This window comes from Medicago truncatula, chromosome 3, assembly GCF_003473485.1.
Source record: "Medicago truncatula cultivar Jemalong A17 chromosome 3, MtrunA17r5.0-ANR, whole genome shotgun sequence".
Taxonomy (NCBI): domain Eukaryota; kingdom Viridiplantae; phylum Streptophyta; class Magnoliopsida; order Fabales; family Fabaceae; genus Medicago; species Medicago truncatula.
The window spans coordinates 35517781-35661491 of NC_053044.1; the positions used below are offsets into that span (position 1 = coordinate 35517781).

The 143711-nt window shown below is 32.7% G+C and overlaps 14 protein-coding genes, 2 long non-coding RNA genes and 1 other non-coding gene across 20 annotated transcripts; 2 read left to right on the forward strand and 15 right to left on the reverse strand.

The window, feature by feature from the left end:
- Window positions 1-2741: 2741 nt before the first annotated feature.
- LOC112420355 (uncharacterized) lies at window positions 2742-6577 on the reverse strand. The gene is made up of 2 exons (XR_003010364.2): window positions 6191-6577; window positions 2742-2909 (listed from the first exon to the last, which is right to left on the reverse strand). It is a non-coding gene; the product is annotated as an uncharacterized lncRNA (long non-coding RNA).
- A 4997-nt stretch (window positions 6578-11574) lies between these two features.
- Window positions 11575-12313, reverse strand: LOC11406765 (LOB domain-containing protein 21). The gene has a single exon (XM_003600907.4). It carries the CDS (start codon window positions 12260-12262, stop codon window positions 11705-11707), a length of 558 nt encoding a protein of 185 aa, XP_003600955.1. The 5' UTR covers window positions 12263-12313; the 3' UTR covers window positions 11575-11704.
- Window positions 12314-15028: 2715 nt separating this feature from the next.
- Window positions 15029-23252, reverse strand: LOC11409754 (UTP--glucose-1-phosphate uridylyltransferase 3, chloroplastic). 2 transcript variants are annotated; one of them, XM_003600909.4, is made up of 17 exons: window positions 22339-23252; window positions 21639-21819; window positions 21399-21548; window positions 21113-21274; window positions 20856-21028; window positions 20692-20758; window positions 19467-19630; window positions 18634-18792; window positions 18090-18181; window positions 17904-17998; window positions 17424-17501; window positions 17097-17192; window positions 16559-16633; window positions 16378-16469; window positions 16127-16289; window positions 15610-15670; window positions 15029-15489 (listed from the first exon to the last, which is right to left on the reverse strand). In XM_003600909.4, the coding sequence occupies exons 1-17, from the start codon at window positions 23022-23024 to the stop codon at window positions 15377-15379; spliced, it is 2607 nt and encodes an 868-aa protein (XP_003600957.1). In that variant the 5' UTR covers window positions 23025-23252; the 3' UTR covers window positions 15029-15376. The 2 variants fall into 2 exon arrangements, with proteins under 2 accessions (XP_003600957.1, XP_024635220.1); XM_024779452.2 differs by lacking the exon at window positions 22339-23252 and having other exon boundaries at window positions 15052-15489; window positions 21399-21538; window positions 21639-21797.
- A 1456-nt stretch (window positions 23253-24708) lies between these two features.
- On the reverse strand, window positions 24709-30134 carry LOC11406688 (sorting and assembly machinery component 50 homolog B). The gene is made up of 5 exons (XM_003600910.4): window positions 30130-30134; window positions 28602-29238; window positions 27027-27512; window positions 25696-26208; window positions 24709-25208 (listed from the first exon to the last, which is right to left on the reverse strand). Exons 1-5 carry the CDS (start codon window positions 30132-30134, stop codon window positions 25125-25127), a joined length of 1725 nt encoding a protein of 574 aa, XP_003600958.3. The 3' UTR covers window positions 24709-25124.
- Window positions 29211-29283, reverse strand: TRNAF-GAA (transfer RNA phenylalanine (anticodon GAA)). Its single transcript has one exon. It is a non-coding gene; the product is annotated as a tRNA-Phe (tRNA).
- Window positions 30135-36052: 5918 nt separating the features above from the next.
- Window positions 36053-38896, forward strand: LOC11414327 (probable inactive serine/threonine-protein kinase bub1). Its single transcript, XM_003600911.4, has 5 exons — window positions 36053-36248; window positions 36322-36466; window positions 36635-36792; window positions 37314-37392; window positions 37512-38896. The coding sequence occupies exons 1-5, from the start codon at window positions 36163-36165 to the stop codon at window positions 38562-38564; spliced, it is 1521 nt and encodes a 506-aa protein (XP_003600959.1). The 5' UTR covers window positions 36053-36162; the 3' UTR covers window positions 38565-38896.
- Window positions 38897-38952: 56 nt separating this feature from the next.
- LOC11411376 (non-classical arabinogalactan protein 30) lies at window positions 38953-39701 on the reverse strand. Its single transcript, XM_003600912.4, has one exon. It carries the CDS (start codon window positions 39641-39643, stop codon window positions 39137-39139), a length of 507 nt encoding a protein of 168 aa, XP_003600960.1. The 5' UTR covers window positions 39644-39701; the 3' UTR covers window positions 38953-39136.
- A 2006-nt stretch (window positions 39702-41707) lies between these two features.
- Window positions 41708-45660, reverse strand: LOC11405211 (probable inactive receptor-like protein kinase At3g56050). 2 transcript variants are annotated; one of them, XM_024779347.2, is made up of 10 exons: window positions 45300-45660; window positions 45056-45194; window positions 44319-44390; window positions 44068-44211; window positions 43776-43916; window positions 43183-43613; window positions 42916-43106; window positions 42692-42824; window positions 41984-42593; window positions 41708-41880 (listed from the first exon to the last, which is right to left on the reverse strand). In XM_024779347.2, exons 1-9 carry the CDS (start codon window positions 45391-45393, stop codon window positions 42001-42003), a joined length of 1938 nt encoding a protein of 645 aa, XP_024635115.1. In that variant the 5' UTR covers window positions 45394-45660; the 3' UTR covers window positions 41708-41880; window positions 41984-42000. The 2 variants fall into 2 exon arrangements, with proteins under 2 accessions (XP_024635115.1, XP_003600961.1); XM_003600913.4 differs by having other exon boundaries at window positions 41708-42593; window positions 45300-45659.
- A 5383-nt stretch (window positions 45661-51043) lies between these two features.
- On the reverse strand, window positions 51044-53182 carry LOC112419860 (uncharacterized). 2 transcript variants are annotated; one of them, XR_005645181.1, is made up of 4 exons: window positions 53045-53182; window positions 52676-52906; window positions 52455-52510; window positions 51044-51628 (listed from the first exon to the last, which is right to left on the reverse strand). It is a non-coding gene; the product is annotated as an uncharacterized lncRNA (long non-coding RNA). The 2 variants fall into 2 exon arrangements; XR_003009927.2 differs by lacking the exon at window positions 53045-53182 and having other exon boundaries at window positions 52676-53038.
- Window positions 53183-71375: 18193 nt separating this feature from the next.
- LOC11406774 (probable methyltransferase PMT23) lies at window positions 71376-75176 on the reverse strand. Its single transcript, XM_003600918.4, has 8 exons — window positions 74369-75176; window positions 73743-73892; window positions 73386-73656; window positions 73054-73164; window positions 72748-72919; window positions 72198-72440; window positions 71914-72108; window positions 71376-71719 (listed from the first exon to the last, which is right to left on the reverse strand). Exons 1-8 carry the CDS (start codon window positions 75053-75055, stop codon window positions 71530-71532), a joined length of 2019 nt encoding a protein of 672 aa, XP_003600966.3. The 5' UTR covers window positions 75056-75176; the 3' UTR covers window positions 71376-71529.
- A 1090-nt stretch (window positions 75177-76266) lies between these two features.
- LOC11417999 (eukaryotic translation initiation factor 2 subunit alpha homolog) lies at window positions 76267-80723 on the reverse strand. The gene is made up of 6 exons (XM_003600919.4): window positions 80274-80723; window positions 80129-80185; window positions 78838-79071; window positions 78605-78709; window positions 76774-76872; window positions 76267-76612 (listed from the first exon to the last, which is right to left on the reverse strand). Exons 1-6 carry the CDS (start codon window positions 80646-80648, stop codon window positions 76466-76468), a joined length of 1017 nt encoding a protein of 338 aa, XP_003600967.1. The 5' UTR covers window positions 80649-80723; the 3' UTR covers window positions 76267-76465.
- Window positions 80724-81637: 914 nt separating this feature from the next.
- Window positions 81638-86517, reverse strand: LOC11410362 (eukaryotic translation initiation factor 2 subunit alpha homolog). The gene is made up of 6 exons (XM_003600920.4): window positions 86042-86517; window positions 85892-85948; window positions 84682-84915; window positions 84460-84564; window positions 82275-82373; window positions 81638-82097 (listed from the first exon to the last, which is right to left on the reverse strand). Exons 1-6 carry the CDS (start codon window positions 86414-86416, stop codon window positions 81945-81947), a joined length of 1023 nt encoding a protein of 340 aa, XP_003600968.1. The 5' UTR covers window positions 86417-86517; the 3' UTR covers window positions 81638-81944.
- A 3580-nt stretch (window positions 86518-90097) lies between these two features.
- Window positions 90098-94632, reverse strand: LOC11418000 (eukaryotic translation initiation factor 2 subunit alpha homolog). The gene is made up of 6 exons (XM_003600921.4): window positions 94043-94632; window positions 93907-93963; window positions 92960-93193; window positions 92750-92854; window positions 90922-91020; window positions 90098-90460 (listed from the first exon to the last, which is right to left on the reverse strand). Exons 1-6 carry the CDS (start codon window positions 94415-94417, stop codon window positions 90308-90310), a joined length of 1023 nt encoding a protein of 340 aa, XP_003600969.1. The 5' UTR covers window positions 94418-94632; the 3' UTR covers window positions 90098-90307.
- An 8698-nt stretch (window positions 94633-103330) lies between these two features.
- LOC11415895 (multiple inositol polyphosphate phosphatase 1) lies at window positions 103331-110446 on the reverse strand. The gene is made up of 11 exons (XM_013605318.3): window positions 110257-110446; window positions 110036-110123; window positions 107764-108057; window positions 107326-107484; window positions 106650-106790; window positions 106452-106508; window positions 105586-105724; window positions 104509-104613; window positions 104207-104403; window positions 104006-104047; window positions 103331-103898 (listed from the first exon to the last, which is right to left on the reverse strand). The coding sequence occupies exons 1-11, from the start codon at window positions 110367-110369 to the stop codon at window positions 103749-103751; spliced, it is 1485 nt and encodes a 494-aa protein (XP_013460772.1). The 5' UTR covers window positions 110370-110446; the 3' UTR covers window positions 103331-103748.
- A 5367-nt stretch (window positions 110447-115813) lies between these two features.
- On the forward strand, window positions 115814-116898 carry LOC11411277 (LOB domain-containing protein 12). Its single transcript, XM_003600924.4, has 2 exons — window positions 115814-116043; window positions 116536-116898. The coding sequence occupies exons 1-2, from the start codon at window positions 115882-115884 to the stop codon at window positions 116851-116853; spliced, it is 480 nt and encodes a 159-aa protein (XP_003600972.1). The 5' UTR covers window positions 115814-115881; the 3' UTR covers window positions 116854-116898.
- Window positions 116899-129383: 12485 nt separating this feature from the next.
- Window positions 129384-135596, reverse strand: LOC11406157 (cytosolic endo-beta-N-acetylglucosaminidase 1). Its single transcript, XM_003600927.4, has 11 exons — window positions 134995-135596; window positions 133758-133895; window positions 133562-133671; window positions 133370-133481; window positions 133175-133282; window positions 132477-132589; window positions 131357-131438; window positions 131171-131251; window positions 130929-130978; window positions 130443-130578; window positions 129384-130271 (listed from the first exon to the last, which is right to left on the reverse strand). Exons 1-11 carry the CDS (start codon window positions 135484-135486, stop codon window positions 129561-129563), a joined length of 2133 nt encoding a protein of 710 aa, XP_003600975.2. The 5' UTR covers window positions 135487-135596; the 3' UTR covers window positions 129384-129560.
- Window positions 135597-137234: 1638 nt separating this feature from the next.
- LOC11406689 (DEAD-box ATP-dependent RNA helicase 18) lies at window positions 137235-142819 on the reverse strand. The gene is made up of 11 exons (XM_003600928.4): window positions 142467-142819; window positions 142140-142376; window positions 141345-141605; window positions 141023-141102; window positions 140825-140930; window positions 140557-140670; window positions 140293-140391; window positions 140101-140190; window positions 139629-139735; window positions 139406-139549; window positions 137235-138057 (listed from the first exon to the last, which is right to left on the reverse strand). The coding sequence occupies exons 1-11, from the start codon at window positions 142728-142730 to the stop codon at window positions 137790-137792; spliced, it is 1770 nt and encodes a 589-aa protein (XP_003600976.2). The 5' UTR covers window positions 142731-142819; the 3' UTR covers window positions 137235-137789.
- Window positions 142820-143711: the final 892 nt, after the last annotated feature.

Sequence of the window (143711 nt, forward strand, 5' to 3'; positions counted from 1 at the left end):
TTCTGTTTTTTAATCCTTAACTTGTGTTTTTAGGACACAAGTTAGCATGACCTCGCTAATGTATTAATTCATTTATCATATTCTTTGTAACTTTTCTCTCTCAATAAAATCTTCACTTTCTTTTTGAAAAATAGATAGGATTCCCACCTTTTTTTTTTTTTGCTACAATGATGATTCCAACCCTTATTAACAATATACTTTGATGAAAATCTTTAAAATTCTGCTGTAAACTAATTTTTAATGCTTCATAATATCAAAAGTATGATTTTTCAAATTAACAAGAAAATATAACCAATATAAATACCTTTTTAGTATTACATATTTTTAAGTAGATTTTATTCCTTCATCATTAAAATGCGTAATAATAACTAATAATAATCTTGTCAAAAAAATAAATTAATAATAATTTACCAATGCTAAACTCCTATACATTTGTTCGTATATATACTCTATGGGAATTAGAAACCACAAGTCATATCATGTCTTTTTTAATAATTAATGACCATTACTTTTTCTATCTATTTATTTCTCGTACGCTCTACTTTTTTCGAAAATGTCTTTGAGATTTTCGGATTTTAAAATTCGAACTGATGTTTTCCTTTATTATAGGGTGAACAAAAAGAGTTTTTCACCAATTCGGATTTTGTAATCCGAAAAAATCCGAAAATCTCAAAAAATAGGGCGCACTATATGATTTTTTCGGATTATAGAATCTGAACACCCCCTAAACACCATTTTTTTCATGGTCCTGATGCAGTTCGGATTACGTAATTCGGACAACACCAGCACCAATTCTGAACATGTTTGTAATATAAATAGTCGTTTTAAGGACAATATTAATCTTCATAGCTTGTTTTTATGATCAAGACTCCCTTAGAAGGGATTCTTATGGGACTCCACCCTCAAAATCCCAAATTCCATCGTTTAAATTTTTTATGGTGCTAATGCAGTTTTCATAGCCCGGATTATGAAATCCGAACTCATCCGGATTATGAAATCTGAACTGCAAAGGGGAATTTTTGAAAATTTTTACAGGATACGTGAGGTGGGAAAAGTAATAGTCATATAATTAATATCATGTGGATGCGTAACTTATTTTGTTGGGGTCAAACAAAATGTGTTGAAACGATAGCCCATTTAAATTTGAAGATTTCTTTTTAGACCCTAAATATCTCTTTAGGCCTTCAAAATTTACATTTTTAACCTTAATAACATGTCCGATATATAACTACCGGAGCATCGTGTACATAGGTTCTGTTTGGTAAAAATAGCGGATAGCTTATAAGCTAGCTGATAGCTTATAGCTTATAGCTGATGACTTATAGCTGATAAGCTAGTTGAAGTGTTTGGTAAAATTAGTGGTTCAACTAACTTATAAATGTAAAATGACATAAAAGGACATTATTATTTCATAGTAATATTTATATTAATTAATATTTAAGTGTTTATAATTTATTAATTTAATATATTTTTTATGCATTATCATTGGAAAAATATAAAAAGTATCTACTCAGAAAAAAAATATAAAGAGTAAAAGATTTGGACAAAACAAAAAAAAGTATATTTCTTTAAAAAATAAAATAAGCATGTCAATAAAGTATAAAGAGTTTAGTGAATTTAAGCCTAGAAAAAGTATTAAAATATGATTATTTTAACTAGGGTTTTAAATGATTTAGACGTAAAAAAATGTAGACGTGAAATGATATATGAGAAATAGCTTAAGCCTAACACCCTTCATAAAAACAATTTAAGCCTAGCAAAAAGAATTTACACGTAACCAAAAAAAATTAAATGTGTCCTTTTTATGAAAAAAAAAAACTTAATTCATAAAAAAATATTTATTTAAACTGAAGGCAATGGTCATTTTATGTATGAAAAAAAAAATAAAAATTGCACTGGAGCTATATTGCAGTTGCACCGAGAATACAAGAGAATGCAATAGATCAAAACGAGTAATTATAAGGTAAGGCTATGGATGTTTATAAGGTAATTATATCTATTAGTTATATTATAATAAATTATAAAGGGTAAAAGGGGATTTTAGATAAAATAGTAAGGGCAAAAGTGGAAGAAAAAACAATAAGCTATAAGTTATAAGCTCAAACGCTACTTGGAATAGCATCTGAAAAATAGCTTATAAGCTTGTGAAATAAACTATAAGCTCGTGGTGAAAAACCATTATCAAACAGAGCTTTTTTTGTCGAACGAACTTATAAGCTATAAGCTAACTGTGTGGCCTTACCAAACAGAGCCGTAATTATCGGATGTTTATTTTAAATTTTCATTTTTGCACCTCCGGTACATAACTATAGGAAACGTATGAGAAAGAAAAAGGTTGAAACTTTTCAATTTAATTTTGATCATGAGGGACAAGGTTCCACACGTAGTGTAGAAAAATTAGAATTATCATGATGAAGGCGTATATGTACTAATTTTCAAAACGAAGTTAATTGTCTAAACTAAACATTTGATATTAGCAGCCTCAAAGTCACGACAATGTTATAAAATAAATCAAGTCATCAACCGTTTATTATTTTAACAATCCTTCTTGACACACTTCTTGTTTTTGTTTGCTTCTTATCAATAAATTTTATCATTCAATAAATTTTCTAATTACAAGAGCACAAATAAGAACATTAAAATATATCAATTAAGTTTCTATTTATTTGTACTTTTACATAAAAAAAAAAGACTTTTAAAATAAGGATAAAGACAAGAACCCTTTAGAATGAAAGTATAAATAAGGATAAAGACAAGTTAGAAATTTGATTTACCACATGAGGGTAAAATTGAGTTTTAAACACAAAACAATTTATATCAACTCATATCTCTAACCCTCACGAGATTCACAAGCTTACATACCCACAACCTTGTGCCTTTCACCCCACCAAAGTCACATGCTTTCAAACCTAGACAAAGAAGAGAAAACTAATCTAACAACTAATTACTAATATTTGTCATATAATAAAAAAAAAAACATACTTACACACCCATATATTTATTTTGGAACAAAAGTCAATTCACCCCTACCCAATCATTCTTACACAATAAATAGAAGAAAGAATAAAAGGAGGTTCTTGTGGAGAAAAAAATATAAAATGACCGTTGAAAATAGAGTAGAAAGCAGAAAAAGATAAGGTTTTGTTATGGATTTCTCCATAAAATTGAGTTTTGCACACAAAACACTTTATGTAATCTCGTATTTCTCACCCCATTAAATTCACACACTTAAACACCTATAACCTTTATACAGTATCTCTCATCCCCCACAAAGGTTACACACTTACTTACCCAATATACTAATTTTAAGAAGAAGAAAAATCATTTCACCCTACCCACACATTTCTCACACAATAAATAGAAGAAAAATAAAAGGGGATCTTGTGGAAAAAAATAGAATAAGTTTTAAACATGAGAAGAAATAAGAAAGAACCACAATTTTATTATTGGGTTTCTCTATATTTATTATTTTTGGTGAATTAACTATTTTTTGATTTTTTGGGATCTAAAGAGTTCTGAAAAATTGAGGTTTTCCTAACATTGTCCATAATCCATGATTGGATGCTTCTTATGTATATTTGTTTATGGATGTATTATCATTAAAATCAATTTGCTTGTTGATTTCAAAGGTTTATTAATTATGGGTTTGATAGAGAGATTTAGTATGGCTTGTCAGAGAAATTTATAAAATTACGATTTCGCTTGTATTATTGACTTTAAATTACCAAACTTAATTCATAATTTGTATTGATCTGACATGAAACTAAATTGTGCTTATTGATTCAATTTGTAATGATATTCTTTAGAATTTCAAATAATTGAAGGGCGATACGTTAAATGTGACTTTTTGGGTTCTTAAAGTGTCTTACAATTGATTTTAAATAGATTTAATCTATTAGGAAAATAGTCTATGTTGTTTTCTTCTATATGACGAGGGTGTTGTATAAGCCGAGCAAGACAAGACATCTCATGATGTTTAGTATTATTAGGCGAGGTTGTATATTATTAGGCGTATCATATATATATGAATATTAATTTTCTCTATGGGCATTTATATATTTTTAGATTTTAAGAGAATTTGTTGAGACTTTATATCTCTCATATGATGGACAGATTGTAACATAAACTTATATGTGCAATTGGGCTACTTTTGTGTTAAATTTGATTATTATGCTTTGAAACATGTTTAATATGAGCTCAAGTTTATTCTATAATGCGTATATCATTTTACCAAGTGTATAAGTGAATTTATGTCATTACTCGTGAGATATAAAGCCAAATGTAAAGTTTTAACTACACATATATGTTTACATGTATTATATAAGATGGCCCTTGAACATGTGAATTAAAGTTTTAAATTTATTTTAAAATTATTTTTCCTTAATTGTTTAATTACCTATTCACGTTTGAATGACATGTATAAGTGTTTCTTGTGTCATACATGTAAACTCAATACGTGATAAACGCCATGAATACTTCAAGTATGGAAAATTTCTCAGAAGCAACCAAAAAAACAATTTCAAAAATAAAACGCAAACCAAATTGCCCCATAATATAGAATTGGTCATGTTTCATGTTAATACTTCACCAAATTATGACAACAAATATGGAGAAACCCAAAATAAAACCATGTCCCTTTATGCTTTCTTCTCCCGTTTCAACGGTTATTCTGTTATTTTCTCCACAAGATTCTCTTTTATTATTTCTTTTATTTATTTATTGCGTAAGAAAAGTATGGGTAAGGTACAATAATTTTTGTCCCAAATTCAATATATGTGTTAAGTCCTCTTTTATTATAATCTGGTGAAGTATTAACATGAAATGTGACCAATTCTACATTATTGAAAAAAATTCATTTGCGTTTTAGTTTTGAAATTGTTCTTTTGGTTGCTTCTGCGAAATTTTCCCTACTTAAAGTATTCATGGTGTTTATCTCGTATCAAATTTACTTGTATCACACAGACAAACACTTATACATATCTTTCAAATGTGAATAGGTAATGGAACAATTAAGGACAAATCATTTTAAAATAAATTTAAAACTTTAATATCATAGGTTCAAGGGCCAACATAGGTAAGACATGTAAACATGTATATCTTTCAAGATAAAACTTTACATATGGCTTCAAATCTCACATGTAACAAGATAAATGCACTTATACACATGGTAAGATGATACATGCATTATAGAATGAATATAAGCTCATAATAAAACATGTTTCAAAGTACGCTGAGTAGATTTAACATGGACAAAGCCTAATTAATTACATAAGTTTATGTTTCAACATGTCCATCATATGAGATATATAAAGTGTTGGTGAATCCTCTTCAAATCCCAAACAATATAAATGCACATAAGAAAATGTAATATTCATATATATGATACACCTAATATATACAACCTCACCTAATAATATTCAACTTCACGAGGTATATCTTCTTGCGCAGCCTATACAACCCCTCGTCATATAGAAGGAAACAATATAGAAATATTTTTCTTGTAGATTAAATATTTTTAAAATTAATTGTAAGACACTTTAAGAACTCAAAAAGTCACATTTAAAGTATTGCCCTTCAATTAATTGAAATTCTAAAGAATCTCATTAAAAATTGAATGAACAATCACATTTCAGCTTCATATCAAATCAATACAAATTATGAATTAAGATAAAGTTAATAATTCAAGAAAAATCATATTTTTGTAAGTTTTTCTGGAATCATAGAATTTACATAGAACCATAATAAAATTTATCATGTTACAACTTAAAATCATAATTCATGCAAAATCATACACTGACTTTAATAGTATTTAAAAAAAAAATATGAGAGCATGAAGATGTAAATTTACTAACTTATTTAATTGTATAATTCTCAACATTGAAATATCTTAAAATTCCAATCAATATTTTGTTTTAGCCAATCACTAATCAAGCAATTTAAGAATAGGTTAATACCATATAGATTCACCCTAAAGAGAAACATGCAGATAGAAACTAATAAGCCATACTAAATCGTTCTATCAAACTCATAACTAATAAGCATTAGAAATCAACAAGAAAATTGAGTTTTAATGATAATAAATCAATAAAAAAAACGAAGCACCCAATCATGGATTATTGACGATGTTAGAAAAACCTCAATTATTCATAAATCCTAAGAACCTTAAAAATCAGTCAAGTAGTTAACTCACCAAAAAATGGTAGCAAATATGGAGTAACCTAGAACAAAATTGTAGCTCTTACTGCTTTCTTCTTCTGTTTCAATAGTTACTCTATTATTTTCTTCACAAGATCAACTTTTATTCTTGCTTCTTTTTATTGCATGATAAAGGTGTGGGTATGGTGAAATGATTTTTGTTTCAAAATCAATATGAGTTATGTAAGCATGTATCTTTGGTGGGGGTGAGAGAAACAAGGTAACGGGTGTGTGAATTTCGCAAGGGTGTGTCAGTGTGTGAATTTCGCGAGGGTGTGTCAGTGTGTGAATTTCGTAATGGATTGTGTTGAAATTGACATGTTAAATGGAGTGGGAAAGAAGATGAAGACGACAAGAGTTAGAAAATATGAAGATGTACTAAGCCAACAACAAGTGAATGGTTATAATATGTAAGTGTGCGGCGCATACTTGAAAAAATAGGGTTACGATCTACACAGGAAAGTTTTGGGCCTAACTTGTACATGACCCGCTAGCCCATTATACTTTACTTGTATTTTTTTCATAAAAAAAGTCTAGTCAAACAAGAGCTTTTTCAAAAGACTTTGGTGTGATTTTCCAAATTAAATATATGTTTTGTTTTAATTGTTTATTTTTTATCTGTTGTGTTAGCCTCTCTCTCTCTCTCTCTCTCTCTCTCTATATATATATATATATATATATATATATATATATATATATATATATATATATATGGTTTTGCTAATACACACCCACTCATTTTTATGAAGGTGTGCATTAGCAAGGTGCACCTTTTTGAGTTGGACAAAAACACCGCTCTTTTTAAATTAAAAATAAATAAAAATTGGGGGTAAAAATGTAATTTCAAATTTTTGTTTCCTCTCACTTTCTCCAATGTCCGGTTTCGTCTTTCCCAGAGAAACGCCAAGCCTACACAAATGAAGTAACAGAACTTGTTTTGTTCGTTTTCCCATGAGCAATCCTCGTTGTCCAAATCTTCTTGCAACCGGGTCATGATGCACAGACTCCTCTACGGCGACCTTGGACCCGGCGTCATCTGCGCTGGCGCCGTTTTAGAAACAGCTAACGTCGATTCCGTAGAAGTCATAAATCACACTAACTCGAATTTACGTTGTTAAAAAAAGATTTAGATTCTTCAACAAAATAAAAAAGGATTCAGATTTTTTAATTAATTCTTTAAAAAACAAAACAGATGTTTAAATTTAGTTGTTCGTTTTAAATTCATAATACAAATTGGGGGATCTTATTTTGTTTTGCTCGTGAGGTAATCCACTTGAGATGTTTCATGACCAAAACATTGTTTTTGTCTTCGTTACCTAACATTGTTGTGTTAAGGAAGATGGAGAGGTAAGAGGTAACTAAAAAAAAGCAAAATTACATGTCTATCCCCGATCTTGTTTATTTTTAATTTAAAAAGTGTTTTTGTCCAACTCAAAAAGGTTATATATATATATATATATATATATATATATATATATATATAAAGTATTTACCTCTCAAAATAAATAAATAAAACTATTTTTGAATGATTATATATAAGTATGAATCATATTAATACTTTGTATAAAATAAAATAAAAGTGAAAGGTGCACTTTTAGAGCGATAAGAAAAATGAAATGTTAGAGGAGGTTGATTGTTCATTTCGTTCATATTAGCAATTGTTTGGATTAGAAATGGACTTGGGCTGATATAATTGGCCGAAATAAATCTACTAAAATTGTTATTTTTGGTGAAATAATACATAGTCTGTAATTTAATTGGACATATTTTTTATACCGTTAATTTAGCTGCACCAAAAAACTAATCTTGGATTTGTCCCTAGGGCGAATTATGAGGTTACGTAAAGTGTTTGCGTGCAAAACTCAATTTTATGGAAACACCTAGAACAAAACCGTAGCCCTTTCTATTTTCTTCTCCCTTTTGAACGATTTTATTCTATTCTTTTCTCCATAAGAACTCCGTTTTATTTTCCTCAATTTATTGTGTGAGAATGATGTGAGTAGAGGTGAACTGGTTTTTGTCCCAAGATAAATAGAAGATTTCTTTTTCGGCCCCCCAATATCTCTTTAATCCCTCTAAATTTACAGTTTTAACCTTAATAACACGTCTGTTATATAACTACCAGTCATCCTGTATGTAACTACCAAATGTTTAGTTTAAATTTTCATTTTTGCATGTCCAATACATAACTACCAGATGCTCATTTTAAATTTACATTTTGTACCTTTGTAGTTATCTACCATATGTTCATTTTAAATTTACATTTTGTTATGTTTTCTTTGTTGGGCTTATATGTTTGGTGTGATAGGAAACATATGAGAAAGAAAATCTTTGAAACTTTCAAATTTGATTTTGATCATGAGGAACAAGGTTCTAGACGTAGTGTAAAAAAATAAGAATTATGGTGATAAAGGCGTATATGTACTAATTTTCAAACGAAACTCATTGTCTAAATTAAACATTTGATATTAACAACCTTATAAGCCACGATAATGTTATAAAAAGATATTATCTTTAAACTTGTATAAAGTCCGGGTCAAATTCAAAACGTAGGCCCAGTTAAAATGCTATCAGATATCCATTCCAAAAGAAAATTGTTCTTCGAGCCAGGGATGGATCCAGAAAATTTCCTCAGTGGAGGCAAATATCACATTCTATAAAATGAATCTTCTTACTTGTTTTAGTATTTTGAAATTGTTGTATGATTATTTTAATTTCTGACACTAAAATATATCTATCCTTAGGTATGTGATCAAACAATCATTCACATTTTATCTCTTATACAATTGGGAATTCGATTCTTCATAAAATTTATTGAAGAGAAAATACTTTCAACTATTGTAGTTGTTACAAATCGATACTAACTTCATAAATAAACTCATTATTAGGCACACTTTATTTTTCCATTCCGACCAATATTTTTATCATTAATTTAATGGGGGCAACACTTAATTTTTAATGTGAGCAAACACAAGATATTCAATCTTCACCAATCAAAAATATTAGGTCAGTGGAGGCAGCGCCCCCAATACCATATATATGCATCCGTCATCGCTTCAAACTTTTGAAATTGTTATCACGTGTTCGAAATTACCTTCATTACATCCAATTAGGGGTGTTCGCGGTCCGATTTAGATCGGTAGAGGCAAAAACTCATTCGATCCAAAGATAAAATTATATGCAGTTCGGTTTTGGATGATTAATTTTAAAAATCCGATCCAATTTAATGCGGTTTAATTTGGATCGGTTTTTGGATATCCAAATTACAAATTGTAACTTTTTTTATTAATAATAATCTTATAAAAATATGATAAAATAATAGGTTTGATACGGAATATAACATATGATTTATAAAACAATTAATATTACAAAATAAAAATGATTGATTATCTTTGAAACATATGAAATAGAAATAAAATTGATTAAATTAAACTCATATGTAATATTTTTGAAAGAATTAAAAAGAAAATAAATAATAGTTTAATATAATATATTATACTTAAACAAATGGAAATATATATTAAAATATATGTATGCGGTTCAATTTGGTTTGGTTTTATTGGGAAAAACTCATGTCCCACATCGAATAGATAAGACTCTTGATAAGAGTTTATACAAAGGAGACAATCCTCACCTTATGAACCGGTTTTTAAGGATGAGTTAGACCTCCAATTTCATTATGGTATCAGAGCTTGTCGATTTCAAGGGCCACCTACCGATTCACGCACCGAAGCCCAAAGAGTGCTGGGCGTGACGGGGGTGTATTAGGAAAAACCTATGTCCCACATCGGATAGATAAGACTCTTTTAAGGATGAGTTAGGCCTCCAATTTCATTAGGTTTGGTTTTGAAAATTCAATCCAAAATCTGATCCAATCCGAGCGGTTTTCATAAAATGTCATCTAAACACATCCAATATTATTCAGTTTTGTGCGGTATTTGATTTTTTTTGGATCGGTTTGTGGTTTTAATTTGGATAGGTTTGGATTTGAACACCCCTATCTCCAATGGAAGCAAATGGTAGTTAACCGTCGCTGGAGGTATTAAATTAATTTTTGTGTGCGTGAGAGAAATTTTAAAAGCTTAACGAGCAATTTCCATTCCAAAATTGTTAAATTAATCGGTGAAAGAAAAACATTAGCAACATTAGAGGATTTGGATTTAAGGCAATTGTGCTTTCTTTTTCTTGTTGTGGTCTTTGTTGTTGCATGTTGCAGATTTTAAATCAAAATGGAACAAACTCATATTTCACTAAGTGGTTAACTTATGGTTCACAAATGAAAACCGAGAAATGGACTCTTTACAAACAAAATTTAGTAGTGAGTTAAATAAAGTCGAGCATTCACTGTTCCATCCAGAATTCAGTATCCAAGAGGGATTTCTTATTATCTACTTAAATTTGATCGCATGATTTAAGCTGATTTGAATCAAAATATACAATCACAATGTAAATCATCCAATTTAGATCGAACGACTTGCAATCCACCGCTGCGAAAAATACAGGAATACATTACCGCCGCATGCGATCTTGATCCATGTGGCAAGATGAAAGATAATGCATGTAGTTTGAACGGTTGGCATATTCTTTTGGGTCACATTGTATATCATGTTACCATATGAAATGTACATGCCCCAAACAACCTAAATAACTTTCGGTGTCTTGGCGTTACTCTTTGGATTCCTATAGTAATAAATCTCAAGGGCCATTGGTGGGGTTTGTTATTTGAGGGGGAAATCATAATGGGTACTCCATGTTGCATTGAAACAGTACAATTAATGGACCCACTATTTTGTGCAGCAAGCAATCGTGCAAGAATCAACTATAGTCGTGTTGCTTTCTTTGTGCTAAATGGTGTTTCACACTTATGGGTAGTGGCAATCAATACTCAACTCTCCATCACAAATCCCTCAAGAAGACTAGAAGATGATCTAAATTCAATTCACACTTGGGAGTGGCAATCAATACTCCCCTCTCCATCAAGTGGTTAAAGACTAATTGTTAGGTAGAATACAAGTTCAAATTCTGATTAAAATAATATTTGGTCAGACTTAACTTATCTGTTATCTGAACTCCGGATCACCAGGACCTTAAATTTCTCGACAACGTAGAAAGTTTAGACCAAATAAAAAAACTGTGTCTTTCTATAACCAAACCAAACAAAAGTGGTCTAAGATAATCAGAATTTGAAGAAAATAAATTGGTCACAACATTCACTTTGTAGCATAATTTCATGGTCAGGATTCAAGAAGCACCAACAATGAAAAATCATATTGCTGTTACAAAATTGAAACATAATGACCAAAAAAACAATATTTTCCAGCAGTTCTTATCTCTTATAACAATTATAGGAACCATCTCTCAAAAAAAAAAAAAAAACAATTATAGGAACCATGGAAATTATGTATTAACACACAATAATACATGTTTTTTTTTTTTCCATTGCTATCATGAAGTTCTTATTTATTAGCACATACATGACAAATTTAATTAAAAAGGGGGGACCATATGATCAAAATATATATGGAATTTGATTGAAATCATCCACTGTTTCATTTCGACCCAAAAATTGTGAAGAAGAGCCATGACAAAAGATATCATTGAGATCATCAGAAGTGGAAAACTCAGGAAATGGAGGCAAAGTAACATCCGAATGCAAACTATCAATCACAGAAGGAGCTGTTGTGGTGGTGATTGTAGCAGCTGCAGCAACTGCGCGACAACGAGCAAGACGTTCCTTAGCAATGGCCAAATCATGCTGAAGTTCCATCATCTTCCTTTGCAACATAGCTATGGAACCAATGCATCCGTAAACTGGGTCTCTAAGCCTTGCTTCAGCTTCATAAGCAAGAGAATTCACTGTGTCTTCTCTTTGTTTTTCTGGCACTTCAATGAGTATCTTGCTAACATTGCTTGCTCCAAATACTTTGTGAACTTTGGCGAATTTCTTGCACTCATTAGAATGGAAGTAAGGTGCAAATAAGCAATCTGGTGTGCATCTTCTTTTCAATAATTTGCAAGCTGCACAAGATGAGCTTGAACGTGGCTCATAACCCTTTATGCCTTTCATTTCACTTGTGTGCACTTTTCTAGATAGGTTGCTCTATCCTTTGTGCCCATAAATATAGGGCTCTCATGTAGGCATTCTAGATAGCACCTTTTAGTAAACGTTTTCTTTTTCTTTCATAATTCATAAAAAAAAAAATAATAATAATTGAATTATGATCTAGAAGTCTCGTTATTTCGGTATTCAGTTCGGTTTTTAAAAGAGTAAACAATTATTTTAGACCTAAATTTGTGAGGTATTGTCGTTATAGTTGATGAATGTATCGAAATTATAAAACTACAAGTATGTCTCAAGTGTCTCTTTTGTTAGCATTGTTATGAATTAGATTGACTAATAGAGAATGCGTTTGAAGATTAAACTAACTACCAAAGGATACAATGATCAAACTAACTAACAAAAGAGACATTTATATACATTTTAATTTTTTTTTTGTAGTGGTCGGATTTGAACCCCGTACCCTGCATATTTTATGCATTGTCCATATGAGCTAAGTCACGAAGACTAACCATATGTTAATGATTAAAGCATCTGGTATTTATGTCAAATCATATTATAATATTTCATAAATTTCAAATAAAACTAATATAATTGAATTTTACTCTATTTTAGATAAATGGCATTATTACATCAAAGTGATATCTTTAACCGTGGGCCCATTAGTAAGCAATTACGTGTCGTAGCCTATTATTATTCAGCTCTGCTAATCTGATCTTCGTGTGAATAACACAGAGGTAGCAGAAGATATGGGACCTGCATGGGCTAAATGCTGTCTTCTAAGTTCTAACCCTACTTGCATTCTTTATTTTGCTTTTACAAAATTTTAATTTTGATTGCAATTTCGGTTTTTATATATGGTCTTGATTTTATTTTTTTGAAATTACATATTTACATGTATCTTTCATTGAAATAAGAGTGTACAGTTAGGTCCAAATAATTGATTCATATGCGGATAATGCGTGGGTCGTGCGTGGATAGTTTTCAAGTCGGACATGATAGTTTAAGAATAAAAATGAGATTTTGGTTGGAAAAGTGATAAGGTATAGTCACAACTCACAAGATGTAATTGATGAGATTTTATTAAAAACAAAAGAGTAATTGATGGAGATATATAATGAGTGATTTAACATGTAGTCGGCCATCTAAACAATAATTTTAAAATCTGAAAAGTGGTACTAGTATCAAATTAGTTTTTTTAGCAGTTAAATATCAAATTAGTCTTTATTAAGTAATTAAACTAAAAAGAAACTATTTGAATAGTTTAGGATAAATTTTCCAATCCCTATAGATTACTATTTAAAAATTATTTGAAATATCAACATGATTGAGTTGTTCTTTACGAGTAAAAGTTTACGTCTTTTTCATTCTCACGACTTCGATAATAACCTAATTGATGTTGATTTGACAAAAAAGATACATTTTGAAACACATTTAATTGTTTTCTCTTATAGTGACACTACCAAACAAGATGATCATAAACTTCTACTAATATTAAGATGGTGCATGATAGAACTTGTCGTAGTTTAGTCTTTAACGTTAACTCACTCAGTTAAATGACACTTAGGACACCATGTGCATGCCTTGTTGCATGAACAAAATCAAACTACACAGCGCTAAAAAAATCAATTAAAATTACTTTAAATGAAGAATAAATTTGAAGGATCTATTGTAATTTGTATCTCTCTTGCTCCTCCCTTTCTTCTTTGCCCATTTTCATCTTTATTTCTTCGTCTCTCTCTCTCTCTCTATGTACTTCGTCTTCCCCTTTCTTATTCATTTATCTCTACTTCCTCTCTTCAAGAGGGAAACAACACTAAGAAGATGGATGAAAATGTTGTTATCATATTTTGGCAAACAAAGGATCTCTATGTGCTTGTTATAAATGACAGCAGAATTTCTGGTTGGGAAATTGGCAACTGACTCATCTTACACTCAGAGAAAAGCAGCTTATGAACTTAGGTTACTTGCAAAATCTGCCCTGGATAATAGAAGAATTATAGTTTAGGCTGAGGAAATTTCCTTTCTAGTGACACTATCAGGCTCCCGTGATCAAAGAATAAAGGAACATGCCTTGCAGTAACAACCTTGTTTACCCTATCTATCTTTGACAACAAGATTTTGTAATGGCAGCAAGAGCAATAGAAAATATAATAGAAGATCAAAAATCAGAAAGACAGCAGGGAAGGAAAATTCAATAATCCTCTTACAAGGTGCAAAGAAGGTGAAGTTGCAGCAAGGCGTCTATTGGCGAATACTAGGAGCATTCATTCTCTTCAAAGTTTGGCTTCTGATGGTTTTTTGAGAGCTCAAAGAAAGGCTGATTCATTGCTCCCCTTGCTCAATAGGGGCCACTGCTCATAACCTCGTCATTCTGTTTGATAACAGTGGCAGAGTGTGTGTAGTGTAATCACGTCATTACAGGTGCAAAGTTGCATATTTTGTGACTGAATGGTATACAATAAAACCATACTTACAATTTTACGTCCAATAATTGCTTCTAGGATTTATGATTACTTGAGGAAATGTCATTGGAATTTTCAAGATACCAATTACCAAAGTAGATCAATATCAAAAGCAGTGTCTAGATTATATTTATACCTCTATCTTTACGTATCTTTAACCGATTCTATGGTGTAAGATAATCGGTTAATAAATTTGCTGAGCATAATCCCCGGACCTACTAAGAATTTATATCTTCATTTAAAGACATTTCACAACTGGAATAGTTAAATGACATTCAAACACATGAACTTGGCGACTTACAGCAGAAAATGGGTGGCACAAGCTTGTGAATATTTGATGGATCTCGAAGCAGAGCATCTCTTAATAATGAAAGACACATGCAATTAATGAATGTATCCATTGCTTGCATTCCTCTCAATTTTACAATATTAGTTACACTGAATCAACCCAATAATATAATTACAGGAAAAAACACGAAGAGAACAGATGGAAGAGATTTTACAAACATATTACAACAGAAGTCTAAAACAACCTAACATCACAAAGGTTGAACTTCTGTTCAACCTGTCATCTTGGTAGTAGAAATTATTATAGGCGAGCTACGACATCAACTGTGAACCATGATTCACGCAGCAGACATCTGATATAGTTAGTGGTCTATGATTCTACGAATTCTAGCTTAATGTGAGAACCTTCTATCTTGTAATCCCAATGCCAGCTTCCACTGTCCATCATACCCTCTTCAATTGGATCTAACTGGATTGCTAAACCTGAATTAATGCAAACAGTGATTCATGTTAAATCAGAAACTTTCTATGACAGCAAAAACAAGACCAAGTATTACAAAAATAACTCTCCTAATGATCGTGATAAAGCAACGGTTAAGGGACCTGGGCTTCCTGGCATGATCTTCAATTTGTATCCATCTGGAACTTCAAATACATGATTTCCCTGTATCGGTAAAACGACAATAAAAATATTTTTTAGTTTATACGAAATATTCGCAATAATTTACTAACAAAAATTATTTTATTTATTTTTAGGTAAAATAATTAAAAGAGAGATAAACGTCTTTGTTATGAGACTGCAGCTTTACAATATTCTTACAGAGGTGACTACTAGGTCGGTTTGATTGTTTAAAAACTGTAACATAGTGAGTTTTTACGAGCTAGGAGGGAAAGCTTCGTGTCAAAATTTAGAAAATTAAGTGTTCCGTAACTAAAAGGTCATGTTTTTTTGGAGAAGATAATATGTTTTGGCCATCTTACTATGCATATCAATTACTAGCAAATCTGTATGGATCAAATGACAACTCTTTTTGATAACTTGGGATGAAACAGTCAGACCCAATGTGTCGGTGGTATTGTATTTGCGACATGCATCTAAAATTTTAAAAAGAAAATTAACCTGTAAGACAACATCAGTAGCTTCAAATTCAGCATTTCCATGCAGTATGATCTGCAGCACCTCAGACCTTTTCACATCATGTTTCCAATACACATTTCCACCATAACTCCAATCAATTCCCTCGTTCAACACCTTGACATTCTGCAATTTACATCTTCCACACCTAGCAAAGTAACAAGAAACTCACAATTTAAAATATTTTCTACCGAAGGCTAGGATGAGGAGGCAAGATATAAGAGGCAGCACAGTACCTTTGCCCGTGATGCAGTATGGATTCACCACTCTCATCAATCTTCATTGAACCCATAATATTTTCGGCTTTTATGACCAGGCTTCCATTGACCTGGAATAAAGGGTCAAGTCACAAACATCAGCCTGTTACCTTATCAACTCCATGCCATAAGTTCACAAAATCTATTTGAGAAGTAAAACCTGAACATTCCGCCAAAAGAGCTCTGCAACCTCTATCTGTAACTCCGAGCCCTTCGATATGGAACCACCATTAAACTGTCACAGCAAAGAATAACAAAACAATTGTGATCTTTGTTTCTATAAATGATTATGGACATAATTCACACTCACAAAACTTTCATGTTTTAACCAAATTGAAATATAGCATTAACGAAAGGACTACATCCAAATAATTATGGGAATCGGATTCTGTAAAAAAAAGTTAACATTAAGATCATAATATACATGTTACAACACTTAACGGATGGAGACCAGAAACACAACCTATTTAATTAATCATGCTAAATACAACATCATTAACGGGACAAATGTGTCATAATGCTTGTTTAATGTACACGTCAGGGGTACTTGTTTTGACCCGTTTACAAGTAAAACTTGAAACCAAATGTTTTAAAAATACAGAACACGTTTACAAATTAAACTCAATTAAATTTTCGTAATTGCAAACATGGTTGAAAACGATGAAATTATTGATAAATAAAATAATATGTAATATTACTTTTTGTCTGGTGACTTCCCAAAGAGGACCAAGAGCAGGATGAAGAAGGATAAGAAATGGTGGTCCTGAATAAACGTAGTTCTCATCAGCTTCAATCTGCGACAGAGAGAAAACATGACATAAATAACTCAATGTAGCAATAAAGATAATTATCCATCTTTGTTTTTTGCAAAGGATGGTTATCCACCTTTTAGAAACTTGTATGCATTACTAAATGAACTTAAAATATAAAACGCTCAGCAATATCTGAATATCATACTGTAATATGGAATTATACCCAACCAAATTAATTTATACAAACAAATACAATGGTGTGCTTATCTATACCTCGGGAAGTTTTATATCACATGGTGAAAGAAGATCATGAGCGTTTCTTAATATATCCAATAGAGCACCATCAGGTGTCTGCATATAAATGGCAAATAGATATTTAGAATAAGAACAACCGTCACTGACACGTTCAAGATAAAAATTGCAAGTTTTATCTAGGCAAATATTTGAGGAAATTAAAAATAATCCTAATAATTCAAACAACATCTAGTGCGGTTCTCCAACTTTAAACATGGTTCTAAAACACAGCAGTAGGATACTCTTCAATAACTGTTAAGCTAAGTGAGCTCTAATCCAGGTATCCTGGAAAATAACTAGTGCAAACCTCAGGAAAAAGAGGCTAAAAAGATGAGATATAAGAATACAAGGGCAGTACAGAGATTAAAATGGAATCAACACAATGGAAGACCATATGTATCGGTGCTTAGCTATCCAAGACATAAAAAAGATACTTCCTATATGATAAGTAAGTCAAACCTGGCGTAAAGACTTGTCTCCATGTCTTCTTTTTTTCTTAGCAGATGAGGTAACCCTTCTCCGCTCATTATATACAATAAATGTATCTAGCTCATCTGCTCATAAATATATAATAAGCGTTTTGTCAAGCTCACTCAAATGTGAAGGGGGAAGATATATGTTTTGTCAGATGAAAAAAGCACATACCTTCCACACCATTATAGCACCTAGATGAATATGAATTGAAATAATTGTCTGCTATATTTTGCATTGTGCACTCCAGTCTGCCACCAGAGACGCTAGCAAATTAAAAAGCAGAAAAGGGATGAGTAATATTCACAGTGTGTTAACATTTCATTCACGGGAAAAGGTAACTTAGAGAATCTTTGAAGTATACAAAATAATTGAAGAAACTGTAAATCTACCCTTACCAAACACCACTAAGAAATGAACAGAATAGTAGATAACCGTTAAAGAGAATGCAAGGATGGTTTATATTTGTAAGCCAGGAAAAGAAACCCATTAATTTCAGCTTGTGGTTGTCATTTATTAAAAATCAGAGACTCCTAATCAGACTGTTATTGGTGTTGTATAAAGTAGCTACTGCTGTGATTAAACATGTATCTCTACTTTGAAATTCAGAAACAAGTTTTTTCAGATAAAATATAATTTTCAGTTGATGCCAATTTAATCAATAAAACCGAGAAAGTAGATATAATTACAATGAGAAATTTATAGGGAAAATGCATACCTACAGCGTCTTCCAAACTGATCTACATAATTAATTGTCTTTCTTGTATTTAACACCATTCCTGGTATACTATTCACATTCTTACTTGATCCAACAAGCTCCGCAGATGGTAAATCAACATATAAGATGTTTGTATTAGCTGGAAACTCTGCCTGCAAACTTGATTGTAGAAAATAAAGTTGATATTTGGATTATGCAGTCAAATTAGAAAGGCTAAAATACGGAAAGAAGAAAAAAAATTCTGATATAATAAATTAAAACCTTCACCATGAAACAAACTAACACTAACCTTGAGAAAACAAAAATAAGTCCCCATTTTCAACATATAAGATTAGAAGAAATGCAAACAAAGGCTCAAGATAGGCAATTCAGTCATCTTTGGAGGTTGGATTGGGTTTTTTAATCCAATTTTAATCCTGATCTAGGACCTATCTCTGGTTCATGACTACAAATGAATGTGTTACTGTTCTGTTATTATAATCTTTTCAAGAGAATGCTGTGATATCAAAATGAAACATATAGTAATGAATCTCTTGAGACGGTAACTATTACTTAGGATGCAGGTTTATAAGATGTATGACATTCTTGATAATAAGTTTATTAACACATGTTTTGGATACTGTATTCTTAATATCGAAGGTATTCATTTATACGTGTCTCGCTATAAGGATAATATAGCTCATACATTCCAAATAATTTGAAGCAGTGCAATATATCAATATTTTGAAACCAAATTTGAATGTCTTAATTTAGTTTAGATGATGAAAGGTCAAATCACATTCCACGAGATGGATGAAATATTGAAATAAAACATGTACAGGAAAACCATGTACCTTTTTGGAAGAGATCCATTAGTAATCCCAAACTTGTCAAATTCAGTGTATTCAATGCAAGAAACGCCATATTCCCAGTTGCCATCTGGACATTTCTTCTCCATCAGTACATTAATTCCTTCTGTTGCACCTGAGACACGATCACAGGATGCGAACCCCAGTTTCTGTTATACAGGCACAGTTAATAAGTGCAGTAAATCATATTCCACTTGCGATTTCAGACTGTTTTATTGAATAAATTTTACAGATTGCATCATTCATTTTTATTAGGATATAGTGGGATATTTTGTAGAGTGTAATGCAACACGGGACAGAACAAAAATGTAATGAAGTAATCAAGCCATTGGATGGAATGAAAAAACGTTAGTACCATGCAATATCCTCCAAATTGGGAGAAAGAAAAGGTTGGAAGTTGGATAGAAAGGATTGAAATGACTTCCGTTATGTTATGTTATTAAACTCAATGTAATCATCAACTTGGTCAAAGTAATGACTCCATGTTAGTTCTAATTCTTTTTAAAATTATAACAAGAGTGCTCACTATCTTGCCAAAGCAATTTTTTTCTAATTAAGTGTGTATATTAAAATTAGTGCAAATATACTAAATGAGAAGTGTTGCGTAGGGGTTTAATATGCTGCTCTCATAATTAGATATGCAGGTTTAGTTCCTGCTAGACTAATGGAATTTTTTAACAAAGATAGCAAATTGATCCAGGGCCGTTTTGAACCGACCAACCTGGTTCAAGCTGTTCTAGCTGACTTGATTAGTACTTAACCCAATTTGACAACTTCAACTTTTGCACCACTGACCGGTCCAGCCATAAGTCCAAGTACCATTCTATTCTATTTTAATAATCCAAACAGTGAAACCTAATATCATAACATTATTTTCCATTTTACCCCACTTCATTCCATTTCTTTCCTTTAATCCAAAGATAATATCAGAGTTCTTGAAGCATGAGAAAGTAATAATTAGGTATAATGTCACATGGAAATCATGCATTTAAAGGATGTATGTAAGCAATATATTTTATTTGTTGCTTCACCCAAATTTCATACAAAAGGAATTTTATTTTATCATAAAGAATTATAATTAAAGACGATAACACATTATTTATTCATTTATTATAATATGTTCTCATCCCTGTCAACTTTAAGGAATGGAAAAGAACGAATTATCAATTAAAAATTCTACCTTTTCTTCAAAAAAAATTAAAAATTCTACCTTTCCTTGACGCAAACCGATCCCTGCTAAGGCCAGGAGGGTTACATCTGTAGCTGCCACAACATTACTGCAAGGCCAACAGTATCACTGATTTGTAAAAACAAGTTTCTCTGCTAACTAGAAAACTAAAAAAGCAAACACTTGAGATATCAATAATGACAGACCTGACTTGGCGCACAGTTGCACCTTTTCTTCCTTGACAAAAAAACCATTTGAAGATGCCTTTGTCATGAGCAAGTTTCCATATGACGCCATGACCACCAGGCTTGCTCAAGGGACTGAACGGTTTAGTGACCAACCACTGCCCATCTTCTGCACCAACAACCGGAACAAGAGGCTGCCAATTCACAAATTAGATATTTAGATATTGTCAAATAAGATTATCCCTTCTGAAAAGCAATTGTATAGATTTATATGAAACCTGCTCAAAAAGTTGGAAAGTTGATTGACCTCTTCCAAACCATGAGAGTGTTTCGCACAGGGAAGTGATGTGTTTGTGGTTATTCTTTGCTGAACTTGTCATTATTGCAACAGGGGTGATACATTGTTTTCCATATAACTTGAAGTACAAGAATTCTCTAGCCTTGAAAGGTGAAACAGCAGAATTAGTGCTCATCACAAGTTACTATTAATCTTGTCTTGTTTTTATTATCAAGTATTGAGCATATAAAGTGCTATTATGTGTTTGATAATTGCAGATCTAATACCTGAAGATCTCTTATAAGACCTTCCAACAAAGTCCTCCCACAAAACGGCAGCATTGCAGCAGGCAGGCATTCACCAGTGTTAGGATCAACTAAATCAAGTCTGTCTGCAGAGCCTCCCAAAGGATAAATTTCACCTAGGTCTGGCAAACCCTAGAAGGACAAGATCTTATTATTACCTGTATGTATGAAGCATATGTAGATAAATGCAAATTATGAACCAGGTAATGCAATTATAACAACCTCTATACCCCATAGAGCTGCTTGAGATGCATACTCCGTATTTTCAGAAAGGTCAAGCCCAGTAGGTGAATCGATTCCCAAAATTTGGCCTTCTTTCACTTCGTGCATGTGCTGAGACCAATTTGTATTCTTCCGTTCAACCAATTGTTGGACAATAAGTTCCAGAACCATAATTTGATAACTGCAACGTATTAATTTGAGCAAACTAATGAGCAGATGTATATTGATCACTAATAGCTAAACCACTTCTGCCCTTATTAGACCCAGTTCATAGCATGCAAAGTACAACTTCTCTGTGAAGTTTAAGTAATATATATTGTCTGAATGATAAAAGCTCAGATATTGAGAAGACTTCGCTTTGTTCGAATGACACATAACAGCGGGAATGGACAGGAAACTTCTTCTTGCGCTTTAAATTCCCTTTGAAACTAACTATTTTATCTCAAACGGTGAATTCATTAACACTTAAGAACTTAAGAGAGACAAAGCTCCTTTTTTTTTTTTTTTTTTCCATTTCATTCAAGACAACATGAGTCTTTATTTAAAGAAGACTGAAGACCCAATTTGGTCTCTTACAATTTTCTCGCGTTAAATAGTCATGTTATGTACTTTTATAGTTATGTTCGGTATCTTTATAATCTATACTATTTTCAGCTTATTTATTAATGTGTTTATAAACAAGGAAAGTGAAGAAACTGACCCAATTACTCCTCCAATGCAATCATAGAACCGCTCAATTTGCGCCAACGTCTCTAACAACTTATTCAACTCCCGAATTTCATGATCCTCCAAACCCATCCCAAAACCACCACCAGAATTTCCATTACCAGAATCCATCTTCTCAATCATCTTCGCCAAAGCATAAAACGCACTCTTTACCGAACCAGAACCCGTCACTGACGACCCCATCTCCGGCATAGTTTCTTCCAAACACAACACATGCTCTTGCCCCGCAGCTACCAAACACTTCAACAAAAACAAATTCTCCGAATCCAACTGAAGCGTCGATAAAACCCTAGCTAGTCCAGCATTTCTGGAAGAGGAACCGAAGAAACGTCTTACTCTGTAATCAGCGTTGATGATTCGAAGCTTGTCGTTGATAGTATCGCAGGCGGCGAGCTTATCTCGGAGGGAGGTAAGTCTGGTGATTTCGCGGCGGAAATTGAAGCCGGGAGGTGGTGTTGATAATTCTAATGGTTCTGTAGAAATACGTGCCACGTGGCAACATGTTGATGATGATGAAGAAGATGAAGATGGAAGAGATAATGATTTTGAGAAAGAGAGAGGTTGTGATTGTGAGTGTGAATCTAGAAGTGAAGGTTTAGAACGGAAAGAGAAAAGAAAACGGTGGTGATTATGGTGAAGAAGTGAAGTGGAGTGAAGCATGGTTTGATTAAAAACTGTGTTCTGTTGTGAGTTAGAGTTAGAATGGAATGATTAATAAGAATATAAGAAGGGGGTGTGAAGATTAATTTGGAGTTTGTTTGAGAGAGAAGTATCAAGAGAAGATGCTATGAGGATATACCATGAAGGAGGAGGAAGAAGTGCTTGTTAGCCGTGAATGATTTCCATGTGGGGTTGTTGTGGTTCATACATATATCTTCTCTTCACTTTGGATTGGCTAAGCTTATTTTCTATTTTCCGTTTTATCTATCATTTATTATATTCATATTTTCTCAATGTCCACAAACAAAATTTACTTCTTCTCGTTTAAAAAATTTAATGTAATAACTTTGTCTAAGAGATAACATTTTCATAATAATAATAATAATATTTTTATTAAATTAAAATAATCATGTTAATTGGTGGTGCATTTTCTATCATCATTAAAGTAGAATACGATATTTTGATAATTGTGTGCAGTAATACTATTGAAAAGACGGTTTCATGGAAAATTAGGAGAAATTAATATCAAACATTCAAAAAGCGAGTCTCTAAATACATTTTAATCGATATTTAAAATTTGGTTCTCGCTCGATTCAATCTTATTGACCTCTAGTGTTAATTTAGTTCTTAATTGAGAACTAAGTTATTTTGACGAGCCCTTCAAAAAAAAAGTTAAATATTTGTCCCAAATTATATATCGCTTTACAATACCAATGCAACTTTAATGTTATTTTTCCTATTATAACCTTAACTATTTATTACTCCTCTTCTTTCGATTCTTTCATTTATCTTTCTCATATTATTTATTAAGGACAATTTTGTAAAACAACTTATAATATCTTTTTTCCACACAATATTAATTGCATTTCTTAATATATGTGAAATGTCCAAAACGTCATACAATTTAGGACGGAGGGAGTATTTTGATGAGTCCACATTTTCTACCTTAACAAAAAGTAACAATAGTGTGGATAGATTGGGTCACCAAAAATAAATATGCAATTTATAATAATACAATTCTGAATTATAATTATTAATAAATTGCTAATTAACAAAATTTCACAGCTAAATAATAAGTTGTTCGTAGCTACCCCATTACTAATTTCATCATCTTCATCTACCATAAACCGTATAATGTGGTAGGCACATAAAAGAAATCGCCAAAAAGAGACTAGGAGGGAACTATCAAAGTCACGTGACTTAATAGAAAAACGTATTTAAAAAATGTAAAACTTTTGTTTAAAAATGAATATTATAGCCCCTTGGTGAACATGGCTGAAGTAGAGGACAGAAAAAGAGACAAGCCAAACTCCCGTTGTGTTTATCGTCGTTTGATGCAGATTTAAGGGACATATTTAAATTTACAGAGTGATCCAATCCTTTTAAGACTTTTCTGTGTTTCATCCTTCTGAAATAAATAATTGCCTATTTTCCCCAAGGACAAGACGAGCCTACTGAACGATACTACCTCGTCTACACCCTTTTGGAGTTTGTTTGAGTTCAGATCCTGCATAGACAGCTCCGGTTTGCTTGACCCTAACACAAGTTGCTAAAATTAATTATCATTATCCTGAATCTTGATCATGCTATACACCTCTAGTACGAGGTTCGGATACTTTTTTTGTCGGTATAAGAGTATATTAACAGAAAGTGAAAATATAAGAAGAGAAAACTTGCAAAAAGCTTAAGGCACCCATCAAACATACATACATGTACACTACATAACAATAAGCACAAGCATGACCTCAATCAATGTTAGGAGTTATTTGCAATTTAAGCTGAACAAACAAAGTTTGAGAGTTCTCAATGCCAAATCGAGGCCTCTTCATATGTAGCAGTAAATGAGTGCACAAATTTCGAATTTCATTTGCCTCAGCCATGCAATGAGCATCGGCTACATGTTATGACCCCCACAGGGTAATTCAAAAACCTAATTCCTAAAAATCCCCAAATCTGAAACTATGCCTTTTCTTAATTTTCAGTCTGGATTTTAAATGACAAGGAAATGAAAATAACTAGCCATCCAGTGACAGAGAGCAACAATGTTTGATGCTTGAGAACTACATAGAAAGGAAAGAATTTCAGTTGTCAAACCAGCCTCTATGAAGGAGCTGAGAAGCTGAACCTAAATCCATTTTTACCACGATCATGTTCAGTCTGCTTGAGCACGTAGTAGTAGTTAGCCTGAAACAGTGAGAAGTATATCAGCGAAGAAATCATGGAAAGTCTTGATAAAAGGCAAAAAACAGCGAATGCCAAATTAGGGGGAGGAGAAGGCAACGTCACAAAAGAGATCAATACTTTGAGAGACCATTAAAGCACAATTGATTGTTTACCTAAATTATTAGTACAAAAATCAAAAGAGTATAATACACAAACACTACTAAGGTGTGTGCTTCACAATAAATTCAAACCTTGGAGCACATTTTGGTGCAGATAATTTTATGGGCAAACAAAAAGAACTCGATTCAGAACCAAATCTTAAGGAAAATAAAAGGAGAAAAAATATGCAACCAGCCCAAAGTCCAAATATAAATTAAGACTAAATATCCCTAATTTCAGTATATTTCCCATAGCCACCCCCACCTTCCTAAACCTAAAACAAACAAAAAAAAATGTTAGCTTGACCTGCTGCCTAATTAAATATAAAGAAATTGAAGCATAAGCTAACCTCTAGGCGGAAAAGACTAGTAGGAACAACAAATCCACATCCCACTGATGAACGGAAGGATTCTAGGAACCTCCGAGGAGAGAAGTGCTTATATTCATTCTGAGTTAATTTAGCAGTATTCCCAGCACCAGCAAAAACATGACCATGGACCCCGTGTTCTCTTAACCACCTAATTGGAAGATCAAACGAGAGGTCTGCAAAAGCTGTAACAGAAAGATCTCCTCCAACGGAGTCCCATTTAGAGGAATCACTATTGTCATCATTGAATACATCTCTGCTTTGTCTTCGTGGTTCAGCAGGACCTAATCCCCTAGTTTTAAATCCCCACAATGTCATTGGTCCTCCTAGGGTACAAACTGGAGAGAAGTCACCACCCAAATAAAACCTTTCAGGAAGGGGAGATGGCTTTTTCATGAAATCATGTCCCCATGGAAAAATAGCACCAGCAGAAATCCCTAGGTTCAGTGCTGTATTATAAAACCCAAAAGGGACAGCATACCGAGCATCAAACTCCTACATAAATAAGTCAAACAAGTTAGTCCAGAAAAATATCAAAAAACAAAAACAAAGAGCATAAAAGAAATATTAAGATGCATGAGGGTTACTCCAGTAATAACTTGTTATGCTGTATATATATAATCTCCATCCCCCGGTGTTTAGCATCTACTCTAATCAAAATCACTTTCAATTTCAACAATCATGTTTTTAAAATATGAATTCTGCAATTACCCAAGAGATACAGCCCCCGCTAAAGAAGTAGAAGGTCCCAAGCAGCCAGCCATGTGCTGGTGCCACTGCCAATATCTTCAGAATAGTATGAATGAACAAACATACTGTTCAACGTAAGAGCATCCTGCTCATGAAAACCAAATGTGTCCTTTCATATTGCATAGAAAGGCCCCACCCAAGTGAAACAAATACCTATATTCTTTGTACAACAACCAATATTAAAATTTAATGACATCAAGATAGATAGGAAAAGAAGTTATCCCTACAGATTTTCTGCTATTGGAGCAGACAATTAGGTTCTGAATTTTTCATGTGTCCAAGGAGATGGAGTTTGCCCATGCCCAAACAAATCTAGTTTTAACCCTGATGGAGTAATCCTAATTAATATCATTCACAAAATTGAGTTTGCATCAATTTGAAAATTCCAGTACTCACAGAGCTATTTCAATTATTACTATTCTGCTATATAACTTAACAGAAAGGTTTTTTTTTTTTTTTTTGTGAGGGAAACTTAACAGAAAGGTTATTATGTTTTATTCAGGATGCATAGGATTTCATTGCAGCAGATTAACTTAAAGAACAACAATAGGATTTAATTGAACCTGACGCAGAAACCGCAAGCTTCGATTATCTGGTGTAAGGCCACCAAGGTGAGTGGTAGAAACAAAGGCAAGTCCTTTTGTGGGCCTAATTGGTGAGTTTCTCCTATCAATTTTAAACGTATACTTCAAAGATGATAACAAACCGTGCCCAAGCTGCCTTCTTACAGACCTGGATGCCATTTGCAATGGATCCGTTAAGGTACGCCATCCAAAAGTGTATGTCAAATCATGGTGCTTTGTTGAGATTAAGCCAAGAGACATGCCCAACAATTGCTCTTTGTACGAAGAAAACTCCTGCCAATCTTGGGAAAGCATGGACAGTCGTGCTACAACGGGATTTGAAGTTCCTTTAAGTCGAGGGGCATATAACCCTACACTCACCTCTGTTGCTTGGTTTGCACCGTAAGCCAAAGAAGCATCCCATAGATCACCATAACCTAACAAGTTTTTGTACTTAATAGTACCTTCACCAGTCCAAGAACTAGTCTGCAAAAGCATTGGCAAAATTCCAAATTGAAAAAGTATTAGCAGATTTAAACCAACAAGTACTAACTACTCAGCAGATCAATATACAGTTTCCAACAGAACAAGGACTAAAACAACAATTATCAAGGCAAAAAGATTATAGGTGAACATTCATCTATACAATAAAATGCATCTGTTTGTTTTGTGCAACTACATAAAAGCTCACATTAAGAGGCCATGTAGCAGATATGTTTGATTCCTTTTAACACTTTAAACCTCAAAAAGCAAGTCATTGTATGTGTAACGCCTCCATAGAGCATTGTCAACCAATTTGTCGCTCCCTAAAATACAACACTAACCCCCCTCCCAACCCCAAGGGGAGGAAGAATGGGTTCGATTAAATTAAAAAAATATAAAAATCCTATTCTAGTGCTAGCAATCCCAACTACAAGACTAAAATCATGACTTCTAATACACAAAATTAATAGGAAGTGACACTTTTGCTGAAAACTGCAAAGCCAAAAGCTTCCCAAGAATGGCCATATAAAACCAACCCTAGTCTCTGCTATCCACAACACCAACCAAGTCTTGTCCTGCTAAGTGGGGTGAACTACATGGACCAAATGACGCAATAATGTTCTATCATACATCATATCTCTATTCAACTCATTAGTCTCTGCTATCCCATTCTCAAAAATTAATGCAGACACTTCAGCAACAACAACAACCAAACCTTATCACACTAAGTCACGTCGGCTACATGAATCAAATTAAGGAATCCGGTCCAACTCATTAATCTATAAATCTTTCCTAATAGTTTATCTCATAGTTTTTCTAGTTCTTCCTTCCTCTGCCTCTAGGGATCTGACTATCCTCCACCTAATCTTTTTTTTGAGTAATCCTCCACCTAATCTTTTTTTTGAGTAATCCTCCACCTAATCTATTGTCGTTAATGCAGACACTTCACATACGCTTAAACCATTAACATTGTCTTAATAATAATTATCTAAAACATAAACATACTTCCCTTTCCTTTAACATTGTCACTTAATAATAAATCTAAGGCAATATCAGTATCAACGGAAAACAAAATTGAGAACAAGATTTTACCGCGGGTTTGGTATAAACACCAAATTCACCAGAAACTCTACTAGCAGCCTCAACAATATCAACAACAACATTCGCAGTATTCGGCAACTCAACCGGTCCAGGCTCAAGACTAATCTTACTAGATTCAAAAACCCCGAGACTCTGAAGCCTAGCAAGCACAATCTCCGATGCACGAATAAGCTCCTGCATGGTGGTAACATCTTCGATTCCCTTGAGTTCAGCTTCGATCACCCAATCTTTGGTTTTCGTGTTGCCGCGAATTATCACGTCGTGGACTCGGATTGGAACTAGCTCCGATGAGAGGCGTCGGGATAGGGTTTCGAGTTTGAATTTTTGGTCGCGGAGACGGGAGAGTGGGGATTGTGGAACATCGTCTTCGTCATCTTCTTCTTCTTCGTTTTCGTTTTCGTGTTCGTCGATTTCTTCTTCGTTGGGTTTGGGATTGTTAGGGTTTGGTGAATTTTCCATGATTCGATCGGTTTTGGAATGTTCTCGTTGTGAGATGAAAGTGGAGTGAGTGAGTAGAAGCAACGCACCAAAAAGAAAGGGAAGGGGAAAAAAAAATGAATAGCAGTGTTTCTTTTCGGACAAGAAATTAAAAAAGCTAATTGCGGTGAGCGTGGATCGAACACGCGACCTTCAGATCTTCAGTCTGACGCTCTCCCAACTGAGCTATCCCCGCATTCATGTCAACGTAACTCATTGTTTCAATATATATTATAATGAGCAATGCTGACTTTGACAAATAATTAAGAAATTAATATCATAAACATTTTAAAATATATATATATATACAAAGTGGTGATTTAAGGGAAATGATAAATGAACAAAACCCAATAGTTGTCCACACTATATTTTTATATGGTAAACAATCAATAATTCAACTATATTAAATTTATTTAGAATGTAGTTTCTCCGTCTTTAAAAGTTTGACTCCTCCCTTAAAAGCTCATCGAGAGTCAAAATGTGCTTCAAGATTAGAAAGCTTCTTTATGAACTAAGAACTCTATTATTTTATTATATCACAAAAACACATTGTTTCAATCAACCGTGATTTGTGCAACACTTCAATATTTAACGTGATTTTTTTTTAACCTCGCACTTCGAGCGGAAATATTAAATATTGTCATTTTAAAAATAAAATTAGAGTAAATCTTTTTAAAATAAAATATTTTACTTGACGGATTAAAATAGTTTGAAATAAACGGCTACAGAGACAAACAACGGGAACATAAAAATAATGTATAAATATGCATCAAGAATATAACAATGAAAAGGGCTTTAAATATGTATAACCCAATCGAGACAAGCAATCGTAAGGACTCACTAAGTATGACATGTCCCTCAAACGTCATACACCTAAAGCCTATAACCAACTGCAGTCTACAAGAAGGATGATTGTATCTGACTAGCCGTTTTAACCAATAATAATCATATAAATCACTAAAGTAATAGATATACAAGAAGATAACCAAATACAAGGTCGTAAAAGATAACCTTTGTCTATGGACAATATGCACAAGCAAACCTCATCGTAAGTCCGACTCAAGGGAATCGAGACAGATAACATGGATTTCCCCCGCAAGCTCCACGAGAATAGCATGAACTCACAAGAGGCAACTCTTCACTATTAGCAACATATTATCCAAAGACAAAAGACACGTGAGAGCAAAACTCAAAGTTCCAAAGATAAAAGTATACGGTCACAATATAAAATCAATGTATCTAAAAGAATACACATATGAAGTATAACATGGCCAGGGCCGTATCTAAGATCGGGCGAGGAGGACGGCCGTCCTAAGCCCAATAAAATAAGTATGGAATTTGGGCCCCCAAAAAAAAATAGGGATCCATTAAGATCATAACATTACACAATACAAAATTTCAAAGGAATGTATCATATGTTGATGCAAATTATCTATTTTATAAATTGTAAGTGTTGCAATTAAAGTGACTTTGCATCTAAAAACGCTCGTGGAAGTTATTTTGTATGAACATTTGGATATTAAATAAAAAATTCAATGTTTTTTAATGAAGTTTGTTGTTTTTTTAGATTATTTCTTAACATAATAAAAGTCATCGTCTTGAAACAAATTATTTTCACAATTAGGAATTTAAACCACTACAATTCTCTCACTTTTGGTATGTTTGCCCTAGGTCATATGACGACATAGTCTAAAATATCACAAGATGCTCCGTTATCAATATAAAAAGTGAGAAAACAATTTCAAGATAATCAAATCATATGTTTGTCCTAGGCCAACAAAATCTCATAAATGGTCCTGAACACGGCATATAACAAACATAACATTTAATTTAATAAATAAAATTAGTTCACAATGAAGGGATTTAAGAGAGGTTTTTCAAAATTTTATAATCCTCTTTGCGGAAGAAATTCCATTGAAACGGATCTTGATTAAATCATTAATCACAAATCAAATAGAAATTGAAACACTTTAAGATTCATGTGTTTACCTCTTGAAGAGCAGAACCTTTGTAGTAGGGGTGTTCGCGGTCCGGTTTGGATCGGTTTTGAGAGGAAAAGTGAACCGATCCAAAATAAAAATCATGCGCGGTTCGGTTCGGTTTGGATGATTATTCAAAAAAAATCCGATCCAAATATATGCGGTTTATTTTGGATCGGTTTTTGGACATCCAAAGTACAACATTTAATTTTTTATTTTATTTTAAGTAATATGACACATGCATAGAAAAATAATAAGTTTGATACAGAATATAACACAAATGTATTAAAAAAGTTTTTTTTGACAAGAAATGTATTAAAAAAATTAACTTTACACAATGAAAATGATTGATTATATTTGAAATAGATGAAGTAGTAATAATCTAGATTAAATTAATGCAATATATGTTTCTTCAAAAAAAATTAATGCAATATATAATACTAATAAAATAATAAATAAGAATTAAAATCTACTTTTGCGGTTCGGTTCGATTTGGTTCGGTTTTGAAAATGTGATCCGAAATCCGAACCAATCATAGCGGTTTTGCCAAAACAACATCCAAACACATCCAAAAATATTCGGTTTTTTTGCGGTTTTCGGTTTTTTTGGATCGGTTTGCGGTTTTATTTTGGATCGGTTTGAATTTGAACACCCCTACTTTGTAGCAGAAATCTTTCTGATCACGAGCAAAGCAAAGCAGCGATGCCTCTACTCGGTCCACACGAACAGAACTTCTCTGATGACCGGTGCTAGCCAATTTCAACGGAAATTCAGAGAGAACAAGGTTTAGAGAGCGGCGGCTAGGGCTTCACAACTTTTGTGAATTAGGTTAAGCAATCACAAAAAGTTAGTAATGCTTGAACACAAGGGTTCTATTTATAGAATCACTTGTGTGATCAGCAAGACAACACTTAAATACACTGTACCTTACAGTGGACTGCGTTTCTCTATTTTTCGTAAATTAAATAATAAAGTCATATTTAATTACTAATAAGTCTCACTTATTATTTTATAAATAAGTCTTACTTATTTATTTCTCTCATCTATCTGTCCTTTATGTGATAATAATCATGTGTATAATTACTCTTTTGCCCTCATGTCTATTATTGAACACAAGGCATAGACCGTGTCATCCTTGTCTAGTTCAATATTGGGCCCGTAGACATTTCTCCTGTTATGTAGGAGGGGCAAATTCCATCTAGGTCACTCATGTCCCTCAGCATGATTCATGGAGTATCCATCAACCAACTTTATAGTCATCCTGTTACGGACAACGTTTGAATGGTGACAAAGCACTCGACTCCAACATCTAGGGTACATAGTGGTTTCAGGTTGAAGGGTGGAATACACCACTATCACTATGAGAATATCTTATGACACTTTTCATAACTTTTACTATGTAGTATTCTCATGGCGGATCAATCCAATATAAATATTACTCATAATATTTTATATCTATGTGAAGACTTGATAACTCTTTATCCATGATCTGTGAGATGTGATCATTAGTCTACCCACATAATAGTCTCTATGCTTTAATGATATCCCACTTCTCAATAAAGTTTGACTACGGACACTTTAAGAATAGTTTCTTTATGTTTAACGGGGTCTTACAATAAAGTTATACTTGATGTTCCATTAAACAGACTAACTATTCTAGGGACTTTATTATTTTGAAACAAAACAAAATCAATAAAGAAATGTCTTATTATTTATATATTCACAATATATATTTATATCAATATCATGATACAAAGTCAAACCCAATCAACATAGATTGGCTATTAGAGCTTACTCCAACACACAATTAACCTAAAATGAAAGACTCTACATGACAGTGCAAATGATCCTAAAGTTTACCACCTCATAGAATGAAATCAACTTAAAAAAAATCCATGATCCTCAGTTTGCAATCATATGGTCCTACTTCGAACTTGCATAAGGTATCTACTCATAATAGTCCGAAGACCAAGACTAAATAAAATTATGATGAATTGAGATGGGATTCACACAGAGGACATCTACACCATGTTGCAATCCAACCAACCCACACTTTCTATGAAACGCATGAGCATACGATTCATCGTACACGTTAATATAACACTATACATATCAACCCAACGAATGTAATACCAATAACATGTTTCCATTACATATATTTCATAAAATCATGTGAAAACAACATGTATCAAATACAAAAACACTATAGTGAACACATTACAACTTGGAATACAAACTGCTTACTAACAAACACATATTCCAATATTTAAAATATCTTAACAAATGTCCTCACCTCAGTAAGCTTCCAAATCTAATAACATGTGCCCTAAACTGTATAAATTGACATAGGTGAATAACAAAGCTTCTAATTATTTATATATTTATTAATAAGGTTAAATAAACTAAGTCTAAAAGAAAATGTTAGCTTCTCTAACTTGATCTTAGATAAAAGTTCAATTGACAATTAAAAAATAAAATATTTTCAGAACTTTCTAAAAATTAATTTAACACTTTAAACTTTATTTTCTTCGACATTAACAATTTAAAACGTAACAAAATTCATGCTTGTAAAAGCATTTTTCAAGATAATTTTTGTTAGAAACTTTCCCAAAAATATTTTAAATACAATAAAATACTTTTTCTGATAAAATTTTAACAACGTTTCATTTGTGTTTACATGATTTAGCAGGACTTCTTGTTCGAACAGTAATCACGATGTCCCAGACAAATTCATTGTTATAAATCTAGTATCTCTTGTACTCATTTTCAGCTATCATACGACAACGCAAATACAAATAAAATACTATGTTTTTTTTTTTAAATAATAATTTAACTCGGACTTTTTGAAAACTTTGGTTCATAATCACAAATCATATGTACATTTTAATGGTTTCAAACATACGGATCCATTGATCCATAATTTTGACTAAAATTCCAAATTTTTTATCCTCAAAATGCCCTTATTTGGTTTGGCCAACTCAAACCCTAAACTATATAATGTTTTAAAATGTTTATCTGACAACTTGATAGATTAGCTAATTATAATATGTGATAAGAATAAACTTTCAAAAAATTCCAATTTTTTTAAATATTCACAAAGTTCAAAAACATTTTTTTTGTTTTATATCTATAAAAATAACAACCCTATCAAACACTTTCATAAAGAAATGAGCAAGAAAAAGATAAAGATTTAACTCTTTTTATTTTATTTTGTACTTTGCTTTTTAGAAATGGGAAGCTTGAAAAGTAAAAAAGTGAAGTATGATTTAAACATTTTGTGTTTTGCTTTTTAGAAATGGAAAGCTTAAAAAGTAAAAAAGTATGGTACATAGTAAGATCTAAACAAAGAAGAGTATTCAAATGGTGCCACGGAAGATAAGAGTAGTAGATGATTGTGTTGGTCGATCCAGAGAAGTACAATAACAACATGAAAGTTACATGTAAAACAACAACTGCAGTAATCAATGATTGATACACATTAGGGCGTGATGTGAAGTAGTCAAACACGTCTTGGTCCAACTGAGAACAAATCATTGCACCAGATACCAAAATCACCTTCAATAAAGTACAATACATAATATGATTTAAACAAAGAAGAGTATTCAAATGGTGTCACAAAAAATAAGAGTAGTAGGAGAGAAAGTAGTGTAGTCTTTTTCTCTTTTTGTAACATTCAAAGATAAAAATCAAATTCGCAATGTTAAATCTTATAAAGTTATTTCAATTTTTTTTAATAAATAAATTGTTCTTGCCAGAAATTTAAGTGAACTTTTTGGATGATGTGTTGTGATAGAGGCGCATGACATTTGAAAATATTATTATGTATGTATAAAGGAATTAAAAATAAATCATGTATAAAATGCAGTAAGATCTCAAAATGTGGATTGTATTATGTTTAATAAGGTTTATCCTCATTGATTTGTTGCAATAAATGGTTCAACAATAAAATTATCAAAATATTGTTTGTACTTAAACATAATCTTCACTATAATTTTTTTGTCTCCATTGATATCAAAAATCGGAATGCAAAAAAGGTTGTCATTAGATATGATAGATATATTGCAATTATGGTAAAGTAAGATGATGTCTATTCTTGATGCAACATTGCTTTTATAAAAAACGTCAACGTTTAATATATGTTAATAATTTTCAGAATGATAATGTTTGAGAATGGGGTGTAGATTAAATATATGATATCTATACCTATTAATTTATACCTATTAATAAAGGCAATTCTTTTTGATTTGGTGTAGCCTATTTTACATTTCAATTTTATCCTCTAACTTCCACTTATTATGTAACTTTTAATTTTAACAGTTTTTTTTTTTTAAATAAAAAGGCAGCAATTCTTTTTTTTTTTTTTTTTTTATGAAAGACAACAATTTTTTTTTATTGAATCAAAGAGAGCACATTCATATCAACTTCCAAAAAATCCCCTCTTAACACAAATTTTTATTCAACTTTAACTTTTCATCAAACCACTAAAAGGATTCATGACAATTTACTATCCCAAACTTGCGGGTGATACAAGAAAGTGTACTAAATATTGTTTATATCTTTTCCTCCCATTATCTACTCAAAAACATTATTTCCTATTCACATCACTTCAAAATTAAATTGGTGAAATGGAAAGAGATTGTTTTAAGGGAAATCAAAATAATTGAAGAATAGCGAAGATCAAAGTGAATGGAAAGCATCCTTGCAAACAAAAGTATCTAAATTTATATCATACATGAGATCATTATTTGATTGGATCATTATCTATTTGTAGCATATATAAACCCAAAGCATTGTTTTTTTTTTTGGTGAATCCAAAGCATTGTTTTGATGTAACCTATTTTACTTCCCATTTTATCGTAAACTAAAATGTCATTGTTGTTAACTATCGAGTGGACAAAAACGTAAATTACTCGTATGCCTCAGCCTTATGCAATGTGTTAAAAACAATTCTCTAAATTTACCAATGAGAGTATTAAAGAGAAAAATACTGAAAAAAAATAAAAACTCATTTTAAAGAGTCGCGTAGGCGCTCATACAAATTCAAATCAGCACCACCGTGTCACCGCCGCGGCAACCGCCGTTGATTCGATTTCGAAATGGCGAACGTTGATGAACTCTTATCTTCCTCATTCTCAGATATTAACTCATACACCGGCAAAGACCCTCTTCTCCCTTGGCTCCGGTAATCTTCTCTCTCTCTCGCTCGCTCTCTCTAGTTCATGTTTTTCAACACTCATTCATTTTGAACACTGCAGAGGAATCAAAAAGATGAAAGACACTCTTCCCTCAAAAACCCTCAAGGAAAAACTACCCGAGTTCTTGCAACAATGCGCCAAAACATTCGAGCTCGATCGACGTTACAGAAACGATTTACGTTATCTTCGTGTTTGGCTCCACTTGGTAATTGAATCAAATCACCCTTGTTGAAATTTTTTGAATTTGCGAAATGAGTTTTGGGAAATTGTTATTAAAGTTTGAATTTTTAGTGTTATTGTGTTGGATTTTGTGATTAGGTTGAAATTAAGGAATAATGAAATGTTTAGTGATTTTTTTCTGCGTGATTGGTAGATGGATTTTGTTGATGACCCGAGTGCCTTGTTGAGAACCATGGAGGTTAATCAAATTGGAACTAAACGGTGTCAATTTTATCAAGCATATGCTCTTTACTACGAGAAGAGTAAGAATTATGATGAGGCAGAGAAAATGTATCATATGGGAGTTAAGAAGTAAGTTCTTTGCTCTATTTACGGATCCTGTTCAATTTATTCTTGTGTTTTGATGCTTGTTTTTAGGAAATAGGAACATAAAAACTTGCTCCGAATTTTGATTAGATTATGCTTGAAATTTGTTGCATGCATTGTTTTCAATTAGCAGATTGGCACAACAAATGTCTATCTAGTTCTTTGATTGTTATGAGTTTTATTTTTGTCCAAAATCCTCACAAGTTGTGTTTACCTTGCTTCTGTTGTTGAATAAGTTGTTATTTGAACAACAAAATTTGGCGATGATCGTCACCACCTACATGTAGTTGGTGGTTAATCTGTTTTGACATGTAGAAGAGCACTTGAAAATTATGATTAACCATGTTCAAGTTTGTGATTAATGAAGTTATGTTTGTAGATAATGAGTTTCAATACCTGATATTGAACATAATTTACCTCTATCTGAACTGCATTAACCACTTAAAAAGTTGTCACGAAAGTTATCTAAATTTGGTTGTGCCAAAATAATTTCTCTTGTTGAATAGCCTAGCAGAGCCTGTGGATGAACTGCAGAAATCTTATGAACAATTTCTTCAACGCATGAAGCGCAAGAAGAAAATTCAGGTATTGACTAGTTTTTTCCTTCATGTGTCCATCTATGCTGTTTTTGTCATTTATTTGTTATTCTTGGTACTTGGTCCATTCAGTGTAGCTAGTTTTAATAAAATGTTATACAATATCAGGAAATGAAAGCTGCTGATAGACGCGTAAAGGCTAAAAATGATGAGAGCAAGAAACTTCGCGGTGATCATACAGTTGTAATCAACAAGTTTGTTGACACTGCCATGGATGGAAAGTCTGAAGCAGAAAATGCATGCCATCATGGACTGGTAGATCCTACAATAAATATGAAGGAGGCCATGAATGCCATTAACAGCATGTTCAGTGAGCCATTAGAGACTGTTCCTTTGGGCAAGAAATTACATAAGAACAATTCAAAAGAAAATTGCAGTTCAATGAACTTTGAAGTTTTTGTTGATGAAAATTTGGATAAAGAAAATAAACCAAGCGGTTCCGCATCACTTCAGCACAGGAATGAAGGTGGCAAACCTCAACAAGAATCACTCCAGATACATATTGATGATGAAGGACATTCAGAAGGTTCTACTTCATCAGTTTCAAAAGTAAATGGCTTTGTTTTTCCCCGACCTAAGGATGTTCCTTCTGAGAAATCTAGGGATATGGATGCACAAAAATCTCATAATTCAAAGTTCAGAGAAGATACAGTTGTTCGTAGATTTGTTGGTTCTGCCATTTTGGATGAACCAAAGGTGGAAAATGCTTGTCACCACGGTTTAGTAGACCCCACAATCAACATGAAGGAAGCAATGGATGACATAAACAACATGTTTGGGAAGCCAATAGACTTTGTTAGAAAGAAAAGGTCACTGAAGCAAGAGAATGCACCGGAGAACAATAGTGGAAAGGAATTCGGTGGGTTTTCAATCCTTGCCGATGATGATGATGACCTCAAACAGAAACAAGGAGGTAAGCCAATAGATTTTGTTCGGAAAAAAAGATTAATGAAGCAGGAGAAAGCACCGGGGAACAACAGTGGAAAGGAACTCAGTGGGTTTTCGATACTTGCGGATGATGACCTCGAGCAGAAACAACGTCCTCCACTACCAAAATCGCGAGGAAAGTCAAAGGAATCAGATTTATTTGAGCCAACTCTCCACACAAAGGAAGCCATGGATGACATTAACATGATGTTTAATATGCCTCTGGATTTTTAGGAACAGTGTTTTTGTGGATGAATATCCGCACGTTTCTTCCTTTGGAACTAGTTTGAGGTTTGTACCAATTCATCCACTTTTAGGTGGATTAGTTTTTCACAAGGTTCTATCTAGAGACCTCACTTGAGAATACCTTGTACACATTTGGGCATTGCATACCTAGTGTAGTGCCATTAAGCTAACCCATTAGGGTAGGAACAAAGTGTTTGCTGAGTGCCAGTTCTAATTCGAAGCAGAATTGTCTTGATTTTGTGTGGCATAATAGAGTGTGAAGTTTCATTTCATTACTCTTGTTTTCTTTTTTAATAAAAGAACCTTATGACTTTTATAAACTTTGTATGCTTATTGAACTCAAGCTAGAACAGTCACAAACCCATTAAACCATAAATTAAATTATCAGCATTAACATTGCATTTGTGAATCAGTATACCAAAAAAATAACAAAAGATACAATTTTAATTTGAAAACTTATAAAGTTATAATAATACAGAGACAAATCATAGCAACGACATAATAATAGTCAATGAATCCCAAAATGGTTGATGGATGGTAATTCATAATGGTTTGAGGCATTAGTAGTGAGTCTTTGAGCAATCCGGAGGATGGAAAGCCAAGGGACCAGCAGCATATATAACAGCCTCATACCTTCTTCCACGCAATATCTTGTTCTCATAACGAAGAGGAGATCCATTCAAACCATAATTAACATTCGCGAGAAGGCTGCAACCCTCAAGAGGCGACCAAATAGGCTTCACGAAGCAAGCATGGAGTGGATGATCTAGTATATCATGCTGCATTTTGAACTCTTCTAGTTGTGCATAGAGGTAACCATTTTTGTCTGTTTGGAAGACTTTGTAGTAACTAACATGACCTTTGTGGTTTTTGCAGGTGACGCTTACTTTGGCTGAAGGAATTGGCTTGGCTCCATTTAGAGACCAGGTTCCAGAATGTTCACAGGTTTGACAGTAGACTGTAGTTTCCACAACTACATCTATTTTCTCTATTGTAGCTTCAGTAGCATAAGAGAATGCTACAATGAGAAGCAAGAGAGAAAAGATGGTGAAGTGAGTGGCAGCCATTTTCCTCAAGGGTTTAAGGGAGAGAAAGAGGTAAAGACAAGGCTTACTAATTGAAGAAAAACATTTGATAGATTGATATATATAGCATATGATAGCTTATTGGTATTTGGTGGTTAGGATCAACGTGCATTCCATTAGACCATTATGTTGACAATGTATTACATTATAATATTTAATAAATATATACGTGAAGGCCACCTCTCTCCATGTACATGTATATTTTCTTGCTATACCAAAATATATTCATTGTGTAATGTTGTAGATAACAATGACCCAATGCAAACTCGAATTTACTGCGATTAAAAATGGGTGAAGTGAGTGCAACAATAAATTAGAATTGTGAATAAAGATTTAGGTCTTATTTGGATAGACATCTTAATGAAACACTTATCATATTAGTGCTAATGTATAAGTTCTTTCTAAAACAAAAAATAAAATAAAGTCAAATTATTTTTATAAAACTATATGTTGTGTTCATAAACTATCCTAAAGAGCTTATGAAAATAAGTTGAAAACAGTTTATGGATATATCTTATGTTTTTTGCTAAATTCCTCCGAAATGTTTAACATGTGTTTGAGTTAGCAGATATGTTCAAATAAGTTTATGGTGGATCTTAGTCTCTAGTGCCAACCAAGCTAAAAAATTACTTCAACACCAAGAATTGTCTTGGCCACTCATGATTTAGCTTATGACCAAATCCTAGGGATGATTTGGATATGACACATCAGTCAAATTTTGAACGTAAAGTGAATAGTTTATACTTTATAACGTATAAATTCATGTGACAAAAATAGTTTCCGATTGGTAATAGTTTTTTCTCACGAGTTTATAATGATTTTTACTAGTTTTTAACATTTTTTTTATATACTTCAAGTAGCTATAAATTTTAATTTTTATGTTGTTATTATAATTTTTTTTATTAATAACATATTTTTATGTCATTTTATATTTATGAAACATTACAAATTCAATTTACTAACTTATTTTTTATCAGCTATCCATTATGTTTCATAAAAAAAGTCTTACTTTTTTTATTGTTTGCGAAAACAACCCTTTTTACAAAGTTTACTTTTGGTTAACTAAGGGTTTATTTACATGCAGCAAATTGGTGGAATAAAATATCAGTATTCTTTACAACTTGATGCCTAGTGAACCAAACTTGAGTTAGTTTTATCATTTAAATTAACAAAAATGTTTTTTTACTCTTTCCATAATTCTCTCCATCGAAGATAATCACATTCAATTAAATACGAATATCTCTTTCAATCAAAATTCAAACACCAGTCAACTCAACTTATAAGTGATCATTTCAATATAACTGCACCGTATAAAATTATTTTCATTGACATTCATCAATTGTATAACCTTTTCTTTCAAAAAAAAAATCAATTGTATAACCTGTTTATTTTAACATGTTAAGTGCACTAGTACTTACTTGATTAAAGGAAAGTTATATAATTGCTTTCAACTTTGATCTTTCAAAAAAAATGTCAGACTTTGATTGTAACATTGTGAATTTTAATTTATTTTATATGTAATCGTTATTTTGAAATAAAAAGAACACTTGTGTATTTATTTATTTATACTATTAAACCTTATTTTGAAAATGCAAGTGATCCAAATTTAATATTGACAACCAAGTTTCTTAAAATCCTGGAATACATCATACATTTTGACTCAGTCTTTTACTTAAGGTGATTGATTTTTCTTTTCTAGAACTAGAATAATATGCACAATTATGCAAGATGTTTAGTCAAATATGTCACGTTCAATTGCAACTGTCGTATTGCAAAAGCAACTGTCATTTTATAACAAAGAGCCTCCATCATAGTAATAGACAAAACCACAATCATATTCAGCTTTGATTTTGTCATGCAAATTTTCTGCCGCCCATTTAGCATGCTACAGCTTGGCAGATTGTATATGTCATTTGCTTATATATATATATATATATACCTTGTTTATACTTTATAATTATATATAAATCAACAAAGCCTTCAAGAAGACTTTGACTTCATCCTCCAAAATGAATAGGTGGAAATAATAGTATTAGTAAAGAAATATAATCAAAAAAATATTTTTAACCAACCAAATAACTGACTGAACAAATGAAATTAACTAATATATGGTATGACACCTTTTGTTGGTGCAATTTCATAGAGCATAATCAAACGAAGCACACAAAAAAATGGTTCTTTTTATCTCCCTTATTATGTACATGTGATTTGTCACTCCCCTACAATAGATACAAGAGGTATCAGCTTACAGGCGAGTACCTTTTTAGCGCCATCACCGACGGAAAAATAAAAGGATGAGAACGATACGAACTCAATACTTACAATCTCGTTTTGCGATTTTAGCTGGCGTCAAAGGAAGCAATCTCAAGTTCTGCCCACCAAAGTGGCGAAAGTTTAGGAACAGCTACTTCAGGACTTATTTTTGTTATCTCTCTTAATCTCTCACAAATTTGTTTCATTGTTGGTCTTTGCTCTTGATCAGCATTGACACAAGACTTAATCAACGCACCGATTTGTACTAGCTGTTCTTCTTGGAAAGATGCTAGTGTTGGATCCACTATTTCTTTGAGAGGCTGGTCCCCTTGTAAATAGCGTGAAGCCCACTCTTCAAGTGAGTCATCTTTACCCATCGAATAAGGAACACGGCCTGTTACAATTTCGAGTAATATAATGCCGAAACTGTAAATGTTACTTGCTAATGTCGCGTCAGTGTGTTTCTTAGCAGCAGCTTTTATATCGGCTGAAGCTATTTCATTCAAGAAACTCAAGTCTGAGATTTTGGCAGCGTAGTCGTCAGTGAGTTGGACAGATGAAGTATTTAGGTCGCTATGTGCGAAAGGAGGGTCCAACTGGTGCATATGTTGCAGGCAGTAAGCTGTGCCAATTGCAACTCTAAGTCTTGTTGCCCAATCTAAATGCTCAGCTTCTTTTACTGGAATTTCCAACAAAATCAAACATACAAATCAGATTCCAAATAATAGCAACAATTTACTTTCTAAATAATAGTAACACTATGTAATAGGTACTCACCATGTAAATGTTCAAAGAGTGTTCCATTTGGGGCATATTCAAAAACCACCATTCTGGTGAAAGGCTCGTCTTCTTCACAAAATCCAAGAAGATTTACGAAATTCTTGTGGTTCATCTTTGATAATGTATCTATCTGAATTCATAATTGATTAAAATGTTAATTTCAATAGCAGTGCTGAAATGAAAATGTACAAATAATTTGATTAACTATTCATAATAAGTACCTTCTTACGGAATTGGACTTCTGAAGTCTTTGACCAATCTTTCAATGATGTCACTGTAACAGAGGCCACGGCTATTTCAACACCGCTAGATAGAGTCCCTTTGTATATATTACCAATGGGTGAAGTGCCAATTACATTACTAAAATCTTCGCATGCTGCTTCAAGCTCTGATCTCTTTAGCTTTGGCACACCTGAAAACACAAAACTCCGTTATGCATGTAACACGGAAGGAATCTTATATTTGGAAGAATAAATGCTTGAATTTACCTGTCACAAATGCCTTCTGAAGCTGTCCACTTAATCCTGTAGCCCATGGTTTAACGGTGGCTACCTTGTTGGTTTTAAAGAGATATATGACAATGCTTAAAATGAGAATAAATGCCGCACCACCCACAATTCCACCCACAATAGCAACGTGATGATTGTTTGAGTTACTTTTGAGTTGTGGTACAGAGCCTGGTGTAGGCAAGGGAGAAGGAGAATCAGAAACATTTCGATCTGGCGAAGCTGGCTTCTTCACTATTTGTGGTGTTTCTGAGGAAGACGGGGAAGGTGAAGGAGACGGAGATGGGAAAGGTGAAGGAGATGGAGATGGAGATGGAGTATCAGGAATAATAGCTGCACGATTACGAGGATCTTCACGAGGAGCACCGGATTGCAGTAGCCTCCGAAGACCTTTTTTACTTCGACGATTATGCCTTGAAAAGAGAATGACATAAAAGTAAGATTATGGTATATAATGGAATAAAACGGACACAAGTTAGAATATAGAGAACAAGAGAACAATAAATATGTAAAAGAAGCTCATAGCATATAAGTCTAGACAAGAGATGATACATTTCAAATGCTTAATGACATACCATTTGGTAGATCTTCCTGTACAACCTGGCAATTTTCTTGCACTAATTAGCTGCTTTTCATCTACTTGAGATTCAGAAATCAACACCAATTCATTAATTTCATGAGAGAAACCGCAAAGAAGATCATTATTGTCCAGCAAACTGCAATAAAACAAATTGAATTGTTCAAACAAGTTAAGAGAAGAAAACTGAAATGTTCAAAGATATTTGCAAAGATAGACTCGGCTTCTTAGTATAAAAAAAAAGTAAAAACAGATGAAAATTGAATTGTTCAAAGAGAGTATTATCATACAGGATTGCTAGTGAGATATTACTCCCAATATCTTTAGGTAGAGGTCCACTGAAATTGTTGTAGCCTAAATCCAAAACCTCCAATTCCTTCAATCGTACAATTCCTTCAGGAATGATCCCATAAAAAGAATTATTCCGCAGAACTCTGCAATAAATATTGTCACATTGCTATCAGACAATTGAACATATATGTAATTGAATTATTGAAAAGCCACAATAAACAAAGAAACTAAGTAACAGACAATTACTTACATGGACTTTATGTGAACAAGGCTTCCGAGCTCATGTGCTAGATTTCCTTCAAGACAAAGGTTTTTCAAATTCCTGAGCAACAAAATATTTCTCATGATTAAACACTTCAAACTATAGTTTAAAAATTTAATAACAATGAAAATCAGGCAGCATGCTACTAATAATATCTAACCAACAATTCAAACACTTGTAATTAAATCTAACACAAGAATGGTCTTCAAATTTGTCCTGATATTACCAAGTATCTACTGTCTATAGAATTGATCGGTTGATTCATGACTATTAAAATTTAGGTTTGGACCAAGGTGATCATCCCTAAAAGGTTTATCCTGCGGATAACCATTATTCATGCCATATTACTATCCAAAACTATACATCTGAGGCGTGGATTAGTGCGAGTAGGAAACAATTTAGATCTTGTTTGGATAAACAACTTAATTATAAATAAGTTATTTCTATAAAAAAGATAAAATAAAGTCAAATAATTTCATAAAAGCTATCAACTGTTTTAATAAGCTATCTTGGAGAGATTATGAAAATAAGCTAAAAAGAACTTATGGGCACGACATAAATTGTTTCCAGAAGCTCCCCAAAACAATCTCACAAGTAATTAAGCAGGTAAATTACTCGAATAAGAAAATCCATAAGGGCCCCTTATTCATTTCTTCCTTAAACAGATCAAGAAATCACATATATTCAATTTCACACAAAAAAAAAATTACAAAATAAGCACTTACAATACAACCACTCTTCCATCTAAACACTCAACTCCAAACCAATTACAAGGATCAACTCCAACTTCATCATCAACCCAATTTGACAAAGCATCAAAAGGGTCACTGAAAATTCCCTCCTTGAACTTCAAAAGTGCTTTACCTGCAAAAACAAAACAAAACAAAACCCACTTTTAATCTCTTGTTTCAACACACAATTAACAACTAAAAAACAAAAATTTCCGCAAACTATAAAAAAAACACTTACCTTCATCATTCAAAGAACAACACAAACCAAAACACTGTGACAAAAAACAAAACGATGCAAGCCATAGAAAGAGACTGAATTTCCACTTTCTCATATTATTTTGGCAAAAAAAACACGACAGAGATTGAGTATTTTTGTTGTTGTTGCTGTTTCTGAAAAGTATCGAAAAAGAAAAATTAATGTCAACAAAGGAAAAGAAGAAGAGGTTGATCTGAAAAACTATGTTCTGTGATACCAACAACCAAGGAAACGAGGTAAGACTCAAAAAGACAGAATATTTATGTAAAAGCGTGTGCGAAACGAATGAATGTTTCTCATTTTTAGTAGATTTTTTTCTTTTTTTGTATTTACCAAATCTAAGTGTAGCGAAAATCTCCCGAAAGAAAATTCCAAGATCAAAATTTAATGACAGTTGTGCACCGAACATTTCAAGCAATTTAATAATAATAAATGTGTTTTCTTCTTAAAAAAAATCAAATTAAATACTACTAACATAATCCCTCAATCAAATATTATAAGTAAAAAAAACTCATTTTCTTTCTCCCAAATTATAAGCAAAAAGATAAACTTTTATCATATTTAACTATGTAGTTTCAAAAAATTATTTTTTCAAAAGAAAAATTAAATGCAAAGTGTATTCAATTTACTCTCTTTCTCATTTTCTCAATAACTAATAACCAATGAAACTTATTAATAAAATTTACTATGTTTTAGTTTTTTTAATAAGTGTGATTTTTTCCTTATAATATAGAACAGAGGGAGTATTTACAAAAAGGAAAATGATATTTACCAAAAAAAATATCTAAAAAAAAAGAAGAAGAAAATGCTAACTTTTTTGTATGTTTATGTCAGAAGGTAAATAAAATTAGATAAAAAATTATTTCATTTAAAAATCGAACTCAAGTTGTTTTAAATAATTTATTTTTATGGAGCTTGTTAATCATTTGAGTTCAATTGGTTGGTTAAAAAAAAAGGTCTTGCTAACAAGTGTCATAAGTTAAGGAAACCAAAAATAGTAGTTTTATATTAAAAATTATAATTTTCAAACTTTTAAAAAGTTGAATTCATCACTTTTCACCACTTTTCAACACAATATTTATTATTGTTCTTTTAACCGATGCCTCAAAGACACTTTTAGCATTTTCCTAAAGAAAATTATAACTAGAGTCATAAGTGCACATGTTAGTGTATTAAAGATAAAAAAATTGTATTGGAAATTGTGTATTTCAATTGTTTAAAATTAAAATTTGTTTTGTTAAGACATAATTACTCGTTTCGAAATTGTGCACAAATCTTAAACGACTAATATTGTTAGATGGAAGGAGTATATGATATTATGGTGTGTTTGTTTATGATATTATGGTGGGTTTGTTTTAAATTTATCAAATTTATTCCTATGAATAACATTTCTTGGAATATAAAGATGAGAATTTTATTCCAAGGTATTTGATGAGTCTCGTTAATGAGTGCCTCTGGGGCTCTTGAAGGATCCTTAATTTAGAAAATATTCCTTAAAAAATTCAAATGTTACAAATTCCAAAGCTTTGATTACCTAGTTTTTCATAAAAAGTTACTATTAATGGTTCTTAAAAAGTACCCCGAGGGCACTCGTTAACATTTTCCTTAGAAAAAATATGTTTGGTTAACTTTATAATATTCCTAGGAACCATAAAAATAAAGATTATAATAGGTAACTACATACAAATTTATTCTCATCTCCATGTAACTTTATTCTCGCCCTTTTCTTTAAGAAAATCTTTCTATTTCCATGAACATTTCATACCCAAAATAAAATTTAGTAAACTTGTAACAAACATATATATATTTCTATCATTTTATTTTTAGAAATCAATAAATATAACTTCAAACAAACACATCCTCGGTTAAACATTTATATTTGAAAACCATAATGACAGACTCCTTAATTTCTTTTAAAAATTCATAAGATCTCAACCTTTTTTCCACCCTAACTACCGCCCTACAAGAATCATAACTCAAATATAAATGACATTGTCCTTCATGTTTGCGTGTTAGAGTGCAAATATGGGTCGACAATGCTCTAGCTGCCTCCAACTAAGCCGAAAACACGGTAGTTAATGGAGGATGTACAAATGTACAATACCAATTGAATTACACGAATAAATAATTTTTTTAAACCATGCTTATTTAGTGAAAATGCTGTATTATATTTTGTCATGAATGATTTTTTGTCATTATTGATGTCTAAATTAATACGCGTCAAATAAAATGATTGAGCTTAAGTGATTAATAAGTTTGACTAAATAATAAATAGTTGAGAAGAACTTAAATTCGATGTTTGGTGAAATAAATTTTGACTAAATTTTACTTACTTTCTGACTGAACTCTAGATTATTTCCGCAAAGAATAATTATCAAAAAATTATGTTTGGGTGTTTATGATATGCTGACATCTCAGAAGAGTTCGCAGGTTCGGTAAGATTTGAATATCATTTGACATAAACAGGTTCCGCTAAAGGTTTCCATCTTTGCTTGGCACTTGCTTCGAGATAGACTACATACGAAATCAAATTTGGCGAATCGTGGTGTTCTCTCCCCAGAGGCGTGTTTGTGTGTGCCTGGTTGTGGTCAGGTGGAGGACGCTCAACATCTTTTTCTATCATGCACCTCCTTTGGCTCTCTTTGGCCTTTACTGCCGTCGTGGATTGGATTCGAAGGTGCAAACCATCATGAGTTTATTTTTTTCCACAAGTAGTCTGAAATCGCGGTGCTCTTTCCTCCAGGTTATTTGGCTCATTAGTGTTTGGATTATGTGGAATGAACGTAACAACATGTTATTTAATAACAAAGAAAACTCTATAATTCAACTTCTAGACAAAGTAAAGTTTTATTCCTTCTGGTGGCTGAAAGCTAAAAAGGGCTACTTTTGTATTTGGTGATCATTTGTGGTAGACAAGCCCTTTGTCGTGTTTAGGCATTAGCTAACCCACTTTTTGTACCTCTTTTTTTGCTGCTTGTAAATTTTTAGTGGTCTTTTTGGTACGCCTTGTGATGAGGAGACTGCTACAATAGGGTTAATATAATTCATTTATGCTTGTTAGAAAAAAAAAATGCTAACGAGTGCCTGCGAGACATTGGTTAAAATACTAAAAGTAGTAAATTTATATTAAAAAGTTGTATAATCATTGCATTGACTAAAGAAACAACTTGTAGTCCTCGTGAGATTAGCTCAGTTAGTATGGACAATTAGGGGTGTTCAAAACCGAACAAACTCAATAGAAAAATCGCAAACAAAACAAACATAAACCGAAAACCGCAAAAACTGTATTTAGTTCGTATGTATTCGAATCATATTTTTATTCAACCACACAGTTCGGTTCGGTTTGCGGTTTTATTTTAGCAACTGAACCAAATCGCAACACAAGAAAAACACTAATTAAATTTAGGACACAAACCTAGTACTCATAGAAATTCAATGAAATTTTTTATAGAATGACATATTTTTTCTCTCTTTTTATTTTTTTAACTAAGACCTTGTTCCTCATGTTAAGTTTTTTCTACACTTTTGATTTTAAAATTGTATTTATATGCTTTAATTTAATTGTACATGCATTTTTGCATATATATTTATGTTAGATATATCATGAATAAAAACTCAATGTGAACTTTTAGAGAACAATAAAATAATAGAAAGAGATGGAATATTAGTACTTGGTGATAAAAAAAAATGGAAAAAAAAATCATCGAATAAAAATGAAAAGTAAAATTGATAAATATATAATACTTCCAAGCAATTTCGCAACATTAACTGAAAATGGAAAAGTCAAAACGTCATTTTTTTAAATCTAAAGAGCACTATTTAAATACACGTGTCTTTATACTTTTTTTTTTTTTTTAGGGAAAATAAACTTATATCATTTTATTAAAAATTAAATCAGAAATACATGTTGGACTTTCATCAAAGATGTGGAAGCTAGGACCTAATGTGGCTGCCTTAGCTAATTCATGAGCAACCTCATTTGCTTGCCTCCTAGTAAACTCGACATGAGAGTTTGTTAAAAAGATATTACAAAACTGGATAGTATTCTCCATAATGGACCCAAATTCGGTGTATTTATACTTTTTTCCCTTGTGATTTTAAATACTTGGACTACATATTTTTAGACAAAAAATAACTAAGAAATTAAACATGACTCGGTTTCTCTTGATGATATATATCTCAATTATTTAAGGGTTGTAAAAATAAACAAAAGAATATATCGTTTTTGTACTTCACATGAAAATAATGGAATAATGAGTTTTAGAAGCGTCGGTGACTTGACTTGGCTAGGATAAGAATATGAAAATAATGTTGTTGTACTCTAGTGGACTTGGTAAGAGACTCCATGGCCTATTTCCATGCATTTGGCCATGTTTTGAACTTGCTTGGAAATTACACTCGTTATACTTTTTGTCTCTAAATGCATACAGCTTTTGGAAGTAGTAGTGACTACTCTTTTGAAACTAATTGTGACTATCGGGGTGGTTTTCTTTTCCAAGTGTTTAGTTAGAATTGTTTTGGTTTTTGAAAGGTTTGATGTTTTGTTTTGGTTTTGAAAGTGTGCAAATTAAATAAAGTACTTTGAAGCCATGAAGTTCATTATTACAATGAACACTTCCTAGTTCTAGTCTGTTCTATTGCCATTAAAAATCATTATCTATATAATTTTTTCCTTTTCAAGAACAAATGACGTGTCTTACCAATATAGCTCCATCTTCTCATGGTCCCTTTGTTGATAAAACTCATTGCACCCTATTACTTACTAGATCTCCCTCCCGTGCTGCCGCACGGGTCATATACGTTTACAAACATTCCTTACAATGCAATGTTCAACGGCACACAAAATTATAACAACTGCAAATATGATTTCAATACTAATGACTTTTTTTGAACAACAATACTAATGACTTAGTGTTATAAGTCAAGTTTTACACGTTTCAAAAAATCTATCTATACACCACATTCATCACATGAGTAGATGAATGGAATAGAAGATTAGCTGCTACATAATCTGAATGGATGAATGGGAGAAAATATTTTTTATTTATTTATAGGACCTTCCTATAAAAAAAAATCATATCAAATGGAGTATTTGAATAAAAAACTTTCCTATAAATTAAAAAAATAAGTTTTCATACACTTAAGTGTAAATCAATTGCACCGATATTGGTGAAGCAAGAAACTTAGAAGCATTTATGATAGTATTTGCAAGCATTGAAACATTAGATAGGAAGGTCCATATGCGTTAACAATCCCTTACATTTGTAAAAACATTGAATGGAACACAATGTACATTGAAAAATAACCAACTTTTCGTTTACCTGTTCTACCGCACAGGTCATGTACATTGAAAAAGAACACATGAAAATAGGAGAGCTTCAAAACTTTGTGCTATCCAAAAGTTCTTACAAAATATTATACAGTTCTTGCAATATATTTCACTTTAAAAGAATGCATTTGCATACCAGGAATGAGTAACTATACTCTAAATAATAAATAGGTTGCAAAAAGGATATGGAAGGGCAAATCAAAATGTGAACTCCATTTGGATGAAAGGAAAAGAATGAGAATTAAATTAACTAAGCAAATGCTTCAATAGCGATCACTAAACTACATTCTACAAAGACTAATGATCTTAGTGTGTCTTATGGAATTCCCCCATTGATGAAACTTTATTAAGCAAGAAAGAAAATTTAAATTAAATATCAAGGGGTTTGAGGGGCATATCCTAAAATTACACTACATTAGAAAAAACAGTCTCAAGTGTGTTTTGAATCTCAAACACCAATTAACGAAACACCCCTAGTAAAATTCAAAAAGCTTTTATTTAGTTATTGATTCCAAGCAATAAATCAGAAACATTTCAGTATGGTTCTGTCCACAAAAACAACCAAACAATGGTCTTGAAAAAGTAAACCTTGGCCATCTATAAAAGGTTGATCTTTTAAGATCTCCGGATGATATGTCTTTTAATGATTCACTTCCAATGCTAATTCCATTGCCCAAACGCTAAACCTTTTTTCATGAAAAGATCGCCAGCTAAAGAGTAAACTTGTTGGCATTCATATTAGCATGAAAAGATCTCCGGATGTTATGTTTTGAAAGATCTGGCTCAAAGTTGTTAATGGCAAAAGCAATTTTACTACTATGTTATGTATCCCTCCTTAGCTAGTCTCTTTTCCTCTACTGGAACCTGAATTTCTGCCGCAAAAGAAGAACATCCTTGTAAGAGTCGGTCACTCTGTGACAATTTCTGCTGGATAAAAATCAGCCATTGGGCGAATCATGCAATCCGTATATTACTTCAAAGCCTAAATCACAAAAGAAAATAAAAGAATTCATTAAAGAATGTAAAAGGAGTGGAGATAATTTCAAAGCCTAATTCTAAAACACCATTTGTAACCTAAAAAGAACATGAAAGGGAAGTCTCAATAAAAGGATGCCCAACAAAATTAAAATAAGTCTTAAGGTTCTTACACATAATTGATAATCTAAAACTACATTATCCATGATCAGAGCATGTACTTGTGCCCTCAAGAGCCCCTTTTAATTAACCATCTTATAAACAAATAAAACTTACAACAATTGCATCTAATCCAATTACCACAACACTAACTTGAGAAAAACAAAAGTCACGTATTACGTCCGTAGTACTGTTTTAAGCATCGAGTTTTCAATTGTCATCATCTTTGTACTAAACCTGTCATCTTTGTACCATCTCTGCGATAAAAAAATAGGCTCTATATAAGTTCAATGAGATTATCTCATACTTGTCCATCTGTTATGTTTCGAAAAAGGATAGTGATTTACATAACTGAAATCATATTAGCATACTGAAATCATGTAAGCACTTCCAACATAACTGTGATTACATATACATTTTCTAACATGGTAGGAGCTTAACTAATTGTGCAGGTTGGTAAAACTCAGAACTACACAATATTATCAGTAGTTATCAGTTAAGCCAAAGTCATAAAACTAATGATGAAAAATAACAGAAAATACTATCATTAAAAAACTAAGAGAAAACACCATAAGTTTTGATCTGCCAGCAAAATGAAAATTAGTCATAATGATGAAAAATAACAGAAAATACTATCATTACAAAACTTAGAGGAGAAATTTTAGAGAGCCTACCTTGTTATGCATGTGTAGGGGCTTTGACTTGAAAAGTTATCATCATTCTCAGCAGCCTAAGAAAGACATGTTGCGATAGTAGACACAAAAATTAGGAAGACAAATCTCATGCTAGAAATCAACACAATTCAATTCAAAAAATCACTTCAACTCAACCATTCTTTTCAACATAAAAAGCCAAGGTAAAGAAAGAAAGCAAGGCATTTTAACAGCGAGTTTACCTTTGACAGGGACGGAGGACGAAGTTTCGAAATCGGTGAGACAAACCACGATGAACGGTGATCGATCAGAGCAAACCAAATCGAGGTAGGTGATTCACTGAATCGAGTTAGGGTTTTGAGAGAAAACCGAATGGAGGTAAAATTGAAGGAGAGAAGATGTTAGAATAGATGCATATGACGCTGCCGGAAGAAGGAGGTGATGCTATCGGAGGAAGGTGGCGCCGAGATCACCTGTGAGGAGGAAAACAGATGTGAATGAAATCTTAGATGCTAGAAATCAACACAATTCAATACAAAATGAATGGGAAATCAGAGTCTCAATGCAGTTGGGAAGATGTTTATTGGTAATAGGAACCGTATGTACTTTACCAATGCAGTTGTGAGTTGAAATTGAAAGACTTTGTTTATTGGGAATAGATGGGTTGTGTGGAGATCAACACAAATGCATCTAACGGCCAGAACAGTTTGGAGCCAAAACCATCAAGATTAGGGTTGGCATAAATTGTTAGCAATGTTATTCATATTAGAAATAAGTATGATTTCATCCCAAAAACTTTTAGGCCATTTCACTGCTTCAAGACCCTTGTCTAGCCTTATAATTCCAACAACTACCTTCATCTTTCGGTATATTGGTCGATGCCTAAGATTTTGAATCATAATGTTAAACTTACTCATTTCCTCTGATATTGATTTCAACTTTTGTTACCTCGTTGATACCATATGTTTGAATGATTATAACCATATGATTGTTTGATCGTGTAATGCTTATATCAATTATCATTTTGATTAGCCAAGCTTAAAAAATCATACCCATAATTCGTGTGAAAAGTGATAAAATAATATTAGTATTTTAAATTCTCACAACAAAAGAAAATGATCATGGAAGTTTTATGATTACTTTCCATGACCCTAAGACAAGAGAAAACTAATCACTCATCATAATGACGAGCTTTTTAAATAAAACGAAAACAATAAAATAAAGAAAACATTATTGAAATAAGAACTAATTACTCCCTCCGTCCCAAATTGTATGTCGTTTTGAAAAAAAATATTTGTCCCAAATTATATGTCGTTTTACAATACCAATGAAACATTAATGTTATTTTTCCTATTATATCCTTCACTATTTATTACTCTATCTTATTTCAATTCTTTAATTTATCTTTCTCATACAATTTATTAAAGATAATTTTGTAAAACAACTCATAATATTTATTTCCCACACAAAATTAATTATATTTTTTAATATGTGTGAAATGTCTAAAACGTCATACAATTTGAGACGGAGGGAGTACAAAATTGTATGATTCTATGGTGAAAAGTGGTAAGAAATCAAGGCAAGACTTAACCTATTTATAGGCTAAGCACTTTGATTTTGTGCACTAATCAAATTACAAGGCTTTAACATTAGCATTTATAAGTGATCAACTGATCATCCAAGTACCTCAAAGAAAAACCACAAAAATTAAAGTCTTTAGGTTGTCATGGTTGTAACCCATGGTTACGAGCAATCGTAACAACCTTTGATAATTAAGGCTTGATCATTTTATTTTCTTGCTTTGACAGTTTTGAAACCTACGAACATGAATTTGAAGTGTTGAAACTTGATTTCCCACTAATTTTATTTTCAATAAGGTTGTCATTGCCATTATTTTTTGCTTGGTCAACAAAACTTCAACATTTGAAGAAATTCGATCATATTTGCATCATTTCTTCATATTCCTCTTGAATTATCCCATATATTTAAAACAAAAGAAAATATAGTAAAATGCAAATTAAACATTAATTTATTAAATAAAAATTAACTAAAAATATAACAAAATATCATGTGATTGGTGTTTCTAGTTGGAGGTAGAGTCATATATTGCTCGGAGACCGGGAAAATTTGATAAGTATGGGTTAAATGTTTGGTCAATGTTTTGGGTTGATGAGTGCTCTGAGTTAAAACTTGTATGTTAAGAAAGGTATTTGCTTCATTTGTGTAAACGGACCTTCCGATATGATGGGCTGAAATAAGGTGCAATCTTGAATAGCCGAAGTGTTTAACTATGCATATGTATTTTTTTAACGCTACATCATGAGCAGAAGCATTCAGTATCGTCCCTTTTCAAATAAAATCATGCGTTAATATTTTCTAAAATAAAAGATGAAACTTGAAAAATTGAAATAAGGTTCAAACGTTTATGCGAACAAGGAAGGTATATAAACATATATTATACATATGCATTAGAGTGATATAGTAGTGTGAGGGTACCAAATAATAGGTATACAACCCAACTGAGAACAAGTAATCAATAAAAGTAAACTAGCAATATATAACCATCTGACTCCTAAATTTAGTCAAAACCTGCCCATGACAGTCGATACCAAAAAGAAGTCTTAATGTTTCCCTGATTAGTACTCTACAAAAAAAGGCCAAAATACAACACACCCTAGCACTGCACCATTTATTGTCTCTGGCAACACTTTTTTAGAAGAGATGTAAAAATTTTCCCCTAAAAGTGGCTAGGGCAACGTTTTTTGGCTGTTGCCAAAAATATTTTCGCAATCCCTGAAAAAATCCTCTAAAATACCTTTGGGGACGTGTTTAGAGCGTTACTCTATTATTTCGTTGGCAACAATCGTGAATTGTCCCCTTAAATACTTATGGGGACGTTTTTAAAGTGTCACAATAGTATTTCTCTGGCAATATTTGATAATTGTCCCCTTAAATACTTTTGGGGACAATTTTAGATTGTTACTTTAGTTTTAATAAAAGACTACATTTCTTCAATGTTATTCACAACATCAAAATTTTGGTGGCAATTTTCTCTCTAAATTTGTTTATCAAAAACCAAATCTTCCCTCAAAACATCATTAAAAAAAATCAGCTAACATATAATATATGGATAATTAATAATAGGAACTAAAAAAAATTTAGCTAAAAATCTCTATCGCCTTCTTTGAACATCTATTTCCGCCAAAGATGCTAGTCATTAACTTTCATAAATAAATCTTTGTCAAACGAAAAAACCTTCATAAATAGATAGACTATTGAATGCCCCAGTGAACATAGCTCAGTTTGCAGGGGCATGAATTATTATATGTATGGGTCGGGGTTCGAACCCCGAACACCCCACTTATTCACCTTGAAAAAGGTGAATTCTAGCCGGTAGGCTATTTGTCAAAAAAAAAAAAAAAAGGATAAACTATTGATTGATATCGTTAATGATTAGAAATATTTAGTTGATAAGATCAAAATAATATATGAAGTGTTTCGAGATATTTATGCCAAATAAAATATTATTTTAAAAAATTAAAAAATTTAAAATAAATGTGGCATACAAAACATTACTTTATATAGAGAACAAAAAAAGTCAGCACTATCACGCCTAATTTCTCTATATATAGTCTAATATATATATATATATTAGACGAAAATAAACGATATTCTTTCATTCAAATTGATAGAGTACATCGATACAATACAAATTCAAATTCGCTAAAAACAAAAAGGATGAACATGTGAACAAACTCATATCATCCATGTTAATAGCATAAAAAGACAAGGTACCTACGCCTACAAATATGACTATATTCAAGTCTCCGAAATCCTCATGTCTCCGGATCTGCAACGTTGATGACGCCAAAGTCATTGTCATTGATCGGATCTGCTCTTGTTCAAAGCTAATCATTCAAGCTGAATCAAATAAACATCGCACTATGACGAGAAATCAAAAACACACTGCACAAAGACGTGAAATCAAAACAAACAGAGTCGTTCAGAGACGACAAAATCACAAAAACAAACGAAAGAAAACAGAAAATATGTGAAATCACCTATTCAATTAAGGTAGAAGGAAAAACAAATCGGAGGGGTGATTTTTGGGTCAAAATTGACCCTAAATCACCCATCTGACAACAAGAAGAAGAAGAAATGGGGCGACGGCTAGGGTTTGAGAAGGAGAGAAGAGAGAAGGAGAGAAGAGAGAGAGAAAAGTGTTAATGAGCTTAACTACAATTTGACAAGCTCTTCTTTAGCTATTAAAAAATAAAAAACTTTTCTTTACAAGAAACCATTTAACAGGTAATAATGGTGATACAACAATTAATTTGGTATAAAGTAATGTTAGACATTTTTCTTATTATTATGTATTAATTCAAATTTGTTGCAACACAATTTTTGTGGATATGTAATTAATTTCAATTTTATATGAGCTATAAACGATCATATATACGCAATTAATGTAAAATATTTTCTGAGTACTTTCAAAAAACATCTCCTATAAGCTATTTTTTTTTTATGTGCTATTTCACTCTATCACAACGTTTAATAGTCGTAGCCACCTATGGCAACGGTTAAAACTTGAAGCTAGAAATAACCAATAAAAGCGTCCCTTTTCCAATGGTTTAGGCGACATTTTCCGCAAGTGTGCCCAAATAGCGTGAAAAAATGTCCCCTTTGACAATAGGCTACGCTCAAACTGGAGACGCCTGAAAAATGTCCCCTATTCTTTTAGGCAACGTTTTTTCCGTACTGGCTACGACTTTTAACTGTTGCAAAAGAGGATAAATAGTGTTGTGTAGTTATTTTGATCAAGGGTGTCCTTATGTTCCTATGCCAGATGTTAGGGATATTTTTGAGCACGTGCTTGCTAGAAAGGAGTATGGTAGAGTGATCGGATGTGCCAACTGAGGCGGTGTTGTGGCAACTAAAGAGAGGATACTCAGTGTTCTGGAGTATGTAAGGGACACTATAAAGTTTTTTTGATCTAGCCATTTTAGAGTGGATGCCCTTAGACGAACCCTACCTTCAGCGGTGAACTTAGGTTTTGGTAGTTCGGGAGGAGTTTCAGGAGGGGAAAGTTGTAGTGTTATGTCCTGTGTGGAGAGTGTGGTGGAGATATGTGTTATTGTTCCAGTTTTCCATCACTTCCATACATAGGACCTATGCTCACGTATGTCGATACATTTATGTCCAAGTCAAACTGCTAGATATGATACATACCTCTACCAAACTAATGTATGGTCGTCACCATCACTTGGGTGACAGTCGGCAACGTCCCACCCAAATTGATCTAAGGGCGATGCCCAAAGTTCCACAAATAAAAGTATAAGGTCACAATATACATACATAAATACATCATGTGAGTACACATGACATCAAGGTAAACATTGCACATACAAAATATAATGATGCATCATAAGCATAAATGCAGACTCTACATAAGTGTAACTTAGCACCTACTAAATGTCACATGTAGCTATATGTGTGAAATGCAACTCCAAATGAACATCACGTGCAAATGATTATGGAATACAATGCACTATTCATAGGGGTGTAAGCAACTCCTATTAAAAACGAGCAAATCCCTTATTTAACTTACGATGTTGTCTAATGATAAATATGCCTTAGCCTCAATAAAATTGGATTCACGATCATAAAGATCCAATTACGTTGTCATGTACGATTCACGATCACAAAAAATGTTCAAACTTACAACGCTTTCACCATGTAATGCACGAGCATACGATTATCCATCTATGCTAATGCAAGAAGCTTGCATATCTCATGACATATGCAATTTCAACACCATGCTCATTCATACATATATTCATAAATATCATGTATAACAATATATATTCGTAATCTCAACAAAAACAACATTTTAATGGATACATAAATCACATTTAAAGCACAATAACCTCATCTAAGCATACAATTTAAGATAACATATTTATTCACAACCAAGCATAGAGATAAGATCATAAACAACCATCACATTTAGCATGTTTATGTGTTAAAGAGCACCCTTACTGTACTTGAGCTTTCCCGACAGCTTACACTCTACAAACATGTGCTATCATAACTCCTCTTGAGTTAAGTGCCCTAATATAAAAATCTAATCTTAGAGTTTTGCTACCCATCTCAGGTGAATTCAACAATGCTTTAGGGTTTGGAATCAACATATGCGGTTTCGAATCACCTAGGCATGTGTTTCCCAAAATATGCAATTAAAACATTTTTTTGACTCTTAAACACATAAATCCCCTCAAAATGTTTTGTTCGCAAGATACTTCCCAAAATATCTTTAAAATACTTTCCAACGTTATAACACAATAACAAAATATCTATATGTCCACCGAGACATTTTAAGTGCATTTTTTTTCCTGTTTAGCAAAACTTTCAAAAATACGACTAGACCTGACAACACATGATTTTTTTGAAAAAATTCGGCTGAGCCTCATATGCTTGTGCAACGTTATCCAAAGCTCTTGGCTCTACCAACCTGTACACATTTGTTTTTTTTTTTATTCTCTAAAATCATGTAGCGCATTCTAGCGGTCAAACAATCAACAACAAATTTTCACTAGTCACATTCCAGGTCCGATTCTAATTTTTTTATTTTATTTTTGTAAAAATCACAAATCAATGAATACATGCTCAATACGATGAACCATGTATCCATTTTGAAGATTTTGACAACGTGAATCCATTGGTCAGCTATGATCATATGAAACATATTGAAAATTGACCAGTTTACCTATTTATTTTTAGGTACCCCAAAAATTGACATTTTTCAAAAACTAATTTGTCATCACATACTCTCTTGCTTAAAATGTATATATCAAATAAAAACCATACTTTGAAACATTTTCAAAATCGCTAAAATTTTCCAATGATCTGATGACATATATAAACTCACAACGACGATCATAGACACATTAGCAAAGCATATAAATCGATATCATAAGGAAAATCATACCCCTTTGTATTTTGGGGTGATTCATGGTCATCAAAGAATAAAATGGATGGGATTACCTCTCTGATCATCAATGGGTTACATGTGGGCTGGAGAGCATCAAACTTTGATCTCGTACCAAGTTCTTGCAAATCTATTGCGAAACGAGCTCGGTGGTGGCGCGACTGAAGAAAGATGTTAAATTTTAATTTTATTTTACGAGCCTTATGTGGTAATCTTACTATAAACTCGACCCTATTCGCTGCGGTTTAAGGCATACATTGTTGAAAAAGATCTACTCTACTTCTCTGAAAATTTTAATTGTCCCCATGTTTTAAAACTATCTCGTCCCTCGTAAAAAATCTACTCACGCGTAAACTTTCTTTCTCAAAACATTCTCATTCTAGAATCTCTAAAAATGTAACGATTTAAAAACTCACTATAATGAAAAACAAACTATCTGATTAAAATATGACATCCCTTAAAGTCAACTCAAAACTTTAATCACAATAATTTATATTTGATTTTGACTTGAATCACAAAACTTCTCAAAATGCACACCATCAGGACAAACACACAACATAGCATAAAATGTTTTCATAACCAATCTTGCTTGCACAATCATCATATAATCATATTTAAAACCTTTAGAGTAACCACATAACAATTGTAATTATGTCTGATAAAATTCAGGTTCACATCAAGTTCAAAGCCTAATGGACTAAAGATGCTAAGACTAGTTAGAGCAAATGACCAGGGATGTTACATAGCCCACTATCAAATTCAGGTTACAACAAATTCTAAGCCTAATGGCGAGGTCACTACAAGATGCTAAAATTTCATGGTACATCGAGCTTCATACATTGTAGTTTGGCAGGAGGAAGGGATGGATGGTGGTGGAAGGGAAGCAGAATTAGAGGGAATGGGTATTTCAAGGGACGCTAATTTGTGGAGAATGTCGTCAATTTTGGAGGCCGTAAGAGTTTGGGTTTCACCAAGGGTGGATTGATTGGTAGTGAGTTTGCTAATGGCTTCTTCCATTTTATTAGCGGTGGATTTTGAACGAGTAGTTTCCAGATTAGCTCGATGAAAATACCAAAGTATTAGGAACTGAGTAAATTTGCTATAGCTAGAGGGCTAATATAACCTCCTAAGAAGGAAATAGATAATGAGATTTTAAGTCTTGCTTGATTTGAAAATGCTGGAATCACATCAATATATTAGGAAATGCAAAGGTGTGGCTTTCTTATAGATGATTTGACATAATCCCTAAAGTACTTTGGAGACATGATCTTTCTTTTAGGCATCTCATGTGGCCTCTCTTGTGTCTGGCCTTACTCTTTGCTTCCAGTCTATGTCTTATCATATTTGCTTTCCATCAACATCATATTGTTTTGTCGATGTGTTTGACAGGGGAATCAAGAGAATTAATTCTTTCAAAAACTGTGATTTGCTTGTCACCCTCGTGAAGGGAAAGTCTTGGGACTTATTGAAGCACTTGATTGACCCAACGATCTTTCAATTCACACCGCAGTCTTAGAGTTTGATGCAAAAATCGACTTGAATTGTACTAATACTGTGTTTGGTAACCCAACATGTCACCACCAAAAGTTTTCTGAAGCTCCAATTATTAGTTTCAAATAAATGTGCGGTTACACGACAACTTTTTAAAATACAAAACACACAACAAGTCCCAAAATAGATATCTCTTTGAATTCGAGACTATTATTCACGAGTGCCAAGATATATTAGATTTAGAATCAAAATATTCTGATTATAAGGAGACAAGCAAATGTTGTTGCCCATTCTCTTGCTACAGTAGCTAACATTTTGTAAAGTTGTATTTCATACTATATTTTAAATGAAATGACATAAGATTATTTAGCTTGAAAAAATTGTACTTATTCTCTATAAACTATTCACTTTAAAATAACACTCCTACTATCAAATGTGTAAAAATCATTCAATTTAACATCATTGCCTAAATGTGTCGAAATGCACATCATAAAGTCAAATAGAAAGCATGGCATAAAATATTTCCATAATCAATCATGCCTGCACAATAATCATATAATCATATATTTCATACTTTAAGAGTAACCACACAACAATTATAATTAAGTCAGAACATATAAAATTCAGGTTCACAACAAATTCTTAGCCTAATGGACTAACGATACTAAGACTAGCTAGAGCTAATAATCAGGGATGTTACACAACCCACTATCACAGTACCCACTCAATTCAACTATTTGTCAAACTTTTTCAAATTTCATGGTGATGTCATTGCAATATGTTAAAATTTCATGGTACATCGAGCTTCATGCGGTGTGGTTTGGTAGGAGGAGGGGATGGTTGATGGTGGAAGGAGAAGCATAACAGAGAGAGTGGGTATGTCAAGGGAGGCTAACTTGTGGAGAATGTCATCAATTAGGGAGGCCGGGAGAGTTTGGATTTCAACAAGGGTAAATTGATCAGTAATGAGTTTGCTAATGGCTTCTTCCATTTTATCGGCTGTGGCTTTCGAACATGTAGTTTTTGGATTAGCCCGATGAAAACACCAAAGTGTTAGGAACTGGGTAAATTTGCAATAGTTCAAGGACTAGCAACCTCCTAAGAAGGAAAAAGATAATGAAATTTAGATTCTTTCTTGATTTCAAAATGCTGGAATTACTTCAATTAATCAGAAAATACATACTACTATATTTGCCGTAACAAAATTCAAATAACTAAGATAAGAATCTAACAATCCATTTTTTTGTATCAGGCATTGATAGCTAATATAATTGGTTATTCACTATCTGATGCAACCTTCTCGATATACTTCAATGGTATGGCTCTTCCATAGATGACATGGCATAATCTCCCAAGTACCTTAGACTCAGGATCTTTCTTTTGGGTTTCTTGTTTGCTATCTCCTATGCCTGGCCCAACTATTTGCTTCAGTCCACGTCCTATCATATTTCGATGGTTGCTCTTTTGGCCTCCTATTCGCTCTTTATCCTGAAAAATAACCTTCCAGAGTTGTCTCTGGAAGCCTTTTAAAACACAGAATATCGTTCATGAGTTATTCATGAACAATTTGCGCATTTATGAGGGACAAAAGAGCAACCATCTCATATTTTCTTCCAATCAACATTATATTGTTTTGTCGATGTGTTTGAGAGGGGAAGTAGGATAATCAATTCTTGTAAAAACTATGTGATTTTCTTATCAAGTCAAACCTCGTGAAGGGGAAGCATTGGGACTTCTTGAAGAACTTGGTTGAACCAACAATATTTTAGTTCACATCATAATCTTTGAGTTTAATACAAAAATCAATATGGATTGTACTAATAATGTGTTTGGTAAGTGGTAACCCAGCAAGTCACCACTACCACGTATTAGCCCTCTCTCATTGTAGGCTTTTTGAAGCTCCAAACATACCGTCACACAACAACTTTTTAAAATACCAAACACACAATAAGTCTTGAAGTAGAGATCTCTATGAATTTGAGACTATTATTCATAAATGCTAAAATATATTAGATTCAAATCAAACTATGATTCTTATTATAATGTGACGAGCTAATGTTGTTTCTCATTCTCTTGCTCCGATATCTAATATGTTGTATTTGATATTATATTTTAAATGAAATGACATAAGACTAATTAGCTAGAAAAAAATTGCACTTATTCTCTGTAAACTATCCACTTTGAACTAACACTACTATCAAATGTGTAAAAATAATTTCATTTAACATCATTCCCCAAACAAGTCTAATCATATCTTATCCTATATCCAGTATAAAATATGAAAGACAAATCACCTCTAAATAGTAGATGACACTTGTCAAATAGAGTCAAAATTATTTCTGAAAGAAGTACAACAACAACTCTATTGTCTTTTTAACCAAATTGTATAAAGTTCCAAATTGTAATATAGTCTATAGATGATATTCATCAAAATATGTATAACATAATTATACAACAACATATCAATTATTCAATTTAACTATAAAAAAAAAAAAAAACAAAAGAGAAGAGAAGAAATATAGTACTATTGTCATTGTGCATGGAAATTACTATTTGGTATAGCGCGGAAGGTCGAAGAAACATGCAGGACACCTTATCAAACCATTGGAATTGCAAGTCAAACAAGTCCTAAACCCATTCTTCTCAACAAAAACCCTATGACTTCCATAGCATTCATCACACACCACAAATCTCATTCCTCCACAAAAATCACATGAATTTGGTAAAGTTTTCGGTAACCGTTCAATCATCTCCTGCAACTCACCGCTATCATAAATCTTCTTCAAATCATCAACACCGCCTATATATTCACCTCCGATGAACACACACGGCAGAGGAACATTCCGACGACTGAGAATCTGTTGAAGCTCTTCACGAAACTTTTCGTCGACGCAGACATCACGTTCATCGACTGCGGTTGAGAATCTTTTGAGGATGGATATGACAGTGCGACAATCATTGAATGTGCGGCGGATGACGCGGAGGCTGGTGTAGTAGACGACGACTCCGCCATGGTCGAAGGTGGAGGGGACGGTGATGGTAGAGCGGATGGTGACGGGTCGGAGGAGGGAGGGTGAAAAGCTTATACGGCGGAAGAGTGATGGAGGAGTTTTGGGTGAACCGGGTTCAGGTTCCGGTTCAGGTTGGAGGATTGTTTGGATGTCTTTGAAGGAATGGAATGAACCATAGGGACATGGTCGAATAGTTAACGCTGGTGCTGTGGTTCGAACAGGTTTATCACGTTTATTACCTCGTGATAAACCTAACCATGAAAGCCACATTAGTGAAGAGATTAGGAGGAGAAAAAATGAGAGGATTTTTTATTTGCTGAGGAAAAGTTTTGTTACATTGGCATTGTAATATGAAGTGATTAAAAGGAGTATTTGTGATTTTGTTTATGGGTTATCTTGGTAAAAGTCATCTTAATAATTACCATTTTTGTAAAATAATAATGTTTTATATGATTTTCTTGATTCTTCTTTTTTATTTTTTGGTTTAATGTTTTTCCCTTTATCACACCTTTTTTGTACTTTCCATAAATCATTCCATCCTTTTTATGCAATGAATCTGTTCATTTTTTTTTCTTCTACAATGAGTATAATTGTATATTATTATCAATAGACAAAAAGTTTAAATATATATCTAATTATATATTACTATTTTGAAAAGTCAGAGTTTTTTTTTAAGAGGAAAAGTCAAAGACATATATCACTTTTTAATTTTTATTTTGAAAAATATATATATATATTTATCACTATTATGCTACTTTATTAATTATATTAGTTCATAAAATATCTAATCAAACTTTAAAATTAATTTGGAGTGTATGCCCTAATTGTTTTTACACATGATTTTTTTTTAAGAAGGTTTTAACATGAAATTAGTAAAATTACTCCATGCCATTTTTTTTATTAGTTCAGAAAATAGCTATACGCACCCCTATTTCACATGATATTGTTAGATTCATATATGAAATATTATATTTGTTGGTACATACAAATTAATCTTTTAAACTTTTCTATATAGTTAGAATTTTTTGTCATTACTCTCAATAAAATTATCCACTACCGCTTCTGTTATATTTTATAAGAAAATATGAGTCAACTAAAACTAATGTATTTAACTTATAATATGGATTAAGTACATTAACTTTTATTGATCCATATGTTTATTATAAAAAGGACTAGAGGTAGTATTTGATTAATTTAATTGTTTTTGATTTTGTCTAAGACATGTCAACTAATTAATAAGAGTTTATCTTTGTAATCTCATGAGACATAATTAAAATTTCACACCAATAATAAAAACATACAATATTAACTACTCAATTTTTATCACTATTTTTTTTTACAAAAATAAATTATATTCATTCACTCAAATTGATAGAGTACATTAATACAATGCAAATTCGTTAAAAACAAAAACGATGAATCTGTGCACAAACTCACAACAACCATGATAATAGTATAAAACGACAAAGTACAAAAGCCTACACATGTGACTATATTCAAGTCTCCGGAATACCTATGTCTCGGATATTCAACGTTGACGACGTCAAAATCATTGATTGGATCTGCACTGGATCGAAGCTGATATGACAATCTAAACCAAACAAATACATGAACGAAACAAGAAAGACAAACAATGCCCCACAAAGACGACGGACAAAGTAATGTCGCACTAAGACGACGAAATCACAAAATAAAAAATGAAATAGATGTGAAAATCACTTATTTCAATAAAAAAGATTGAGAAAAATGAGTTAGATGGATGACTTTGAGTAAAAAAAATTAACCTAAATCACTCCTCTTTAGTGGATAAATAAACTAGAGTTTAGGTGACGGCTCATAAGATAAAGGGAAAACATTGATGGTCAATTTTTATACTACTTAACTACTTTTGTTTCTATCCAAACAAAATACATAAATTCCACCTATCTTCTTTATTTTCTCTCACATCTATTTGTTTCTCACTCTTTATTTCTTTCGGTAAAATGCATCTTCACTGTTTTTTTTAAGGGAGGTTTCTTCACTATTAACTAGGTTATTGATAGCATAAAGATCAAGTTTGATGGCTTAATCCTTTGCATTGTACACAAGTCTAAATACAAATTTACTATTTTAAACTTTTTCACATGTGCAAATTTGTACATGTTAGAAAAATCCTTTAAAGATTAGTGTAAAAAAGTTTGTTTAAAATAAGTTTGAAGTTGTAACCCTCAAATCTTATGCAAATATAATCATAACCTCGTTATGTCTAAACCACTAAAGGTGTTTAATTCACAATGAATGAAAATATAATAGTTACATTAATATAGAAGTTAAGTGTTAAAAGATTATTACACTACAAAATGGAAACTGGTGAGCTTTTTGCATCACTCACCTAAGTAATCCTAACTCTAACTCAAAAAGAACTAGCACTTATGCTCATCGATGGAGGAGATGAGATTGAGTGAGAACTCTATTGGCTGCTAATCTTAGCTGGACCTTGGTTGCTCAATTCAAACTAACAAATTTCGGACCATTTGCATCACAATGTGGTTGCTCTTTTACAATGCAAGTACGACCACTACAAGTTGCGCCCTTTGGTAATTTCTCATATGATACATCCTTGTCTTATTCTCTTTTAACTAAACATATTATTTTATTCCTCGTACTACAATCATTGGAGACAACTCATTGAACTTCGTCCCCACGTAAAGGCAAACAAGTAACCCAAGAGTTTGTATAATTGTACGACCTATACTAAACATCCTTCAACGATACAACTAAAGAATCCTTCCCAGTGCGGCATCTGCTTACATCGCAAAATCCTTCCTAGCGATGTATCTTTTTATATCGCCACAACATATATTCCACATGTTCCAAAAATCAACCATAACAAGCATTACTAGCTCAAAATGACTAAATAACAATTAAAACTAATTAAATTTCTAAAATCGTAAATAGACAGTGATTAGATGTCATAGGCCATGCAATCGCTCAAAGCACCATAAAATATTGGAAATAAATGCAAGGTAATAACCATCATTTTGTTGGTTATCAAGAGGATAGGTGCCACCCCTCACTGATAAAAGATGAACTATCAGGATTTTTACCTAGAAACCACTTCCAATAAGAGAACTTCACTCCCTTAATCAGCTGCTCAAAGGTACATGGTTTCCCAAAGAAGATGTGGTCATTTCAAAACTTTCAGATGGTTCAAACAACATATTTCCAAGCTAAATACAACTCTAATATAAAATGACGCCAAGAACCAAACTCAAGAAAAATAGCCACCATTCCCAGCAAACCACTCGGGGCTACATGTGTCCAACGTAACCACCTACAGACATTGTACTAGACTGACTGAGCCATACTACAAGTATTAAAGATACGATTCACAGATTCCTCTGTCAAACCACAAAAGACACAAGAAGTTGCACTCTGGTCCGCTATCACCCATATCTTAAAGAGATTATCGTGAGTAGGAATCCTATCTCTAATAAGCTGCTAAGAGAAGGTGACCGCCTTGAGAGGGGCCCAAGAATGCAAGGGATTGGCAAGGATTAAGGTTCGATATGGTCTAGGATCAACATGAACAAAACCACATGAAGATATGAGTTGGTAAGGTGATTTAAAAAAAAAAGATACCAAGGGATCACCCTTCCAAACCCAAGAATCAGAGGCAAGAGAGATGTTAACCGCTGAAATAAGAGCTAAAAGCTCGGCTAGCTGACCTTCTTCCCACACAAACAGATTTATCCACCACTTAAGGTCCCACACCCACTCCGACCCTATCATTGAGCCCAAATTCCCCACCAGGCTATCCTTCTTCTGCTCAGAAATCAAGAACATATGGGGGAACTAAGTCTTAAGATCGGATGAACCCGCCCATACATCATCCTAGAAAGAGGTATCAAGACCATTTCTCACAAACTACATGATAATGTTAGAAATTTAATCAAAATCACAAACATATATACCTATAAATTTAATTAAAATTTCATAAAAAAATAATTCATAATTTATAAATATTAGCGCAATAAAAAGAGTAGAAAAACGGTTTACGCTATTAATGAAATAATAAGAGTGCAAAACTTTATATTACCTCTTGCTATAGTGAATAAAACTACGAGGTTATAATAGCTTTATCCGGAGAAATTAAAGAGATAGCAACCATTTCTTACAAAGGCATCGATAATGAGACGAGTCTTTGTTGGTTAAGAAAAAACTTAACATTATTTGTCCGCCAAAGTAGGGAAAAAGATGTACATACAAGCATACATGAACAAACGATTTGAGTTTCGGACTTTCGGTTAATTCCTTGTTGTAATGATTTGAGTTTTCTTTTTAAGAAGCCAAAAATTCTATATTAGCAACGATTAAATTCTAGCCAGTATAAGGTGTTTACATATAGAATTTAACAACAAATGGAAAAGAAAAGAAAATAACATTTGAGTTTAAATTTGGAACTCCTTAGTTTATAGGGCATATAACAAACTTCATTGTAATTTTTTCACTGAAACAATGGGTTCTGTTTAACCTTATTTTTTTTTTTTGAAGGATTAAAACTTAAAAGATGTGTGTCTCTCATATTTTATTTGCTTTTTTTTTAAAGAAAAATAAAAATTCACACGTTAAAAATTCATTTTCTTTTATCAAATACGTTAATAATTCATATTATTTTCAAAGTTGCACATTGTATACTTTTGTTTTTAGTGTTCATCAAACAAATTAACTCCTCTCTAAAAGATCAAACTAATTATTTGTTTTATATCAAAAATAAATATATTCTACTTAGAAATATTTAGAGGAATCTCGGATAAGATCCATTTTAACCTTAAAAAGGAAATGGTACATATTAATGGATTTAAGTTATTTAAATACAACATTTGTTTCTAATTTGTGATGCGTTTTCACCTTTTTGGCCTCTGGTGCGCCATTGGTTGGGTATCATAGGTGTTGATACCAATGTTCTTCTAGACCATTTTCTTCAGTTTGTGAACTTGACAGGTGGAGGCAAAGCTACTAGAGACTTTCTTCAGCTTATTTGGCTCTTGTGCGTTTGAGTTTTATGGAACGAACGTAATAACAGGCTTTTCAATAATGTTGTAACTTCTATTCCCAGGTTGTTAGATAAAGTTAAATATATGTCTTTAGCCTGGTTGAAAGCCAAAAATGTTTTTAGGTTTGGTTCAGATAGGTGGTGCTCAAGTCCCTTCCAATGTTTGGGCATCACGTGATGATTTTTTGTTTGCTTTTATGACTCTGTGTTTGTAGAGTAGCTCTTTTGGCACGCCTTGTACTATAGGAGCTGCTTTTGGTGGTTAATATATATCCCATTTTTGATTGTTCAAAAAAAAAAAAAATACAAATGGAATAAAATCAATTTCCGGGTTTGGTAGTCTTCTAGTTTTATGTTTTTTCTTTCTTTTTTTAATAACTTTTTCACTTAAAAAGTGGAATAAAATCAATTTCAATAGCATATTTTATTTTTAAAAGAGATATTGTTTTTAAAAAAACAAAACAAAATTTAGAAGTGGCCTATGAAAACTTATTACTTTCAAGATTTTAAAATTGATAAGGACATTGCATGCAATATATGCAAGGTGGGTTCAAACACAAGATTTTCATTTATTCACTTTAAATGTTGAATTTTTAACCATTGGAGAAAAAAAAATTGTTTGGTTAAGCAGTTGAAAATAACTGAATCTAAAATACGGATCTGATTTTAGTGAAAAGTAATATTTATTGATGGATTTAAAGAAATAATACTTTTTATTTTTTGAAAGAAGAAATCATATTTTTTATTTTTTGAAGGAAAAAATAAAAAGTATTATAAATATATGAAAAGTAGTTTTGTTAATTTTTCAATAAATATATGAAAGAGAAAATCATTATTAATAACGATGATACTAGATTTTTTCAAAAAAAAAAAAACGATGATAATATCGAACATTTATAAAAGTTGTTTTATACAAGAGACTTCATCCTAACTTACAAGCTCAAATACTTTTTTTTTTTTTTTTCGGAAAAAAGGGTGTAAAATACTTATTGTTTTTTGTTGAAAAAGATAAATTAGTCCACATAAATTGACATCGAAGGAATCGAACCAAAAATTTTGAGAAGGAACACACTCGTCGGTCCCGAACCAATATCAGGCCAACCTAAGTGGATTGTGTAAAGTACTTATTATAAGTATAAATAAAGATATGGTGACAAAACACTATAGCGTGGCAGATCAAGTTCAAATCACGGTTGAAAGAAGTATTCTCATTTATTGTATGACACACCTCGAATAGGTTTATATCTAATAGAGGAAACATATGAGAAACAAAAAATAAATAAAAAACACTTTATAACACATTTAAAATCTACTATATTTAAACGGTTCAGATTTAGATAGTAGATGAAATTACCGTGATTCAGATGACATGTTTTCTTTCGCTAGATGATGTAGTGTCCGCTTCTTTAGTCCAGAGGAATTGCTTCGAACAATGATTCATATGATAACCATTTTGTTTTTTGAAAACTCGGTATCCGATCCAAGAACCGACTAATATGAGAGGACCAATCCCACCACCCGCTTACGGGAGCCCCATTTAAAGGCAGAACAAAGTTCCGTATGAACTTGTCTACCGAAAGTGACATCAGAGATAGTCGAACGTCAGACTTTGAGATGATCAAACTCCAAGATCCCAAACCAACCACTAGATGATGTGCATTTTGTTTCGTCTGTGTTGAATGTTATGCACGTTAAGCACACATTAAAGAATAATTTGTTCTCTCCTATTATTTGTTATCACCAAAATTAGAAATCATTGTTCTTCAAATCAATTTGGTTCTAACAAGTTTGAACACTACAACTTCACCAAAAACCTCAACACGTTAGAAACTAATTTGGATTAACTAATTTAAACTTATCTACTATCATAGGTTTTGTGAGACAGCTTGGGAGCCCTTATGAAAGTCATAAGCTAATTTTAGCTTATTTTTATTAGTTTTTCAAGATAGATTATGAAAACGGCTTATAGTTTATACAAAAACAATTTAACTTAATTTTATCTTTTGTTATAGAAATAACTTATATATGAGTGCTTATATGATAAGGTATACGAGTCTTGATTTATATGTCTTTCAACATCTATTTTTCATTGAATGTGAGACTTACTTCTAACTCATACTTGACACATCAACATTTTCTCTCCCAAACGTTAGACTTTACACATCCTTGATCCAACATGAGGAACCACTTTCCGCTTCCCCACCAAGTCGAACTATACGTTGATATCATTGTCGCGGCTTCGTGGAGAGCCTAAAAGAGTGGCGTGGTCATCACATTTATCTAAGAACAATCACATAAGTGGGTTTGGACACGACATATGCACCCAAAATCATAAGCTTTTAGATATATGAGTTTTTTCATTTATATATTGTTTATAAGCCTTCTAACTTATACTTGACACGTAAACAACCTTGAAATTCAGAGAGCCATCATGTTGCCACAATATTAGGATAAATTAAATGTAACCAAAAAAAAATATCAGGATAAATTAAAATAATAAATGAGTAACCCTACATTTTTTTTTTTATCAAATAATATGACAAGCAATCAATCCTATTCATGGTTCAGATTCTATGGCTTTGGACGCCAGAAGCTCTTCCTACCAACAAGAAATTGATTTTGATAAGATGTCACAGACCAATGAAGTGAATTCAATATTGCACCCAACTTTCTAATTGCTTCCATTGAATCCTGAACCAAGAGATACCCATCTGGTCTCAATATGCGATCTATTTCCACAACCACATCTACAATGTCACATCTGAAAAAACATTATTTGCAAACTGTGAGAATCATATAACTCAACACACATTCATGTTACATGCATATATTAATTATACCTAACAAATATGTTCCAAACAATAAGATAAGAAATTTGGGCATAACATAGTAACCATAGTAAGTAAAAATATAATATTAGACATATATGAATGTTGTGTATCAACTGTTATGTACCTTTGGTTAAAGCTTTTGAAGAGAAAGCTTGAATGAACAAGATCATATGTCCGAGGATAAGTACTCAAAGATTCACACCAATCATGATAAATTCCTATTAATCCCCTGTCAAATATGACAGAAAGAGTATCTGGCATATCAATTGGTACTACATTCATCACCCACAATGGTCGATCGATAAGAGCTGCAGCAAATCTGAAAAACAACATAATTTGTATCAGTTCAAAGAGCGCTTATGTTGATGTAGGACAGTGACAAGCATAATGAAGTTATATATACTTTACCCTCCAAAACCGGCATTCATGTCCATTATATTTCGAACACTTGACCAATTTACAGGAGCTTCCAGATAAATGTCTGAAACTATTCTAGACCAATGTTTAGTATCATTGTTGAACACGTCGCTGGCATCTGGTTCAGAAGATAGGCTAGGAGGTATACTGGTAAGCCTATTAGGCCAAGACATGGGCCAGCTCGCCGCGGCATCCACCGGAAGAGGAATAAGGCAGCTGCTCAGTTTGGTATACCTTATAAACATAATCAAGCAAACAGTTCAATTTAGTATAGATAGCTAGAAATTAAATTAACAGCATTATATAAATAATGTTATATCATTAACATTGCTAGAAGCATACATGCTTAAATTCGATGTAAAATGTACTTTCCTACTCGTAGTGATCATGTACATATGAAAAATCCAAAACATCAACACAAATATATGAAAGCAAAAAGTTCCTCAATTTCTTTCCTTTTATTCATATTTACAATGCAAAGAAGTTAAAATTTGGTGGAAACATAAAATTAACATAACCGCAACAAAATACTGGCATATACCATGAGATTTGTTTGCTTTCATTGTTTTTACATATAGGAGGTTTGTTCTGTTTGCGTTTCTCATAGCAGGAGGATGACGTAGGCTTCTGGTATATAACAAGTCCAATTCCGGATGAATCAAGAGTCTTAGCCACAACAGTCCAACACATTTCTTTTGTTACAGTCACCATGGCTGCAGAATATACCAAGACAATAACATTCATGATTACAAAAAGAGATAATTTATTAATTTTTCTTGCTATAGGAGTAAATGACAAATTAGTAAAGGTGTATAAATGTATGAAAGGTGAAGAATGAGAGACAAACCATTCCATACTTTCTGATCTCTTTCATCATCGCGATAAACTGGTGTAGCTGACCATGCAAAGAAACCACCAGGCCTAAGAATCCTATTGAGTTCGAATAATGGCTTACCACCTAAAGTAATGAACAAAGTTTGTGAACAATTTTTTTTAAAGATCATATCAATAGAATATGTAAGGCAATAATCATATATATGGTTAGCGACCGGTTTAATAACTTATTTGACATTTTCGGTCTCTTAAATCGGTAACTATATGACAGTTTTTCGGTTTCTTAAATCGGTAACTACATGACAGTTTTTCTGTAAGTCAAGATACAAGAAAAGAAGTGAGTACCATCAGCATCCCAATGCACCCTACATCGTGCACAATGGATCAAATCAAATCCATTATCAGGAAATGTCAGCTTTTGTGTTCCAATGACAGAAAGAGTTGCTGGAATTCCTCGCTCCAAAGCAAATTGTATCTGAGCTTCATGCTCATCCTTTGGTGCAAATGACATAGTAATAACATTCCTGTCCAAAAGATACCCTCCAAAGCTAGCCACTCCACAACCAGCATCAAGCACAACCCTGATATTCTTTCCCCATTGAATTGCTGGTAGTGTCTACCATAAAACAAAAGGCATTCAGAAAATCATAAAACCTAAAAACTAGTTATACTTATATCAGTTTCACATGAAGATATACATACCTTCTCTATGAAATTAATATAATGGTTAACTCCTTCTTTGAATTGAGTACCACCTCCGGGAAATACAAGATATTCACCTGATTTCACCACCCAATTTTGCTCCTTCTTGTATTCAACAAGCTTTGGATGAGGTACATTATCATACCAAATCTAGAAACAATCGAGAACCATGAATACATTTTATATATGAAAGACATTAATTACAAAAATGTAAAGTAAATGTGCCAAGTGGTGTTAGAATCAAATCAACAAGCAAATCAAAGCTACTTTCAATTATTCATGAACAACTGATAAAATGTGACCAAGAGCTATGTAGCACCGACACTTTAGATTAAAAGCATGGCTGGTGTCCGATATATGTCAATGATACATGTGATCATATTAAATTATTTCATTTTTTCAAACTATTGTGTCTCCACTTGTCTAGTGTTAGTGTTGTGTCCATTGTCCCTGTTGGTGCTTCATACATTAAGAGACTTAAACAGTCTTAACATCAACATACCCTTACAATTAAGTGATCAACGTATCAACCATGTTTATCATTTCTAAAGACCAAACTCTTGCAAACATGATGGAATAACAAAACATAGAAACCCGAAAGTTTCTTACCAAAGTATCAATCTCACCATGTCCCTGCTCTTAGGCCATGAAACCGGAACTTTATACCCTTTGGGAAGAGGCAACAAACAATGAGGAGTAGATTTAGGACAATGTCTTTCCCTATGCTCCATGTGCCTCCTTCTTTTCAAAGCCTTAATAGCCTTAAGATTATCCAAGCATGGTATATAATCTACCGCTAAAACACCTTTACAAAGCTTCCAATCCACCATATTCAGATCAACAGAAACGTTATTATCAAAAGCCTTTTCCCAATGGAGCAGTCCTCCTTCATGTTGATTTGGTGGAAGTTGTTCTTGACGATCTTTTGAATCTGTAAGTACTGGAGGCGCATCGTGGTGTAGTGGTTCTTCTTGATGATCTTTTGAATCTGTGAGTACTGGAGGCGCATCGTGGTCTAGTGGTTGTTCTTGATGATCTTTTGAATCTGTGAGTGCTGGAGGATCATGGTGATTGAATGGTTGCTGCACTTTTACGTTGTCGGGGTAGAAGGCAATTGGATTAGAGGCGGTGAAGTTGATGGTGGTGTTGGCAAAGAGGATGATTGTGACACAAATAAGCAAGGCAAAGAGGGTGAAAATGAATGGAAACTTTCTGTCTTTGTAGAATGTTTCAACAAAATTTGTCATTCTTGATTTGATACAACTAGAGAAAGAAAGAGAGGATTGTGCTTTTACAAAGGAAGAAATTAGCATGCAGATCAAAGATTGTTTTTATACATTTATAGAATTGAAATATTTGGATCTCACTGATCTCATATTTTCCAACACATATATGTTAGTGAAGTTAGAAAAGGGAGACAGAAGGTTACGCTAGTCGCTAATAGGAATTGTTCAAGGCAACACATTTGATAAATTATATTTGACAGCTTTCAATAAACTACTATATATTCTGCATGGCTGCCACTATGTTGGGAAAATACTACATCTGATTGCCGGAGCCATAGTCACCCAAAAAAAAAAATTATAATTTAGTACATACATATATATTGTGATCATCTATTAATTAACTAAGTGATAATCATTTCCTCTAAAAAAAATAAAACTAAGTGATGAATCACCTTAACAAATGTTGTACAACAATATATTACATTTGCCCATAGTTATAAGTTTGTTTTAGAAAGAAAAAAAATTAGCTCAACATATAATCTTCGAGCCAAATTAATAAATACGTTTTTTCAAGTCTATATATTTCAATCCCTATAACATATCTGCGTTTTTTATCTAGTCTCTTTAAATTTTATCAATTTTTTATCCTAACATTTCATAAAAAAGCAGTTGTTATATTGATCCGAGTGAAACTAGATTCGACTCCTTAATGGTTGAAAGCCTGTGGATGAAAAAATGTTAGAAAGGTAACTAGAGGGTCAGTCGGGTTTCCTAATACTCCCTCCGTCCCAAATTGTATGACGTTTTGAGCATTTCACACAAATTAAGAAATGTAATTAATATTGTGTGAGAAAGAGATATTATGAGTTGTTTTACAAAATTATCCTTAATAAATGATATGGGAAAGATAAATGAAAGAATTGAAAAACGAAAGAGTAATAAATAGTTAAGGATATAATAGGAAAAATAACATTAATGTTTCATTGGTATTCTAAAGTGACGTACAATTTGAGACAAATATTTTTTCTAAAGTGACATATAATTTGGGACGGAGGGAGTAATATTATTGGCAAAGTCAAAGTCACTGGATACTTTGAATCTTACGCTTTAAAAAAATTGAACGCTTCCCATCCTTACCTTTAAATAAATTTCATATGAATCACCCCAAAAAATAGTATTATACACTCAATCGCATGAAAATGTTTTTTTTTACTCAGTCCATCAGAAAGATATAAAATGGTGACAAGCATCCATTTTTGGGCATAAATAAAGCAGGTAGAAAACAACGAGATTGGAACTATGCTAGCAACAAGGGAGGGAGATTTGATGGCAGTTTTTATCCACAAACACCTAAGTTTGGATTGAATACCCTCTTCAAGAAATTCCAAGTTTGTATAATACAACCACAATTAAAAGAGATAAAAAAGAATCCAATAGAGCAAAATTAGTAAAGCCTTGCTGTACTATCTATGCCTTACTACAAGCACAAGATATTTCTCACTCCATTATCGCATTACCATTCTCCACATCAACCTCGCCCATTCCAGTATCTTCTTCCTCTTCACTGTCTTCATCGCTACTGACATCATCATTATTTTCATTCTGAATCGGAGTAATTGGAAATGGGCCATCACCATCGACATCCTGAATCACAAAGCATTGTCAAACATCTTTCTCCTCAATAAAGACTTGTAATTCTACTCATATATCAACATAAAAGGACTGAAGAGAATCCAAAAGCAGATGGACAAAATTTGAACACATATATAGAAGATAAAGGATATAGAGAGGATGGCAACACTCACCGCTCTAATTTCCTTCACCAGCATAAGTTTACCCTTATGTTTTTCTATTGATTCAGTGCAACAAGCAATGGCATTGCGTAGAACCAATTTTCCTTGCTCCTGTCAAGATTGTAAGTTGTAACAAATTACTTTCAACAGAAGATGGGTTGCCTAGAGGACTTTGAAATGAAAATCTACAACCACCCTTGTATAGTGTTATATTCGAAACCATATGTCATGCAATCCAACAATAGGAATATCTAAAAGTCAGTTTATTGACTTCATCTGGAGGAGAAGTCTCACTGTAATACAACTAACGACTTTAATAAAAAATATCAGAAAAGATTATAGTATGATATCGAAATGAATTAAATATGAATTGTTTAAAACAGGAAAAGTAACTTAAAAATAAATTTTCAAGACATCTTTAGGAGCGAGATTTTAGGACTGCTAAAAAAACTATTTAGACCTGCACTGAACCAAGAAATGAACGGAACCTATCCTTTAAAAACTGAACATTTGAACAGCTCACTAACCGAACTGGATTTATGACTACAGCTCACTAGACTGAAATGCTAATGACCACAGTTCAGTTAACATCTCAAATTCAATCTGTTTGCTTGCTCATTCTCACTATCCGTCTAGGACCCAAGAATGAATGATGTGCTCTTGCTTGCTCGCTACAGTTTGGTTCTTGAACTCACAACCATCATCTTAAAACAGTATTTAATAATGAGTTGTGAAAGCTGGTCATTCCAGGTTGGCCACAAGACTTAAACATCATTGCTAGTCATTCCAGGTTATGAAGAATACTTATTGTGGTAAATCGAATTTGTCTTCAAGTGCAGGCACAATGAGATTCTCTTATTATAGGTTTTGTTATCATCAGTAAGTTGGTAGCTTGGCTCAAGAGCATTTCTAAGTTGTAGTAAGATCCTTATTATTCATTGATCCTCATAACTTGCTGATATAACTACTGTTATGCCATGTTCTAAATGACAAAATATGATTTCAGTTGTTTTACTGCTCAAAGCGTTGGAAAACAAGGCAAGTTCAGCTGAGTTGGTGTCGTATATGTTAATCTTGTGAACTAGTTTTTCAACTCTTGAGCAAATAGTCCCGGATCAGTTATTGTGATCCCAAATGACCTTAGAAAATTCAAAATATCATTATCACTAATCACCCTATTTATTTAGGTTTGAGTCTATGTATCCGTGCTTAAATAGGATTAGTGTTTAGCGTTTTTATCAAGATAGTATTAAATCATTATCAGTCATATCACACCAATAACAATATTTCTTCTCCTTATTTTATCCAAAACCTATGGCTTTAACAAGAACATTCAGAACAAGTTTTTGAATTGGTGAAACAGATTTTGAACTGTTCAAACTGTAAAACATGTTCAGCATAAAAAACAGCTTGGTTTGCACAGTAGCAGTTTGGCTCATATCATAGATGTTCAGTTTGCATACAGGACGGTTAGGTTTTTACTCTTTCGAGCCAACTGCACCAAACCAAAGAATAGTTGGCTTCAGTTTGGGATGAACTGGAACCGGTTCGATTCGATTTTGCCGAACTTTGGCTAGGTTCAGTTTTATTTCTGAATTGAACTTCACCCATGCCTAGTTTCATTTGGTAATTGGTAGTCAACAGGACAACAACAACAACTGCTAACCTAGTTGTAAGATGAAAATGACCCCACAATCCAATCCAATCCAATAAACACAAACCTCACAAGCAAATTCAAACATCTAAAAATCATATAATCTTGATAGCCTCAAAGGCCAATTGTGCAGTCACTTCCGTTCCAAAGTAATTATGAAATCAAACTTTAAGTTAATGTTGCACCAACCTTGTCAAGGGTCTGAGTGGTAAGCACATAAAGTGGGGGAGCAACAAGTTTAATTTCCACAGGGCAGTCATCATTTCCAGCAGCTTCAGCCTTCTGCATTGCCTCCTGCAAAACCAAATGATTGTAAAACATGATAAAACCCACATAACAAATAGACACTGAAAAGAAAAGTGGGGACTTTTTTTATCCAAAATATAGAAGAAAAAAGAAAAAGACAAAGAAATGATTAAGACCTTAATGTGTATAATTCCATCAAATTGAAAACATTTCATTTCAATGTCCGCCCTGATTTTGAATGGCTGAGGGGTCATTCGTCTTCTAATGTTCATCAGTAGAGAATTCTTCATTTCTTCAGACACAGAAGGTACCACCTTGGTCACCGCTTTCCCATCAGGACCAACTTCCTTGATTTCACGCATTAGAGGGCTCAAAACCGTATCAGAATTGGCCACAGCTATCTTGAACGCCTGCATACAATAAAGTTCGTGATATAGGTTTGTCTGGATAGACTCATTATGTTTATCTACCAGTATAAACACTTGTGATACTGTTTAGGCGATCTTTTAGAAAAAGTTTATGACATGTCCATATATTGTTTTCAGCTTATATTCATAAAATCTCCAATTTAGGTGGGGGCTAATTTAGCTTCTTCAAAACAAAAAAAAAAAAAAAAATCATAAAATCTCAAGGATAACTTTGAAAACAGCTTTATAGCTTATATGAGAAAATATTATCTTTATTTCATCGTGTTAAAGAATTATCTTATAGCTTATATGAAAAAAATATTAACTTTTTATTTCATAGTATGTTTTGGAAATAGAATATATACATAATGTTTATGCCATTTATTCAAATAGGGCCTAGCTACAAACAGGCACAGATCCAGAACTAAATTTATGGCATGGCTAAAATAATAGTGTCAAAAAAATTTGCTCAATAAAATAAAAAACTGTGTACTATTTCACCCAAAATAACACTTGTAGTAGTTTTAGTTTTACTAATCCAAGTTCATTTGTCACACTAAAATTTGCTAATTGAAACAAAATGAGCCATGAACTTCTTCAAACATTTCATTTTTATAGACATCCTTCATATGTAAATAATTTCTGGGGAAATTTTGATATGTTTATAGCCACACCAAGCCATATAATGCATTCGCCCCTGACTACAAATAAAAAGTCAAGGAACAGAGGTTTTAAATAGTGCTCGAGGTTGTGTAAGGATTTTGTGATTTCAGCTATTACGGATTGTTGTAGTCGCGGTGTAAATTAATCACAACATGGCACAAACGTTATTAAAATTATTTATGCTATCATATACTGCCTCCCTCCAATCCAAATTATAAGTCTATTTGAAAAGAGAAAAAAATTGTCCCAAATTATAAGTCTGTTTTGTTCACTAGGTTAAAACGGAGAAAAACAATATCTACAATACCAATGCAATTTTGGTTTCAGCCATTTTCACGGTGGCATCGACCATTTTTAGAACCTAGCAAGAAACCAGAGTGTTAAGAGAAGATGTTACCTCAAAAGCATGACCATATTTGCGATACAAAGGCCATCCAATGTGAACATAAAGCTCCTACAAAAATCCAATATCAATTCAATCAACATAACCAAAACACTATCATCAAAAAGAAAAAAATCAGGGTTATTTTAATTAGGGTTACCTCTAAATCAAGGTCCAAGGTTTCAGCAACATGGCGCATAATAGAATGCACAAGTTTACTCTTATTATACCTTTCTTCACAAGCTTGAATATCTTCTTCAGAAACCCTACGTTTACTAAGATCAATGTAACCCTTTTCTTTGTCAACACGAAGAACCATCACCGGTTCGGTTCGACCAACCTTGATCAGACTGTTAACACTACGAATTCGACGGCGAGAAAGCTCGGAGAACAGAATCATACCCTCGATATTGTTGTATTCGAGAAGTGAAACGTATGCACCCATGTCGGCGATGTTCTTCACCTGTATCATCACCGCCGTGTCTACCTCCGGGTACCTTGCCTCGTACATGCGACATTCCAAATTCGGAGTCATCGTCGTTAGGGTTTTGTTTTGTTTTGGTGAGTGAGTGGTTTAGTTAGTTTTCTCGGAGCTATATATATGTTTGTGTTAATCTGAAATATTTCAATAAACTATTCTGCATGGCTACCACTATTTATGTTTCAAAGAAAAATGCAAAGCAATCCAAAATAATAAAAAAAAAAATTATAGACGAAATGATAATAGTCATTAAAAAATCACACATATAAATCAATGAATTGAGATTCGAACTCCTGTCATTATATTCGACCTAACTTGTAGACTTGCATCTAAAATAAATTAAATATATATAAAGATGGAGTCAGAAATTAAATTTAGCAGGACTAAGTTTAAGAGTATATAGCAAAGAGAGAGAAAAAATTCAAATGTGCAATATATAAAAGAAATTATATATCCAAAGTTATTATGCATCCCAAATTATAAGAAATTTCAAGGATATAAGAAAGATGAATCCCTTGAAGCTTACAAAAAATGACCAGACTAACTCGATTTTTGAATAGCAAATAAATAAAATATGAAGAAAGAAAAAACATTACAAACGTATTGATGCCAATGAGTCAAAAAAAATGGAGCAAAATTACAATGAGAAATCAAAAATTGAGAATTTTGTTAAGGATTAAGGTTTGTCTTGAAATTGCAAGCAAAACCTCACCTTTTTTGTTGTTAAGCATTCTAGTTAAGGATCAGTACAATTAAGCTTAGAAACTTAAATGTTTAAAGCTCCATATATTGATTACAAAAATTCTTTATACAATACACCCTGCTGTCTTTTTTATAAAAAAAGGATTTACTTTCTTAGATACATCCGATCTCATTCAAGGTTAGTTGGCAACCTCAACACATGGAAATGGTCTCTTCAATATAAGTGAAACCTTCAACGACGAAGGAATCAAAATCTAGACATTGCAATTCATAGAAAAAGCATGAACCCTTTTATAGATGGGTACCGTGAGTATAAGTGGACAATCAAGAGTAAACTTAAATAAATATTTAAAGTCAACAACCATCTTTCATAAATTAAAATCATAAGAATTACAGACGTTATTCGAGTGCACTGTGTTCAACTAATATCTCATCATGAATTGCAGACAACTGGGGAGGGGAGGGAGATATGGTCGCGTTTTTCAAACCACAAACTCCTAAGTTTGGATTGAACACCCTCTTCAAGAAACTTCTAGTTTGTATAATACAACAAGCACAATCAAAGAGTTAAAAAAAAGTATCCAATAGAGCAAAATCAATAAAGCCTTGCTGTACTATCTATGCCTTTCTATGAGCACAAGGTATTTCTCACTCCGTTATCGCATTACCATTGTCCAGATCAACCTCGCCCATTCCAGTATCTTCTTCCTCTTCACTGTCGTCATCGCCTTCGACCTCTTCATTCTGTTCGCGTAGCTTACGCATGTGCTCAAAAAGCAAATTATCATCACGTTCACTCACCTGAATCATAACTTACTGTCAAACATCTATCGACAAAAAAAAAGATAGAAGAGAATCCAAAAGCAGATGGAGTGATGGATAAAATATGAACACACGTAAATGCAGATGGAGCGATGGATAAAATATGAACACACGTAAATAGAAGATAAAGGATATAGAGAGGATGGCAACACTTACCACTCTGACTTTCTCCTTCACAGAAAGTTTACCCTTGTGTTTTTCTATTGATTCAGTGCAACTAGTAATGGCATTTTCAAGAACCAATATTCCTTGCTCCTGTCAAGATTGTCACAAAATACACAAATTACTTTCAATAGAAGAAGGTTGCCTAAAGGACTTTGAATGAAAATCTACAACCGACCCTGTATAGTGTTCTACTGGAAACCATATATGTCACGCTATCCAACAATAGTCATATCTATAAGGTCAGTTTATTGACTTGTCTAGAGGAGAAGAAGTCTCGCCGTATGACATCAACATGAATTGAAGTGTGAATGGCTTAAAGCAGGAAGTGACAAAAAATCAATAAATTACAGTACATGTTTAGGAGCAAGTTCTTTTAAGACTGTTAAAAATACTACTTAGGACTGCACTGAACCGAACCTATCCTTTCAAAACCGAACTTTTAAAACAACTCAATAACCGAATTCAATATGTAAAATCAGCTACATACAGTTAAGTTAACATCCAAACTCAATTTGTTTGCTTGCTCATTCTCACTATCCATATCGAGCCCAAGAATCAACTCACTGTCCATATAATCAACGGCTCACTCTGCTCTCACTGCTCACTACAATTCAGTTCTTGAACCCAATCATCTTCATTGTTTCCAGGGTTAAGCTTTTCAAATTTATCCCCAATTTAAACCTTAAAATGAGTTATGAAAGCTCAACATTAATTAATATTGGACATAAGACTTAAATACCATAGCTAGCTAGTGATTGAACTAAGTGTTGTTATTATCATTGGCAACTTGGCAACCTGCCAAGCAAGTCTTCTTAAGAGAATTTCTTAGTTGTAGTAAGATCCTTAGTTTTCCTTGATGCTGCATAATTTGTTGATAAAATGACTGTTATGCCCGGTTCTAAATGACAAAATATGATTTCAGTTGTTTTGCACAAAGCGTTGGAAAACAATATAAGTCTAAGAGCTTAGTTGTAGTCGTAGATGTTAATCTTGTGAACTCTTAAGCAAATAGTACCAAATCAGTTTTATGAACGGTACCAAATGACCTTGGAAACTGCAATATCATATCATCAATCACCCTGCTTATTTAGGTTTGAGACTATGTTTCCCTATCATATCATCAATCAAACAATAAAATATTTCTTCTTAATTCTTATTATATCTAAAACCTATAACTTTAACAATAACATTTAAAACAAGTTGTGGAATCAAAGAAACAGATTGGTTCGTAGAGTAGCAGTTTGGCTAATATCGTAGATTTTCAGTTCACACACAAGGAAAGTTTGGATGAAACTGGACGGTTAGTTTTGTCGAGCATGTTGAACCAAACCAGTATAGTAAGTCTCCCACGATATGTATCCCGATATGAAAACAGCCATGGGCGATACGTATCAGGGTCTGTGTCCCGAATGACTATGTATCGCAGGCGTATCCCATGTATCGCCGGCGTATTCATGTATCCCAATTCAATCTAGTATCTTACGATATCAGTGACATTCACGTTTCACTTGCAGAAACCGCATTGGGTTGCACGGCCCGGCAGAGAAAAAAAAAACCAATATTTTTTCATGGGTCGGTACTAGAACCCGGTAAGGTTTGTGTGACCCATCAGATATTACAGGGTGAACTGCTTGGTATTATAGGGTTTGTTTTGTAACCTCCCAATTAAATTTGAACTACTTCCCTCACCACGCTCTGTTTCTCCATCTTCTGTTTCTCTACTCTTTATCTCTGTTTCTCCATGCTTTAGTTATTTACTTTTGTTTATGACTTGAGTTTTGAAGTATCTTGGAGTTTATATATGATATTTGAAGTATTTTGGAGTTTGTATATGATATTTTAAGTTATATTTTTTTTGTTCATGCATCTTACGATACACGATTCAAAAAAGTGGTTGAACGATATACAATACGTATTCCGATTTGACTGCCATGCACAGAACCGAATAACCAATTTGCTTCAGCTCGGGATAACCAGAAACAGTTTTATTCGGTTTTGCCTAACTTCGGCTTGCTTCCGGTTCAGTTTTCTTTCTGAATTGAACTTCACCCATGCCTAGTTTTTTAAGGTAGTCAACAGTAGAATGGCTTTTATGGCAATTATAATAGATAAAAACAGCTGCTGAACTAGTTATACAGTGAAAATGACCCCACAATCCAGTGAATACTGCACGTACCTTGTCAAGTGTCTGAGTGGTAAGCACGTAAAGTGGGGGAGCAACAAGTTTAATTTTCACAGGGCAGTCATCATTTCCAGTAGCTTCAGCCTTCCGCATTGCCTCCTGCAAAACCAAATGATTATCGAACATGACAAAACCCACATAACAAAAAGAAAAAGGGTGACTTTTTTATCCAAAATATATAAGGAAAACAAAAAGACAAGCAAAAATGATTAAGACCTTAATGTGGAGAACTCCATCAAATTGAAAACATTTCATTTCAATATCAGCCCTAATTTTCATTGGCTGAGGAGTCATTCGTCTTCTAATATTATTCACCAGAGAATCCTTCAGTTCTTCAGATACAGCAGGTACCACCTTGGTCACTTCTTGCCCATCAGGACCAACTTCCTTGATCTCACGCGTGAGAGTGCTCAAAACCTTATCAGGATCTGCCACAACAATTTTGAATGCCTGCATACAATAAAGTTCATGATTTAGAGGGGTCTATTTGGAATTATTCATTTGAGTTTATCTACGGGTATAAACTGTTTTCAGCTTATCTCCATAAAATATCAAGGACAACTTATGAAAACAACTTATAGCTTGTATGAAAATATATGATCTTGATTTCATCTTACGGGTCTTTTTGGCAAGACACTTTTATTGAGCTTATAGCTTATGTCCTATATGCTCATTTGACTCGAAAAGACATGTTTGATAACTGTCACTTTCCCATGAGCTTATAGCTTATTTTTAAAAGCTTAAAGCAATTTTTGATAAGCTAATTCAAGTAGCTTATAGCTTATATTTTTCATCCCAATTTCCCCCCTGTAATCTTAATTGAATAAAGGCCTAATTGCAGCTTTGGTCCCCCTATTTTCAAATTCGACAATTTTGATCCCTCTGTCTAATGTTTTCTCATCTTCAGTTCATATACCATGACATTTAAAACCTACCGCATAACCTTTTTTTAGTTTAAAAATATGATGTAGGGCCCAAAACTGTCGAATTTTGAAATAGGGGGACCAATTCAACAAAAAGATCAAAATAGAGGGACCAAAACTGCAATTAAGCCTTGAAAAAATAAAATAAATTCATTAAATATATCTTTTTTATGTCATTTCATATATATAAGCTAGTTAAGCCACTAATTTTACCAAACACTATGAATTCAATCAGCTGATTTATCCTCTATCATCTATAAGCTAGCTTATTAGCTATCCTCTATAAGCTCGTCCGCTATAACCTAGCTTATCATTTATTCGCTATTTTTTATCAAACAGAGCCATAAGTTATAGCTTATATGAAAAAAAGATCAACATTATTTCATCTTATGTTATAGAAATAGCTTATACTTATACATAAGTGCTTATGGCGTCTATTCAAATAGGCCTAACTACAAATAAAAAATCAAGGAACCATCAAAGTGTCAAACAGAAAAATTTACCTCAAAAGCATGGCCATATTTGCGATACAAAGGCCATCCAATGTGTACATAAAGATCCTACAAAAAAAACCACAATCAATTGAATTAAAATAACAAAAACACAATCAACCCAAAAAATTAAAATTAGGGTTTTTTCTTAATTAGGGTTACCTCTAAATCGAGGTCCAAGGTTTCAGCAACATGACGCATAATAGAGTGAACAAGCTTACTCTTATTATACCGTTCTTCACAAGTTTGAATATCTTCCTCAGAAACCCTACGTTTACTAAGATCGATGTAACCCTTTTCCTTATCAACACGAAGAACCATCACCGGTTCGATTCGACCCACTTTGATGAGACTGCTTACACTACGAATCCGACGGCGAGAAAGCTCAGAGAACAGAATCATTCCCTCGATGTTGTTGTATTCGAGGAGTGAAACGTAAGCACCCATGTCTGCGATGTTCTTCACCTGTATCATTACAGCCATGTCCACTTCTGGGTACTTTGCTTCATACATGCGACATTCCAAATTCGGAGCCATTGTTGTGAGGTTTTGATTTTGTTTCTCTATGTGTGTTTGGTGAGTGAGGGTTTAAGAGTTGAAGAAGATGAAATATATTGTGATAAACCAAATAGGTTTAGAGAGTGGTAAATGCAATTCAGTTTTTTATGGATGTATTTAATCTGTTAAAAATAAAAAAATAAAGGTTTAAACACTTTTTTTTTTTTTTGTCTTTTAGGGTGTGTTTGGTAAAAAAAAAGCTATAAGCTAGTTGATAGCTGAAAAGCTAGCTTATAATTGATAGCTGAAAAGTTAGCTGATTAAAATTAAAAGTGTTTGATAAAATTAGATGTTGAAGTGACTATAAATATAAAATGACATAAAAGGACATGCTTATTTCATTTTTTTTAATATCATATATATAATTTTTATTACTTAACGCAATTATTTTTAAATATTTAAAATTATTTAAAATTATTTTCATCTCCAAAATAATTAATGTATTTATGAATTCAATCGAATTTTTTTATTTAACAATTTTTATTTTATTTTTATGAATTTTATTTAACTAAACTTGCTTCACTATTTATTATAAATTTTATATAAAATTATATATTATATGAATTATGAGCAAAGTAAAAAAAAAACAAAAAAGTGGACAAGAAAATTTAAAAAGCCATACATGGTAAATGTGGTTAGTTTAAGAAGATAGCGGGTAGTTTTTTTTTTATTATAATAAAATAAAATAAAATTAAGAAAAGGTTAAAATGGGAAGAATGTATAAAAAGCTACAAGCTGTAAGCTAAAAAGCTACTTGGATTAGCTTCTTAAAAAATGCTATAAGCTAGTGAGAAAAGCTTTTTACCAAACACATCTCATTTTATCAAAACAAGCTTATAAGCTAGTCCAACAAGCTATAAGCTAGCTTTTTTGTGTTACCAAACACAACCTTATCTTTATTTTAGAGTTTATATTGATCAGTTATTTAGTAAACAGACATAGATAGATGCATAATCTATAGGTCCGGAGTTCAAACCCCGACCAGGCGACCACCATAAAAAAAATAAAAAAAAAAAGACGTAGAGAGATGCTTTAATTTTTCTAATTGTTATCGCATATGTCTTTTCTTGCATCAAAGGTTAAAAATGCTAATTGAAATATATGTGGCGCCGTGTATGTGTTTGGTTTCAATTCTAGAGGATCAAAAGTGATTCTTGAGGTTCTAAAATTGATTTTATGTTGGTTGGATGATTTAAAGTAAAATTGATTTTGTATGTAGAATTGATTCTACTTGAAGCTACAATTTGTAGCTTTTGGCTTTTAGAATTGATTTTAGACTTAAATTCATTGTTAAATCCACTTTTACATAAATAAATCCAAACATAAATTACTTTTCATTCAACTCATTTTTATCCATAATCAATTTTACATAATCAATTCACTCAAAATCAATTTGAGTAAAAGCTGAATCAAACACACACTAAATCAACATATCATTCTTTCTACTTTACCAATTCTTCTATAAATCAAAATTATGGCTTTGAAAACCATTTTTCCACAAATTTATCACCCCAAATTAAAGATTGCTTCCAATCCTCTTTCCTATATGAGCTAACATGTTAAATGCACGAGGTTTCTCATCAACTTCCTTTCTAAAACCGTAGAACAATGGTGTAGAGGGTGGATCCAACACAAATTTACGTGGATCTTGAATTTCAAAACCACGAATTCACATGAAAAGTAGAACTGTGATACAATTTAAACAAATTAAATGATCTATCTGTACCCTTTTTTTAACAAGGAGCCAATACGAACTATGAAATAAAAATAAGGGACACAAAATATGTTTAAGCCAAAAATAAATGATTGGCTAGTACAGTTTTGGTTGCGGTGCATTTGATTTTAAAGTCGTTAATCATAGACAAATTGGGGGCCAATGAATTTCATAAAATTTGACATTCTCATCTTCATTAATTCACAAAATAAATTTTTGCCTCAAGTATAAAGTGTCCAAAATACCAACTTTGATCAAATTTATAAACAAATTTTTTCATTTTTAGATTCATTTAATGACCGATGTGTCTGAATCATATTAATTGATTAATTAAACTACTACATATTGATGAAGTTTTGATTTTTTGACGATCTAAAAAAAAATACAGTAGTTCAGATAGAAAATAACTTAAACCTACTTAAGTTGATCATATGGTATTTGCTAAAAATAAAGATAGAGATAGAATGATAGCACCAAATATTTGGCGTTCTTGAGAACACTTCAACAAATGCTTGAATTTCATATTTTCTGCCCAACCTTTGTTATCTTGGAATCTAGATCAATCTAAGGAGCTATTGCAGAATTAAACACCACGATTAAACTAAAAAATGCCAAGAATTCAAAGGGAATCAATGAACTTCAAAGAACCAGAACTCATTGTATGATTCAAATGCAGATAATTGCCACTAGTCTTTCTTCTTCTTGCCAATAATCATTGAGATATTTGAGGAAGGAACTCCACTGTGGCTGCCTCTTTCTGGTTTGCTCTCGATGGAAATTGAGTAAATAGGAAATTATGAAAAATCAACAAGGTATCTAACACCAAATCACTTGAAAGTGCTAAATCCCTTGTACAAAGATTTTGAACTGATGCCTGGCGAAGGTGATTGATTAATTGGCAGTGAGGGCAGTGTTTCTTGTTTTTGAGTTACTCGACCTTAGTTTGAGAGTTTTGGAATCAACCAGAACACAAATGAAAAGAGTAGTGTTAGCAATATTGATTCCATCATTAAAAAAAATGAGTGTCAAGAATCAAATAGAAAGAAGTAAAAAAATAAATCAATGAAGTTTAAATGACTTTTTTCTCAAGAAAATGTTGAGAAAGAAATTCTTTCAAAGAATGATAACGAATAATTATCGTACCATATACAATTTTTTATAGAAAAGTGAAATGTAAATTATATTGATCATGAGATTCTTGTTACATCAAGTGGTACATCCATAAGTTTCATCTACCAAAAAAAAAATACAAGGTTACCTAGTTTTCACTCCTCCAAAATAAGTTAGAGTTACTTCACACGAATCAATCCAAGGACAATATTCTCTACAAATCAATCTAACAACAACACAAAAGTACTATTATATCTTATCATTTTGAGGTTACATTTGACTTAGATGACATTGTCTCTATCTCTCTCCTAAATCAAATCTCAAAGTCACCCAAATCCTATCATTTTGTAGACAAGATTACCTTTAGCAACTCTTTTTTTTTTTTTTGTTGGAAATTTAAATCTAAAAACTATCTTTTGGTTGAATTGTTTTTTTTTTTCATATAGATTTTCTTTTAATGCTCTAATATTATTTTCAAATTTAAATATACATAAATAAAAATGATCTAATATTATTTTCAAATTTAAATATGCATATATTTAATTAAAATTAAGCAAATAATTTACAAAAACTTATAACAAAACAATATTTTTGCTTTAAAATAGTCTTTTAACATTTTGCAAAGGTTATATTAAGTTTTCCTCTTTTAAACAAAAAAGTATCACATTAGCACGCTGTTCGAAGTAAGGAATCATATCAGAGTGTAAAATGAAAGAGATATCAAATGAAAACTTTCCTAAAATAAAAATCAAACGAAAACTTAAAATATATAAATTAGTCATATTAGTTTATATAAATGCGTCCGAAATTTTAAAATAAGTTTCACAAAAAAGGTCGCAAACTAATTTTCCTTAATATTAAGAGATAGAAAAAAGTATGAGCAAAATTCCAAGCTTGTATATTTGTATAATACTCCCACAATACAACCACAATCAAAGAGACAAAAAAGAATGAGCAAAATTATCAAAGTGACAAAAAAGAATGAGCAAAATTAGTAAAGCTTTGCTATACTCTATCTATGCCTTACAATGATCACAAAATATTTTTCACTCCGTTATCGCATTACCATTGTCCAGATCAACCTCGCCCATTCCAGTATCTTCTTCCTCTTCACTGTCATCATCGCCTCCGACCTCTTCATTATCTTGTTGTATCTTATTCATGATATCAATAAGCATTTTATCATCACGTTCACTCACCTGAATCACAATGCATTGTCAAACATCTTTCCCCCCTCAATAAAGACACATATTAACATAAAAAAGAAGGAAGAGAATCCTTTGAACACATGTATATGTATCTGTACCATTATATAAACATCTCCAAGGTTACCGACTTTTCGGTCGGACAATTTCTTGGACATATTTAACCATAACATTAAACTCTTTTACAAATTTAAATCTAAATCGTAATTATAGGGACCTCGAAAACTAACTACTTATTTCAGTTGAACATTTTCAGACGAATTTTCCCTTACAGCTTGATTTTTTTTCTTCAAATTTATTTGAACATTATAAAACATAAATTAATTATTCAGGGTGAAATTTTAAACAAGATTGATATTATAAAAAAACATAGACAAATAAAAAAAGCGGAGTGACGGGCAGTGACATGTACGCTAGTAGAAGATAAAGGATATAGAGAGGATGGCGAGACTCACCACTTTGGGTTGCTCCTTCACAGTAAGTTTACCCTTGTGCTTTTCTATTGATTCCATGCAACAAGCAATGGCATTCTTGAGAACCAATATTCCTTGCTCCTGTCAAGATCGTAACAAAATACACAAATTACTTTCAATAGAAGAATGGTTGCATATAGGACTTAGAATGCAAATCTACAACCGCCCCTGTAAAGTGTTATATTGGAAACCATACATGTCATATGCTGTCCAACAATAGTAATACCTATAAGGTCGGTTTATTGACTATCTGGAGAAGTCTCACTATAATACAGCTAATAACTAATAAAAATATCAGCAGAGATTATAGTATGACATCAACATGAGTTGAAGTATGAATGACTTAAAGCAGGAAAAGTAACAAAATAATAATTTTACAACACATGTTTAGGAGCAAGTTCTTCAAAGACTGTTAAAAATCTATTTAGCACTGAATTGAACCAAGAACTGAACAGAACCCATCCTTTATGGACTTTTAACTTTTAAAACAGCTTGTTACCAAATAGGATTTATGTCAAGACAATTCACAGAACTGAAATGCTTATGACTACAGTTGGGTTAACATCCAAACGCAATCTGTCTGCTTGCTCATTCTCACTTGCTCACTACAATCCAGTTCTCGAACCCAATCATCTCCTCTGCTCCCAGGGTTAATCTTTTTAAATTTATCCCCAATATAAACCATAAAATGGTATTAAAAATGAATGATTAAAGCCGGACATTAAGGTTGTCCACAAGACTTAAATATCATTGTTAGCTAGTGGATGTGGAGCAGCTGGTGGACAGGATTGTCCTATCTCCTGGAAATAAATTTTTGGTAAGAATCCTGGCTCTCCTTGTACCCATTACAAGTGGGTAGCACAACCTGTTCTCTCATGGGACCAGTAGAGATTTGCTAGGTTGGCATGTGTGGGTCACTGTTGTGTTTTGGCCTGGGTGGTTGCCTCTTGTTTGGTGGTTCTCTCAGTGCAGGGATGCTACTGTAATCTCAACCTTGTTTGGTTTCTATTTTGCCCAGTTGCTGATGGTCCCTCGGAGTTGCTGTTTTTTGGCTTTATTTATTGGCTTTGTAGTTGTTATCTGCTGTTTTTCCTGTACTCACGTCACTACCTTTGGTTCTTGCCGCCGCCTTCTTTTTTTTGGTGTGTGTGTAAACACAAAAAAAAATTTGCTAGCTAGTGGTTGAACCAAGTATGTATTCAGAATACTTGTCAATCCAATTTGTTCTAAAAATGCAGTCAGAATCAGTCTCTGTTAGGGTGTGTTATTATCAATGGCAACTTGGCATCATGCCAACCCAAGCAAGTCTTCTCACTTGGTGCAAAAAGAATAACGGTTATTTTGTGAAGGAAGATGGCCAATAGTCTTGTGTAGAAGTATGGCAACACAAGGATAGAATTGAGATATTAAAATTTATGTTTGGGTATTTTTTGTCCGAAAAATACCTTCACCTTTTGACACTTATTTTCTCTCGCTCAAAAAAATATATTTTTTGACAAGCTTACAGTAACACCTTCTCATTTGAATCTGTTTTATGATTTTATTTTTTTTAAATACAAATGGGTGCAATACTCTTAAAAGTGATTATTTTTATTTTTAAAAAAAAAATGTGGTTTTAATTTTTGTGTGTAACAAACAGGTTCAGAATAGATAAAAACAACAGCAGACCTAATCATACAACAAAACGACCCGACAATCCAACAATGTAAACAGTAGTAGCAAGTTCATACCCCTCAAAGGTGAAAATTGCATACAATTCAGCTCAAAAGACAATCATCAAATCAAAGTTTTATGCGAATATTGCACCAACCTTGTCAAGGGTATGAGTGGTAAGCACATAAAGCGGAGGAGCAACAAGTTTAATATTCACAGGACAGTCATCATTTCCAGCAGCTTCAGCCTTCCGCATTGCCTCCTGCAAAGCCAAATGATTATAGAAACACAATAATACTTTAGAAGATAAGCCATATCCAATAACCCAGAATAAAATAACAATCACATAACAGAAACGGTTAAAGACCTTAATGTGGAGAACTCCATCAAATTGAAAACATTTCATTTCAATATCTGCCCTGAGTTTCAATGGCTGGGGAGTCATTCGTCTTCTAATATTCATCAGTAGAGATTCCTTCACTTCTTCAGATACAGCAGGTACCACCTTAGTCACTTCTTGCCCATCAGGACCAACTTCCTTGATTTCACGCGTGAGTGCGCTCAAAACCGCATCAGGATCAGCCAAAACTCTTTTGAACGCCTGTACACAATAAAGTCTATGATGCAGGGGTCTGTTTGGATTGACTCATTTGACATTTGAGTTTATCTACCAGTATAAACACTAGTGATCCTGTTCAGGAGATCTTTTACAAGCCCTTAAGATATGTCCACAACCTGTTTCTAGCTCATTTTCATACATACTCCAAGATAACTAATGAAAACAGCTTGTAGCTTATATGAAAAAATATTAACTTCTGATCTGTTTGCAAGACACTTTTTTGAGCATATAGCTTATGTCCTATAAGCTCATTTAACTAGAAAAGACCCGCTTTGTAACCGTCACTTTTTCATGAGCTTATAGAGTTTTTTGATAAGCTAATTCAAGTACCTGATAGCTTATCATTTTTTATCTAAATTTTACCCCGGTAATTTAAATTGAAAAGAATTACATTTTAATTAAATATATCTTTTTCATGTTATTTCATATTTATAAGCTAGTTCAGCTGCTAATCTTACCAAACACTAAAAATTCAGTCAGCTAGCTTATCCGCTGATAAGCTATAGCTTATCAGCTATCGGTTACAAGTAAGCTTATCAGCTATCCGCTATAAGCTCATCTGCTATAAGCTAGTGTTACCAAAGAGGGATTCATTTCATCCTAGGTTATGGAAATAGCTTATACATAAGTGTTTATACTGTTTATTCAAATAAAAAAAATGAAGAAACATCAAAGAGTGCAGAAAAATTGTTTACCTCAAAAGCATGACCATATTTGCGATACAAAGGCCATCCAATGTGAACATAAAGATCCTACAGATAACAACAATGAATTCAATTAACATAACCAAAACACTATAAACAAAAATTAGGAATTTTTAATTAGGATTACCTCTAAATCGAGGTTCAATGTTTCAGCAACATGGCGCATAATAGAATGCACAAGCTTACTCTTATTATACCTTTCTTCACAAGCTTGAATATCTTCTTCAGAAACTCTACGTTTACTAAGATCAATGTAACCCTTTTCCTTATCAACACGAAGAACCATCACCGGTTCGATTCGACCAACCTTGATGAGACTGCTAACACTGCGGATCCGACGACGTGAGAGCTCAGAGAATAGAATCATACCCTCGATGTTGTTGTATTCGAGAAGGGATACGTAAGCACCCATGTCTGCGATATTCTTCACCTGTATCATCACCGCCATATCCACTTCTGGGTATCTTGCTTCGTACATGCGACATTCCAAATTCGGAGCCATTGCAGAAAAATGAGCTGTGTTTAGTTTTGTGAATTCTTTCTCTGTGTTTGGGGATGAATGAATGGAAATGTGAAATTTGGGAATGAGGGTTTAGATTGTTTTGTGAAAGTGGCGAAGGAGGAAGATGGTGACCAATGAATGACTACTATGGAGATGGATGCTGGTTTCTATTATGTGATGTTGGGCCCTAAATTGGTTTGGGTTAAGATAATTGCTCATCTCGAGTGTTTTTTCTCGTTCTTATTAAAATAGTTGAGCGTAAGTTAACGTGACTCATGTAGATATATTTTTCAGTGTACTCGCGTTGGATGAGAATCAGACAAAAATATGATGGGAGAAGAACAATTATATCATTATCAAAATTCCAAGGACATTTCTTGAAGATTCTTTGAAGATCGAGGTGATAGTGGAACTAGAACGTGTAAAGTCCCGACTCATTGAAGTAGGAAATGAAACCATTTTCCTTAGGCTAAAATATAGTTTTGGTCCCTGCAAATATGTCTCGTTTTAGTTTTAGTCCCTGCAAATTTTTTTTGTTGTTTTTGGTCCCTGCAAAATATTTTGTTTTTGGAAATAGTCCCTGCAGGAACTATTTCCAAAAACAAAATATTTTGTAGGGACCTTTTTCAAAATCAAAAGATTTTGCAGGGACTATTTCTCTAATAAATGGTTAAGTCATCATGTGACACGTGTGCAAATTATCACAAAAGTGGAGCCAGGGACCAAAACCAAAATGAGACATATTTGCAGGGACCAAAAACAACAAATTTTTTTTGCAGGGACTAAAACCAAAACGAGGCATATTTGCAGGGACCAAAATCATATTTTAGCCTTTTCCTTATTTTATTTTGCTTAAGTTTCCCAAAATAATTTATATTTTACTTCCCTCCCACTAAATATTTTTGTTTTGCTTTTCGATCCCCCACGTGGTAGTCATCTAATGTTGATCTGACATGTAATGGCACATGTTAGACCATGTGCAATGGGGGTGTTGAACCCCATATTCAATAAGCAAACCATTGGAGAGGGGGGTGTTGAAAGTGAGCTGGAGGAAAGAGATGATGAATATATTCAATAGGTTGAAATCTGACGCCGGAAGCCACGCGTCGCGCTCGGATTGGCTGCTGCTTGGCGCGTGCGTTACACGCGCCGACAAGGCGCGTGGCCAAAGTCAGACGCGGAGAGAGAAGAGAGGAAATGGATAAAGGAAGACACATGGCATTATATGATTGGCTGCTTGGATTTTTATCTTCTTAATAATTTGGACCCAATTATTTCATTGCAAATAATTTTATTTATTTATTTTTTTTTTACCAAAATTCGTAATTTTTTTTTCTCTATAAATAGAGACTTGGATCATTTGATTTGGACACAGAAAAAAAAATCAAGTTATTCACTCTCTTAATCTTATTATTAGCTTTGTATTAGCCTTTCTTTTGAAGTTTTAGTGTTTATTTAGTTTGTTGTATTGCATTTTATTTATGTTAAGAAAATAAAAATAAATTATTTAAATAAATTTTGTTTTTTAAAAAAAAAAAAATTGTTAAGTGTTTCTTCATTTTAATTTAATTATAATCGATAATTGTAATTTTAAGTAATTATAAAAACAAAAATATAAAATTAAATAAGAATAAGAAATAAAATATGGTGGGGTAGGGTGTTGAATGAAAAAACTATTGGAGAGGTAAAAATTGAAAGGGTGTTGAATTAAGAGAGAGAAAATGATGTGGAGTGTTGGGAATTGAAAAAGTGGGTGTTGAAGGTTGTTGAATTTGTTTTACCATTGTAAATGGTCTTAGTGTCAATGTGACCATCAATGCCATATGTCATTGTCATCTAATGTTGATCTTATATGTAGTGCCACATATAAGTGAAAAATATGTCTTTCTATAAAGTTATCATTAAATTTCTACGAGTATTAATTTGGGTAACATAAGTTTAATTAATTAATATATCTTCTTATGCGGTTTGATTCGGTTTAGATTGATTGATAAAATCAAAACCGCAAACCTAACTAAACCATACGATTGAGTAAAACCGTAGGAACAAGAATAACAACAACTTGAAATGTATCATGAGAAGACATCAATGTAAATAAGGTCCTCTCCCTAGAATGATCACCTCATTTTTTACTCATGTTGCTACCTTCTAGCACATCGTCTTATAATTTGACATTAGAGTGTTTTTAAAAATTTATATTTAAAAAAAGATATACTCCTTTAAAGAAAATATAATAAAGAATATCATATTTCCTTAAAAAAAACGGAAAAACAAAATCTCATATTTAAAACTTTTTATTAACTTGATTACAAATAATAAGGTTTGGCCGATCAGAAGTGGACCCATTAACTCATAGTACAATCTCTGGAAAACCATAAACCTTGTCTTATATATATGTGCTTGGTCAGGGAAAGAATTCATTCAGATATGTTCCGACTATCGAGAGAATCAATCTGTGGTGCAGCTTGATCCATTGCATTTTTTTAATCAAGGAAATTACACTCGAGTGAGATTGAGTACAAGGGGATCTTCGCTCCTCTTCATCTTTCTTGAGTCTATTTTCTTGATTAAAGAAATTCGCTGGATCATCAATTATTTTTCTACCAATTTGTTTGTTGTTCAGACAGTTGTTGTTGATTCGATTTGATTGTTTTTGCACATATATTGGATCTTGTTTTTCTATTTTTTGTTTTTAAATTTTGGTCATATAGTTTGATTTGATCGCTACTATCGCATTAATTGTTTTCTTGATTTCTTTTCATGTGATTTTCGTTGCTTTACTTTGATTCAAGTAATGAATGATTGATTCATTGGTATCACTTGATGATAAGGTTTAGGGTTTGCTTTTGCTATGATTGACTTTTTTTTGCTTGTTTTGTCAAGCATGGTTTTTCATGTCGTTGATTGTGAATTATTATATATTTTCATGTCGTTCTCTGGTGTTGTGCGCGGCCTTGTATTTCTAGTTCTCGTCATGTATTTGCTGTGAAAGAATGAGCGTGTGTTTCTAACGTCCAGGTTTTTGGGTCTTTTGCATGCGATGGTGTGATCGGTAAGGTTTCTGATGTCGCTGTGGTGTCACGATAGAAGGTGCAGCTATGAGTAGTGCTTTTATTGAGAAAGGTAATGTTAAGGATAAATTATTGGGAACTTCTACGGTACACCTCACAAAGTGAGGTGTACCGGTACTCCTGCTTCAAATATTTACAATTTAACTATTATTTTATGAAATAAAAAGTTATTTATCAATATTTCTATTTTATAAGACATCATTTTATAAGAATAAACATCATTTCATTGTTTATAAGAATCATATTAAATTTTTAGCATTTTCTCATAAAAAATAATAAATATTCTTTGTTATATGTAACAAAAATTCAAAAAATGTAAAATTTTATTTCGTTGACACTTTTGATAACTAAGATCTAATTATTGTAATTGTTAATGATAGAAAACAATTCTTTTTCTTCGAAAAAACAACTCGTTTCAATATAAATTTGATGATTTAGTGTACCGGTACACTTAAATTTTTGAGTGTACCATAGAATTTGCCTAAATTATTTGCATAGTTTTTATTTTATTAGAATAAAACTTATTGATATCCATCTAACCATGTTGTTTGTTTTATATGTTTGGTGTTTTGATATGTCAGGATGAAAAAAATTGATTTGTGATGACTCCTACTCAACTGCAGGGATCATGAAAAGCAACAGGAATCAAGCCAGATTATTAATATTCATCAAGATGAAGAAAGCTAAGAAAAAACTGCTGAAGAGGGAATAAATATTAATTAAACTGTGAAGAGCTCTTGAAATGAATTGTCATGGATAGTAATTGTATTTGTAATATGACTGGTAGTTGTATTGTAAAAACCAAAACTTTTATTCTTCAAACATGAAAACTAAACAACTTATAATTCTTCCACAAAATCATCTTATATCAATTGATTAATTCTGTTTTACCTTGGTTATAGGAAGTTAATTAGGAACATCTGTGACTTTGTCAGTGTTTTGGCTATTCTTCAGTTTAAATTGGGTTCATTCCTTTGTAAGTAGTTTGCTAATTACTTCACCACAACCACCAATATCAAGAATATTTGTGTTGTTCAAAGCTAAACTAACTCATTAAGAAAAACTGAATTGTGAAAACTAAACTAACTCATTAAGAAAAACCGACTGTAATTGAAAAATTCCAATTAATAAGTTTTGAATGATAAAATTGAAGTAAAAATATATGCAAGAAATCACATGGAGAAATACACAATGAAGGACTTAGAAGTGGTAGCGAAGGGTGCAGGGGCGAGCCACTACGAGCAAGAAACTTGATAATTAAGTATGAGATAGAGAAGAAGAGCGCAAAGAGAACAATTTGGAGAGTGTGATGGTGTGGCATAGGAGATCTTGGATTCATATTTGAAGGGCGACAAGGTTTGGAGTGCCATTCTCTGGGACAAACATTTCAGTGTACTTGCGTTGGATGAAAATCATACAAAAATATGATGGGAGAAGAACAATTATACCATTATCAAAATTCCAAGGACATTTCTTGAGGATACTTTGAAGATCGAGGTGATGGTGGAACTAGAACGTGTAAAGTCCCGACTATATTTTTTGAATTTTGACACCCTTGACTAGGCTCCAAAATGCTTCGATCTTTTTTATCATCACATAAGATCAGTTTGGCCTATTTGTGAGCAAGCGACCAACAAGGCGGAGACGAGGGCATGCAATGATTGTAGTGTAGGAGATTCTTCTGCTTGAATTTCAAGCTCATCTTCTTCCTCATCACTTAAGGATGGATGATGAAAGGGGGGCCATGAAAAGACAGTGAACAGTGAGATGTAACAGAGGGTTGAAAGGTAGTGGAGACTCTGAGAAGGGTGATACTTCTCACAGGGAGAAATTGATTTTTGTAGTTCTACTTTCTACCTTTGTCACAATCTAAAATTTCTTTTTTTACTTCTTTCTCTAATCTATTAATGACAGCAATAACTTTATTTTTAATATGAAACTTCCTAACCCAATGTAATACAAGAATCATTAATATCTACACATGGTTGGTCACATCCATAGGTATTAAACCGACCAACACAAAATCAATAAAAAAAACGTAAAATCAATATTTTATTTTTATAAAAAGATACAAACCGAAAAAGCTTAATATTATTTTTAATCAACGTAAATATATTATTTTTTCTTTTTATGTTCCTATAAATAATTAGTGTTTGGTTTTCGTCCCATCTACATGGTAGTCTTTGATTGAATACTGATGTGGCATGATAGTGCTTATATGCCCCATCAATGTCATGTGTCGCTATTCTCCTATGTGGTGTTGACACATGACAAAAATATCCTAGATAAAAATGACAATGTGTAATTCGTTTGCCATATCATCCGTTCTTAGAAAAAGTTAATGTGTTAGTACTTACACATTTTGTCATCATTTCATTTGACATATCATCCTTATTATCTATTTTATTTTGGGTTAGTACTCACATACCTTGTATGTGTATTAATTCTTAATAAAATTGTCGTTTTAAAAAAACAAAGATGTTTGATTTTTCATGAAAAAAAAAATATAAATTGTAGGAATTAAAACCAAAAGTTTGTATATTTTTAAAATAACATATTTTATAAATTTTACATATTTTATATATTTAAAATTTGTTGTAGCAGAAGATAACATCACTTTTATAACAAAAAAGCACCTTTTAAATTCATTAAATAACATATGTATATGTTTTATATTATAGACCAAACATGTCACTTGTTCAATAAATCTAAAATATATATTTTTTTGCTTATAATTGTGATCGAAAAAGTATACTTTTAGGATTTTAGTTTATCTACTCATAGTATGGTTTGAGCCTACTAAAGGTGGACCCATTAGCCCATTTGGTTGGTCGCATAGTAGATAAAGAAAAATGTTCTTCGCCTAGCGTTGTGTGAGTTAATTCACGCATGTGTAAAACACATTGTGACTTAATTTACGCTGGCTACAGGTCTGCGTGAGTTAACTCATGGTGATACTGATATATCTACGGACAACAATTAATGTATAACATTGAATACAACCAAGTCATTAATGACTCGTAATCTTTACACATTGATAATTGAACCGAATTACGTCAGTTTAACAACATAATCACGTAATCGCACATAAATGATTTCAAATTACACAAATTCATCGTTTATTACACAACCACATAATCACACATAAACGATCCAAACAATTTAAATTACACAAATTCGTCGTTAATGACGCTTAATCACATTTAATGACACAAAAACGATCCAAATTACATCAATTCGTCCTTAAATTCCCAAAATCACATAAACGAACCAAATTACACAAATTCGTCGTTAAACTACACATAACCCAAATTGATTAAAATTCAACTTTACGGAACGTGCAGGGAAAGAAAATGGTGGTTTGAGTATGGACGGATGGGGTTTTGTACATGCAGGGGTATTTTGGTCTTTTCAGTTGGGAGCGAACATTTTTTGTTGGGAGAAGAGTATTTTCATAGACAAAACCCTAAACCCTCATATAAATATACATATACCTGCTGCCAAAAAGAAATTGCAGTTCTTAGTGAAGCAATGGTGCCTTTTGATCCATTGCATTCTTTTAATCTAGGAAATTACACTCGAGTGACCATGAGATGAGGATATTATCTCTCTCTCTCTCTAGTGTATTTCCTTGATTAAAGAAATTCATTGGATCATCAAATATTCCACTACCAATCAATCTGTTTGATTTTTGTCTTTTTGTTGTCGATTCGAGATTATTGTTTTACACATACCTTTGAGCCGTGATTTTTTACTGTTCTTTTTAGAATTTGTCATTGTTTCCAGTTGTTATGGTTTTTCACGGTTCAATAATTGAAAACTTAGGAAGTTTGGGTTGGAATATCACAATTGGGTTTTGTTTTGTTTTGTTTTAGTTAAGATAAAATCGTTTTTCCTTTTTTGTTTGTGGACTATTTTAGCAATATTTGTAATCTAAGGGTTTCCCAAATAGCACTTCACAATGATTGATAGTCTTTTTTAAAATTGTTGTCCTGCATTTGCGTCAAATAGTTTATTCATATTCACATTCCTAAATACACATCAATCTTTATTCTTTATTCATATTCACCTATTTTAATTGATTTCTTGTTCATATTAAAATGCCATGGTGAACAAATTTCATGAAATGTTTCAAACTGAGAAATGCAATGTGAGGATAAATAATTTGTATCATTTTATTTAATTACATAAAACTTATTGATATCCATTTAACCAGGTTGTTTATGTTATTAGGAGTACATTGTAAAGAGCTCCTGTAATGAAGATGTAATGAACAATATTTGTTGTATTGTTAAATGTAAATAACTCTTGTAACATTTTTTTTGGAAAGGACATGAATGCATTCACAATTAACTTTGTGTGAATTGAAGTTTGAAACATCAAGCTAAATTTTACAGTGTCATGAAGAAATGGAAAAATATACTTTTCCAAGTGGATCTTTGTTTAACTTTTGTTGTGATATACATGATACAAATGTATAAAAACCAATTATTGGTATGGGCGAGGCACAATTTGATCCCTCATAAAGTCTCTGTGTTGGTGTGGAGAGTGTTGCAGAATAAAATAGCAACAAAGGTTTATGGAGTGTAGTGGTGAAGAATCAGTATCTCATTTCAATCAGTTTGAACTTTGAATGTCTGGTTGCCAGCGGTCGAACATTTGTGAAGAGAGTTAGCATGGTTTGGTATGTGTATGTGTGGACAATTTGTAAAACAAGAAATGGAAAATTCTTCTAAAATAAGGAAATTGACATAGAACAAGATGGTTGAGCATAAAATCAAAGAGAGCCTGTCTGGATAGTGTCTTTGTTTCACCGTTCACTGCTATCAAAGTGAAGGTCGCAGGAGTGGTGTGGGGCTATGTTGTCTCAGTTTCAGAGTTCAGGGCTTGGCAAGGTTGGGGGCAGTGTGTGTGGTTTCAGCTTAGCTGAGGCGGTCGTGTCTGATAGGCTGTGGCAAAGGGTGGTTTTTCATAAATTTTTCTGCATAATGCAGTTCAGTCGATGATGCGCAGCTGGTAATTGAATGTGCAATTGCTGGTATATGTGTGTCGATTGTTAGAGTTGGAAGTTTTTTCTTATCTCTTTGGTGTTTTGTTCTTGCAAGTGTGTGTGGTGTTTTTTCTGCTGAATATTTCTCTGCATAAGTTATCCTTTTAATGCGGATCTAGGCTGATATGTGGTTTGGCTTGTGGTTGTTTCAGCTTGTGATTATGAAGTAGTGGATGAGATTATTGTCTGTGTTTCATGCCTGCACAAGTTAAATTTCTCTGCCGGTTGTGTTTAGTAGGTCTTGTGGGTTATCTTGGCTGTGCCGTCGGTGCACTCGTAGTTAGCTGCATAATTTGTAGGTTGTGCCATGCTGGATCTATTTTAATGGTACTACCATATTGCTTTGGTGTTTCTAAGTCATTTGATTTGCCTGAATGGTTATCTGCTTGTACTGATGGATTTTTATATTAATTCTTTTTGCCTTTACATTTTTTTTTGTTTAATTACCACGTCTCAAGTACAAGAAATTGAGACGTTCATTTCCTCTCCAAATAGAGAGGATCCAAACCCCTAATTCACACCACGAAACTTGAAAACAATTGATTAATTGAGGTCTTAAAAGGTGACATGTTCATTTGGTCAGTGGTGTTTTTACATCCAAACATGGCATTCAAATTTCCTATCGTTGATTTTCTCACAACCCAGCAGTGTTTAAATTTTCGATCATATTGCTTTACATGTTTGATTATCAGTGCATATGTTCCTTTTAATATGTCAGCAATCTTTCTCATTCGATCATAATATCATTATCATTCATTTAAAGCTGCTACACAATCATTCAACACACACAAGTTGAATCATTACAATAAGTCAGACGATAGCTGGATTCATATCTACTATTCCAAAATATAAAAACTGGAGTTCAAGAGAACAAATGAAATGCCAAATGTGCAAAATATGAAACATCAACCTACATCATCTGTGGAATTAGTTGAGTACTGAGATCAACACCGTTAAGGAAAAAAGGAAAATCATATCTGTAACTCTACTTTCCATATCCAAAACTCAGGTGTTATAAATACAAACTAACATACGATGACGGCTCAAATGCCAAACTTAAGATACCAAAGACATTCTTGTACTGGCAGTGAAATTGATGTAAAATTGGTTCGCTGCTAGGAGAATGTGGTGTTAATGCCTGAATTTGTTAAGTGGTATTGCCAAGGAAAGAACGTGAGAATTGAACTCAGAATCCTTTCAATAGAACAAACTAAAATTCATCTTTGGGGTTGTCACCTTTCGCTAGTGGGAAAAGCCACTGAAATATTTGGAATATCATGCTCCGCGAGGACTTCGGCTCTAGCTTTGCATTACAAACTGTATCATAGTCATGCTTCTGATGAGGTGCTACTATTTTTTCCTGTGGAGAAAAATCACAGAAATACGATTAGCAGTAGAATAAAAATGATACCAAATTAATTCTGCGCATTGATCATTTGGTGCAAGAGAGTGGGAGTATATTGACACCTTGAATACTTCAAATGGACAGAAATCAGAACCATGACAACCCTGTAGCGAATAACAAAACAAAACTGCGTTATTGATGCATATCGGCATAATACAATTTCAAATAATCAGCAGTGAAATTCTACAACCAACCAAATTCAGCTATTCACAATAAAACCATTGGAAAATAACTGTGACAGCATAAACTTTACAAAAGCTTACCGGCATTGGAATGGGGTGTTCATTGTGCAGCACTTGCACGAAGTGCTTGCTTTTAGCTTTGCCTGACGCAGGACAACTATACAAGAGCAGCATGTTGTTACCAGCAAAAGGAGCCACGGTGCTACCCCGCCATTTTCGTTTCTGTGGAGGCTTTGGAGGTAGCTCCAAAGGTTTCTCCTTCTGGATTTTGTCAAACTCTGTTATAAAGAGAGCACTCATAAATACATTCTCCCACTACTATGCAATAAAACCAAAATAGAAATTGATAAAATTTATTCAAGAGAAGTCTATAAAAGCCTCACCAGACTCTTCAAGAAACAAACCAAGCAGACATGAGAATGGGACTACAGTTTCTGCATGAGCAAACCGAAGTCTTGCTTTTTCAAAGCTGCCAGGAACATGCTTTTCTACAGAAGCAATAAAAAAATGGAAATGAGCCAAAGGTTCACATTGTCACATATTCAAGATACATCCTCCAAAAGGAGAACCAATCATTAGTGAAGTAATACTAATTCTCCTTGCTGATTTTGAATGGGATTTCAAGCCATAAACATTGACAAAGGTTGTAAGCATGTACATATTTAAGCTATTAAATTGAAACAATGAGAAGCCAATTATATACTAAATGGAATATTAAGAATCAGTACAATTGTCATACAAACTATAGCTAACATGAAAGTTCATAGAATTTGAACATCGTTTTAAAAAAATCCATAGTTCAAGAAAATATAGGCTTTAGCCAAAAGAAAAATTAAAAGTTGTCATGTAAATAAAATAATTTGACAAACAGTTGGCATATCACAACACAGTTTTGACAAATGTAAATAAGATTAAAATCAATATGGTCCATTTTCTTATAAAGCAGGAAACGTTTTGAAGTTATTCTAGAAATCTGACATGCATCTTTTATTGCATTAACAAACAATCTTCATCTAAATGCACTGCAATAACATTTTAACTTACAAGAAAACAGTTTGATCAAACTAGTAAAGCCAGATAAATGTCACATTACTTTGTATCTATAAGCTAGATAGAGCCAGCACCGTGCATATTTCAAGGGATAAGACTCTCCTCTAAAGTGAGCAATTCACTTTAGAGAGTGAAGTGAGTAACATCAATCATTGATAAATATAAATCAATGCTTTATATTACATGCACATGCATAACAACTCATTGGTGGTTACACAATATAAAGTCTTGATTTTCTCACTTTACTAACTACTCACTTTAGAGGATTCAAGTTCATATTTAAGGAGTTTTTGAACAAGACGACTTTAATATAGGTTTTATCCTGAAGAGCAAATATGTATGTAAATATTTGAAGTTTCATTGTAGGAAATGATAAGCAAGAACCTCAATATTAAAAAATGCTAAATTACCTTCTTCAGCCTTAATAGCTTGCTCCATGGATTGAACAACATCTTCAAGCAATGGCATCCCCATTCTATAATTTAGTGATTTACCATAACCCTTCAGAATAAACGCCTCCAAGTCATCTGTCCACTCCAGCAATGTAATCTATGCACATAAAACTTGGCATATTATAAGCACGCAACATGCAATCATGTTGCAAAACACCTCAGCCATAAGCTCAACGCCGATCTTGATTGTATGTGTGTAGTCAGGAACGAGTCGCAGCACGTAGGATCGCACGATCTTACGTGCCACAGCACCTCGACCGTGCTTCGATCCTACTTACGAACCGTGTTTTCTCTGTTTCCTCTGTTTTCTCTGTATTTTGCCGTTTTTCCTCTGTTTCCTCTGTTTTTCTCTGTTTTATTGCTTGGTTCCTCTGTTTTTCCTCTAATATCTCTGTTTTTATGCTTGGTTCCTTTGTTTTCCCTCTATTTTCCCTATATATTTCTCTCAATTCTATCGACAACCTATCGATCCTACTTACGAACCGTGTTACGTTCCTCGTGTTTACGTTCTTTCATCGGCCGACCGATCCTACGTAGGAACTCGTTCCTGACTACATCAGTGTGAGAGCTAACCTAGTTTTTTGAGTGCACCAAACATCAATAATTTCCAGGCATTTGGCATGAAAAACGACATATCCCTTTTACTCTTCAGTTTCTTTGCAGTCAGTTATCATATCAAGGAGTCAAAACTTTGTTCATTTATACTATAACATCAAAAGTAAGTGCTTTCCTGACATCTTTTAAATTTTACTTTATTTAAATAATATTTACAGAGGAAGAATTCAACCATTAGATCACATATCACATCATGACTACAAAATTACCTCAGATGGGCTAAAAAGACTACACGCTTGATCAGTTATATCCAACAAGGATGCTTCCTGTCATAAACCATCACAAATTGGACAATTGGAAAGAAAGAAAAGAAAATAATCAATCTCCACGACACTAGTAAATATTATATGTGAACTTAAAAGAACACGGAAAATCAAAAGAAGCTGGGAAAAAAGAAACGTCATCACCTGTTTACATAAGAACCAGAGAGATGATGTAATCTGCCTTGTAAAATTTAGCCCATGTCGCCCAACTAATGCAGATGTAATCTCATCCAAGATAGGTTCCTTGAGTCTATCAACTGTGGGTTCCTTCTTTTTCCGGAAATCCTGCTCTCATAACCAAATAAATTATATAATCATAAAAAAGGCCAGAAATAAACTACAGACACTACCTATAAGAATACTGAAGATCACAAAATGTCCAATTTGCATCAATAAAGCTAAAATATGTATCAATAAGTAATTGAGAATAGCCTCTTTAAACACACTTCATATTCAACCAGTGAAGGCCTCATTACATTAGTGACAAATATGGTAATTTCAATTAAATATGAAAATCTCCATCACAACGGTATGACAGACAAAATTGTAAGCAAAAAGCACCTTAGGAATAAAATTTATCACCGAAAGGAACATAGACCCACGGTCTTCAATATTTACCCGGCAGAAAAAGTGGCATGTGGAGACCGTGTGACTTTATATAATATAATATAATCATGTTTAAGAAGCATATTTACAAATGGACACTAATATTTATGAAATTGGCTAATCAGTGATTGTATTTAACTGTGTCAGATACACGTGAAACTTTTTGTATTAGAAATCCTCCTGTATGAGAAACCAACAATGTCTACAACATTACCTTGTAGTTATGACAACAATCATGAAATCTCAGCATGATGTCACTAGCACGGCTTTCACTTGTAACAGCAAAAGCTCTGTGTTTCCCAGTTCCAAGAGTTCCATTGCCACTGAAAAGACCCATTCCAAATGCCACAGCACTAGCTGATGCTCGGGGAACCTATTTGCCACATTAGAGAGATGCATAACTATCCGAAATATCAAGGCAATTTTGTGCCTCATTGTTGCAGTGGCATTTCAATTTAATCATGGTGTCTTAGCATTCATTTATTAATTCAAAACAACAAGCATATTTTTCCCCCTTCAGACCTGAGAACAAATGTTCCCTGATTCTTCCAAAACTACTAGTGACAGTTGACGTAGATCCAGATAACCAGAAATTCAAAAGACCAAATCTACCTAGAAGGAAAAAAAATGAAGGAAATGAAGATAGACTCACCTGAGTTGCCTTTATAGGATAAATGTCTGGATGATAATCCTCATCAAACAAACTCGGAAACCTTTCTCTAATCCGGATTCCAAGTTCATATAATTCTTCCTCTCCTAGTCTAATTAACTCACCACCCTTAAGCCTTCCATGCCAAGGAGATTTCCATCCATTTAACCAAGACGGAACTCTGCCCAAAGACAATTTCTGCTCTTTTGCATCCCTTACAAGAACTTCCAGTTGAGCTGACAAATTATCCAACTCCCTTATCCTTTTCTTTGTCGGAGAACGAGTTCCATGCCTTGCCTGGGAATGTAACATAGCACTATCAATTATCATATTCTTCCGTTTGGTATAGAAGTGATTAGTGTTGTCCAATAGTTTTTTTTTTGTTTTGTTTTAGAAATGGAAAAATATATTAATAACACTAACCCAAGCGGAAGGCGTACACAAATTAGATCAAAACAAATTTACATTAAAACGCTCATTCACAGTACAAGCAGAGATAATACTGCCCCCAAAATTGCCTAAAACAAAAACAAAACCACACTCTAGTCACCAAAGGCTCTCCCTGGGCAAGTTTAAAACACTTGTTACAGATAAATCTTCCCGACAGAGCAGTCTAATACACCAATATCAAAAGAGATTCTAAGAATTCTAATGCCTACATAAACTTTTCAAGAATGGAGACCAAGCTTCTAGAAAAGGTTTATTCAATTCATGACATTTGCAAGAAGGTGTCCAAAGCGTGTGTGCGGACTACGGGGAGTGCTTTATATGCTTCCATTTCATGACATCATAACTTGAAGCACTGACACCACAATTGTAGTATGTCCTTCCTAGGCAATACAACAGTTTACACGTAAATGTAATGTGCTTTTACGAAGCTTGACAACTCTCAACACTACACAAAATCTAAAAGCTTTTCAAATCAACAGATAACTTTCTTCTTGAACAGATAAATCCATGGCTTACTTATGATTAAGATTACTTCATTATGTAATTATGACATCATGTAATGATTATGGTTAAAGGATAAGCTCAACTAATTCTACTGTTAATGAAATTAGTACTTGCAGCTAATTTTTATGTTGCACAAGTATCTACAGCTACAAGAAAATATGTGAGTTTTCAAACAAAGGTGATAGTTGCAAAATAATTAGAATTCAACTGAAGTTTATTCACCCATGTCACTTTGAATCGTATATAAGACAAAATATAATAGTTTTTCAACAAAAAACAATAAGGAAATAATTTATGTGGGAAATGGAATCCAATCATAAACTTGTCATAATTTTTTTCGGAAAAATACATGAGGAAAACAGCAAAAGTAAGATTCAAACTGACAGTAGCAATTTTGGAAGGATTTCAGTTGTGAGACCGTATGCTAATCTTATGAATAGAGATCAATCAAATATTAAACAAGGATCCCTATCAACCCCCTATGATACAATACTTAAAAAATTACTATATAAGGTAGGAACAAGATCGAGATAATTTTACACACGCAAACATACATACAAACAAGATTTTAATGAGGCATTTGAATAAGAAATAACAAAACAAGGGCAATTATGGCCTAAACCAGGTCAAACATATGATTATGGCAGTGCAATAGGTTTTCCATGTGATATAAGACACTCATGAACTTGTTATCTGAGTTTTTCTTTCTGCATCTGCTTGTGGATCAAGCTAAGGAATACGGGAATTGCAAAAAATAAATTGCCCTGAAGACCAAATCAGCAGTAGGATTATAATCAAACTATTTTTATGATTTTTCAATAATTGTCTTTCTTAATAGACAATGTTTCTAACTATAAGAATTACCATTCATAGCAATCTTCATCCTACCATAAAGCCTTCAAAATATTGCAACATTTTAAGACTAACAGTGTGTGTGTAAAATTAAAAAATACACCAAAATCAGTACACCGAGTATTGTAGACCTTTTCTTGATCCCTATACACCAATTCCCAATAGTTTAAAACTACCAATAATAACAAGTTGGAAAATCTAGAAAAGATTAACCCTTCATTTCAACAGTCATGAATTTCTCATCCAAGCAGCATAACAATATAAAGTATGCAAATTTTTGTAAAAATTAGAAAATACATTGGTCTATGAAGCACTAACATAGACATGGACATTGGACACGAAAATAACATGTGTCTGTCAACCGTAATAATTTAAGAAAGTGACATAATTGAGTGTAATCACGTGAGTCGCGTTTGATAATAATTAATTAAATAAATAATAATTATCCTTAATATGTTGAGAAAATTACCACAAGATTCAAATGAATTGGAGTACATCCTTCAGGAATTTTAGAAGGAACGAAGTTCTTGTCTGTAATGTCTTTCACAACTCCGTACCTACGAAGAAAATTAAATCAATCACAATACAAAAAAAAAAACATGCAAAATTGTGATCATGATCAAAATGAGAAACAACAAAAAAAAAAAAGAAAATCTGGAATGTTGGAAAAGGAGAATGAAAGAGAAAAACCTGGAGACAGTGGAGAGATGTTTGCGAACATCAAAAGCTTCATCTTTAGCGTTTGAGAAATGTAAAATTGAAAGGAAGAATATTAGCAGAACTAGAGTGATTGTTTTCGCCATTTTCTTTACACGTTTCAGCGATTGTGCACTTTGTATCTGCAGAACCGAAAGGAAAGTTTTATACACTGTTATGGTTACACGTTTTCTTACTATCGGTGACGTCACTTCGTAAGTAGACTGATTTTTATGCGACGGGTTGATATATAAACCCGATTCAACTTCATATGTTGGCCTCGGGTATAGGCTTAAGACCCATGGCCCATAAGGCAGTACCACTATCAACTTCGAAAATGGTTCTTTAACCTTCTAAAACTACTCTCATACACCCCAAAATTACCTTAATACCTCAAACGACAGATAACTGCTCAAGGGCCTGCCACTAAAGCAAGGGCTTTAGGCCTCAAAATTTTTAAAACTTCTTATTAGGCCCCTAAATTTTTCCGCTTTAAATATATTTCCGTATGTCAAATTCTTTAAAAACTTTTGCTTCTAGCTCAGTTGATAGTTAAATGGAGAGTTGTAGACTTGTAGTTTATGTTGCAAGTTTGACCCCAAATAAAACTATTTTATTGGTTATACATATCTTACATTTTTTCTTCTTCGAACTTCTATGAATATGATGTTAGTTGTGAGAAATATATTATGACAAGTTGCGTGCAACCAAAATACGCAAAAGTAATTTTTTTTATATTTTTGTTAGACTTCAATATTGACTCTGTTAATATTTTAAACCGTTTTTGTAAAAAAATAATAATCAAGTCTCTCGTAATGTGACAAAAACGTTAAGACATAGACCTAATTGAGAAATTTTTGACAATAATAAGATTAATTTTAAATATCAATAAAGTCATACATAGATTTGAGAGTGACCTGCAAAGTCAAAGATTAATTTAATTTTTTTTTTGAGAGAAACAAAGATTAGTTTGATGGTTTACTCATTTAATCTTGTATATTTTTTTGAAAGAAAAAAAAACTCTTGTATATATTTATTATCTAGAATGTAAAATGTCTGTTTCTTCGTATATTTCTTTTGAGGAGATGTATGTATATTTCTTCATTGTAGTATATTTTATTGTCCACAACATTTGTAATTTTGAGCTTCGTTTGACCCAATTTATTATAGGAGGAATGCTAAGCATGGTTGCTTTAACACTCTCCCTTGGACACCTCCGCTGCCATTGGTCCAGGTGGTTGTTAATTTAAAATTTTGTAAAAGGCAACCGATGTCAAGTCAAATTATTCCAATAAACTATCGATCTCCAAAGAATTCACATTCTTGTGCCAATAACTATGAACAGTCACAAAAAACAGAGAGCTTGCGATTGGGGAATTTGATATGACATAATTCAATGGGTTCGACACAGAAAGGAGATTCAATATTTGAAAAAAAGAAAGAAATCGCTTAAGATGAGCTTCTCATGTTGTTGTGGATCTTCTACGGCTCTTCCTTCTGCAAAAACAAGGGAGATTGGAAATGCTAGAATTGGATTTAAGGTGTTTTTAGATTTGCTGCACAACACAATTTTTGAGTAATAATAATTAAAAATAAAAAATAAAATGCTAATAAATTCATGACTTGTTCAGCCAGTTACAGGTTTAAGAGATTAAAAAGCACATGACGTGTCTCTTATAAACGAGAGAGTGACCAACCGCGACTGTACGGGCGACTGCCCCTAGCACCGCTCTATTATGATGACCAGTACATACAATTTCAATTTTCAAGTATCAATTTGATTTCATTCTAAAATAAATAAATGAATGCAACTTCTAAACAATGTATTTCATGTGCCACAAAATATCTCTGCAACTTGAGTTCTTTAGACTTATTACAAGGCTAATATTCAAATTGACAACAAGATAAATGTTGTTTTTATCGGAGTTGGACTGCCTTTCAAATAGACTCTAAAAATTGAATTCGAATTCTTTTCATTGAAGAGAGTTGTGTTACTCTAAGAAGTATGGTAATTTTTGTGACACAAAGAAAGGTTTATTTTGTGTGCAAAAGGACATTTCTCATTTATGCTTGAGCTAGTAATGGAATTGAGTCAAGCTAAACACAACTAGAGAAAGGAAGGAAAACAGAGAGTAACGTTAAGTTGTGTATTCACGTGAATGTTTGTACTTTGTATATCTAACAAACATCCACGTCGGGCCTCATTTCTTAGCACTAATCTTGTATTCTCTTAACTAAGTAGTAAGTACAATTAATGAAGCTATCGTTTTGTAAGAGTCAAATAACGTTACCATAAAAAAATAGAGTCAAACAACGTGGAAGCCCCACTACACTAGCTATCACAATCACAATTAACGATCTTTGGCGGCGCCTATTAATTTTTGATTAAATTTTCCACTCTATATAGCATGTTTTTGATTTTGTTTCACTAATTATTATATATTTCTTTCTTATCACTAGGATCCTCTATTTAAAGTTCACTGCACAAAGGTTCAGTTAGGAGGCTAATCCCAAATACATCAATGGATTAATCCACCATTGATTAAGATCAAAAGTGTTGGAATTTTTACTTTCAACTATTAGAAAGATAATTTTTTTACTTTTTCAAGCAAATGATTAGTGGACTCTATTTTTTGCCGGAAACTACGACATTTCTTTTCCTTCTAGATTATCCAAACACAAACGAGCTAGATAGTATGAAAATAATAACGGATTTTGTTTAAGAAACCACTTAGCGCACCAAAAAGTAAATCGTGATCGAACAACTTTAAAGGGTTCACACTTCACATTAAATGAATACCCATTCATTGCCTAATTAAAAACCTAATGCTTTCAATAACTTCACATCCCAAAAATAAATGGTCGATGTTTTAATCATTGCCGCAACAGAAAAAATAACATTTACATTACGTTGAATAATTTCATATTTAACCAAATTATCTTTAATTGGTAAGTGATTTTGTATCAAACGTCAACCAAAAATCGAGACTTTTAACGGAATTGTTTTGTTCAAAATTAAATTATGAAATTCACTCATGCATCAGTTACACCGCCATGAGCAAACTTTACATCTCACTGACAGTATAGCCTTTGGTAGGTGTTAGCAAATGATACACCCGAAAAAAATTAAAAACTATAGGTCCATTCTGTGACATTTTAAATAATTTTTCGTCAGTTTTAGTTTTCGAAAGTTGCAAGCCCTTGCAAAGTGGTGTGTGAAACTTTTGTGAAACTTATACCTGACTGGTTAGCGGGAGTTTACATAACTTCTAATTTGTGGGGGTTTCAAACTCCTTTATATTGTCCTGTCAACTAAAAAACTCCCACTTAATAGTTGTACTATAAAAAACACTTCATAATTTATAGTACTTGTAAAATATGTAATTCATTTTTGTAGAGTAATCTCTAGTTTTTTAGTTAAACTCAACCACCTCAACTTTGTGCTTAATGTTTGTGTTTATATATTGTAGTGGCTCACCTAAGTTTTTTTTTTTTTTTTTTTTTTTTTTCTGATTCCACCACTGATGGGTATATACGCCATCAAAAGAACTAGAGTGTCCCTTGTTAACCAATAAATCCTCACACCGATTAACTTCTCTGTAAACACATGAGAAATAGAAGCTCTCCTTGTCCATCAAGAGTTTAAGGAGACCAATGATTTCTGTTAGCAGCAGTTGGTAGAAAGCATTAGTGGAAAATCCATCATAATTCACCATATCCGTCACAATTTTTTTGTATGAAAACAAATAACTCACCAAAATTAATACCAGAAAGAGTAGAACTTGAGACCTTAAAAGATGTATATTATAAGGTGTCAAATCAACGACATCAGACCAACCTAAGTAAACATATTCACCACAATTGTCTCTATTTAAAGTAAATTTATATATTATTGTCCCCAGTTCTATCACTAAATTTAATGACGAGAGAATCAAATAGAAATTTTATTTTTACCGTCACCAATTTGATCACTAATTCTGTTTTTTCAGCAAAATGATATATGTTTTACCTCCATCAAACAGAATTATGCCAGATTATGTCACTAAACAAGTTTCGATACCCAAGCATGTCTCGAAGTGGCCAAAGATCTTGAGCTAATATGTCGTTTTTGGTTGGTCCATGTCAAACATCTAAATGAAGATAATCTCTTGCATTGCAACTTGAACATGTGATAACTACATTTGTTTAAGAACAGTCTGGACACTCTAGAAATTTTTATTTATTTTTGACAAAAGAACTCTGTTGAAATTCTACAATAACCAACTTTCGATAATAGTATATGTAACGCATATTTTCTTCAAGTTCAAACAAAATTAAATGACCACCCACAATTGAGAAAGTGCTCCAAATTGGCCACCCGTTGACTTGTATCACTTGGCCAGTTGTGGCCTTGTTTAAGCGTTCTACTAGTAAATGTAAAACAATATTTAAAACATAAATCATATTAAATATTGCTTAAATATTTTAAATATTTATTTCCAAGGTTTTTTTTTTAATTTGCAAATGTTTTGTTTTTTGCTTAACGGTAAAGTCCCTCAGCATTTCTTTATACAGGCATAACAATTAACACTTACAGATATCATAACGACCTCAAAAAATAATGCAAATATCATAATAAAACTTAATAGTAACACTTATTATGATTGATCCATTTTTAAAACTCAATGTTCTATATAAAAATGTTCAATATAAAGGGATCGATTTATCAGGTGAATAGTTTAAGAATAGAGTATAATGTTATTGACTTGCAAACAAATTTTAAGGTTGCTGTCTAAAAAAGAAAATTAAGGATACCTTTTTTTTTTTGAAGGGAAAAATTAAGGATACTTATTCAACAGTTAATAATAGATTTTTTTATTTTTTAATGTTAATGTTTCATCCAACTTGTCACATTATCATACACCAACATCCCACATGACATGTCATGTGAGCCCGACTAAGTGACTTTATGTTTGCTTCGTCAAAGTAATATAAAGGACCAAAATTGGAGATTATTTTTTTTTCAAACTAAAATCTTTTTCTTAAAACTTTGCTCATATTGCATGAAACAAAACATATATTTTTGCAAATTAATATTTTGGGAAACCTAGATTAAACGCTTCAGGTATATACTAACTCAAGTATTTGTGAATCCCCTCATGTTGATCTAATGATGTTGACTTAAAAGAGAATATGTTATTCTTAAGGTTTCAGGTTTGTTTATCTTCGGTTATAATTTTGATGGGTTAATTAGCCTTAAAAAAACTCAAGTATATGTGAATTGTTTAAAGACAAAATGATACTAGAGATTGATCTTTTCTAATACATTACATAATAACTTTTCGATATATGTGTAAAAAATTTTAATTAGCAATTAATCTTTGATACAAATGTATTAAAAAAGAAGGGGAGAAGAGAGATTTGAATAACCCAAAATACTCCATATAAAATTATTTAAATAAAAAAAATTAATATCAATAAGTTGAGTCTATTCTATTTTATAGCAATATTATATTTGCACAATGTAGCGGCTATAGTCTCACACGCCGTTGGCCATTTATTATAAATATAGTCTCTCTCATTCCTTTCCTAAGTGTGTTCCATAAACTTCTCTTGTTTTCTCTGTTTTTTCATAATCAAATGGGTGGTAATACTACTTCTCCTTGTGCTTCATGCAAACTCCTTAGACGCCGTTGTGCTAAGGATTGTATCTTTGCTCCTTATTTCCCTTCACATGATCCTAAAAAATTTGCAATAGTTCACAAGGTTTTTGGTGCAAGCAACGTTAGCAAAATGCTCCAGGTACCATTCACACTTTCTATGCTCCCTTGAAAGAAAAAGAAAAAACTTCATAGTTTACATGAGAGCGTTATTTTAGGTTAATTTTTATTATTTTTCTGACTTAATTGTACTTTTGTTCTTATTTTATCATGTTCACGAAAATAGTCCACATTTTAAAATCGAAGTGTTTGTCTTCAAATATCAAACTTGTTGAAGTTTTGGTTGCAACCTAGATTTCTGCTTCAATGGTGGTGTGGCTAGTTTAAAATTTCAACTATTTGTAATTTATTTTTGTTATGTCACCATGTTTAATGTAATATCATTTAAAAATTGGTCACACCACATTTGAAACAAATATCTTCGTTTAGACCAAAATTCAAGTTTGAAAAAGATGATTATTTTTGTGAACATGATAAAATAGAAAGATCAAAAATGCAATTTACTTATTATAGGGTTTCGAGATTTTACGGTTTTGTGTGTAAAAGGTTACTGACTTATTGTACAATCCTATAGGAACTTCCTATTCAACAAAGAGCTGATGCAGTAAGCAGCTTAGTATATGAAGCAAATGCAAGAGTGAAGGACCCTGTTTATGGTTGTGTTGGAGCAATATCATACCTTCAAAACCAAGTTTCTGAGCTTCAAATGCAGCTTGCAGTAGCACAAGCAGAGATACTTTGCATCCAGATGAAACATGATGATCAGCCTCTAATGCAAAATCAAGAAATAGCCCTTGATCATAAACCTTATGATCTCCCTCAGTACTTCAACTTTCCTTCTTCAAGCAATGTAATTCATCATGATTCTTTCTCAAGAGAGAGAATTTTTTGATTTTTTGATGTGACATGGTTTCTTGAATGAAAAATGTTCACATGGTTTTGATTTTTTTTTCTTGCATCTATACAGAAGAATTAATTAGAGTCAACTGTGGCACGTGATTAAGTACTACTGGTGAAGTAATTTAGAGTGTTCTAAATCAGTGAATAAACATTAAACTAATGATTAAGATGCTTCAACATTAATGCTTTCAGACGAGGGTCGGTGGTCTTTTTTAAAAAATGGCAAACATTCTGATAATTGGTTACTACTAACATGCTTAGCGAACAGAATATAAAAACATTTTGTTTTATGCTAGAGTTATATTTATATAGTTGCTTATGGCTTTGTGAGCAGAAATATCAAATGGAGTACGTATTCAGATTATGTGCGAACCTATACTTTGATTTCCTTGAAGAATAGTAGTGAGAATATGCTCATCAAACGATACTTAGTAAGATATTAGTCTAGTCCGATTAAAATATTCAAAGGTATAGATTTGATATATATCTTAGATGTCATAGACTTTATACAAATATATGGACTAACGACACTTTCTAATATTGATGGACTAAATTGATGTTAAAATCTTCATGGGACCAATTTGAAATACATAAATTTAGTTTTTTTTTTTAACAATAAAAAATGAGATATATATAAACACAAAACAATAGCACAAGACGTGTCACAAATCCTCCTAAAGATACACAGTGTCAATCAGGTCTTACAAAAACAGAAATCATTAGCAAATGTTCAAACATTAAAAAGGGTTTGACCACCACCTATAAGATGATCACATGATCAAATTTAGCCTAAAAAAGAATTTATGACACTTTGAAAGTTGAATTAAATATTATAGTTTTATGAAATAATCAACGATATTTATAGTTTGATAATATGTTTTTAATGCCTCTTTCAATTAGTGGTTTCGAGGTCTTCACATTGACAACGAAATATCGTTGATTATTTCCCTCCTCTTTCAATTAGTGGTTACCTCGTTGATTGATAATTGTATGTTTGTGTGAGGTTTGAGGTCTATCTTGATTCTAGTGAGCCAAAAAATTTAATTCACCACAATTTTCTTTCATCGTAGAAGATATGCTTACATAAGAAATTTTCCTACAACAACTTGTTGTAAAGTTAAATCACCAAGATCATGTTATTATATGAAATTAGAACACACTTACTTGAAGAAGTCGAAACTATAGTCACAATTACTAGACTCACCGAGATTTGAGACAAAGCCTTCCCTTAGACCCATACCTTTCACATGCTTCGAACTTAGGGTTTTCAATGGGGTAAACCACTAATGAGCAGAATAGTCAGAGTGATAGCAGAGGAGACCTAACCTCTCTATTTATAACCGTGTAACCTTAGGTACCAACCATCATGAGCCCTAGTGTTCGGTCCTACACTTTGTTTCTACACAAATCATATTAGGTGTCAAAAAACCATTATTTTTTTTTTATCACCTTTATTAGGATCTGAGCATCATAAAATAGATCACAACATCAACCTATTTTTCTTAAAACCAAAACCCACAATTGATTGCCACCCACTTCTAACACTTGCGAGCAATACGTTTACTTCAAGCAATGTAATGTTTTTTTACTAATTTGCAGCCCACACTAGTTTGTATCCCTATTATAGGTTGTGGCTGGCCATTTAAATGTCAACATAATTACATAAAGGCTTAGGCTTTGGCTTTGTGGCATACAAAAACCGGCAACCCGTGCAATCAAGCACAATCACATGAGATGACCAAATGGTTTTGTTTAGGAAAATAAATGCTCTACGCATCATCAGAAGGAAACTGTTGTTTTCATAATCCATGTGGTTTAGTATCAAAACCATCGTTTTCTCATTCATCTGTAGTGGTAATGGAAAAAGACTAGGGCAAAACAATTGGCGCAGCCATTTCATTTTCATAGCCTTATCTAGGATAAACTTCATAACTACTGTTGTGAATTCGGATAAAACTCACACCAATGTAAACAAAGATGTGTGGAGCAAAAGGAAGTGGTAATCTATGTGTAAAGTGTCTCCAAGCAACAACAACAAAAACAGACCTAGTCTAGTGTAGAGCAACACCACAAGCAAATACAAAGCAATAAAGATAAGCAAGAAAGGAAGAACAAACACACCAAAAGATTGTTGACCTAGTTCGGTCCAATATGACCTAATCTGGGGGAGAGAGCAGCTCTCCAATCCACTATGATGAAAGTGTTACAAAGGGTTACAAGAAAAATAGCTTGCAAGCTTACACAAGAACAAGACCTAGATTCTACCCATTTGTGTTTCCCCACTCTCTCAATATGAACCCTAAAAGAGAAGACACAAGAGGAAGCTTTTGATCCTTCCAATGGTGAAATCTCACTACCCAAGGTGTTTACAATGTTTTCCAACCCAAGAGATCATCACTACAAAGACACTCAACCCTAGAGTTCCCTCCTTTGTAATCCAAATTTCTCTCTCTTCAACTCTCCTCCAAAATCTGCACAAGAACACTTAAATACAAGTCTTCAACTGATAAAATCGTGTCACGATTTCCAAATCGTGTCACGATTGATACGTACGTCACAAGGTACGACCTGTCCTTATCTTGAAAACTTAACGAGCAAGTTTGAAAATCGTGTCACGATTCCACAAGATCGTGTCACGATTTGGCACCCTGCAAACTAGCTCACGGCATCACAAAATCGTGTCACGATTTCTCTGTTCTTTCAGACCACAAATTTGAAGCCAAATCTCAACAGCTACATACATTGTTTTATTTATTTACAAGAGAAAACTAGTTTCAGCGTAACGCCAAGGGCATTATAAACATGCAACTTTGAGCAAAGACTAGTTCATTTACACAATTGCACTATTGTGATCTAGATTATCTACCTTTGAAGTAAGTTACAACAAACATCTTGAAACGTTGAGAGACATATTCTCCATCTTTCTTCTTATGAACCCCAATAATTCACATTAAAATATATTGTAGGCAAATTGTATTTCTGTAAGCTTTCTTTAAAAGTTAGATAGGAAAAAAAAAAAAAAAAAAAAGGAGGGATGGAAGCATATTAGAAATCACATGATCAAATAGATGAAATTTATCTTGTAAGTAAAATAAGCTTGAGTTTGGTAAAAGAAAAATTTCTTACATATTTCTTATTGGATGATTGATGAAAGATGGTAAATAAATACACATGATACTCTATATATAGATTTTGTGAAAAATTAACAAATTTCCTACTACTAATAAGATCCAACTAACTATTATACGTCTAGTCTTCTACTATAATTCAATTTGAATTTCTTAAAAAAAAACTATTATATTTCTCTAATAAAAGGAGAAGAGGCTATAAATATAAATATAAATATAAATATAGTATTATGTGTGAATAAAAGGGTTTAGAGAATCCCCGTGAGCTTAGCTTAGTTGGTAGGGGTATTGCATATTATATGCAGGAGCCGGGGTTCGAACCCCGGACACCCCATTTCTCCACAATTAAATTGTGTGAGCTCTAGCCACTAGGTTACTTGACCAAAAAAAAAAAGGCTTAGAGAAAGTCTCCAAATCATACATTGAAAAAAGTATCAAAATCATTTTTAATTTTTTTTTGTCTTTTTTTTTTTTGGTCAAGATTTTTTGTCTCTTTTAATTTACCTTGTTGGAATGAATATTATATTACGGTGAGTTGTTACATTTGATTTGTTTGTAGATTTTTTTCCTGTCTCTTCTACATATGTTGCTTTCACTTTCATGAGAATTTTTCTTACAAACTACTAGTACAATCTTCCAATCATATCATAATAATAGTCAAATTAAATAAACCTTGATGAGGTTTAGTGTTTTAATTTGGATCAGCTTCTTCTACCTTGTTCACGTGAGGGGACTTATACAAGAAAGTGCTCGTTTTATGGAATGTGCACAAACATACATTATATTATAACATGTAGAGTTTCTAAATTCATCTCTTCCAACATCTTTGTGTCAAAATCAAAGCATTATTTTTATTTTAAATGATAGAGAAAACCAGAAAAAGCCAAAATGATTGGTGTGCTAAAGTGTATACATCAAAAGTTTCACATGTGTTTTCAAAACTGGACCGACGATCAACCCGATCAAAGAACTGGATAAGTGGGTCATTAGTCGAACCAGTGGATCACTAAGATTGCAAAAGAGACAACACAAATTGCAGCTCTGGATAATTCTTGATATGAAGTTGAGTGGGAGTAGATAGAGAATGCAGTAGAGAGTCAAAAGATGCTGAATTATTATAGAATAATAATAGTAGCCGCAGTTAAATAGAGCTGAACAAGAATAATCACTTGAAATGTATAACAAGACAAAGACTTGTCACTGTTGATGTTGTTTATCAATCTGAAATTCTGCACCTTTGTATGTAGACAAGGAAAATGTGATTGTTGGAACTTGGTTTTCCATTTGAGGGCTCGAGGATATATAGTACTGCCAAACCAAAGATTGTTTTGGAATTTATTCTCTCTTCATCTCTTTCTTCCCTTTCTTGTTTAAGTCAAAGTAAGATACGCATAAGATGCCAACAAATAAAAATTTATTGAGAAAATGGAGTCTGCATCAATGTTGAATTTTTTTGAAGCTGTTCAAATATTGATGCCAGATTTTCAACAACAGTTTTTGGACGAGGACAAAAATGTTTTGTCAAAATATCTATTGTTTTATCTTAGAGCAATGTTATTTGAACAACCATTTACGGGGACAACTTGTTGGATAATTAAATTTTACAAAGAAATTTAGGTAGTGACACAAAAATCAAAACAATAGAGAGAGAAAGTAGAATGATCATGTAAATATACGAGAAGAAGTTATCACAAAAGTTGTCAAAAAATAGTTGTTCAAATATCATTTCTCTTTAACTTATGTTACAAGGGTGATGTTGTAAGTTGTAGTGTTGAATGAATATGTTGAGAGAGTCACACCAATGTCACAAGGTTCAAGCCAATAGGGTGTTTAAATCTATTATGAATTCAATTCAACCAATAACTATGGAGAAAACTCCATCCAAAAGACTAATTCATTGGATGAAAAAGTTTCATGAATTAAGTTATCTTATATATTCAATTTCTATAATCAATGCGGAACATATAACAATGGCCCCTTTAAAATTCGATGTGAACAGCTACTTCGATTCTCCTTCCAAAAAAAAAAAAAAACTTTTACTCCATAGACAATGACTTGATGGTAGTCATTTCTCTTTTGATGACTTCACTCATTTATTTGTATTTTGTCGTGTAGCTTAATTGAACTTGCAGATAGCTACTCCGTTTTTAAATATAAGTAAATTTTACTTTTTAAATTTATTCAATTAATGATGTATGTGATTTTTTTAGTTAAACTCCCGATGAAAAGGACCAATTGTCACACGTAGGGAAAGTTTAACCCAAAAGACAGTCCTATGAAGAATTGCCATTAGATTTCACCTGCATCGATCATGCAGTTATTAACATGAGAAAAGTGAGGGTTCTCATTGGAATACTTAATATATAATAATGGGTTAATTATGTTTTAGGTCCATATAAATAGGCGTATTTCCAACATTAGTTCATACTTAAATTTTATTAAATTTTTTATCCCCAATATTTTTTTCCGTTAGTAAAATAGATCCTCGCTGTTAATTGTTGCTGATTGAGCAAACGGTGAATCACACGTGGATGCCACATCTGACTGTTTTTTTGTTGGGTTAAATATGTTTTTAGTCCCTATAAAATTGAGGCATTTTAAGTTTAGTCATTACTTAATTTTAATAGTTGTTCTTACAAAAATATTATGCACTCAGTATTAGTCTCTGCTCAATTCAAATTTGTCTAATTTATGCTTAAACTCTTAAGTTTTTTAACAATTTTTTGTAGACGTGTTAAGAACATTACTAAAAGTTCCTCCGCAAAAAATTATCGCAAAATTTGATTTATATGTCCATATTTTATTACTCTTATCTTTAACTTTTATCGTTTTCAAAAATTCATATTTAATTCGTTTCATGTTAAAAAATTCTAAATTTTAGTAATTGAACATTTCATAGTGTTCTAAACTTGTCTCCAAAAAATCGTTCAAAAATTTAAGAGTTTTGTTTTAGCAGGGACTAAAATTAGAAGTAATTTTTTTTTTTGTAGGGACTAAAAAACCTACTAAAATTAGTTATTATAGTATTTTCATCATGAAAATATATTTTTGACTAGTAATTATTCCAAAAAAAAAAAACTATCAATTCGGCAACAAAACCACTCATGCGACAATGCAAGAGAAGTCATCGATAAGATAGTGAAAATCGTGAATATTTTTGACATTGGGAGCCATTCCGCCCATTTTGTCAGGATAAAGAAGACGTAGTTTATCATAACTAGTACTTGCGAAGAAAAAAAGGGTAGCATCAATAAATCCATGAGATATTATTTGTCAAATGGCCCCGTTGAGCCCAATATCACTTATAGAACCAACTCCTAGAATTATGAAACTCATATGAGATACCGAAGAATAAGCTATTCTTTTTTTTAAATTACGTTGACCAAAAGATGTTGAATCGGCATAGATTATTTGAATAAAACCCAATATCATTAAGCAGGGGAAAAATATTGAATGAACGTGGAAAAATAATTCCATATTAATTCGAACCAACCCATATGCTCCCTTTTCATGCAAAACTAGTGGCAATATACAAGAGTTTAAGCATAAATTGAACAAATTTGAATTGAGCAGGGACTAATACTGAGTGCATAGTATTTTTGTAAGGAATAAAACAACTATTAAAATTAAGTAAGAATTAAACTTAAAATGCCTCAATTTTACGGGGACTAAAAACATATTTAACAAAAAAAAAAGTCAGATGTGGTATCCATTTGTGCTTCACCGTTTGCTTAATCAGCAACAATTAACTGCGAGGACCTATTTTGATAACAGAAAAAAACGTTGAGGACAAAAAATTTAATAAAATTTAAACAGGAACTAATGTTGGAAATACGCCTATTTATAGGGACCTAAAACATAATTAACACACTTCTACGAACTTAATGAATGTGTATTAGACGAGTATATATGATGCCATATTTTAAATACCAGCATAATACAACAATAAGGTGTTTTCTCAAGTTTTATACAGTATTTCAACTTTTAGACTATGAAAAAGGTTTAACCATTTTTTTTCCATCTTTTAAGCTCATTTTATCACAGACCCAAATAAGAAATGACCCAAAAACCCTCCCAAAGGAAGTTCAAGAAAAATGTGTCTTTGTTTGATAGATTTTTAAATGAAAAATGGCCTGACAGATGGACACTTAAATTAGATTAGTGTATCATTCTTGAGAATTTGACCTAATACACATGCCAATAGGAAATAGTGTATAAATTTCAATTTGACCAAATACAAACATCATCAAAGAAAATTTTGAGTAGAATCTTGAAATTCATTTCATAACAAAATCTTTGAATCAAAACAAAAACAATTGCATTTCCTCAAAAAAGAAAAAAGAATCAAACACAAAATGTTTTGCGTTAGGATTTCTATACACAAATCAAACTAAAAGTAGGGTGCAACACTTACCAAAAATAAGACTGGGCTGCAATGAGAAGATTTTTACGGTGCATGAACATCCATTGACAATAAAGAGTGTCTAACCAGGCTGAAACATGAAACACATCCATTGCACAAGTTTTTTCAAGAAGGGACCAACACAGCTATGTTTATTGACGCAACAAAGATTTCAAGGACATAAGTCGACCCAAATTCAATGCCACGAAAGAGTTTGTAAGCAAATGCTAGTCGTCCAGCAACGTTACAATGGCCTATGTTTTTTTGACTAGCTAAACTAGCCTCCCCGCCATACCTAGGGGGAGATTTTTTTGCGAGAAGGGACTGACACAACTTTTTGACTAGCCAAGTTAGCCTCCCCGCCATACATGGGGGGAGATTTTCCGAGAAGGGACCGGCACTGTTTTTTGACTAGCCAAGCTAGCCTCCCCCCCATACTGGGGGAGGGGGTACTTATTGAAACTAAAATTGTGCGGAACTTATTGAAATTTATTTTAGGTATAGTGTGAAGCTTATAAATCCTTTTTTTTTTTTTTTTTAAGAAATATGTGTTTGTAATATATTCTCAAAATTTTACTTAAAATTAAAATCAATTTGAGATATGTGGTATAAAATATTTTATATTTAATTTAATTCCAAAACAATTTTTCCTGTGCGATACACGGGCACGCTAGTGAATCTGAAAAACAAATATTTGTTTATAAATGTGACCGAAGATAGTTAAAGTAAAAAAATTCACTATGTCGCTTAGAAGTATCTCGTAGGGATTCAATTTACACTTCAACTTTAATGATTAAAAGATTGTTTCTTTGGTGAGATTTAATGAGATAATTTCATTATTCTGATCACATACCTTTAATTAACACCATAATATCCGTCTATAATTTTTTTTAGTTCATATTCGTCTATAATTTTGTTGGTATATATCGGTATTCAACATCTATTCAAGGGTAAGTCAATTATTATATAATGCATTACTATTTTGATGTCAACGTGAATATATAAAAAAAAAAAATAACCTTAAGCTGTAAAGAACTCTCCTATTTTAAAATGGTCAAATATATATGTGTTTCTTTAGTTTTGACTCGCTTTTAAGAATGATCTTTATGTACTTTTTGATACTACTCATTTAAATCTTGAAATTTCAATTGAATAGGAGATCCAAAAGGTCTGAAAAACATGAACTCTGATTTGAGATTTATAATTTAATAACAGTTGATAGAAATTATATTTTATTAAAAGAAAATAAAAAAAAATATAATTTGTTGTGTTAGAGTTGCGCGGCAACAACGAAGTTAAATAGAATGATCAAAATGTTCAAGATTTTGAAACTTAAAAAAAACCTAATATGGCAAAAGAAAAAACTTTAAAACCAATCTGAATAAATAGATCAAAGTTAAGGACCCCAAAGGTTTTTACCTATTTAAATATTATTGTAACTAAAATATAGTAATGTTGTGAATAAGTAACTCTTCATTGCTTATAAACTGGTCTGATTTACACATACATATGTATATTATTTAAAGGAAAATGTTCAATGATACAAGAAGAAAACACACCAAATCTGATTTGTGGCTAGCAACTTTTTATTGGTTCAACACATTATTCTATGCTTTGTGTTTAAGTTGCACGTCTATCTCATTCTTTCTTTCACATTGAGCTTGGCCAGACTACATTCAAGTTCTCCACTTATTCTTCTGCCCAGAATCAAAATCTATACATATACATATGCTTCAAACGTGAAAATAAAGCTTTGGAGGAAGATGTTTCTTATTTAGTTGATGTTTATTATAACATATATAAATATTTATAATAATGTATTTATTTCATTACTCACAGCAACAAACAAGTAAAATACATATTCCTCGATTATACGTATACGCGCGGCACCTTGCGTCGCAATTAGGTTGGCTATCACAAACTGAAGGACGATAGCAGAAACTCAAACCTGGTGTTGGTCCTGCCACAAAAATAAAATTCACATTTTCAAAACGCATATTTAAGCTATAGTTTTTTTTCTTAAGAATTAAGCTATAGATTTATATTTATATAATGTTAACTACATTACTACAATGTAAAAGATTATATCAATTTTTTCCCGAATCAAATATAATAAACAATTGAACTAATTAAGCAAATATTTTCCTAATTTTCTTTTACAAAAACCGAAGTACAAGAAAAAGAAATAGAACTTAAGGTTCAAAGTTCATATGTTTCTTAATTGAAGTTAAGAACCAACGCAATGCATAAAATTGCCAAGAGACAGTACTCGGAAATGTGTTTTGCCATTTTTTGTGATGATATTATCTTTTATACTCCCAATATGAATAACAAACTTCAAGTTCATTATATATATATACTACTCATGATAAGATTTTTCCTTTGTATCTTTTTTATTTTCGTATTTATAAAAATCATTGTTTTTATTTGTTTGTCGTTTTTCAGGTTTAATGTAATATTAATTATTATGTTTTTGAAAGATAATGTAAATATTAATTATTATTGTACCAAAAAAATTGGATATGTGATGGAAAATGGTATGAGAAATAAATATTATAAGTTGTTTTATAAAATTGTCCTTAATTAACAAATGGTATGGAAAAAATAAATTAAAGAATTGAAAGAAGAAAGAGTAATAAATAGTTAATGAAATAATAGGAAAAATGTCATTAATATTTTAATAGTATTTAACCCATTTGGGTTGGCCTAGTGGTTGACTTGGGATCTTGGAGTTTGCTCCTCCAAAGGTTTCAAATTCGATTCTCTCTAGTGCCAATTTCGGTGGGCTAAGCTCATACAGAGCTTGCTCTGGCTTTAAACGGGGCCCCCGCAAGTGGGCGGTGAGATTGGTCCCCTCGAATTAGTCGATTCTTGGATCGGATACCGAGTTTTTAAAAAAAATTACTGTAATAGTATTTTTTATTTTTTTGACAAAATTAATATTTTAATAATATTGTAAATCGACATATAATTTATGACAAATCTTTTTTCTAAAACAACATATAATTTAGTACGGAGGGAGTAACACTTACTCTACATGCATTCCCTTCCTTTTTTCAAAGTTAAACTTGTTTACCTTAAAAGCTTTGGAATGAGGTGTCTGTCTGGATTGATTTTGGTGTGCTTATAAATTTCTTTCCCCTGTCAATTAATTATAAGAGAAATGATATGTGTACAATTATTTTTGTATAATTTTTGTATAACCTTCTCTCTCATACTCATATTATCTTCTTATTCTCTCTCTTCCTTTTTTTTCTCCCTCTCTATTGTTTTTAACCAATAAGAAGAGAACACAACAAAGTTGTCCTAAAAATTGTACCAAAAAAGTTGTTCAAATATCACTGCTTTAATTACAAACCACTTTTGTCTGAATTAATATTTTTTTAGGCAATGTAAACTCATTTCAACGGTAGATAAGATAAGATTAACATCGGATATTTTTAGTAATCCAACGATTGCGATTGATAAACAATGTGAAAATAAATATTTCTATGTTAACGGATATGAATTAAATAGAAAAACTCGTATGCTCCACGACTACTCAAGTGAATTCCCAAAAACTAGAGAAAGTTAATGGGAGAAAGGAAGAGGCAATTTTTTGACTTACATGTAATTATACTATTATTACACATGCAGATTATTTTACATTGGTGAGAGTGAGTTAAGATTTTGAACCCACTATTAGTAGGGTTTGTCGGTCTAACCCCGCTAAAAAATGAGAGAGGACGGGTTGGTCTGTTGGGTAGAAATTTAAAAAAATATTTTCTTCTTTTTATTTATAAGACACAATCAACTTTTTAATTTTCTCCTTCATCAAGTAGTGAAAAAAATTTATTTAGTTTTACCACTTTTGTTTCGTGATTTTAGTCTTACATTTTTTTTAATAGGTAGTCAATTGTTACTTAAGAAGTTTTTATTTTGGATCTCTTGTTAATTTATTATAGATTTTTAGATTATCTTATTTATATGTTTGTGATAATTTTCATATTCTTAGTGGAGTCATTAGTTTTGTTTTTTTGAACAATGTAAAATGAAATATATTAATACCGAAAAAATATTATTTCTAGCACATGACGTACCAGAGAAGAACATATGTTTAACAACAAAAGCAAGTTAAAATGAAGGAAGCGGACAAAAAACACAAAAGGAGTAAATTAACCCATGGCCAAACAAACAAAAGGACAAAGCCACCAACTACGATAATCAAAAGCAATATTAGCATATTTTGTCTTCAGCCACAAAAAAGAAAAACAATCTTTTAAAACAATCTTGCTATTCTGTTCATTCCAAATTACCGAAGCACAAGAGAGACAAATTAAATGCATTATAAATCACCAAGCTTTTGAAACATCTGCTGAGTGACCAAATTGAAGAAAATGTTTCGTAATACCAAAAGGATTTGCCGAAGAAATACCAAGCCAAAGTGAACTAAAAACATGAGTTATTATGCCTCATCTAAATAAATTATCCTTGGTGGTAGCCTGTTGTACTATTTTTGTAGTTAAACTCTTGATGAAAGGACCGGTTGTCATAACTTAAACTCACGAGGAAAGTTCAACCCAAGAGATTGGTTAATTACGTGAGTTTCATGGCTTAAGTACTGTGAGCTTTTTATCCATTCAACGTTGAATAGCAAAATTCACAAGACATGAGACTCTAATGCAACAGGTCCCAGTTATATTCTTGACATCAATCTTAACAAAAAAAGAAATCCTCAATCTGCTCAGCTCTGAGCATTGCACCTTCTAATAGTTGGTGTTTGGTTGGTTTTCATGTGATAAATGTTAGTGATTCACTCCTTTAATTTCAGACTTATAGTATTCAACATAAGCTTTAGTTACATGCAGCAATTTTGACTGTTTAATATAAAAATAAAAATTTACCAAGTTCACAAAAAAAAAAAAAATTGTTTTTTTACATAACCAAGTCCACAAAAAAAGTTAAAAATAAAGATTCAGCATTTGGTCCTGCACTTGTATATAGTGTATGAAATCAGATAAGAAGCATTTTTATACTTTCACCAAAAAAAGATAGAAACATTTTTATTAGGTATAAGCTGCAAAGATAAGCTTTATTACTTGCTGCATCATAAGCCTAATATATATCTGCCAAGTCCAGATCTAAAATAGATCCTTAATAGCAGAAACAATGTTACATTCTAATTACAATTTAGGGACCTTCAACCTCCAATTGATAATATGGAGACTCATCCAATGCCTGAATTGTCCCATCAACACTACAAACCTGTATTATAAACTTGAGACTAGAAGTATCTGAAGGAACTTCGAGATCAGAAACATAAAAGCAGTTTACTTGTGCTACTCCAAGGTACTCCTTCACCAGTTCTAAAGTTGTACCTGGATTACCACCTGCTTGTTTTGATAATTTCACCAAATAAATGTTGTACTTCAGAGAGAGATAGTTTTTCCCATCTTTCAGTGTCCATGAAATTTTAATGTTAAGTGTTTTTGAACCATTGGACCCTGATGTCCATTTTATATATTTACCGTCAACTAGCCAGGAAGAGGAAACAGGAAAATCTGACTTATAGTCGGAATTCTTGATTGTGACATGACCAAGAAGTGCATAATAATCTGATGGAGAAGCCACGGTACAGTCTGTGCAATCTGATAATGAGGAATTTGATCTGTAGCACACTGCATGGATTTCGTTTAAAGTGTATTCGTTCATTGCAATTGCACTTTCGTTTATAACCCATCCATGGGAAAATCCCTTGTGTTCACGTGTCGTGATTACTTTGTTGAATTTACTTGAGAGATCATTCACTTCCCCGGATGTGAGAAGTACATAATTTTTTTCGTCGTTGTTGGAAGTGAACACAAGCTTTAGTCCTAATGAAGAATTGCCATTACATTTCACCTGCATCAATCATGCAGTTATTAACATGAGAAAAGTGAGGGTTCTGATAGGAATACTTAATATTATAATAATTTCGACGAACTTGATGAATGTGCATTAGACGAGTATATATGATGGCATATTTTAAATACTAGCATTTTCATCAATTGTGATAAAGAAGCTATAGCTTACAGAATAAATAAAGTGGATAGGATCCTCGCCCAAGAGAAACTCTCCTTGAAGGATTTTCCTCTCAAAGTAAGTTTGCTTTTCAAGAGATCCTTTAAATGTAATGTTCCCCCCTCCACTAAATGATGCTTCCTTCAAACTGCAATTTGCAAACAAGAAAACAATACCTCAGATCCAGTCAGGACTGTGGCAAAAATTTTGGAAGCGAGATTCATAATAATGAATTATCTTTCTATGATAAAATCTTCCTAATTCAATATGAAGAGCCTTTAACGAATCTTCTTCATGCACAGTTGCACATATAAATGAGTTGCTCCGATTAGCCATATGCTGTTTTAGAATATATATATATTTTTTTTTTATCAAATTAGAATATTTATTAGAGAATTTAATTTGAATAGATGCAATATGTGGTATCTACATTCTGGTCAGTTCTCACTTCTCAGTTACAAGAACATCTTAAAAATTTAGAATTGTACCATCACTTACTCTATAGTAACTTGAATAGAATTTGTAGGATCGGCAAGCTCAAGGAGTGGCTGAAAACAAATATGAGTTAGATAAAAAAAAACAAAACAAAAAAAACTCTTAAATTGGTATCATAAATTCAGAAATTGAATTTGAGTTCCATTTATTTTTAGGTCGTAATCTCGTAGTGAAAAAAACTAGTAATTCAAATAAAGGGAGAATACAGTCTTTTATATGGGTCAAATATCAAACTACGTGCGTACCTGAAAGCCTTGGCAAGAAATGTTGCACCATGTAGCATCCGATACACTGTTTCCATCAACTGAAATATGATAACCACGCCCCTGAAGTAACAAAGATAGGATACACAAGTATTTGATAAAAAGTTAGATGGCTTTGAAATTGTTAACCTGATCAATCTACAGTTAGATGGATTTGATATAGTTAACCTGATCAAAGTTTGTATATAACGGTAGTGGTCCACTAAAGTTTCGCAGTATTCCCCATGATTTCTCCACAAGGCCCCACCAACTGCAATATTGAACGCATAAGAATGATGCTGGTGTGCATGAGCAAGAAATTTAACATTTGATATCAATCATTAATATAAAGAAAAAACTTTGATCCTATAAAGACTATTCAGTAGCAATCAGATTGTATGATCAAGGAATAAGTTTGTTCAATTTTTTTTTTTTTGAAAGCACAAATATTGCAATATAGACTTTTGAGCTAAAAAAGAATTGTCATACTCCGATAAAAGAGCAAGTGCACTAAGAGAACGGCATAAAATAATTTGAAGTCTCAATCAGGCTTAAATAAATAGGGACTATAATGATTTGAAATAACGCTACAATGCATAATTGAAATAGAAATAGAAACACTTTCTAAGGTTCTTGAAGGGGGATAAAGAACTTACAAGCTTGAAACTGAAACTGAAGTTATTAGACGACAGTTTATGGCTATTCCATATGACAAAACTGGAGCATGTAAAAGATCAGGAATTCTATAAGCATTTAAAACATCATCACACAATTTATATTCGGTATTGGGAATGATCAGAAAGAAAAGTAACGAAGAGAAGGTTTGGAATAAAATACCATGCTAGTCATGTGAAAAATTTCCGCTCAAATCATGTGGAATTATTCCATTATGTATTCCGAAAGAAAATAGAACAGCCAAAAATGACAGAGGTTTAATCTGTTTGTATCTATTAAAATAAATCTAGGAAAGTTTAAAACTTAAAAGATACCGTCAGATTCAAATGAAAACCTTTGATGAAATTGAAGAGTAAAATGTGGGGAAACTATAGCTTAGTTATATATTCATACTCTTTCCTTCAAAAAGACTTCTGCTTCTAGATATTCTGAATCATATAGGTGCATCATTTTATTTTTTCACCTCTAGCCTTTTTTCCATCTCCAATTTTATGTTCTTTCTGTAGTTACAATGATGGCCGCTTCTAGCCTTAGATTTTTCCTTCTTAATATATTACTATGCATCAAATTGTAAAGCTTGTGATATTAAATTTGCAATAATTTTTTGGTATTGCAAAATAGATAGCTAAATTACCTATTCTGAGCGGTCTCAAAATCTGGGGGTTGCTTTGTCTCATAGACCCATCCAGGCGCAAATATTGCAGCAGAGACGTCATTCTTTCTTATTACATCAAGAGCAACATTTGCCTGAGACATTCATGACAGACTTAAGAAATTACTAGAAACAATAATCGAGATAATTATGAAAAAAGGGAAATTAACAAGTTAACGCTAAGACATCCTTTTCCCTTTACCAATCACATCCTCCACTATCCAAAAACTATTTGGCATCCCAAATTTCACAAGTTTATGTCCCAAAGAAACTCCAACAGAAAGTGTTTTTATAAATATCTTTAAAAAACAATTCACTGTGAAACAAAAGTGAGAATATCTTCTTTGTATCTAATATTCAGTTACAGGTAACTTGGTTGCTTCACTGTGGGACGGGCGCTAAATGTATATTATAAAAAAGTTGGGGTAGCAAACATCCATAGTATTAAGAGAACATCCATAATAAAAATTGGGGTCGCAGACATATACTATATTTGCCAATACAGTGTCCCAAAAAGTTTGGCCAAGTGGTATGGATTGGGACGTTGAATATGTAAAAGGTCCAGAGTTCAATCTGCTGCTAACAAATTTCCCTCGATAAATTAACCACTTAAAATTTGCCTATTATAAACATATATTGCCAATACAGTAAAAAATATTTGTATATCGTAGATTACATACATTCCACTGTCCACCACCATATGTGTTCCTTCCAAATACATCGATTCCCATGTATACATCGAACTTCCGATCACCGGCCACAGCAGCAGAGATCCTTGGATAGTCTTCCTATATGATTACATAATAAAATTAAATTAACTAAGGAAAACGACAGCTGATTAAACATCGGCGTTGTTGAAGGAAGGTAAGCAATACCTTCCATGTATAGTTTACAAATATTCCATCACATATATCAAAGAATGGCTTATTAGATTCGTTTAGTTGATCTTGCCAATTCAGTTTACCATCAATTGTAACACTGTCATACCTACATGACCATTAACACACATCAAAGTCTACTTTTGGCACCATCCACTGTAATAAAAAATTGCAGACTCTAATACTTACCACAACACTTGTGATCCAGGCACAGAAGAATGCATCGTTGATGATAAATGGTCGACAAACTCTTTCAAGTTAGAAATTTGTGCCGGATCCAACTCCACTTCCATGTTTATCTGCGATTAAACATTACAACTTTGAATAATTAACAAGAATATGACAAATGTGTTGCAATATAGTACAGAGATAACAAAATATTTACTAGCCACCCGTCGAAGCCTAAATCAACAGCAAGCTCTGCCAGACGTTCTGCATACATTTGTGCAGACTCCTTTGTTGAAAGCAGTACGTCACAGTTAGCCTTTCCCTCATCCCATTCGGTGATGAAAGTCCCCAACACCTGAAATATCAAAGAAACAAGTACAACCAATGAATAATCCATCTGTTCTGATTAAAGCATGATCAATAAATGGTGTCAGAAACATCTCCACGCAAGAAACAAAGTCAAAATCCATGAATCCTAAGCTCCCAAAAAAGATTCAGAAAAGTACTTTTTTTTCTCTCATGTATATTCAGAAAAGTACTTTACATTTACCAAATGATCTCAGTTCAAGTAAATTAAACCAACTTTATGAGCATATAAATGACCCAAAAAACTATTAGTTAGTAAAACAAAGAAGAAACAATGTGCGAATTTTTTTATTAATGAGTTTCAAATGGCCACAAAACAATGTAGCCAGAATTGTAATATACTTCTATTGTCAATCAGATGACCACAAACTTCAAAAGTCAATATTCATGTCAAATAACTTAGTATTTACGGATTACAATTCTGGCTAAATAACTTCTAGTGGAAGAAAGGACATTGAAACTACTCAACTATAATTGCAATTATAATCATCTTCCAGAAACTCAAATTTCAAAAGATAACTAATAAATATCTGCATATCATAAAATCTAACCATAGGTACGTATATTAACAAATATAAGGTTCACCAATCACCTTTATCCATGATTCTTTGCACTTGGTCTTTTGTATATTTTTGACTTTTAAAATTTTATTTCAAAAATATGATAATAATTTTTTTTGGATAATGCCACTTCTGGCATAAACCTTGAGAAAAAGCAAAAGTAAGAAAAAACTCTTTTAATGATTAGTGACATCAAAATCAAAAAATAAAAGCAGAAAACTCAAATCAATTGACAATGGAACCAAAAACATCTTGAATTTAATCATTTGCCCTTTTCTACTGACATACACACACTTGTACGACTGTTTCAGATAACAAATGAAATCATTTTTGTAACTTTTATGAAAACGGTTTGACTATATTTTATCTTTTGTTACTTAAAATAGTTTCATTAAATTGTGGCTCGTTAGTTGGAAACTCAATTCAACAAAATAACGTATTGAATTTGATTTATCAAACCAAATGAGCTGAACTAAAACCAATTCAACCAAATTCAACTCGACTCGAAGCAAGTAAGCAAGTTAGTACCTTGACACCGTGGCGATGAGCGGTATTAATCCAACAAACAGGAGGAAGAGTAACAAGATCATGAGAAAAGTAAACAAAAACATCAATCAAATGCCAATGCCAAATAGAATAAGCATTAACATTATCACCACCTTGAATCCACTTATCATCTGAGTAACCACCAGCCATATCATGACAAACCAACAATCTACGTCTATCAGGTAACTTAGAAGATGAAGATGAAATTGGAACTGAAGCTTTGTTGAAAGGGTAGTGAAAAGAATCGAAGTAAGAGCGTGATTCGAGTTCTTGAAGGGTTTTGATTGGGTATGAGATTGGGATTGAGGGCTGTTTTGGATCGAACGGTGGAGATGGAGAGGGTGAGGATGAGGAATTGGGGTTTGGGGTTGACATTGTTAGGTTTTGGGTTGTTTGAGAAATGAAGCGGAGAATGTTTCGGATTTTGATTAAGAATTGGCGGTTTATATAAGGTTCGAGATGTCTAGGATTCATGAAATCGTTGTTGTTTCACTTCACATGTTAATGTCGTGCTACTTCTAACACTGTAGTACAAACATGGTACACACTTTCTAGTTGGAGTCATTTTTGTGACGAGTAGCGCAAATGAAATTTTAGTAGCTGATGTTAAAATATTTTGTTAAATTCTTTATTGTATCAGTCTTTGTAAGTATTTACTAATTGTCATTTCAATCGTCCTCATCAGTTTAACTCAGTAGTTGTTGGGATAAGCATAAAATATGCAAGGTTTTGGGTTCAAACTCCGACTAATGCCAAAAAAATTATCATTTCAATCCTTTTATGAAAGGAGTTATTGTGAATATCAGAGACTATTTTCAATAACAAAGTGCACAATTTATTTATAAGAAAATATTTGCAAAATTCAACGATGCAATGATTCAAGTGAATTTGAGTTTTTATTTGGATCATTCTAACTAATATCTCCACCACACTAATTAAAAGAATGAAGTTAATTTTGCATTGAAAACACAATTTTTTACACAAATTAAAAAATAAAATAAAAAACCTATACTTGTTTCCTTAACTCGTGTTCGTTGGGACATCAGTTAGCAAACTTGAAGAAGATACTGTCAACAGAACATTGATCAATGCATTTACCATTACTGCAATGTAAGATACTGCATGACTACGAAGTTACGTAAGTAGTGGGGTCGGTGGAGTAATACAAAAGTGAGATCATAATCATTTACTTTATACACATTAGGGGAGAAGACCATACAAGACTACAAGTCAATTCATTGGTTTAAGGCATACAGATCTTCAAATAAGCCAAGTCCCTCCTTCCAAGTAATTTCATGCCAAGGAAAAAAGTGGTGCTTGTACTCTTCGTGGGGTCATGACTCATCATGGCCATGTTAAGTGGTGCCTACAATTTATCTCATCTCATATATTAATGTTTCAAAAAAGATCTTGTAACCAAAAAAATCTTCGGACTCTTGGTAAAACAAAACAGAAAAACTTTGGAATGCTGAAAAACAAATCTGATATTAATTTTTCAAAAAAAGATCTGATGTTAAGTGGTGGGGTCGGTGGAGTAATACATAAGTTAGATCATTATCGTTTACTTTACGCACATTTGTGGAGAAGACCATCAACATATCAATTGTATAGAAAATAATTATCATAGGATTATTTATGGATTATGTACTTATTTATGATATATTTATGGAAGAAAGTGGGTTTGTCTTCTTCTTGGGGGCCATCATGACCGTGGCACTTTGATCACGAGATTTAGACTCAGCAGACTTGCCCTACAAGGCCTAAAGTCCCATGAAAAAAAATGTACTCTTTTGTTTTTTGTTATGTTCAATTTATTTAAATTTAGATCATAATATAAATATATATGGTAAAAATTAAAGATACTCACAAAAAATTAACATGTCAATAAATTTTCAACTTTGTACACAAAAATTCAACTTATGTTGATTAATGTTCAAAAACATTTTTGATTAAACTGTGTAAACTCATACGCAATCTTTAAAATATGAATGAATTGAAGTCATTGATCGTTGGTCATTCAGTTGCTTAGCCTCATTAATGACTTGTGATCTTGCTTCAAAGGACTTCCGAAGGTAGAAAACATTCTTTCCATTAAAGAAACCATCCTAGCAAAGTTAAATTCAAAGCTTAATCTACCTCTAGGTTGAAATTAAAAGCATAAAAAGGGAAGTTTACCTACATTTAAGCGAGGGTCATAATTATTAAATAACAATATTAACGAGTACACCAAACAAAATTGTTTAATATGATTTTGAACACTTTGTTTATTAATAATGTTACAAATACCTAGAACATAATTCGGCTTCTAGTTTCTATTCCTGCATTCTATCAGACTAAACAAAAGATCATGAATAATGTAAGGCAAGAAAAGAACATTAAAAAGACTATAGATAGTGGGAGCAAACAAAATTTGGGATAAAATTAATCTTGATGTTGATAACATAAAAGGCTATCTTTCTCTGATCCAAGGACTAGTACCTTTTCAAATCTCTGCACTGTCGCCACTTTTTATGTACATTAATCAGTAAATGTCATTCACCTGATAAGGTCTCTCTATCGGCAACAAAAAGGATGTCGGCCCTCTGAACTCTGGAAGTTCCATTACCAGTGAGAGATGTATACATGTCAGATCTTTTAGAGGATGCGAATAGAAGCATGTGAGGATGCTGTAATATACTAGTCCACTGGTTATCTTAAGAACATTCAACCAGCAATCCACCATTACAACAACAACAACGATATCCATAGCAGCGTAATCAGACATGGAAACTTAGATTTCAAAGTAAATCCTCTGTGCCTGTCAACTTGGCATATTCATCCTCATCTATGGTCCCTTTCTTCAATTTCTTTAACAAGCGGTATTCTTGCGTCAACTCTTCTTCATCTTCAACTGTCTGCTTAGCACGTCTCTGTTTGGCTGTTTGCTTTCTCATGGCCGTAGGTACTTCAGGAGTTTTCTTTGGTTTTTTAGGTTTTGGCTCTTTCTCTTTGGCTTCTTTCTTTACTTGCAGGTTTTTCTTCCTTTGTTTCTCCCTTGATTTATCCCTATAAAATTTGAAGTTTTAAGTCAGCAGCATGTTTGCAAGATCAAAGCAAAAGTGTACTGAGAGGTTTTTTTAAAAAAAATAAAAAAAAATACCTCATTTTATTGATCAAAAGTCAAATGAGACAACTACATGATGCTTTTTGACCGAGTTAAAAAGTGTACTTACAAAGAAGTTAGAAGGAAAATCGAAAGTCAATATAAATATAGGATATTCATGTTAACATTTAATTGTAAATCTTGTCTCAATTGCCACCCCTTTTCAAAAGGTAAGTTCGATAATCCCTCAATCAAGATCAACAGAGAACTTGGTATACAAAAGAACAGCTTCCTAATCCCTCCCCTCTTCAAAGTATCTTAAAGAATAAGTTCCCACCCATTACTAAAAAACTAGGGAGAACTTTTATTGAAGCGTGAAAAGGAAGCTCAAGCTCCAATCTCAAGCTCAATTTAAATTATATTAAATTATACAATTAACTTTTGATATTTTAATTATTAATGTATAATGTTATAAAATTAATAAATATGCCCAAGCCAACTGCAGAGCTCAAGTACTTTTATATAGTTGTAATTGATTCCTTAAACTAGCGAACTTCAAATCAAATTAAGCTACTGGATTCAATTGCCCTCCCCTTGGAAAATGGGACAATACTATGACAGGTGTAAGCTATATGTGCTTTTCATACCCTAAGATAACTTTTGTACTTCTGATGCTTGTCAAGTTCACAACCATTAATGAGTTTTCACCTAACAGCTAGAAGTGAGAAGGATCTTGGTATTCACATTTAAGAGTGTCTCTATGACCAGATAAGTAGGTTTTTGATCCATGCCACTTCTATTTTCAAAAGAAAAAAATATTAAAATTCAGCACATGTTTAGGTGGCCCTTTGCATTGTCCATATTTCAAGCATAACAAGCTCATTCATGGGCCTTTATCATGTTTAAAGATATGGACAATGCAACCTAATAAGCTCATTCGTGAGCTTTCATCTTGTTGAAGATATGGGTTTTAGATAATGAGATGAGAAAAATAATTCAGAGTAAAATATAATTATGATTGAAGATTTGATGATAATCAGACCATTCTAAATGGTTAAGAAGTAAACCCTATTTATAGGGAGACAAGACTACAAATCCTAATTGAATAGGGAAACAAATCATGATAATAACTAAGAAATATAGAAGCTAATCTCACTAGATACTCTAAGATAAGAAACTAAGCGTATGAGATAATTCAAGATGATGAGAAAATATTACAAGATGTTTTTCTTATATACACATCTATCAGCTTAAGCTGTTCAGAGATATGAATATTGACAATTAGAAAGGTTACTGTTAAAATGTTTTTACCTGAACCTAATCTCCTCGAAATTGATATCTTTAACTGGTTCAAATCCCACGGTGGATAGTGAGTGGCGTTTTATCTCTGGCACTAAAGGAAGTTGCAATAAGCCATGTCCTGTGGCTAATTTGCCAATTTCAAGTTCTTTCCACCTGGAAGAGTGAGAACAGTTCAGCAATAATGATGTTTTATCATAGAGTGACAGCAAAATCATATGTCAACATTACTCACCTGAAAATATAAGAGCAATGATGCTCTTTATAAGCACGAATGTAAGAAACAAATGCCCTGACTCCCTTCTCCATGACATCACGATCTTTTGTTGCCGCAGAACGAATCTAAAACATTTCAATCATAATTTTGTTATCAGGGAATTGAAAGGGTTAACTTTTCATATACATTTTCATGTTCACAAAGAAGAACCAGTCGCGTGTTTACCTAGACAATCAATAAAACTTGAAACAAAAAACCTAACAGTGAAGGAGTAATATCAGGTTCAGCCTATGTGGCAATCAGCACATTAGTATGTTGTATCAGGGGATTTATTTCCATGATGACTCTACCGAAACACTATTACGGTAGTTCACATATCCAATAACTACTTTTAAATTGTAATATCCATTGACAACCATAACAAGGGACCCTCCTATTGCATCCATAAAACATGACAACACAATTAAGATAATAAGAGCAGAGAACAAACCTCGGGTATAACATCAGGTGCATTATCGGAGCACATTCTCTCTTGAAGAGGAACTCTTCTTATACGCAAGAATTCTACATATGATTCCTCCTACACATTGACATAGATTAATTTACCATAAAACGATAAACTTAAAAAAAAATCTTATGTATATTATAAAAAGGCACTGCAACATGATACTTGTGACAACACCTTTGGTAATAAGAAGACAACAGCATGGCCTTGTTTACCCAGCCGAGCAGTTCGACCAACCCTATGTACGAACACATTTGGGTCTTGAGGAGGATCATACTGTGCAAATAACAGAGGATGCATTAATTGCATTTTCTATAAATGTGTTCCAGTGGTAAATATGAAGAAATATTTGAACCACAGTTTATTTTTCAATTTGACAACAGAGAGAAGATGAAACACAATGTTTAATAGACAGTAGCATCTACATTGTCACAAAACTACCTGCACTATACAGTCTACACCAGGTATGTCAAGTCCACGTGCTGCAACATCCGTACACAAAAGAATTCCGTTTGAAAGGGATGTAAATGAAGTTAGCGCCTTCTCCCTGACAGACTATATAGAAAAATAAATAGCCAATTAAGTATACAAACAGTAAAGTTCGACAATAATAATGGGTGATAAGAAAAACAAAGCTGATATAAAAGAATAATAATATACTTAATTTTGAAACTGACAAGTGCATAGTTGCTAGTAGTCAAACTTATACCTGCTTCATCTTTCCATGAAGGGAGATCAACGAGAAGCCTTTCAAAACAGATAGGCGAGGAAGAACCAGTCCCCAATAGTCAACACAAGCACAAGTCATGAAATATCTGCATTAAGGCCAAAATGATGTTTTGAGTATGATAAGCTATTCACCTACTACACAAATCATACTATTCAATATTAACATTGTGTATCTCACATTATAATTTTTTTTGAGCGGTTCTTAACAAGGAAATCTACCAGCTGTGACGGTTTCTTATCTGCCTCACATTCCAAGTACTGTAAGCTCGAAAAGAAAAGAAGAGGATGAGCATAAGAAAAAAATGAGTATAAACTGTATTATGCACCAATTAGCAATACATGAATTTATATGGATTATAGTAAGAGCGCCAGGCAAAGACTCGCTGCTAAATTAACCAAAAAATGAAGGGATTCTACTACTAAAGTGAAAAAATGAAATCACTAGCCATAAAAGTCACACATCTAATCTCTAGTTCACTGGCATGCCATATAGGTAATACCTCAATTTGAAGACCTGAAGGTGTCTTCGAAGACTCTATTTTCTTTGATGAAGCAGAATCATTCGCTGTTTTTGTTTCAGCTCGAACTTCAACCCTCACAGGATTCCTCAATCCTGCTTTGGCAAGCTCTTCCACAGCCTGAGTTTGAGTAGCAGAGAATAAGCCAGTTCTTCGAAGTTTAGGCAACTCAGTTATGATAGCATTTATCTGCTTCTGGAATCCCATATCTAATAGTCTATCAGCCTCATCCAAAATCAAAATCTGCACACACAATTACAATCAAGATCCTACTCCTACTAACACCCAAATGCCACAGATATAAGGAATCTTAAAGCACGAAGCTACAGCATAGCATGAAATAGATATTATTTTGTACAACATGACCAAATAATAAATCCTGAAATATTCACTCTTGAACATATATCTGCATGTATTTTGTATAAATAGCTATGTACCACCAACACTTTTGATTGAAAGCATGTCTGGTGTCCAATAATGCCCAACACCGACACCTTACATTACATTCAATTATGTCATTTTCTCAAATTATTACCAGTGTCAATGTCGTTTCCTTATTTCATCAGTAAAAAGTAAAAGACTGAGTTTAATGAGAATGCACCGCAATGTAAATTTATTTTACACCGACATCCAATAGGAACACACTATATTGCCATCTAAGCCTAATTTGTAACCGCTTTTTAAAGATAATTACCAATTACCATATTCTCATTGGTCGTCGGTGTAAAAACTCGCTTACACTATCTGTGCATGTCCTATTTTCTCTAAAAGATATACCTCAAAGCTTTTGAAATCCAAAATATCCATCCTATTCATAATATCATGTAATCGCCCCGGCGTGCCAATCAATACATTTGCCCCTTCTTCCTCAATTTTCTTTATATCTGCTTTCACTTCCACTCCACCAACAAGTAGCATTGATTTAACATTAGCTAAAGTCGAAATAAAAGGCTGTGCAACATGATATATTTGCGACGCTAATTCCCTAGTAGGAGATATAATCACTCCAAGCACCTAAAAATAATCAAAAACTTCATTATCACACAAAATTGGACACATCACAATAATTAACCTAATTGAATTGGAATGGGGAGAGGAAGGAACCTGGTGAGGTTTGGGATTGGAAGCGTTGCGGCGAAGAATTTCGACAAGTGGAATGACGAAAGCTAGGGTTTTACCGGAACCTGTGGCGGCATCGACTGCGACGTCTTTGTAGCTGCAGAGTAAGGGAATAGTGGCGGCTTGAACAGGGGTGCAGAAATCAAAGTTTGAGTCTGTGAGAGCTTGAAGAACGGGCTCGGAGAGTGGTGGTTTTAAGTCGGAGAAACGAGTTGAGGTTAATGCTTTGTTGGGGAACTCGGATTCCATGGTTGCGGCGTTCAGTGTCTTTGTCGAGGTTTGTAGTTTGATGTGTTGGTTTTGTTGGTGGTTGTTTTAGGGCTGTTTTTTTCCTTACCAAATATATAATTTTTTTTTACCAACAAACAAAGAAGTATGATATTCTCCCTAAACAAGTCATAAATTTAAATTAGTTTAAAAGATACACAAACCAATATACAATAAGGAGTGAATAAGAAAAAAAGAAGTCGTCGGATTGACCTAGGCAAGTAAGACCATCGTCACAAAGAACTGGTCTCATAGTAGATATGACTAATATGAATCCGCTAATAATAATCATTTAGATGTTCACTTTTTATGTATGACATCTAGGAGGTAGCGAAGGTATCCCCTTGGATTCGAGTATATGGAAGGCATGTCAAGATACTTCTCACTCACAAAAGGATGTTTCTACATGGCACTCTTTAACACCAAGGGGCCTCCTTCCAGGTAGACAAACTTGCTAACCATTGGAACCTAACCTACATAGGGATGAGAGAACAAGTTGGACATGCACCCATATTCAAAAGAAAGTAACAAACATGACCCACTTAGGACATCTCCAATCACCGTTTATGATAACAAACATTTATCGTCATCATAAATCATTAAAGAAACCCATATTTTACTCCCAACACCCTATGAAACCTCCAATCCTCACATCTACCCAAAAATTATGAACATTGATGAATCTTCATAAAATCTATAAATAACTCCCCAAGGAACATAGACAAAATCATATGAAATACCCACTCTACAACAAGCATAAACAATCAAGCACAAAATGAAATAAACGCGAGAGGGGAATAACTTACTGTTTAGATGGTTGAAAGGAAAAATTCGAAGAACAAAGGGCTTTGCGACGAAAATTGCAGTAGAGCAAAGATAATCCTAGACTAAATGGCTTTGGAAATCGAATGACTTGATGCGTGCAAAGGAAAATTGAATGGAAAACCCCCTATAAATAGAAAA

Coding starts and splice junctions, on each gene's coding strand:
- LOC11406765 (XM_003600907.4), bottom strand. CDS start 12,262: ATGAAAGGCATAAAGGGTTATGAGCCACGTTCAAGCTCATCTTGTGCA.
- LOC11406774 (XM_003600918.4), bottom strand. CDS start 75,055: ATGCTAATTTCTTCCTTTGTAAAAGCACAATCCTCTCTTTCTTTCTCT. Junction 73,165..73,385: donor GGTGCATTGGGATGCTGATG/GTACTCACTTCT, acceptor TCATTACTTTAG/GTGGTAAGCCATTATTCGAA. Junction 72,920..73,053: donor AGATCAGAAAGTATGGAATG/GTTTGTCTCTCA, acceptor TATATTCTGCAG/CCATGGTGACTGTAACAAAA.
- LOC11406157 (XM_003600927.4), bottom strand. CDS start 135,486: ATGAATCCTAGACATCTCGAACCTTATATAAACCGCCAATTCTTAATC. Junction 132,590..133,174: donor ATGGTGGTGGACAGTGGAAT/GTATGTAATCTA, acceptor TGAATGTCTCAG/GCAAATGTTGCTCTTGATGT. Junction 130,579..130,928: donor TCTATTCAAGTTACTATAGA/GTAAGTGATGGT, acceptor TGCAAATTGCAG/TTTGAAGGAAGCATCATTTA.
- LOC11411277 (XM_003600924.4), top strand. CDS start 115,882: ATGGGTGGTAATACTACTTCTCCTTGTGCTTCATGCAAACTCCTTAGA. Junction 116,044..116,535: donor ACGTTAGCAAAATGCTCCAG/GTACCATTCACA, acceptor ACAATCCTATAG/GAACTTCCTATTCAACAAAG.
- LOC11415895 (XM_013605318.3), bottom strand. CDS start 110,369: ATGGCGAAAACAATCACTCTAGTTCTGCTAATATTCTTCCTTTCAATT. Junction 107,485..107,763: donor ATCCTATAAAGGCAACTCAG/GTGAGTCTATCT, acceptor TGTGGCAAATAG/GTTCCCCGAGCATCAGCTAG. Junction 105,725..106,451: donor GTCTTTTTAGCCCATCTGAG/GTAATTTTGTAG, acceptor TTATGTGCATAG/ATTACATTGCTGGAGTGGAC.
- LOC11414327 (XM_003600911.4), top strand. CDS start 36,163: ATGGCGAACGTTGATGAACTCTTATCTTCCTCATTCTCAGATATTAAC. Junction 36,467..36,634: donor TTCGTGTTTGGCTCCACTTG/GTAATTGAATCA, acceptor CGTGATTGGTAG/ATGGATTTTGTTGATGACCC. Junction 37,393..37,511: donor AGCGCAAGAAGAAAATTCAG/GTATTGACTAGT, acceptor ATACAATATCAG/GAAATGAAAGCTGCTGATAG.
- LOC11417999 (XM_003600919.4), bottom strand. CDS start 80,648: ATGACTCCGAATTTGGAATGTCGCATGTACGAGGCAAGGTACCCGGAG. Junction 79,072..80,128: donor AATATGGTCATGCTTTTGAG/GTAACATCTTCT, acceptor TATTGTATGCAG/GCGTTCAAGATAGCTGTGGC. Junction 78,710..78,837: donor ATGGAATTATACACATTAAG/GTCTTAATCATT, acceptor TTGGTTTTGCAG/GAGGCAATGCAGAAGGCTGA.
- LOC11406688 (XM_003600910.4), bottom strand. Junction 27,513..28,601: donor GTGTTTATACCAAACCCGCG/GTAAAATCTTGT, acceptor ATGCTTTTGCAG/ACTAGTTCTTGGACTGGTGA. Junction 25,209..25,695: donor CTAGTCTTTTCCGCCTAGAG/GTTAGCTTATGC, acceptor TCACTGTTTCAG/GCTAACTACTACTACGTGCT.
- LOC11411376 (XM_003600912.4), bottom strand. CDS start 39,643: ATGGCTGCCACTCACTTCACCATCTTTTCTCTCTTGCTTCTCATTGTA.
- LOC11406689 (XM_003600928.4), bottom strand. CDS start 142,730: ATGGAATCCGAGTTCCCCAACAAAGCATTAACCTCAACTCGTTTCTCC. Junction 141,606..142,139: donor TGGATTTCAAAAGCTTTGAG/GTATATCTTTTA, acceptor TTGTGTGTGCAG/ATTTTGATTTTGGATGAGGC. Junction 140,671..140,824: donor TTCATGGAAAGATGAAGCAG/GTATAAGTTTGA, acceptor TTTTCTATATAG/TCTGTCAGGGAGAAGGCGCT.
- LOC11409754 (XM_003600909.4), bottom strand. CDS start 23,024: ATGCTTCACTCCACTTCACTTCTTCACCATAATCACCACCGTTTTCTT. Junction 21,029..21,112: donor CTTTCCAACTTTTTGAGCAG/GTTTCATATAAA, acceptor GTGAATTGGCAG/CCTCTTGTTCCGGTTGTTGG. Junction 17,502..17,903: donor GAGACAAGTCTTTACGCCAG/GTTTGACTTACT, acceptor ATTTATATGCAG/ACACCTGATGGTGCTCTATT.
- LOC11418000 (XM_003600921.4), bottom strand. CDS start 94,417: ATGGCTCCGAATTTGGAATGTCGCATGTACGAAGCAAGATACCCAGAA. Junction 91,021..92,749: donor CCACTCATACCCTTGACAAG/GTTGGTGCAATA, acceptor CGATCTTGACAG/GAGCAAGGAATATTGGTTCT. Junction 90,461..90,921: donor TGAAGGAGCAACCCAAAGTG/GTGAGTCTCGCC, acceptor ATTGTGATTCAG/GTGAGTGAACGTGATGATAA.
- LOC11405211 (XM_024779347.2), bottom strand. CDS start 45,393: ATGAGAAAGTGGAAATTCAGTCTCTTTCTATGGCTTGCATCGTTTTGT. Junction 44,391..45,055: donor GATGGAAGAGTGGTTGTATT/GTAAGTGCTTAT, acceptor TTTGTTGCTCAG/GAATTTGAAAAACCTTTGTC. Junction 42,594..42,691: donor ACTCTTTGAACATTTACATG/GTGAGTACCTAT, acceptor TGGAAATTCCAG/TAAAAGAAGCTGAGCATTTA.
- LOC11410362 (XM_003600920.4), bottom strand. CDS start 86,416: ATGGCTCCGAATTTGGAATGTCGCATGTATGAAGCAAAGTACCCAGAA. Junction 82,374..84,459: donor CCACTCAGACACTTGACAAG/GTACGTGCAGTA, acceptor CAATCTTGACAG/GAGCAAGGAATATTGGTTCT. Junction 82,098..82,274: donor TGAAGGAGAAAGTCAGAGTG/GTAAGTGTTGCC, acceptor GTTATGATTCAG/GTGAGTGAACGTGATGATAA.